At 54.0% G+C, this 144,179-nt stretch overlaps 2 protein-coding genes across 2 annotated transcripts; one reads left to right on the top strand and one right to left on the bottom strand.

Annotated features, from left to right (window-relative positions):
• Nucleotides 1-23,411: 23,411 nt before the first annotated feature.
• LOC116953534 (colorectal mutant cancer protein-like) lies at nt 23,412-124,462 on the bottom strand. Its single transcript, XM_032973818.2, has 16 exons — nt 124,175-124,462; nt 81,050-81,192; nt 76,617-76,756; nt 55,011-55,174; nt 45,801-46,007; nt 39,394-39,540; nt 37,755-37,847; nt 35,383-35,531; nt 34,275-34,415; nt 33,634-33,734; nt 32,274-32,475; nt 30,793-31,027; nt 28,154-28,378; nt 27,167-27,267; nt 25,140-25,262; nt 23,412-23,629 (listed from the first exon to the last, which is right to left on the bottom strand). The coding sequence occupies exons 2-16, from the start codon at nt 81,172-81,174 to the stop codon at nt 23,449-23,451; spliced, it is 2,334 nt and encodes a 777-aa protein (XP_032829709.1). The 5' UTR covers nt 81,175-81,192; nt 124,175-124,462; the 3' UTR covers nt 23,412-23,448.
• On the top strand, nt 82,250-92,344 carry LOC142931281 (uncharacterized). Its single transcript, XM_076075019.1, has 4 exons — nt 82,250-82,268; nt 83,503-83,837; nt 85,319-85,641; nt 91,907-92,344. Exons 1-4 carry the CDS (start codon nt 82,250-82,252, stop codon nt 92,262-92,264), a joined length of 1,035 nt encoding a protein of 344 aa, XP_075931134.1. The 3' UTR covers nt 92,265-92,344.
• Nucleotides 124,463-144,179: the final 19,717 nt, after the last annotated feature.

The raw sequence follows: 144,179 nt of genomic DNA, 5'->3' as shown, positions 1-144,179 counted from the left end.
TCTAGGTGTCTGTGTGATGTCTCTAGGTGTCTGTGTGATGTCTTTAGGTGTCTATGTGATGTCTCTAGCTGTCTGTGTGATGTCTCTAAGTGTCTGTGTGATGTCTCTAGGTGTCTGTGTGATGTCTCTAGGTGTCTGTGTGATGTCTCTAGGTGTCTGTGTGTGATGTCTCTAGGTGTCTATGTGATGTCTCTACGTGTCTGTGTGGTATCTCTAGGTGTCTGTGTGATGTCTCTAGGTGTCTGTGTGATGTCTCTAGGTGTCTGTGTGATGTCTCTAGGTGTCTGTGTGATGTCTCTAGGTGTCTGTATGATGTCTCTAGGTGTCTGTGTGATGTCTCTAGGTGTCTGTCTGTGTGATGTCTCTAGGTGTCTGTCTGTGTGGTGTCTCTAGGTGTCTGTGTGATGTCTCTAGGTGTCTGTGTGTGGTGTCTCTAGGTGTCTGTGTGGTGTCTCTAGGTGTCTGTGTGATGTCTCTAGGTGTCTGTGTGATGTCTCTAGGTGTCTGTGTGATGTCTCTAGGTGTCTGTGTGATGTCTCTAGGTGTCTATGTGATGTCTTTAGGTGTCTGTGTGATGTCTCTAGGTGTCTGTGTGATGTCTCTAAGTGTCTGTGTGATGTCTCTAGGTGTCTGTGTGATGTCTCTAGGTGTCTGTGTGATGTCTCTAGGTGTCTGTGTGATGTCTCTAGGTGTCTGTCTATGTGATGTCTCTAGGTGTCTGTGTGATGTCTCTAGGTGTCTGTGTGATGTCTCTAGGTGTCTGTGTGATGTCTCTAGGTGTCTGTGTGATGTCTCTAGGTGTCTATGTGATGTCTCTAGCTGTCTGTGTGATGTCTCTAAGTGTCTGTGTGATGTCTCTAGGTGTCTGTGTGATGTCTCTAGGTGTCTGTGTGATGTCTCTAGGTGTCTGTGTGTGATGTCTCTAGGTGTCTGTGTGATGTCTCTAGGTGTCTGTGTGGTGTCTCTAGGTGTCTGTGTGATGTCTCTAGGTGTCTGTGTGATGTCTCTAGGTGTCTGTGTGTGGTGTCTCTAGGTGTCTGTGTGGTGTCTCTAGGTGTCTGTGTGATGTCTCTAGGTGTCTGTGTGATGTCTCTAGGTGTCTGTGTGATGTCTCTAGGTGTCTGTGTGATGTCTCTAGGTGTCTGTCTGTGTGATGTCTCTAGGTGTCTGTGTGATGTCTCTAGGTGTCTGTGTGATGTCTTTAGGTGTCTATGTGATGTCTCTAGCTGTCTGTGTGATGTCTCTAAGTGTCTGTGTGATGTCTCTAGGTGTCTGTGTGATGTCTCTAGGTGTCTGTGTGATGTCTCTAGGTGTCTGTGTGTGATGTCTCTAGGTGTCTATGTGATGTCTCTACGTGTCTGTGTGGTATCTCTAGGTGTCTGTGTGATGTCTCTAGGTGTCTGTGTGATGTCTCTAGGTGTCTGTGTGATGTCTCTAGGTGTCTGTGTGATGTCTCTAGGTGTCTGTATGATGTCTCTAGGTGTCTGTGTGATGTCTCTAGGTGTCTGTCTATGTGATGTCTCTAGGTGTCTGTCTGTGTGGTGTCTCTAGGTGTCTGTGTGATGTCTCTAGGTGTCTGTGTGTGGTGTCTCTAGGTGTCTGTGTGGTGTCTCTAGGTGTCTGTGTGATGTCTCTAGGTGTCTGTGTGATGTCTCTAGGTGTCTGTGTGATGTCTCTAGGTGTCTGTGTGATGTCTCTAGGTGTCTATGTGATGTCTTTAGGTGTCTGTGTGATGTCTCTAGGTGTCTGTGTGATGTCTCTAAGTGTCTGTGTGATGTCTCTAGGTGTCTGTGTGATGTCTCTAGGTGTCTGTGTGATGTCTCTAGGTGTCTGTGTGATGTCTCTAGGTGTCTGTCTATGTGATGTCTCTAGGTGTCTGTGTGATGTCTCTAGGTGTCTGTGTGATGTCTCTAGGTGTCTGTGTGATGTCTCTAGGTGTCTGTGTGATGTCTCTAGGTGTCTATGTGATGTCTCTAGCTGTCTGTGTGATGTCTCTAAGTGTCTGTGTGATGTCTCTAGGTGTCTGTGTGATGTCTCTAGGTGTCTGTGTGATGTCTCTAGGTGTCTGTGTGTGATGTCTCTAGGTGTCTGTGTGATGTCTCTAGGTGTCTGTGTGGTGTCTCTAGGTGTCTGTGTGATGTCTCTAGGTGTCTGTGTGATGTCTCTTGGTGTCTGTGTGTGGTGTCTCTAGGTGTCTGTGTGATGTCTCTAGGTGTCTGTGTGATGTCTCTAGGTGTCTGTGTGATGTCTCTAGGTGTCTGTGTGATGTCTCTAGGTGTCTGTGTGATGTCTCTAGGTGTCTGTCTGTGTGGTGTCTCTAGGTGTCTGTATGATGTCTCTAGGTGTCTGTGTGATGTCTCTAGGTGTCTGTGTGATGTCTCTAGGTGTCTGTGTGATGTCTCTAAGTGTCTGTGTGATGTCTCTAGGTGTCTGTCTGTGTGATGTCTTTAGGTGTCTGTGTGATGTCTCTAGGTGTCTATGTGATGTCTCTAGGTGTCTGTCTGTGTGGTGTCTCTAGGTGTCTGTGTGATGTCTCTAGGTGTCTGTGTGATGTCTCTAGGTGTCTGTGTGATGTCTCTAGATGTATATGTGATGTCTCTAGGTGTCTGTGTGATGTCTCTATGTGTCTGTGTGATGTCTCTAGGTGTCTGTGTGATTTTTCTAGGTGTCTATGTGATGTCTCTAGGTGTCTGTGTGATGTCTCTAGGTGTCTATGTGATGTCTCTAGGTGTCTGTGTGATGTCTCTAGGTGTCTGTGTGATGTCTCTAGGTGTCTGTGTGGTGTCTCTAGGTGTCTGTGTGATGTCTCTAAGTGTCTGTGTGATGTCTCTAGGTGTCTGTGTGATGTCTCTAGGTGTCTGTGTGATGTCTCTACGTGTCTGTGTGGTGTCTCTAGGTGTCTGTGTGGTGTCTCTAGGTGTCTGTGTGATGTCTCTTGGTGTCTGTGTGATGACTCTAGGTGTCTGTGTGTGATGTCTCTAGGTGTCTGTGTGATGTCTCTAGGTGTCTGTGTGGTGTCTCTAGGTGTCTGTGTGATGTCTCTAGGTGTCTGTGTGATGTCTCTTGGTGTCTTTGTGTGGTGTCTCTAGGTGTCTGTGTGATGTCTCTAGGTGTCTGTCTGTGTAGTGTCTCTAGGTGTCTGTGTGTGATGTCTCTAAGTGTCTGTGTGATGTCTCTAGGTGTCTGTGTGATGTCTCTTGGTGTCTGTGTGATGTCTCTAGGTGTCTGTGTGATGTCTCTAGGAGTCTGTGTGATGTCTCTAGGTGTCTGTGTGATGTCTCTAGGTGTCTGTGTGATGTCTCTAGGTGTCTGTGTGATGTCTCTAGGTGTCTGTGTGTGTGATGTCTCTTGGTGTCTGTGTGTGTGATGTCTCTTGGTGTCTGTGTGGTGTCTCTAGGTGTCTGTGTGATGTCTCTAGGTGTCTGTGTGTGATGTCTCTAGGTGTCTGTGTGATGTCTCTAGGTGTCTGTGTGATGTCTCTAGGTGTCTGTGTGATGTCTCTAGGTGTCTGTGATGTCTCTAGGTGTCTGTGTGATGTCTCTAGGTGTCTGTGTGATGTCTCTAGGTGTCTGTGTGGTGTCTCTAGGTGTCTGTCTGTGTGATGTCTCTAGGTGTCTGTGTGATGTCTCTAGGTGTCTGTGTGATGTCTCTAGGTGTCTGTGTGATGTCTCTAGGTATCTGTGTTATGTCTCTAGGTGTCTGTGTGATGTCTCTAGGTGTCTGTGTGTGTGATGTCTCTTGGTGTCTGTGTGGTGTCTCTAGGTGTCTGTGTGATGTCTCTAGGTGTCTGTGTGATGTCTCTAGGTGTCTGTGTGTGATGTCTCTAGGTGTCTGTGTGATGTCTCTAGGTGTCTGTGTGATGTCTCTAGGTGTCTGTGTGATGTCTCTAGGTGTCTGTGTGATGTCTCTAGGTGTCTGTGTGATGTCTCTAGGTGTCTGTGTGATGTCTCTAGGTGTCTGTGTGGTGTCTCTAGGTGTCTGTCTGTGTGATGTCTCTAGGTGTCTGTGTGATGTCTCTAGGTGTCTGTGTGATGTCTCTAGGTGTCTGTGTGATGTCTCTAGGTATCTGTGTTATGTCTCTAGGTGTCTGTGTGATGTCTCTAGGTGTCTGTGTGTGTGATGTCTCTTGGTGTCTGTGTGGTGTCTCTAGGTGTCTGTGTGATGTCTTTAGGTGTGTGTGTGTGATGTCTCAAGGTGTCTGTGTGATGTCTCTAGGTGTCTGTGTGTGATGTCTCTAGGTGTCTGTGTGATGTCTTCATGTGCCTCTCTGTGTCTCTATGTATTTCTCTGTGTCTCTATGTATCTCTCTGTGTCTCTATGTATCTCTGTCTCTATGTGTCTCTATATCTCAACGTGTCTCTATGTGTCTCTATGTATTTCTATGTCTCTATGTATCTCTACGTGTCTCTATGTATCTCTGTGTCTCTATGTATCTCCCTGTGTCTCTATGTATCTCTACGTGTCTCTTTGTATCTCTACGTGTCTCTATGTATCTCTACGTATCTATGCATCTCTCCGTGTCTGTATGTATCTCTGTGTCTCTATGTATCTCTGTGTCTCTGTGTACCTCTACGTGTATCTATGTATCTCTGTGTGTCTCTATGTTCTTCTCTGTTTCTCTATGCATCTCTATGTATCTCTCTGTGTCTCTATGTATCTCTCTGTGTCTCTTTGTATCTCTGTGTCTCTATGTATCTCTACGTGTCTCTATGTATCTCTACGTGTCTCTATGTATATCTACGAGTGTCTGTGTATCTCTACGAGTCTCTATGTATCTCTATGCATCTCTATGTATCTCTTTGTCTCTATGTATCTCTACGTGTCTCTATGTAGCTCTACGTCTCTCTATGTATCTCTACGTGTCTCTATGTATCTCTACGTGTCTCTATGTATCTTTACGTGTCTCTATGTATCTCTACGTGTCTCTATGTATCTCTCTGTATCTCTACGTGTATTTATGTATCTCTACGTGTCACTATGTATCTCTACGTATCTCTATGTATCTCTATGTGTCTCTATATATCTCTCTGTATCTCTACGTGTCTCTATGTATCCCTGTGTCTCTATATATCTCGATGGGCCACTATGGTATCTCTATGTATCTCTACGTGTCTCTATGTATCTCTCTGTGTCTCTATCTATCTCGATGGGCCACTATGTATCTCTACGTGTTCCTCTTGGAAACGAGTCGTACGTTTTGGCGAGGCTTTCCTGCTAGTCCATGGAATGCTAGGTCATGTTGCAAATAAACACAGCGTTTAAGTGGCTTCAACCGAGTATGTTTTGATTCCCAAGGCAAGTTTTAGTCAAAACTCAAAGCTGATTCTTCCCTTAAGTAACACTCCTTCAAATGACGGAGGAAATATGAAATTATTTTACGCAGCCAGCCACAATGACTTCAGCATCGTCATCATCAGCGGCGCTTACCTCCAGCAGAGAGGCTCACACAGTATCCAATCGGCTCTGATTACCACGGTTGGCTTCGTACGGTACGAAAGAAATTCAACATCAGTACATACAACAGACGGCACTCTGAAAAGACATGGAGACCCATAGACTCACACAGAGGCCATAGACATGGAGACCACATATAATTCACACAGAGACCCATAGACTCACACAGAGACCCATTTACTTACACAGAGACACATAGACTCACACAGAGACCCATAGACATGGAGACCACATATAACTCACACAAAGACCCATAGACTCATACAGAGACACATAGACTCACACAGAGACCCATAGACATGGAAACCACATATAACTCACACAGAGACCCATACACTCACACAGAGACCCATAGATATGGAGACCACATATAACTCACACAGAGACCCATAGACTCACACAGAGACCCATAGACATGGAGACCACATAAAACTAACACAGAGACCCATAGACTCATACAGAGACCCATAGACTCATACAGAGACACATAGACATGGAGACCCATAGACTCATACAGAGACCCATAGACTCATACAGAGACCCATAGACATGGAGACCACATAACTCACACAGAGACCCATAGACTCACACACCCATACACTCACAGATACCCCATAGTTCCACAAAGAGACCCATAGACTCGCTTAGAGACTCATAGACTCCCACAGAGACCCATAATCTCACATGGAGACCACATAGACTCGCACAGAGACCCATAATCTCACATGGAGACCACATAGACTCGCACAGAGACCCATAGACTCACACACCCATACACTCACAGATACCCCATAGTTCCACAAAGAGACCCATAGACTCGCTTAGAGACCCATAGACTCCCGCAGAGACCCATAATTTCACATGGAGACCATATAGACTCGCACAGAGACCCATAGACTCACATAGGGACCCAGAGACTCACACACCGACCCATATACTTACATGGAGACCCCATAGATTCACACAGAGACCCATAATCTCATGTAGAGACCCCATAGACTCACACAAAGACCGATAGACTCACAGAGACTCCATAGACTCACACGGAGAGCCATATACCAACACAGAGACCCCATAGACTCACACAGAGACCCCATAGACTCAGAGACCCATAGACTCACACAGAGACCCATTATCTTATAGAGACCCCATAGACTCACACGGAGAGCCATATACTCACACAGATACCCCATAGACTCACACAGAGACCCCATAGACTCAGACAGACCCATAGACTCACACAGAGACCCATTATCTCACAGAGACCCCATAGACTCACACGGAGAGCCATATACTCACACAGAGACCCCATAGACTCACACAGAGACCCCATAGATTCAGACAGAGACCCATAGACTTACACAGAGTCCCCACAGACTCACATAGAGACCCATAGACTCACACATAGAGCCATAGACTCACAGAGACCCATAGACTCACATCGAGACCCATAGACTCACACATCGACCCACAGACTGACAGAGAGACCCATAGACTCACATAGAGACCCATAGACTCACACATCGACCCAGAGACTCGATGAGAGACCCACCGATAATAATTGGTCTGGTGGGAGCTCAGCACTGGTGCTGCAGAAGCAGCAGCATCATCAATGGTTTTATTTACTTTAATATTTTTCATATTTGATGTCTCTCGTTAACTTTTGTTAATTAACTCTTGTTAATTAACTCTTGTTTATTAGCGCTTGTTAATTAACACTTGTTAATGAACTTGTTAATGGGATTATTTACTCGGATAATAAACATCTCAAATTAAGCACGGGTAACGAGTAGCCACTAGGAGTATCCACCGTGACGCCCACATACACAGTATGCACTGTGCCTTGGGTATACGAAAAACATGTGACCATGTGTTTTTTGTTTGTATGATTTAAAAAAAGAAAAATGTAACCAAGATATCTTCTTGAATAAATATATTTATACGGCTGCTCGTTGCAATTTCCTTGCAGTGGTAACAAGTCGTTGACTCGCGGCGAGGCACATTGCACATCGAGTCACGGGCGAGCAAATCTTCAAGGTCAAACGAAATCAAAGCGACACGGCGCTCGCCACGAGGCCGTGCCATCAGGACGTTGAATGTTTAATCTCGTAAAATCAACGGCGTCCTCTTAAAGCTGCATCATCCGATATGATAATCACAGTGTATATATATAAAAAGCGAATTTCGCTCGTACTATTCGTAGGCTTACCTTGTCTGTTTTTGTTGCTCAATAATTTCAAATTGAATCTGTTTATCGGCGACACACAGCGCACGCTCCCCTCCCCCCCCCATCGAACGAGGCCACAGGCCGAACAATGAACGCGTCAGCAGTGACGACACCTCTCGAGCGGCTGCACGAGGCGCCGCGTGAGAGCGGTGGCGGTAGGGGTAACGTGCGGCAGCAGGGAGTTGCACAACCGAAGAGAGTTGATCTATGAAGGCCTCCGAAACCGAAGTGCCCAAGGGGCCGACGGGAACCTTCACCCAGGCCCCGATGCCGTGAAACACAAAAATCATCGACGCCATTCGCCAGCGCGATCGCTTCTTCGTAGCCGTCGGCGCTGACGTGCGACTGGCGTGGCCGCTCTGCCGACCACCCGATGCCGTTTTCGGGCTGTGCCCGCAGCACTCGTTCGGCACAGCGTCCGACGTTTCGCCCCACGGGCATCTGGATTGCCCAAGTTCTCCCGAAGAACGCTTCCCTGCAACCTCGTGCCCGATGTGAAGAAGAAGCAGGGAGGAAGTTCGCGCAGTTTGCAAGCCGAGCGCGCATGCGAGAGACGCAAGACGCTGCTGCCACCACCGTCTACGTGTCTCTATGGGTCACTGTGTGTCTCTACGTGTCTCTATGGGTCACTGTGTGTCTCTATGTGTCTCTATGGGTCACTGTGTGTCTCTATGGGTCACTGTGTGTCTCTATGGGTCACTGTGTGTCTCTATGGGTCACTGTGTCTCTACGTGTCTCTATGGGTCACTGTGTGTCTCTATGTGTCTCTATGGGTCACTGTGTCTCTACGTGCCACTGTGTGTCTCTATGGGTCACTGTGTCTCTACGTGTCTCTATGGGTCACTGTGTGTCTCTATGTGTCTCTATGGGTCACTGTGTGTCTCTACGTGTCTCTATGGGTCACTGTGTGTCTCTATGTGTCTCTATGGGTCACTGTGTCTCTACGTGTCACTGTGTGTCTCTATGGGTCACTGTGTCTCTACGTGTCTCTATGGGTCACTGTGTGTCTCTATGTGTCTCTATGGGTCACTGTGTGTCTCTACGTGTCACTGTGTGTCTCTACGTGTCTATATGTGTCTATACGTGTCTATATGTGTCTCTATGGGTCACTGTGTCTCTACGTGTCTCTATGGGTCACTGTGTGTCTCTACGTGTCTCTATGGGTCACTGTGTGTCTCTACGTGTCACTGTGTGTCTCTATGGGTCACTGTGTGTCTCTAGGTGTCTCTATGGGTCACTGTGTGTCTCTACGTGTCTCTATGGGTCACTATGTGTCTCTACGTGTCACTGTGTGTCTCTATGAGTCACTGTGTGTCTCTACGTGTCTCTATGGGTCACTGTGTGTCTCTACGTGTCTATATGTGTCTCTTTGGGTCACTGTGTGTCTCTACGTGTCTCTATGGGTCACTGTGTGTCACTGTGTGTCTCCACGTGTATCTATGGGTCACTATGGGTCACTGTGTGTCTCTACGTGTCTCTATGGGTCACTGCGTGTCACTGTGTGTCTCTACGTGTCTCTATGGGTCACTATGTGTCACTGTGTGTCTCTACGTGTCTCTATGGGTCACTATGGGTCACTGTGTGTCTCTACGTGTCTCTATGGGTCACTATGGGTCACTGTGTGTCTCTACGTGTCACTGTGTGTCTCTATGGGTCACTGTGTGTCTCTACGTGTCTCTATGGGTCACTATGTGTCACTGTGTGTCTCTACGTGTCTCTATGGGTCACTATGGGTCACTGTGTGTCTCTACGTGTCACTGTGTGTCTCTATGGGTCACTGTGTGTCTCTACGTGTCTCTATGGGTCACTGTATGTCTCTACGTGTCTCTATGGGTCACTGTGTGTCTCTACGTGTCTCTATGGGTCACTATGTGTCTCTACGTGTCACTGTGTGTCTCTATGAGTCACTGTGTGTCTCTACGTGTCTCTATGGGTCACTGTGTGTCTCTACGTGTCTATATGTGTCTCTTTGGGTCACTGTGTGTCTCTACGTGTCTCTATGGGTCACTGTGTGTCATTGTGTGTCTCCACGTGTATCTATGGGTCACTATGGGTCACTGTGTGTCTCTACGTGTCTCTATGGGTCACTGCGTGTCACTGTGTGTCTCTACGTGTCTCTATGGGTCACTATGTGTCACTGTGTGTCTCTACGTGTCTCTATGGGTCACTATGGGTCACTGTGTGTCTCTACGTGTCTCTATGGGTCACTATGGGTCACTGTGTGTCTCTACGTGTCACTGTGTGTCTCTATGGGTCACTGTGTGTCTCTACGTGTCTCTATGGGTCACTATGTGTCACTGTGTGTCTCTACGTGTCTCTATGGGTCACTATGGGTCACTGTGTGTCTCTACGTGTCACTGTGTGTCTCTATGGGTCACTGTGTTTCTCTACGTGTCTCTATGGGTCACTGTATGTCTCTACGTGTCTCTATGGGTCACTGTGTGTCTCTATGGGTCACTGTGTGTCTCTACGTGTCTATATGTGTCTATACGTGTCTATATGTGTCTCTATGGGTCACTGTGTGTCTCTACGTGTCTCTATGGGTCACTGTGTGTCTCTACGTGTCTCTATGGGTCACTGTGTGTCTCTACGTGTCTCTATGGGTCACTATGTGTCACTACATGTCTCTACGTGTCTCTATGGGTCACTGTATGTCTCTACGTGTCTCTATGGGTCACTGTGTCTCTACGTGTCTCTATGGGTCACTGTGTGTCACTGTGTGTCTCTATGGGTCACTGTGTGTCTCTACGTGTCTCTATGGGTCACTATGTGTCTCTACGTGTCTATATGGGTCACTGTGTGTCACTGTGTTGTCTCTATGGGTCACTGTGGGTCACTGTGTGTCTCTACGTGTCTCTATGGGTCACTGTGTGTCTCTACGTGTCTGTATGGGTCACTGTGTGTCTCTACGTGTCTCTATGGGTCACTGTGTGTCTCTACGTGTCTCTATGGGTCACTGTGTGTCTCTACGTGTCTCTGGGTCACTGTGTGTCTCTACGTGTCTATATGTGTCTCTATGGGTCAATGTGTGTCTCTACGTGTCTCTATGGGTCACTGTGTGTCTCTACGTGTCTATATGTGTCTCTATGGGTCACTGTGTGTCTCTACGTGTCTCTATGGGTCACTGTGTGTCTCTACGTGTCTTTATGGGTCACTGTGTGTCTCTACGTGTCTCTATGGGTCACTATGTGTCTCTACGTGTCACTGTGTGTCTCTATGAGTCATTGTGTCTCTACGTGTCTCTATGGGTCACTGTGTGTCTCTACGTGTCTATATGTGTCTCTTTAGGTCACTGTGTGTCTCTACGTGTCACTGTGTGTCTCTATGGGTCACTGTGTGTCTCTACGTGTCTCTATGGGTCACTGTGTGTCTCTGTGCGTCTCTACGTGTCTATATGTGTCTCTACGGGTCACTGTGTGTCTCTACGTGTCTCTATTGGTCATTGTGTGTCTCTACTTGTCTCTATAGGTCACTGTGTGTCTCTATGTGTCTCTATGGGTCACTGTGTGTCTCTACCTGTCTCTATGTGTCTCTATGGGTCACTGTGTGTCTCTACGTGTCTCTATGGGTCTCTATGGGTCACTGTGTGTCACTGTGTGTCTCTACGTGTCTCTATGGGTCACTATGGGTCACTGTGTGTCTCTACGTGTCACTGTGTGTCTCTATGGGTCACTGTGTGTCTCTACGTGTCTCTATGGGTCACTGTATGTCTATACGTGTCTCTATGGGTCACTGTGTGTCTCTACGTGTCTCTATGGGTCACTATGTGTCTCTACGTGTCACTGTGTGTCTCTATGAGTCACTGTGTGTCTCTACGTGTCTCTATGGGTCACTGTTTGTCTCTACGTGTCTATATGTGTCTCTTTGGGTCACTGTGTGTCTCTACGTGTCTCTATGGGTCACTGTGTGTCACTGTGTGTCTCCACGTGTATCTATGGGTCACTATGGGTCACTGTGTGTCTCTACGTGTCTCTATGGGTCACTGCGTGTCACTGTGTGTCTCTACGTGTCTCTATGGGTCACTGTGTCACTGTGTGTCTCTACGTGTCTCTATGGGTCACTATGGGTCACTGTGTGTCTCTACGTGTCTCTATGGGTCACTATGGGTCACTGTGTGTCTCTACGTGTCACTGTGTGTCTCTATGGGTCACTGTGTGTCTCTACGTGTCTCTATGGGTCACTATGTGTCACTGTGTGTCTCTACGTGTCTCTATGGGTCACTATGGGTCACTGTGTGTCTCTACGTGTCACTGTGTGTCTCTATGGGTCACTGTGTGTCTCTACGTGTCTCTATGGGTCACTGTATGTCTCTACGTGTCTCTATGGGTCACTGTGTGTCTCTATGGGTCACTGTGTGTCTCTACGTGTCTATATGTGTCTATACGTGTCTATATGCGTCTCTATCGGTCACTGTGTGTCTCTACGTGTCTCTATGGGTCACTGTGTGTCTCTACGTGTCTCTATGGGTCACTGTGTGTCTCTACGTGTCTCTATGGGTCACTATGTGTCACTACATGTCTCTACGTGTCTCTATGGGTCACTGTATGTCTCTACGTGTCTCTATGGGTCACTGTGTCTCTACGTGTCTCTATGGGTCACTGTGTGTCACTGTGTGTCTCTATGGGTCACTGTGTGTCTCTACGTGTCTCTATGGGTCACTTTGTGTCTCTACGTGTCTATATGGGTCACTGTGTGTCACTGTGTGTCTCTATGGGTCACTGTGGGTCACTGTGTGTCTCTACGTGTCTCTATGGGTCACTGTGTGTCTCTACGTGTCTCTATGGGTCACTGTGTGTCTCTACGTGTCTCTATGGGTCACTGTGTGTCTCTACGTGTCTCTATGGGTCACTGTGTGTCTCTACGTGTCTCTGGGTCACTGTGTGTCTCTACGTGTCTATATGTGTCTCTATGGGTCACTGTGTGTCTCTATGGGTCACTGTGTGTCTCTACGTGTCTATATGTGTCTCTATGGATCACTGTGTGTCTCTACGTGTCTCTATGGGTCACTGTGTGTCTCTACGTGTCTTTATGGGTCACTGTGTGTCTCTACGTGTCTCTATGGGTCACTATGTGTCTCTACGTGTCACTGTGTGTCTCTATGAGTCACTGTGTCTCTACGTGTCTCTATGGGTCACTGTGTGTCTCTACGTGTCTATATGTGTCTCTTTAGGTCACTGTGTGTCTCTACGTGTCACTGTGTGTCTCTATGGGTCACTGTGTGTCTCTACGTGTCTCTATGGGTCACTGTGTGTCTCTGTGCGTCTCTACGTGTCTATATGTGTCTCTACGGGTCACTGTGTGTCTCTACGTGTCTCTATTGGTCATTGTGTGTCTCTACTTGTCTCTATAGGTCAGTGTGTGTCTCTATGTGTCTCTATGGGTCACTGTGTGTCTCTACGTGTCTCTATGTGTCTCTATGGGTCACTGTGTGTCTCTACGTGTCTCTATGGGTCTCTATGGGTCACTGTGTGTCTCTACGTGTCTCTATGTGTCTCTATGGGTCGCTGTGTGTCTCTACGTGTCTCTATGGGTCACTGTGTGTCCCTACGTGTCTCTATGGGTCACTGTGTGTCTCTACGCGTCTCTATGGGTCACTGTGTGTCTATATGTGTCTCTCTGGGTCACTGTGTGTCTCTACGTGTCTCTATGGGTCACTGTGTGTCTCCTTTCGTGCGGCACTTTTTTGGGGGGGTCGCAACAGATTACTAAATCCATGCCGACGTTTGATATCCCCATTGCCGACTGCCTCCGGAGTTTTGTTTCAGATACGCCGTCGAATGATCCGATTGGGCAGTCGGTTCACGGTGGGGTTGGTCTCAGATGTTACATGACCCGTGGTGATGTTACATGTTCGCGGAATTGCCCGAGTGGAAAGTTAACTTTTTTTAAATCTTAAAATCATTAACCCGGCACACACGTACAGATTAAACAACTCCTTCTATGGCTTCTTCGTTCTCCCGCAACTCATTTATGGATTTTTTTTTACTTCTTAAACTTTATTTTTATTTTACCAGTTAGGGCCAAACTGAGCTGTGTAGATCTTTGTCAGAAGCGACCTGCCTATCGCAAATGAAAGCTCAACGAAGTGGCTTATCGCATCGTGTGGAAATGTACAGCAGACAAACACTCGAATCGCGTGATGTTGATTCTAAATGTGGAGGGGAAATATCGGAGGACCCGGGGAAGAATCCACGGGGGGAGAGAGAGACACCGCAAACTCCAAATATACAGCAGCAGGCGTCAGGGTCGGGATCGAACCCACGACCTCCTGCATACCAGGCGAGGTAGTTAACATCTCCCTAGCCACCGTGATGATGATGAGAGAGAGAGAGAAACACAAACTCCAAATATACAGCAGCAGGCGTCAGGGTCGGGATCGAACCCACGACCTCCTGCATACCAGGCGAGGTAGTTAACATCTCCCTAGCCACCGTGATGATGAGAGAGAGAGAAACACAAACTCCAAATATACAGCAGCAGGCGTCAGGGTCGGGATCGAACCCACGACCTCCTGTATACCAGGCGAGGTAGTTAACATCTCATAGCCACCGTGGCTCCATATCGATCGACTCATGCCGGTGCTTTTCTAATCTTGCGCACGATGGCATCAAAGGTTCGTGAGCTCGATGCCGATGTCGAGGTGTGTTGCTGCTGCTGGTTCCCCTCCTTCTCCTCCTTCGGTGAAGGAGCTCAGACCGCAGTGGGTTGACTACGCGGTTCATAGTTTGGGTTGCATGGCGAAAATCGCACTGATGTGGCTTGTCTTCAATGTGCTGTGTCTCCATGTATCTCTATAGGTCTGTATGTATGTCACGTGTCTCTGTGGGATTACTACACGGTTCAGAGTTTGGGTTGCATGGCGAAAATCGCGCTGATGTGGCTTGTCTTCAATGTGCTGTGTCTCCATGTATCTCTATAGGTCTGTATGTATGTCACGTGTCTCTGTGGGATTACTACACGGTTCATAGTTTGGGTTGGATGGCCACAATCGCACTGGTGTGGCTTCTCTTCTACGCACTCTATCTCCGTGCCTCTCAGTATTACTATCGGTCACCATGTATTTGTGTCTCTATGGACCACGACGTATCACTACGTAACTCTATGGGTCACCATGCACTACACATCTATATTGGTCTCTATGTATCTCTATGGGTAAGTATGTATCTCTATGGGTCTCTATGCATCTCGATGTGTCTCTATGGATCCCTATGGGTTCACCTGCCGTGCCGGGTAAAACAGATCAACCCAGCGACCTCTGGACCGTGGGCTCAGTGCGCCAACCGTTGCACCTCGGTGTGTATTGATATCTCTGTGTGTCTCTATGTGTATCAGTGTATCTCTGTGTGTCTCTATGTGTATCAATGTATCTCTATGTGTCTCTATGTGTATCAATGTATCTCTATGTGTCTCTATGTGTATCAGTGTATCTGTGTGTCTCTATGTGTATCAATGTATCTCTATGTGTCTCTATGTGTCCCTAGGGGTCTTGGACGTATCTATATGGTACATTATGTGTCTCTACGTATCTCTATGTATCTCTACGTGTCTCTATGGGTCACTGTGTGTATCTACATGTCTCTATGTGTCTCTGCGTGTCTCTATGGGTCACTGTGTCTCTATGGGTCACTGTGTGTCTCTACGTGTATCTATGGGTCACTACGTGTCTATGTGTCTCTATGTGTCACTGTGTGTCTCTATGGGTCACTGTGTGTCTCTACGTGTCTCTATGGGTCACTACGTGTCTATGTGTCTCTAAAGGTCACTGTGTCTCTACATGTCTATGGGTCACTACGTGTCTCTACGTGACTATGTGTCACTGTGTGTCTCCATGTGTCTCTATGGGTCACTGTGTCTCTACATGTCTATGGGTCACTACGTGTCTCTATGTGTCTCTATTGGTCACTGTGTGTCTCTATGGGTCAGTGTGTCTCTATGTGTCACTGTGTGTCTCTACGTGTCATAATGGGTCACTGTGTCTCTACATGTCTCTGTGGGTCACTGTCTCTACGTGTCTCTATGGGTCACTATGTGTCTCTATGTGTCACTGTGTGTCTCTACGTGTCTCTATGGGTCACTGTGTCTCTACGTATCTCTATGTGTCAGTGTCTCTACGTGTCTCTATGGTTCACTGTGTGTCTCTACGTGTCTCTATGGGTCACTGTGTCTCTACGTATCTCTATGTGTCAGTGTCTCTACGTGTCTCTATGGGTCTCTACGTGTCACTCTGTCTCTACGTGTCTCTATGGGTCACTGTGTGTCTCTACGTGTCTCTATGGGTCACTGTGTGTCTCTACGTGTCTCTATGGGTCATTGTGTGTCTTTACGTGTCTCTGTGTTACTATGTCTCTACGTTTCTCTGTGGGTCACCGGATCTCTGGGTCACTGGGTCTTTATGGGTCCTGTGGGTCTCTGGGTCTCTATGGGTCACTGTGTGTCACTGGGTCTCTATGGGTCACTGTGGGTCACTGGGTCTATGGGTCACTGTGGGTCACTGGGTCTCTATGGGTCACTGTGTGTCACTGGGTCTCTATGGGTCACTGTGGGTCACTGGGTCTCTATGGGTCACTGTGAGTCACTGGGTCTCTATGGGTCACTGTGTGTCACTGGGTCTCTATGGGTCACTGTGGGTCACTGGGTCTCTATGGGTCACTGTGGGTCACTGGGTCTCTATGGGTTTACCTGCCAGCGCCGGATCGACCCGGCGAACTCTGGACCGCGAACTCAGCGTGCGCCACCACCACTGCCACCACCACCACCACACCACCACTGCCACCACCACCACCACGCGTTATTCCGGCAACAGCCGGGCAGGGGGATCGACGCCCCGGCGGGGTGGCGTGACGACTTGGTCGGATGAGCACCCCCCCCACCTGACCCCCCCCACCTGACCCCCCCCCCCCGACCTGACCCCCCCCTCCCACCTGACCCCCCAAACTTCTTGAGAGAGACGCAAATGTTGTCATTGTTTACTTATTTATTTATAAAACAACCCACACAAGCCCCCACCCCCCCCACACACCGCCCCACCAACTTCCCTCTCTTCCCCTCCGAGCGCGCGCACAGCAGCGAAACGAAACCGAAGTCGCACGGAAAGTTTCCTCGCCGCAGAGTTCACACCACGCCCGCCGCCACGCTCATTCACAACAACAACAGCAGCAGCAGCAAAGAAGCCAACTAATACGTCTTGATGTAAAGCTTTAGTGACCGCAGGGATTCATGCTCTTGGGTCTCTCGTTCAAGTCACGTTTACTGGGCACGCGGGCTCGACAACAACTGATGTTTATTTATATATATAAATATGTATTAATGTATATATATAAATATATGTTTACATATACATTTGAAAATATATAAATGTATATGTAAATGTTTTTATAGTTACATATTCATATATGTGTATTTATATATAAATGCACATATATGAATACAAATATATATTACACATATAAACACATATTTATATACGTATATATAAATATTATATTATATACACACATATATATAAATACGTGGAAGACGTCTTGATTCTCGTCGGCAAAGTGGCGGTGGACGTGCTAGCCACACAGCCCCCTCGGCAGAAAGTTTTTTTTAATAATCAAAATCGTAATTCTAATTCGTAACTTTAGTTAATTGTAATTCATTTTAATTAATTGTAATTAAAAGAATACAAATTATTGCCATTTAAATAATTAAATGTTCATAATTTAATTCACGATAGTTATACTTAATTATACTTAATTATGATGCAACATTTTAGTCAATTGTACTTATTTTAATTAATTATACTCAATTAAAATAAAATATAGTTGAAGCACCCCCTGGCCTTTGGGTGGGTGGCAGGGGAGGATGAGGTGTGACCGCTGCACATTTACTGGGCACGCGGGCTCGACAAGAACTTTGCCGTGGGACATCTGAGCTCAGGCCTTGCGAGAAGGGTCATCTCCTTGCGCCGAGCCATGCGTTCCAGGAGGCCGATGCCAATGGCAAGGTCAGCAAGGTCAGCAAGGCCGTCACGAGAGGACTTCACGGGAGACCGTGAAGCAAAGTGGAAGTCCATTGCAGATTTGTTTAAAATGAAACTAAGCGAATTTTCTTTTATTTTAACTGGGTAAGTCCCACTGAGCAATGCGGCTGCGACCTGGCCATCACAAATAATAGCTCGGACGAAGTGGCGGCTTACCACCATCATCACCATCATCATCACGGGAACATTTATAGCAGCAGCAGCAGCCAATGCGTGGTGACGTCGTTTCGAAATGTGGACGTGGGAAGAAAATGAAGCGGAGGATCCGGTGGAGAACAAATCCACGCGGCCACGGAGAGAGAGACACGCAAACTCCAAATACACAGCAGCAGGCATCGTCAGGGTCGGGAAATCGAACCCACGAACCTCCTGCATACCAAGCGAGGTAGTTAACATCTCGTCGCCACGGCGCTCCATGTTTAGGCAAAGCAACAAAAAAATCCAAAACGGAACTGCCGGGTGGGAACACGGCTGCAGGGTGGAGGAGAGTCGATTACTCAGCAAGGCTTTGGACTCGTTACCCAAAGCCCCGGCGTTTTATATTGTTGAAACGGCCCATCTTACAGAGGAGGGTGGGGAGGGGGGGATTTGAAGGATCGGAGTGGGACAGACCACTGCGAAATGAAGCCACTTTGGTTCGGAACCGGTCACAACGCGCCACGAGTCACTACGAGCGAAGTTGGCATCTCTGCATCCGCTTCACCCCCCCCCCCCCCCGACAGAAAGTACACACACATATATATACGCTATGATCTGCATAAAGGCGTCTTATAAAAAAATATATGTACAACTACATAAGAATGAAGTAGCCACGTCTGCAAGTGTCCCACTATGAAAAGAGTCGTCGCAGACCGGTCGATGCACGTGTGTGTGTGTGTGTGCTGACGTGAGTTCGACTCCTGCCCAGGCCTAACGTCGGTCATCGGCGGCAAGTGGGATCTCAACTTGCCCTGGGCCAGCCCCAAGTCGAATTAGCAGAGCACCCGACGCTGACAAAGACAAAGACCCCCCCGTATAGCCTTGACAGACTGTTGGGGCAAGTGCTGTTAGCGAGCACCTTTGAAGGCCGACACGGCACACGAGGGGGTGGGTGACCAACACCACGCCCGGCCACCTTTGTCTCCAGTGACGATGTTTTTTTTTTTACACACCGCACCAGGTACTCATTTGAGGCTGAGTCAACCTAGGGGAGGCCCATGACAGGTTCAGATAATCGTCACCGGTGTTGGCCGTGAGCGGGAATCGAACTCCAGTCGCCGGGTTCGTGGTGCAGCGTCGCGCTAACCGCTGCACCACCGCTCCCCACCCAATGCCGACGCACGCGCACACCAGGAAATCATTTAACACTGAATGAGTATCTGGTGCGCGTGTGTAAGCATCAGCATTGGGAAGACGAGGTGCGCACTAATAGCACTTTGCCCCAGGAGTTTGCATGGCTATTAGGGGGATCTTATGCATATATTCATATGGCGTGCTTAGATTTATATAGTTCCGTAGCATCTGCCACCCCTGCAGAAATGCACGCTGCTCTGACGAGACTGCGAATGAAAGAGAGAGGAGGCTTCGAGAGGCCGCCTCTGGGGGAATCTGCTGCCCTCCGGCCTCAGAGCGACGCTCAGAGCGATTCCGCGTCTGTGCTCAGAGAGGCAACTGCCTTGGGGATGTTCGGAGCGCCGAGCCGGCTGCGCTGACCTCCTCCTGGCCTGTGGTCACGCCGGGTTCTCAAGGTGCAGGGAGATGAGCGTCTCCACTGTGTGGACCAGAGGTCACTTTGAAGGGATCCGTGGCGTCCACTTCACACGGGCTGGTCTTGTTGTTGCAGCTCCCTGCGGTTCACGCAGGCACTGCGGAAGCTCCGAACGGATTCTTCGGCTCAGGACGTTGATGACGATTGCGCGACGTGGATTCAAGTGGGGGGGGGGGGGGTGGGGGGGAAAGACGCACCGCTGCCGCAACGATCGATCCTCGTGACCACGATACGCGCGCGCGCGGGCGCAGGGTCGCACGCGCTAGAGATTGAACGCATTCCCGATTCGTCAATCGTCACGTCGCGAGATGCACGTCTCTCGCCCTGCCGAGCGCTGCACGCGCGCGCGCACACACACACGCACACACACGCACACACACGCACGTATCTTGAAATTACTTTCTACGAATCTCTTGCATACTTCTGTGTGTGCAAAAGTTGGTTTGCAAGTCTAGGCTTATATTTACATTAATTACAAGAGCTGCTCTCCGCGAGGACGTTGTTCGGTTCAGAGGCCAGAGGAGAGTGGCTGCCCCGTTGTGCGTCGCACGCACTCCATGCCCACAGCGAAGGCTGGCATAAGAATATTAATACGACCACGGCTATTCATTTCTTATCCATCCTTCCATGCATCCAGTAAAGCCAAAACGAGTTCCAGTGACTTGTTTCAGGAGGGTCCTGCTACGTTGGGATTATAATTAATTTTAAGACGGTCTCAGCCGATTTACGATGCGAGTCGTTTTTTTAATCGATGCACGCGGGAGCAAACCGAAATCACCCGGAGGGAAAAACCCACGCGTGTGAGCGAGGGGGCAACGCTCTGTTCCCCGTACGGATGGAATACGGGTGGAGATTGGACCACACTCTGCTGTGCTGCCATCTCCTGGCGAGGCCAGGGGGTTACGGCTCCACCTCGACGCCGACGGGAAGGTGCGGTGATCCGTCAACCCCTCTCGCTGCTGCCTCTGCAGCGGTGGATCGCAGGCAGCCGCAATGCGGACCCACCGAACGGCCGGCGCCAGAGATGTGGCGTTTGGCGACCGAGTTGGACACCGACTGAGTTTCTGCGTTGGGGACGTGGGCGACATATCTCCGCCGTTTTTTTCTTCTTCTTCTTCTTCTTCTTCCCGTAACGAGCCTTTTTGTTTCGTTTGCAGCTGGATTAAACGCAGACGAACGTTCGTCGCACAAGTTCACGGAAGTCCCAATGGCCGAGGACACCCAGAACGCAAAGGGCGCGACGTAACAAGACAAAAAACGACAATCGCGATCGGTATTTCATCGGGGGCGGCGACACGCCCCAGGGGTTTGCCGCTTTTGACAGAGGTTCGAGGTTCGAAACCCGGCAGGACACCCTGGTTAACCATTTTTCCCGTTCCGATGACGTCACCATGTACGTCATCCTACGTGACATGACGCACACGTACGATGACGAACACACACGTACGACGACCTACACATACGTACGTGTACTATGACGTACACGTACGTATGTGCAGGTCATCAAAACGGAATCGGAAGACAAATGGATAACGTACACGTACGATGATGCACGGAGGCGTACACGCACGCACGGTTTCAGTTTCCAATTCTGTTCTGTTCACGTAGTTGGACGTGAATGGAAGGGGAATCGGAAATAAACGGCCACGCGGGACGGGGCATGTGGCACAGTTTTGGCGCTGGCTATCATAGAGTGGCGGCGCTCATGTCCACCATGGTTCTCTGCAACTTGCAGGCGTCACCGGCACGGGACGTGGTTAATACTGCGGGTGCGTATATATACTGGCACGTTGAAGATCCCGCAATGCCATTCCAAGAGGGGAGAGAAATCCGTTTTGCCGGCGTTCACGGCCCAAATAAGCAAAATCTATCTGCAGATACTGAACTGGAATTAGCCGCTGAAGACTATGTCTGTGAAACGGCGTCTTTGTATGTACGTGCGTGGCCAACCGCGCTAACCGGAGGTGTGGGTATGGTACGTTCAAATTATTTCGCACCGTACGTAGTCAACCGCGCTAACCGGAGGTGTGGGTATGGTAACGTTGAACTTCTTTCGCACCGTACATAGCCAACCGCGCTAACCGGAGGTGCGGGCGAAGGACGACAAGCTAAACACAAAAAGCAGTTTTAAAGAAATGAGTTTTCAAACTGATAGCCTTGCGCTACTACTGGCCATTGTGTGCCGCTATTTACCTGCGCTTTTACACCGACGTCGTGATTGTAGCCACCTGCGATTGGACGGAACCTGTCACGTGTTGCGCATTTCACAGCAACTTCCCGATCGTCGCTGCCTGTGATTGGACGGAACCTGTCGCGTTCTGCGTATTGCAAAGTAACTTTCTGGTTGGATGCGATCTGTCAAAGGTGGAACTTATATCGCACTAAAGAGGTATTTGCCACATCCGCCGAGTGTTCGCTCGCCAAAAAATATGAATGCGTATATATTTTTTTTCACCTTGTTCACGAATAGGAATACTTTTCGTAAGAACATATTTTTTTAACCTTCTATTGAGTTTACAATCTTTAAATCGAGCAAATGGCACTTAATTTGACCACAAAATGAATTGGAAATCCGGTTAACAGCGCTGCAGGTCATAAGTTAAATTGGGAATGCATCTCAGCACATGCATGCAATACACACCCATATTTGTACAGAAATGCCCGCGCGTCTGCGTGTGCACGTGTGTGTGTGTGTGCGCACGCGAGTGGTGGCGCAGCGGTTAGCGCAGCGCGCGACGAACCCGGCGACCCGAGTTTTGATTCCACCTCACAGCCCGCATCAGTGACGAATATCCGAACCGGTCCCGCGCCTTGCATTGAGTACCTGGTGCGGTGTAAAACATCAGCATTGGGGAGACAAAGACGGCCGGGCGTGGGTGCTGGCCACCCACCCCCTCGTGTGCCATGTCGGCCTGAATGGCTGCTTGCTCACAGATTTCGCCCCAACGGACTGTCAAAGGCCATTCGGGGGAAATTTGTCTTTTGCATTTTGCACGCGAGCATCTGTGCGGTGTCACAGTGATTCGCGCACTGCGATCCAATCCCGTTTGTCCCGCATTCCGTCTCTTAACCCGCACACGGCAAAAGTGGCCATATATCTCCAAACCCTGCCCGGACCTCCTCTAGGTCCATTCGGCCTGAACAAAAAAGGAGCTCCCCATGGTGTACGGTGAACATCGGCACCAGAGGGAGTAACCTCAGCCGTAACGCTGGCCAGCACCACCCCCCGCCGCTCCCCTGGTGCGCTGCCCTGCTGGCCTTAATAGGCGCTCGCTAACAGCGCGCGCCCCGACAGCCTACAACAGCGGTAGGGTGGCGAGGGGACGCATCCGACTGGCAACTTTTTTTGTATTTTTTCGAAACGGGAAATATCTGCGGAAGCGGCATCGGCCCTGGAACGAACCAGGGCCCGCTGCCGCGGATTTCTTAATTCGAAAACCCCGCGGCCAACCTCCGTGAGTGGGCCGGCCGCGCGACCGCCCCCCCCCCCCCCAGTGTGACACGGAACACGTTGGGCCAACGCTGGGGGCCAGACGCATCCGAACCGCGCGCGATTGGCCCAATGCTCGGACGCGACGGACCCGACTTTGGCCCAGCGTTCCGCGTTCCCCGGGAGCGCAGGCAACGGCGTGCCTCTCTGTGCCACCCACCCCCTCTCGTGTGCCGTGCCGGCCTTCATAAGTTGCTCGCTTACAGCACTTGCCCCGACAGTCTGTTACAGGCTACACGTGTGTGTGTGTGCGTGTCACGGTGATGGATCGGCGAGAAGTCCTTGGCCAGCGGCCCCGCCTGCTGCCGCCGCTGTAGCCGTCGTTGCCGCCGTTGTTGCTGCCGTTGTTCCCACCATCGTTGCCGCCAATGGTGTTGCCTAACGCCGTTGCCGCCGCCGCCGTTTCCCCTCGTTGGTCGCCCCCCCCCCCCGCCGGTCGCCCCCCCCGCCGGTCGCCCCCCCCGCCGGTCGCCCCCCCCCCTCCGGTCGCCCCCCGCCGGTCGCGGTCACAGCGACGTCTCGTTGGCGGGCGGGCGAGTGTTCTCCTCCTCCAGGAGGGCGATGCGCTGCTTGAGCATCCGCGCCTGCGTCTCGTGCCGCTCCACCATGGACACCGTCTGCGCCTCCAGCCTCTTCACCTTGCTCTGGTACTTCTTCTTCGTCTTCTCGTACGCCGCTATCAGGTTGCTGCGCGGTGCGGGGGCGTGGGCGGCGTGGGGGCGCAGACACGCACGGACACACACAGACACACACAAACACGCACACGCAGATACACAGCACACACAAACACACACGGACACGCGCAGACACACACAGACACACACAAACACACACGGACAGACACAAACACACACGGGCACGCGCAGACACACACAAACACACACGGACACGCGCAGACACGCACAGACACACACAAACACACACGGACACGCGCAGACACGCACAGACACACACAAACACACACGGACACGCGCAGACACACACAGACACACACAAACACACACGGACATGCGCAGATACACAGACACACACAAACACACACGGACACGCGCAGATACACAGACACACACAAACACACGGACACGCGCAGACACACACAGACACACACGGACACGCGCAGACACACACAGACACACACAAACACACACAGACACGCGCAGACACGCGCAGACACACACAAACACACACGGACACACAAACGGACACGCGCGGACACACACAGACACACACAAACACACATAAACACACACGGACACGCGCAGACACACACAGACACACACGGACACACAGACACACACAAACACACACGGACACACGCGGACACACACAGACACACACAAACATGCACTGACACGCGCAGACACACAGAGATACAAACGGCACACGCAGACACACACGGACACGCGCAGACACACACAGACACACACAAACACACACGGCCACGTACGTGACGGTCTGTTTCTCCTACAACGCGGAGGTAGTTGCGTTCCTGAAGAACACTGCGTGATGGTAAATCGCGTTATAATAAATGATAGACTCTATAGGGGGTAAAGCACAGCGCGCGATAACTCGTGAGACGCATACGCAGGTCGGACAAAGACCGAGGTACGCGTGGGTAGCATCTAGAAGCATCCAGCAGCATCCCACCTCGTGCGATGATGCTACACCGGGGCAGCCGTGCATATTCCTACTCGCGCTGCGACGTGATTCCGTTCACTCGATCGCGTTATATCCAATTCGCGTCCGCGTCATATGGGGGTCACCTGTGGGGGTCACCCATGGGGGTCACCCGTGGGGATCACCCGTGGGGGTCACTCCAAGGGGTCACCCATGGGGTCACCCGTGGGGGTCATCCATGAGATCATCCCAAGGGGTCACCCGTGGGGTCATCCATGGGGGTCATCCATGGGGGTGACCCGTGGGAGTGACCCTAGTGGGTCACCCGTGGGGGTCACCCGTGGGGTCATCCATGGGGGTCATCCATGGGGGTGACCCGTGGGGGTCACCCGTGGGGGTCACCCGTGGGTGTCACCCGTGGGGATGACCCGTGGGGATGACCCGTGGGGGTCACCCGTGGGGGTGACCTGTGGAGGTCACCCGTGGAGGTCACCGATGGGGGTCACCCGTAGAGGTCACCCGTGGAGGTCACCTGTGGGGGTCACCCGTGGGGGTCACCCATAGGGGGGGTGGGGGTCACCTGTTGGCTCGCTTGAGGTCATTGACGAACTCGGCCGACTGCTGGTTCCTGATTTCGCTGCTCCGCGTCAGCTTCTCCAGCGCCGCCACCAGCTCCTGCACACGCACCTTCAGCTTCTTCTCCCTAGAGGGACGCGGTGGCAATTTATTTAAAATATAAATAAATTAGGAAATAAAATAAATAAATCTCATGATAAAATAATAATAAAGTGTAATCAGATAATAATCAATCTGAAATAATAAATACAATTATTATAATAAAGTAATAAAGCGTAATACAAACAATAAATTATGCGAAATTCTTAATATTTTTTTTCACATAAAAGAACAACAAAATACTCAACAATAATAATAATTAAAGGCGCATCCCCGCAATTGCCGCTCACGCCACCGCCGGCGGAAGGAGCCTTCGCTGGAGCGAACCAATGGGAGAGAGACTTTACGCACCCGGCTCTCGGAAGCGGTGGTGCACGTACCCACACATCATCACCCCACCGCTCGCCGGCCTGGGCCGTCCACTCACTGTGGTGCGACCCACTCCCTCCTGCCGGGTGGGCAAACGGACGCGGCGGTGCGGGGATTTGAAGACCGCCGGCGACGTTGTGGCACCCCGCGGGCACCGGCGGACCCTCCTGGGCTGCGGGAGCCCGGTGGTGCCGACCGCTAACAGAATCGGAATATTTACTCATGCTGAAGGTATCCGATGAGCTGCAGAATTCCTTTTTCAACAGATGTCCAGTCGCACCGCACGTGGCCGCCCTCGGATTTTATATTGGGTGGGTTGCGAAAATGCTGAAATGTCGACCCCTGAATGAAGCCAAGGTGTGCAGGCGTGTGTCCATCAAGGGCGATCGTGCCAACAGCAGTCGCCCCAACTCTCTGTTACAGGCTATATGGAGGGGATCTTCGTATTTGTCTTATTTGTATTCAGGCCGCGCGAACGAAACTCATCGGCCCGAGTTCGATTCCCGCTCGCGGCCACCAACAACGGTCGTGATTATTTGCACCGGTCCCGGGCCTCCCCTAGGTCGACTCGGCCTCAAATGAGTAGCTGGTGCAGTGTGTAAAAGCATCGCCACTGGGGAGACAAAGGCGGTCGGGCGTGGTGCTGGCCACCCACCCCCTCGTGTGCCGTGCCGGCCTTCATAGGCGCTCGCTAACAGCACTTGCTCCAACAGTCTGTTTAAGGCTACACGGGGGGGGGGGGGGGAGGGGGGGGATGCTTGTTTTTGTGCGAACGCGTGGGCTCGACCGATCGCGTCCGGATTCAAATGAGCGACGTCCATTTCTCCCGGGCGACGCTGCTGCTCGTGTCCGAGGTGGACGCCGAGAGACCCGACGGCGGAGGGGCGGCAACTCCGCGGCCGCGTTCGCTCTCTCGCGGCGCTTCGCGAGGCGCTCCTGCGGCCGTCTGGAACGCTGGTGCCTTACGCACTTTGACAATCACCTTGATCGAAAACTCATTTCTCTAGAACTGTTTTGTTGTCGTTGTTGTATTTAGTTTGTTGTCCTTCCCCCTCCCACCCCCCCACCTCCGATGAGCACGAGTTGGCTATGTATGTTGCTCAACATACATAATAATAGGACAAATGGGCAATATGGTCACGGATATACACTGTAACACGATACCAAATGTAACGTGAATAGCTTCAAAAAGTCGAAGAGTCTCCACTAGCTCGCCATCGTTGTCAACGCGTGGCCTGGGATCTTCTCCAGGTGATCTCCAGTGCCCCGAGGTAGCACACTGCTTGTGGCGTTGTTGCAAATTCTCAGAAGCGTTAACATTTTCTTTGAAGCACCCAGTATTACCGTGCAACATACAAACGAGAGAAATGTTGCTTGAACATCCTGCTGCTGCCGCCGCCGCCGCCATGCACACGAACACAAAACGTGTGGCTACCCGCCCAACGTGTCTCAGGCGGCTAGCCCCACGCAAGGAAGGACAAGGCTTGCCCCCCCCCCACCTCCTCGCGGCCGACCTCCGTCCCAGCACCAACGACCAAATTTATTAATGAGCAGTCAGCTGACCTGTGGAGGGCATCGGAGAGCTCGTTAGCCAGGTCGTTATCGTGCAGCGGCGAGCGGAGTTCGGCCAGAGTGATCGCCGCGGTCAGCGTCTCTCCGTTCTCCTGTTGGGCGGCAAGGGGGGTGGGGCAGGGCGGGGGTCAATAAGGGGTCAACAAGGGGTCGACGGGGGTGGGGCGGGGGTCACGAGTCAAGGGGGCACGGGGCGGGCGAGGGGGGCGGCCGCTGCGGTTTCCACGGCTGCAACGATCAGAGGAGAATGGAGGTTTTGTTTCACGGGCAGCCGCGTTTGTAACGCGCGACACGCGGGCCAACCATCGGGAAGGCACTGGGCGGCGGCGAATGGCGACGAGTCGAACCCTTCCTCTCCACGCCGCTGGAAATTGTTTCAGTGGAAACCGCGGATGGGGACGCCCGCAGAGCGTCGCCGTGGTAATCACGGTCGTTGGCAGCGGCGTGCTCCACCCACTGCTGGGTGGAGGAGCCGCGATTGCGCGCCGTCCGTTTGTCAGCGGAGACTCCACGGAGGTTTGTTCAATCCACTGCTGGGTGACGGACGTCCCACGGCGTGTCGGTCGGCTGTTGCCAGCACAGCGCCCTGCCCTCTGAACCACCCGGCTCAGAGGTCGGAGTTTATATTTAAAGCTTAAACGTAGCTGGGGAAACTGCCGAGCGGCTTCGTCGACTGACTCTCTCTAGCGCCCTCAACTGCCGTCCCCACCTCCACACCCACGCTCATCCCCGTGCCCTCTGACCCCCACAGAGGAAGTCTGTCCCAGGCAGTGTGCAGGCGGTGCAACTGCACCGGGGGACCACGGGCGGGAGCAGCCTGTGCGCCGGCGATATACGAAGAGGGGAGGGAAACTTGGACGGAGGTTTTCCATTAAATTCCTTGCACCAAGGCCATGACAATCATGCTGCGCCACCCTGTAAAACGTATGACATGGTGGCGACGCTGCACCACCCTCTAAACACCGGCGTCAGGCCGACCTTGGGCGTCTTGAGACGAGCGCCGGTGCCGCCGGTGCCGCCGGTGCCGCCGGAGCCGAGCGAGCGACTCCGCTGCTCGCGCTGCTCCTCCACCTCGGACTTGAGGTGCTCGATGTGCACGAGGTAGGCCTGCTCCTGGGCCTCGCGCGTGCTCAGCTTCAGCTCCAGCGCCTTCCGCTCCTTCTCCACGAGGTAGAGCTGCGCCTTCAGCTCCGCCATCTCCTCCTGGGGACCGCCGCGGGGCAGGGGAGGGGGGGGACCGGTGTCACGGGGGGATGATGGACCGGCGCGCGGACACGACAAGAGAGGTGGACGGAGAGACAGGTGGACAGATGGGTGTAGGTGGGAAGAGAGGGATGGACACAGAGACAGGCAAGACAGACAGATGGAGGAGGGTGAGGAGAGATGGATGGATGGGACAGATGGATGGAGGTGATTAGACAGATAGGCAAGGTAGATAGATGGGACAGATGAATTCGAACACAAAACGGCCAGGGGCAGCCAACCACTAGGACAACAATCCAGGAAGACGAGAAGGCGGCGCAGCAGAACGTGGGTGGGTGGTTTTGGGTGGCTTTGGGTGGGTGGGTGGCTTTGGGTGGATTTGGGTGGCTTTGGGTGGATGGATTTAGGTGGATGGGTGGGTGGATTTTATGTGGCTTTGGGTGGGTGGATTTGGGTGGCTTTGGGTGGGTGGGTGGGTGGCTTTGGGTGGGTGGCTTTGGGTGGATGGGTGGATATGGGTGGCTTTGGGTGGGTGGATTCAGGTGGATGGGTGGGTGGATTTTATGTGGCTTTGGGTGGGTGGATTTGGGTGGCTTTGGGTGGGTGGGTGGGTGGATTTGGGTGGGTGAGTGGCTTTGGGTGGCTTTGGATGCCTTTGGGTGGATGGGTGGATTTGGGTGGGTGGCTTCGGATGGATGGGTGGCTTCGAGTGGATGGGTGGATTTGAGTGGCTTTGGGTGGGTGGGTGGCTTTGGGTGGATGGGTGTATTTGGGTGGATGGGTGTGTGGGTGGATTTGGGTGGGTGGGTGAATGGGTGGTTTTGGGTGGGTGGGTGAATTTGGGTGGCTTTGGGTGGCTTTGGGTGGGTGGATTTGGGTGGATTTGGGTGGATTTGGGTGGGTGGATGGATGGATTTGGGTGGCTTTGGGTGGGTGGGTGGATTTGGCTGGCTTTGGGTGGATGGGTGGATTTGGGTGGGTGGCTTTGGTTGGGTGGGTGGCTTTGGGTGGATGGGTGGATTTGGGTGTGTGGATTTGGGTGGCTATGGGTGGCTTGGGTAGGTGGATTTGGGTGGGTGGATTTAGGTGGGTGGATAGATTTGGGTGGGTGAGTGGCTTTGGGTGGCTTTGGGTGGGTGGATTTGGTTGCCTTTGGGTGGATGGGTGGATTTGGGTGGGTGGCTTTGGGTGGCTTTGGGTAGGTGGGTGGCTTTGGGTAGGTGGCTTTGGGTGGGTGGGTAGATTTGGGTGGGTGGGTGGCTTTGGGTGGCTATGGGTGACTTGGGTGGGTGGGTGGATGGGTGGGTGGGTGGATTTGGGTGGGTGAGTGGCTTTGGGTGGCTTTGGGTGGGTGGGTGGATTTGGTTGCCTTTGGGTGGATGGGTGGATTTGGGTGGTTGGCTTTGGGTGGATTTGGGTGGCTTTGGTTGGGTGGGTGGCTTTGGGTGGCTTTGGGTGGCTTTGGGTGGATTTGGGTGGATGCGTGGCTTTGGGTAGGTGGCTTTGGTGTGGGTGGGTAGATTTGGGTGGATGGGTGGCTTTGGGTGGATGGGTGGATTTGGGTGGGTGGATTTGGATGGGTAGGTAGATTTGGGTGGCTTTCGGTGGGTGGACTTGGGTAGGTGGTTTTGGGTGGGTGGGTGGGTGGAATTGGGTGGCTTTGGGTAAATGGGTGGCTTTGGGTGGGTGGATTTGGGTGGGTTGGTGGATTTGGGTGGGTGGATTTGGGTGGGTGGGTAGATTTGGGTGGGTGAGTGGCTTTGGGTGGCTTTGGGTGGGTGGGTGGATTTGGGTGGGTGGCTTTGGGTGGCTTTGGTTGGGTGGGTGGCTTTGGGTGGCTTTGGGTGGATTTGGGTGGGTGGGTGGCTTTGGGTAGGTGGCTTTGGGTGGGTGGGTGGATTTGGGTGGGTGGGTAGCTTTGGGTGGATGGGTGGATTTGGGTGGGTGGATTTGGGTGGGTGGGTGGAATTGGGTGGCTTTGGGTAGATGGGTGGCTTTGGATGGGTGGATTTGGGTGGGTGGGTGGATTTGGGTGGCTTTGGGTGGGTGGATTTGGGTGAGTGGAATTGGCTGGATTTGAGTGGGAGGGTGACTTTGGGTGGATTTGGGTGGATGGGTGAATTTGGGTGCATGGGTGGATTTGGGTGGCTTTGGGTGGGTGTGTGTTCTTTGGGTGGATGGGTGGCTTTGGGTGGCGAATCTGGTGCCGGCTCATTGCCCGGCCGCTGCCTCACCGCTCCCGTCTGTGGTTCCTTCTGGCGCTTCCGAGCCGTCCTCTCTCTCTCTCCGGCAGCGAACGAGACACGCGTGCCCCATGCGGCAAACAATCAATGATCGCTCATTCCTTCGCAGAGAGTCGGGGGTGGGGGGCCCCTACTCTCTCTCTCTCTCTCTCTCGCGCACGGCAGTCTCACCTTCATGGCCATGAGCTCCTGCATGAGCACGGCGTTCTCGAGGTCGAGGCGGGAGCCGTCGCCGCGCGACTTCACGTCGCAGCTCAGCGCGTCGAGGTGCACGCTCTCCAGCTCCAACATGGTGAGCGTCACGGCGGCGCAGTCGGCTCGCAGCTGCTGCGCGTAGTCGCGCAGCCGCTGCTCGTCCTCCTTGCTCAGGTCCGCGTCGCAGCTGCTCGCCGTCGAGCTCGTCGTGCTGGCGGGGGTGGGTGGACAGGGTGGGTGGGGTGGCGGGAGCGACGGGGATGGGGGCAATGGGACAACACGGAGTTCAGGTTCCAGGTCGAGTTGATTTTTGCTGAACCAGGCGAGAGAGCGAGAGACCGGGATAGGGAATCATTTGCAAGAGCGAGTAGGTGAGTGAGTGAGTGAGTGAATGAGTGAGTGGGTGACTAAGTGGATGAGTGAATGAGCGAGCGAGTGAGCGAGTAAGTGGGTGGGTGAGTGAGTGACTAATTGGATGAGTGCGCGAGCAAGTGGGTGAGTTAGTGAATGAGTGATTGGGCAACTAAGTAGATGAGTGTTTTGACGAGCGAGCGAGCGAGTGGGTGAATGAGTGAGTGGGTGACTAACCGGATGAGTGAGTGGGCGAGCGAGTGGGTGGGTGAGTGAATGTAAATGATTGAGTGAGATGACGAGCGAGCGAGCCCCAATTCAAGTCTCAAGTGCATGTTGTGTCACCAGTTTGTGAACCCAAGGGGCCAGCGTCGAGCCTCCTTTGCAGGAGTGACCTGGACCACCGACACAACAACAAGTCTTGAGCACAGCCCCAGGAACACACCCGGCCTGCCACCGGACATCTGGGCAGGAAGGAACCGGAACGGCTTCTCGAAGCCGCGGCCAAACAAACTCAACTATTTAAAACTATTTTTTTTATTTCACGAGATAAGGCCCCCACTGAGCTATGGGGCTCTTTGTCAGAAGCGACCTGGCCATCACAAATGGAAAGCTCAAGAGAAGCGGCTTATCGTGCGGAAATGTAGAGCGGCCAAAATGAATTCCAAACGCACGTTGATGTCGATTCAAAATGCGGAGGGACGGAAACTTCCCCCCACCGTGGGCGGCCGCGCCGGTACCAGCCGCCTCACCCCCCTCGGCCACCCCCTCCCTCCGGTTCCGTGGCTGCTCCCAGCGGCGGAGTCGCCGCTCCGGGGACCGGGAGAGCGTCGATGGTGGTCGGGTGATCGCCGCGTCGATGACGGTATCGGCCGCGAACAGAAGCGGGCTCCTTCGCGAAGGCCGCCGCCATCTTCCGCCACCCCGCCAGCGACGAGAGCCCCTCTCGTCTCGACTCCACCCCGCTTGACTCGTTTTCACTTCCTAGCGTTTGTCCTGCGAGTGACTCAACCACCACCCCCACCCCCCCCCCCCCGCCCCCAACACCGCCGCCATCTCGCCTCCATCGCGACTTCTCACCCGGGTCGGACAGACTCGACCCCCACCTGGTCTGGCTGTGCGAGGAGAGACTCTCCCAGGGCTGGGCGCCGCCGACGGCGCCGGGCGCGCCGCACACCCCGTCCAGCCTGGCGAGCAGCGCCCTGGCCGCGGCCTCCGCCGCCTTGCGGCCGTCGCGGGCCTTCCTGAGTGCCCGCGAGACGTCCTCGGCGCTGCCCCCGCCGCCGCAGCCGCCGCTCGGCTGCTCGGCTGCTCGCGCCGACGCAGGGTGGGGGGGGGGGGGGGTTGGAGGGGTGGGGGGGGGCCTTTGGGATCAGGAGGATAACGGTCGGCGTGCCGGGACCGCGATTGAGAGGTCGTCGATTGCTCATTGGTTTTGTCGGTAAGGTCACGTATGTAGAAATACAATAAAATTATATTAAAAACAAAATATATTAAAAATATATAATTTTATTGTATTTCTACATACGTGACTTTACCGAAAAAACCGATGAGTAATTTTATGCAGTCACGAAAGCTTTAATACTTTATTAGGTCGTCGATTGCATTGATGAGATCCGATTAGTCGATTCGATTACATTGATCGGTGGGATTGATCGCTTCCATTGTTCTATGGTATTGCTCGATTCAATTGTTCAATTGGATTGATCGATTTAATTGATCAATGTGATTTTTGATTCCAATGATCGATTCCATTGATTGACTGGATTGATCGATTACACCGATCGATTTGATTGATATATTGGATTGTTCGATTGGGTTGATCGATCACATTTATTAATTGGATCGGTCTATTTTATTGATTGATTACATTGGTATATTACATTTATCGATTGGATTGATCACATCAATTGCATTGATCTATCCCATCGATCAATTTGATTGTTTGATTCCATTAATCGATTCTATTGATTGACTGGATTGATCGATCCCATTGATCTATTTGATTGTTTGATTCCATTTACCAATGCCATTGATCGGTTGGATTGATCGATTCCATCTCCCGGTGCGGCACTTGAAACAACGGTGCAAGTTTATTAAATCCCAAACCCGCTCCCCTCCACCCAGCAGTGTAAATGGGTCCATCGCAGTCAGCCGATCGCCAGGTGAGTTGCGTGTGGTGGGGTCAAGCGTGGGTGCTCCCGACTCTTCAAATACGTCTGGGCCACAGTAGGCCAAGGATAATCCTCCCTCCCTCTCTCCCGAGGGCAGGGGGGGGGGGCTCTCTAAGAGCTCCCCCTAGCGTGAGCGAGCGCTTGCGGGGCTGTGCCTTTACCTCCGCGCGACGGGTCCACGTTGACCCCTTTGCGGCCGACTCGAGGCCGCTAATTTTTTTGTGTTTTGTCCCGTCGACTCTCTCCCGAAGCCAATCAAGGCAGACGAGAAGCCCGCGTGTGACCCACTGACCTACGGAGCCGACTCCAGCGGCCTGGAACTGTCCCAGGATGAGGCCTTGCTCGCTCTCAGCCAGCGCCATGAGGGCCTCGTACGCCTCGATGCACTGCTCACTGGACGCACGCACGCGCACACACGAGACAAAGATCCCCCAGGTGGCCGTTAACAGACTGTTGGGGCGAGTGCTGCTAGCGAGCAGCACCTGTGAAGGCCGGCACGGCACACGACGGGGGCGGAGTGGGTGGCCAGCACCACGCCCGGCAGCCTTTGTCTCCTCAGTGGCGATGGTTACACATCTCACCAGGTACTCGTTTTTTAAACGGAGTCGACCTAGGTGGATGCCCAGCACCGGTTCAGATAATCCTCACCGGTGGCAGGCCATGAGCGGGAATCGAACTCGGGTCGTATGCACGCGAGTGCGTTGAACTTCTTTTCGCGCCACACGTAGCCGACCGCGCAAATCGGAGTCGCGAGGCCGCCGTCAGTTTGAACGCGCAGGGGCTTTCGCGACCAACGTCGTCCACGATGCGGGATTGATTGTTGGCCGAGATCTCGTAAATACAGAAACGTGTCGTTCAATGCGCCCCCATCGCCGTCGCTCCCCCGCCTTAACCGGGGGGGCGGCAGAGGGACCGCTGGCGCCCGCCACTCACCTGTACTGCAGGGCGAGGCGCAGAGCGGTGCTGTTGGACTCGTGCTTGCCCACGAGCATGCTCATCCTCTCCGCGTTGTTCTTGCACTCCTCAAGCGTGATCGTCAGCAGGTCGTTCTGAGACTTGAGGTGCTCGATGCGGCTGCGGGCGGGGGGTTGGGGGGATGGGTGGGGGGGACGACTCAGCTGTGAAGCTTCAGTGGCACCTTCGGACAAACGTCACGAGTGGTGTGGCATGGCCGGTGCAGTGGTGCGATGAGCCGGCGGGCAAAAAAAAGTTTATAGACTCCGGGTCACGGGGTCACATCGGCGACGAGCGATAACCGGCCGTGCCGCCCTAACCTTCCCCTCCCTCCACCCCAACCAACCTTTCGCCAACCCGCAATGAGCAGCCCGGTGAAGTATGGAAAGAAAAAAGTCCATCATGGAGCGAGAGGGAAGGCTTTCATCCAATCGGTGGATTGGTAATGAATGGATGGATATTTTTTTACCTTCACATACACACACGGACGGGTGTGTATGTGAAGGTAATGTTGAACTTCTTTCACACCGTACGTAGCCAACCGCGCTAATCGGAAGTGCTAATCCGACGTGATGATGGTAATGATGATTTAAAATAACACACAAACGTGTCCCAAAAATGTTGAATTTATGTTTTAATATTTTTCTTCGTCAAATGTTATTCACGTCAATTCCTAAAATCCGTAAACGTACCCCGCTTATCCGCCACGCGGGGTTGGGGGGGGGGCGGATAATCACGGACAACAGGATGAATTTGCCAACGAACTCCAACGTTTTAAAGCTTTCGTGACTGCAAGGATTCATATTCTTTGGTTCTTTCGGTAAAGTCACGTAGAATGAGAATAAAATAATAAAATAAAGCAAGCGCTGTCTTCTGGACAGTCCTGTTTCTCTACCTGAGGACGGCTACTTGTGTTGTGGCCAAAACGTCGTGAGAATTTCATCGTTTTATTCTATTATTTTAATCTCATTCTACGTGACTTTACCGAAAGAACCACAAGAAGATGAACTCCAATGTATCCGTGATAGCGACGTAGCCAGCGGCGAGCTCAGAACCGCCGCCCTCCCCCCCCCGCCCTGACGCTCACCTGTTGAGCCGCTCCATCTCGACCTCGAACTCTCGCAGTTTGCTCTCCGACACGGAGGAGCCGTGCGAGCAGAGCGTCTGGAAGATCTCCTGGATGTTGGAGCAGTCCTGCAGCGAGTGCGCCAAGTGCTCCGCCACGCTGCTCGACACCTGCACCACGAGCCAGCGACGAGCGAGCATGCACGCACGTGAAGCGCACGCACGCACGCACACGCACGCACACGCACACACGCACGCACACACGTGAAACGCACGCACGCACACACGCATGCACACACACACGCAAAACGCACGCACGCACACATGCACACACACACGCACGTGAAACGCACGCACGCACACACGCACGCACGCACGTGAAACGCACGCACACACACACGCACGTGAAGCGCACACACGCACACACACACACGCACACACGCATGCACACACGCACGCACGTGAAACGCACGCACGCACACACGCATGCACACACACACACGCAAAACGCACGCACACATGCACACACACACGCACGCACGTGAAACGCACGCATACACGCACGCACACACGCATGCACACACGTATGCACGCACGTGAAACGCACGCACGCACACACGCATGCACACACACGCAAAACGCACGCACACATGCACACACACGCACGCACGTGAAACGCACGCACGCACACACGCACACACACACGCACACACGCATGCACACACGCACGCACGCACGTGAAACGCACGCACGCACATACGCATGCACGCACACACACACGCAAAACGCACGCACACATGCACACACGCACGCACGCGAAACGCACGCACGCACGCACACACACACGCACGCACACACACACGCAAAACGCACGCACACATGCACACACACACGCACGTACGTGAAACGCACGCACGCACGCACACACGCATGCACACACACGCAAAACGCACGCACACATGCACACACACACGCACGCACGCGAAACGCACGCAGACGAGGCGTACGGCCATGATGTGAAACTATTCAAAACCTTGTTAAACTATTAAACTAATAACACTCATTTGTATTTCTGCCCGGCAAACTTTTTGTTATCATCGGAGGCTCCGGGAAACCACAGGCAAGCGAGAAGGGCAGCCAGGAACAGCGCTACCAATGATAGAAACTAAATTAGAAACATTTTTTTATTTATTTTACCAGTTGAGGCTCCACTGAGCTATTTAGCTCTTTTTCAGAAGTGACATGGCTGTCTCAAATGATAGCATCAACGAAGTGGCTTATAATCATCATCATCATCGTGGAATTTTATAGCAGAAGCAAAATACTCAAAACACGCGACGTCGATTCTAAACGTGGAGGGGAAAAACCGGAGGACCTGGAGAAAAATCCACGCGACCACGGGGAGAGAGAGAGACGCAAACTCCAAATATACAGCAGGTGTCAGGGTCGGGATCGAACCCACGACCTTCTGTATACCAGGCGAGGTGGTCAACATCTCCTAGCCACCGTGCTGATGATGAGAGAGAGAGACACGCAAACTCTAAATATACAGCAGCAGCAGGCGTCAGGGTCGGGATCGAACCCACGACCTTCTGTATACCAGGTGAGGTAGTCAAAATCTCCTAGCCACCGTGATCAATCCACTGCTAGGATGGAAGCGCTGCACTGAAACTGCATGAAGACAAGCGTCACAAAATGTGGAACGGAATGGGAGTCAGACAATTCTATTGGCTGCGGTCTGAAGAATACACGCACGGAACTCAGCACTGATATCATCATCATCACCGTCATCAGCCAGGCTCAATCCACTGCTGGAGGGAGCACCGCTGCCGGGTCACTCACCCCGTGGCGCCGGTGAGCACTCACCCCGTGGCGCCGGTGAGCACTCACCCCGTGGTGCCGGTGAGCACTCACCCCGTGGTGCCGGTGAGCACTCACCCCGTGGTGCCAGCGAGCACTCACCCCGTGGTGCCGGCGAGCACTCACCCCGTGGTGCCGGCGAGCACTCACCCCGTGGTGCCGGCGAGCACTCACCCCGTGGTGCCGGCGAGCACTCACCCCGTGGTGCCAGCGAGCACTCACCCCGTGACGCCGGTGAGCACTCACCCCGTGGTACCAGCGGGCACTCACCCCGTGACGCCGGTGAGCACTCACCCCGTGGTGCCAGCGAGCACTCACCCCGTGGTGCCGGCGAGCACTCACCCCGTGGTGCCAGCGAGCACTCACCCCGTGGTGCCAGCGAGCACTCACCCCGTGGTGCCAGCGAGCACTCACCCCGTGGTGCCAGCGAGCACTCACCCCGTGACGCCGGTGAGCACTCACCCCGTGGTGCCGGCGAGCACTCACCCCGTGGTGCCGGCGAGCACTCACCCCGTGGTGCCGGCGAGCACTCACCCCGATGCTGCTGATTTCAGAGCCCAGCACCGGCCTCTCGGCAGGCGAGCCGGAATCCAGACGCGTTTTGGACAGCTTCACTCGCTCCGCCACCTGACGCGCGCAGACACGCGACACACGTGCAGACACGTGACACACGCACAGACACGTGACACACGACACACGCACAGACACGTGACACACACGCACAGACACGTGACACACACGCGCAGACACGTGACACACACGCGCACAGACACGTGACACACACGCGCAGACACGTGACACACACGCACAGACACGTGACACACACGCACAGACACGTGACACACACGCACAGACACGTGAGACGCCGGTTGGTGTCGCACTTCACCAAGAGCAGCCAATCTGGCGATCCGCTGCGCGACCCCAGGCCCAAAAAAAGCCGCGGTTAATCTCCGGCGCCCCGTCACCGCACGGCGCCCCGTCACCGCACGCCCCGTCACCGCACGCCCCCCTCGTGCGGCTCTCTCCGCCGTCTGCGCTTCCGTTCCGGGCTTCCGCCGAATCACGGCGCGGTTGTAAATCTCACGTCCACTGATCGATCGCTTCGATCGATCCGAATCGACGCATTCATGGAGAGAGCGCAAATCGATTGTAATTGAGATGAAGCCGTTGACCGCGAGGTCGGCGGTTTCGCCGGCATTGCTGCAGGGACCAGGCCGGCTCTGCCGATGAGACGCCGCACGTCGAAAACGGGTCCAGAGGTTTGGCCTTGAAACAACGCTGCTGATTGCACAGCGCTCCCCGGAAGGAAGCGCTGGAGGGATGTTGCCAGAAACGCTTCAGTTTTTTGCATGTGAAGAGAAGCGGGAGGAGGAGGAGGAGGAGGGACGACAGAGGAGGAGACGCATCGTCCAGCTTGTCGTTATCACGACAGCAACGACGACGACGTCGAGCAACTGACCCTTCCCACCCCCCCCCCCGGTGGATGGGGGGGGAGGCCCCCGTCCGCCGGGGCCCCCCCCCGCCAGCGGCTCGGCGTTCACTTCGCTTGGAGAGGCCTCGGCTTGTTCGGCGCGCACGGTCGGCGGAGGAGCCTTGCCGCGCCAAACGTCGCGTGACCTCTTGCGACAGCGTTCGCATCAACTGCTCCCTCCCTCTCTGTCTGCCGTACACGCCGGTGTACGGCAGACAGACAGACAGAGAGTGATTTGTTTGATCCGCGGATCACGGTGGTGGCGGTGACGGCGGCGGCGATCAGGTTCCTGTGAGGGTGGCAGTGCGCCGCTTCGGGCGCCGGACGCCAAACCGAAGTGAATTGCGCAGATTTGCGGCCGGAGTTTTGCGCGCGTCCAGACCGTGGGGCGCAGCAGCGCCGTCGCCATTTATTTATTTATTTAAGAAGACACTTCGGCTGAACCGCGGAGAACCGTAGCGCCACAGCCGCCGCGAAACTCTGCGGTAGCTGGCGGCAAAAACTGTGCCGCAAAAGCCCCTCCCCCCCCTCCCGCATCGGCCTCATTGGCGGTGCGTGTGTGTGCGTGTGCGCGTGTGTGCGTGCGTGTGTGTGTGCACGTGTGTGTGTGTGTGTGCGGGTGCGCGTGTGTGTGTGCGTGTGTGTGTGTGCGCGTGTGCATGTGTGCGTGCGTGCGTGTGCGGGTGCGCGTGCGTGCGTTGCCTTGGCGACGGGCAGGTCGTTGCTGCTGCTGCTCGTGCTCAGCTCGCCCGTGCTGGGGTTGACCGCTCGGCTCGTGGGGCCAAGGCGGCCAGGGCTGGAGGGCGCCGCCGCCTGGACGCTCTGCAGGCGAGTCTGCAGCTCGCGCACCTGAACCTCCCCCCACGCCGCGCACGAAGAGAGAGAGAGGGGACGGAGAGGCCGAGCAACCCAGCCCTTTAGCACCGCCCGTCCGTTCGACGCCGCGACGCGACAGCCCTCCTCGGTGGCAAGGAGATGTTAACTCTCTCGCCCGGGATACAGGACCCTGACGCCTGCTGTATATTTGGAGTTTGTGTGCGTCTCTCTCTCATCATCATCACGGTGGCAAGAAGATGTTAACTACCTCGCCCGGGATGCAGGAGGTCGTGGGTTCGCTCCCTACTCCGACGCCTGCTGTATAATTGGAGTTTGCGTCTCTCTCTCTCTCTTCCCGTGGCCGTGTGGATTTTTATCCGGGGTCCTCCCATTTTTTCCCTCCACGTTTAGAATCAATGTGTGTTTGATAACACTATTTGGCTGCTATACATTTCCACACGCAATCCCGCTACGCTAGGTGGATGAAGGCACTTACCAATGGTAGAAATTTGTTAACAGAAGGGCTGCTTCTGCTACTGCTGCTACTGCTGGTACTGCTGCTACTGGTGCTGCTACTACTGCTACTGCTGCTACTGGTTTTCCTGCTGCTGGTGCTGCTGCTGGTGCTGCTGCTACTGCTGCTACTGCTACTGTTGCTACTGGTGTTCCTGCTGCTGGTGCTGCTGCTGGTGCTGCTGCTACTGGTGCTGTTGCTACTGCTGCTACTGCTACTGGTGCTGCTGCTACTGCTGCTGGTACTGCTACCGCTGCTGCTACTGCTGGTACTGCTACTGGTGCTGATACTGCTGCGGCTACTGCTGCTGGAGAGAGGCCACGAGATGAGACGCGGAGGGGGGGGGGGGCGCTCATTCACGCGGCCGGCGCATGGGGGAAAGGGGGAAATCTATTTGGTGCAGTTCATCGAAATTTATTTGCCAAGATTACATTCAGGAATAACTGGGGCCGGACAGGCAGTCTTCCAAACGTCGCTCTGTATTATTATTATCATGATCATATTCATGGACGTGGGATATATATGATCATATTAGTGAGTTTGCTTGAAACGGGAGCCATTCAACAGACTCCGTAATTGTTCTTACCATCCCGCCTTTCAATATCTGCGGCGCTTCCCCGTCGCTCCGCAGCGCTTGACGCCACCGGCCGTGGTAACTCGCGACGTTTGATTATCCACGCGGCGCGCTCAATGGACGTGCAGGCACTGCTGCCACTTAAAATGTCGTCGTGAGTTACGGTCAATTTCAACTAAAATTAAACAACTTTTTTTTATTTCACCAGGTAAGGCCCCCCCCCCCCCACTGAGCCGTGGCGCTATTGTTCAGAAGCGACCCGGCTGCCACAAATGATAGCTCAACGAAGTGGGCTCATCATCATCATCGTCGTCATCGTCACGTGGAAATGTATCGCGGCCAAATCATCTCTGAACGCGCGATGTCAATTCTAAATGAGGAGGGAAGCAACCAGACCCACGCGACCACGGGGAGAGAGACATGCAAACTCCAGCGTCAGGGTCGTGATCGAACCCACGACCTCCTGTATACCTGGCGAGGTAGTTAACATCTCCTAGCCACCACGGCGCCACAAGCCGCTGCTGGTTGAAGCGACCGCCACCGTCTCCCACAACTGAGCCGAATTCAACACTCCATCTCCCCACTGGATGCGGGATTTTTAACGGGCGAGGAGGCAGAATACATCATCATAATTATTATACATATAATAATTAATTGACTTCATCCAGAAAAGAGCCTCACTGAGTCTCAAGGCAATGTTCAGGCGGGTGCGGCTTGCTTATATAAACGCAATCGATCCCGGTGCAATTACGCGATGTAAAAATGCACGTCTCACTTAAAGCGTTAAGGTTTCCGTAGCCAATACAAATGGATCCTCAACATTCCTGGGCTAACGCAAGAAAAGCAACCCACATTCCTCACATCCTCGCGCTCCTACCAGGGCCGCGGGTCCCTTCTAAGGCCAAGCCGGGTTTCACAGAAGATTCCGCAAAGCTTGAGATTTTTGACGCGCATTATTTGGGACTTTCGGTAAAGTCACGTAGATAGGTTCAAAGAAAATAGCAAAAAAACTACGACGTTTCGATCGCATCAGGATGACGATCGCTTATTCATATTCTTAAGACGATCGCTTAAGAATATCAATTCCTGCAGTCACGAAAGCTTTAAGTAGAGATGTTGTACGTGTTTGCCGTGTACGTGCAAAGCATATAATGCGTGCGTGCGTATATTCTTTCAGCTTTTCAGAAAGCAATGTCACGGGCTAAACGGCTTACAGCAGATACGTCCGACAAATCGACGATGATCCACCAGGCAGGTGCAACGCCACCCCCCCGCTGCCATGGACACCGCACTGCTCGGCTAAGATAATAACGCTCGTGGCTCCAGGGAGCAGGGTGGGGGGGCGCTCAGTGGGGGGGGGGTGGGTGGGGGGTGGAGTGGGTGGGTGTGGTGGGTGGGGTGCGCAAGGAATTGTAATTACGGGCCATTTGTATGCATGCGTGCTGTTTCGAATCGCGCGCAATTACACATCAGAAGTAAATTGACATCTCGGGGGGCAAATCTGAACGCTTAATCCTCGCCTCGGGGGGAAGAGGGCCGCATCCCCTCCCCCCGCCCCCCTCCCAACCACCTCTCCCCTCCCGCCGGCCGATCGTAGCGGGGCCACTCAGCGGACATTATTTCCTTTTTGTTACCGAGGCGGATCCACGGCCATTAAAATTCACAATTTGCTGAGCGAGGCGACCGAAGGTCGGTACAGGGGAACGACGAAGGAGAGATGTGGCGGGGCGCGCGGGCGGGGAGGGGGGGGGAGAGAGAATGCGGGACGCAAGATGCCGGTGTGACGAGACGCGGGGATGAGACGGAGGGGCTGGGAGGCGAGATGAGAGGGACAGAGAGAGGTGTAGGCAAGAGACAGAGATGAGATGGGGAAGGCGTCAACCGCAGATCGAGCTTCATCATCATCAGGAGGAGGAGGAGATTCACGAGGAAGATGAGAAGTGGAAGTGGCAGGTGGCAGGTTGAGGAGGACGAGGTGCAGGATAAGGGCGAGTTTGGTGGTAAGGATGGAGGAGAATGAATGGGGATAAACAATTAATAATAAACACTTTTTTTCATTTTGCCAGGTAAGGCCCCACTAAACTACATAGCTCTTATAATAGGGTTTCCCCCTTTTTTCTGGCAACAAAACTGAAAGCTTTTTCACGAGGAATCATGTCTGCATTAACCACAATACCTGCAGTCAAAATGCAAACAAAAAACACACTCTGATAATATATGCATTGTCCTTGAATCTGATTGGTGCACACCAGAGACAGCTTTCTTTAGAGCCTGGTCTGCAAGTATTGTGGCTAATGCAGACATGAATCCTCGTAAAAAAAGGTTTCAGTTTTGTTGCCAGAAAAAAAGGGGAAAAACCCCTATTATTATATTTTTTAGTACTGGCAAAGGAGGTCCAACGATGTAGATGCTTGCCCCGAGCCCTCATTACTTTGAGAGTGCATCGTCTTTGAGCTGAACGCATTTTGGCGTCATCTGGTCTTGCACCAATTGAGACCAGGCTCTAAAGAAAGCTGTCTCTGGTTTGCACCAATCAGATTCAAGGACAATGCATATATTATCACAGTGTGTTTTTTGTTTGAACTTTGACTGCAAGTATTGTGGTTAATGCAGACATGAATCCTCGTAAAACAGGTTTCAGCTTTGTTGCCATAAGAAAAGGGGAAAAACCCTAATATTATATTTTGGTACTGGCAAAGGAGGTCCAATGATGTACATAGCTCTTTTTCATATGCGACCTGGCTATCACAAATGATAGCACAACGAAGTTGATTACCGTCATCATGTGGACATTTATAGCAGCAAAATACTCTGAACGCGTGACGTTGATTCTAGATGTGGAGAGAAAAACCAGAGGACCCGGAGGAAAATCCACGCGACCACGGGGAGAGAAAGACGCAAACTCCAAATACATAAAGGCGTCAGGGTCGGGATCCATCCCAGGAACTCCTGCGTACCAAGCGAGGTAGTTAACATCTCCTAGCCACCGTGGCACCTCAGGATGGAGGGGCAAGTGGAGGATGGAGAATGAGACAGGTGGACGATCGCGAGAGCGCGAGAGAGACAGCGAGAGACAGCGAGAGAGACAGACAGCGAGAGAGACAGACAACGAGAGAGACAGTGAGAGACAGCGAGAGACAGCGAGAGACAGCGAGAGAGAGAGGGAGAGACAGCGAGAGAGACAGCGAGAGAGAGAGAGACAGAGAGCGAGAGACAGCGAGAGAGAGACAGCGAGAGAGCGAGAGAAACAGACAGCGAGAGAGAGACAGCGAGAGACAGCGAGAGAGAGACAGCGAGAGAGAGACAGCGAGAGACAGCGAGAGAGACAGAGAGAAACAGCGAGAGACAGCGAGAGACAGCGAGAGAGAGACAGTGAGAGAGAGAGAGACAGCGAGAGAGACAGACAGCGAGAGAGAGAGAGACAGCGAGAGAGACAGCGACAGCGAGAGACAGCGAGAGAGGGACAGAAAGAGACAGCGAGAGACAGCGAGAGACAGCAAGAGAGACAGAGAAAGACAGCAAGAGAGAGAGACAGAGCGAGAGACAGCAAGAGAGTGACAGCGAGAGAGAGAGTGAGAGAAACAGACAGCGAGAGAGAGACAGACAGCGAGAGACAGCGAGAGACAGCGATAGAGACAGCGACAGTGAGAGACAGCGAGAGAGACAGAGAGAGACAGCGAGAGAGACAGAGAGATAGCGAGAGAGACAGCGAGAGAGAGCGAGCGAGAGACAGACAGAGAGAGACAGCGAGAGAAACAGACAGCGAGAGAGAGACAGACAGCGAGAGAGAGACAGCGAGACACAGCGAGAGAGACAGAGAGAGACAGCGAGAGAGACAGAGAGAGACAGCGAGAGAGACAGAGAGAGACAGACAGCGAGAGACAGCGAGAGAGAGCGAGCGAGAGACAGACAGAGAGAGAGCGAGAGAAACAGACAGCGAGAGAGAGACAGACAGCGAGAGAGAGAGACAGTGAGAGAGAAAGAGAGCGAGAGAGAGAGACAGAGAGAGTGAGAGAGTGAAAGAGAGAGAGAGCGAGAGAGACAGGGCGAGGAAGGTGGCCGTGGAGGGAAAACGTCCGGCCAGCAGCCTGGGCATCTTCCGCGCTCTGGTCGGAGCCAGGGTGTGGCCGGAGTTCCGCCACGCGCGGCTGACCCACGCCGTGCCGGCCTTCAAGGAGCAGTGGGCGCTAGAGGAGGCCGTGTGCTCGGTGGCAGATGACGGAGAGCTCTGCGTGCAGATTGTGAGCTACCCGTCGGAGGCCGTAGGACTGCGAGAAGGGCTGGGTGCAGATGCAGCACTTGTCGTAGTTACATACAATTTTTTTATATTAATAAAAGTACAAATATTACATAGAAAACATAGGGGGAACATAGACATGGAGTAGGGAGAGAGGGGGTAGAGAGAAAGGGAAGGGGTAAGGAGAGCAGAGCGTGAAATCTTTTGTGAAATCATTCATTTAAATTGGGAGGGGGGTGGGGGGTTAACATAAAGCAAAGCATTGAAAAAAAACCGAAATGATGAACGGAGCAAAGTGCCGACTACACCGAGCATCTTCTTGTTTCTTCTGATCGTAAAAAAAAAGAGAGAGCGAGAGCGAGGGAGCAAGAGAGAGAAAGCGAGAGAACGAGCGAGAGAGCGAGCGAGAGCGAGAGAGAGAGCGAGAGAGAGCGAGAGAGCGAGCGAGGGAGAGCGAGAGAGAGAGCGAGAGAGAGCGAGAGAGAGCGAGAGAGCGAGCGAGCGAGAAAGAGCGAGCGAGCGAGCAAGAGAGAGAGCGAGCGAGAAAGAGCGAGCGAGCGAGAGAGCGAGAGAGAGAGAGGGAGAGCGAGAGAGAGAGAGCGAGAGAGCGAGCGAGCGAGAAAGAGCGAGCGAGCGAGAGAGCGAGAGAGAGAGAGCGAGAGGGCGAGCGAGCGAGAGAGAGAGAGAGAGAGAGCGAGAGCGAGCGAGAGAGAGAGCGAGAGAGCGAGCGAGGGAGAGAGCAAGGGAGAGCGAAAAAAAGACAGAGCGAGAGAGCGAGAGAGACAGAGAGTGAAAGAGAGACAGAGAGAGAGCGAGCGAGAGAGAGAGCGAGAGAGCGAGCGAGAGAGAGAGCGAGCGAGAGAGAGAGAGCGAGAGAGACAGAGAGAGAGTGAAAGAGAGACAGAGAGAGAGAGTGAAAGAGAGACAGAGAGAGCGAGAGAGAGAGCGAGAGAGGGCGTGCGGCTCACCCGGCGGCGGAGGCGGTCGCGCTCCTCGCGCACGGCGGCCGCCGAGGCACGGGTGCGGCCCAGCTCGTCCTCGCTGCTGCACAGGCGGGCGGCCAGGCCCGCGCTCTCATCCCGCAGGCCGGCCAGCTCCTTCTCCCAGCGCGCCCGCTCCTCCGCCACGCTCGGGTACACATCTTGTCCCAGCTCGCCCTCCAGCTCCTCCACCGTCTGGGACGTGCCGGAGGAGGGGGGGGGGGAGGGGGCGGTCATCCAGAGTTCGTCGCCTGAATCCGAGTCGCGTTGAATTTGTTCAACGCGAGAGACCAGGGTAGAGTCTCATTTGAGATGGGGTGGTGGTGGTGGTGGTGGGTGGTGGTGGTGGGGTCACCCTCAGGACAAACGCTATGAAGTGAAAACAAGTCGAGCGCTGGAGTTCACAGCGGAGGGCCTCTCATCACTGGGGGAGGGGGGGGGGGGCGGAAGACGGCAACAGCTTTCACGAGGCCCCGCTCTCTTCCCGCACCGCCGGTTAGCACGGCTGGGCTGCGTACGGCGCGAAATGAAATCCAACAACCGTGGAAGTCGCCCCAACAACCGTGGAAGCACCAGGCTGGGGGGGGGGGGGGGCGCATCGGGGGGGCAACGGCGGTCGCGTGGACCTTGGCGCGCCTGCTGGTCGCGGCCAAATCGTAACGTGGCCTCGCCCGACAAAACTCGTGGCGGCGGTTCAACATCGTCACGTTGCGGCAGCTTCGAGGAGGCCCAACGCAGCGTCCCGGCGTCTGCGTTTTTTTCCCCTCTTTCAGGCCGCAGCGTCGACGGCGCTGCTGTTGTGTTGTTTGTTTCGTGCCACGCCGATCGCCACCGAGGATTATTGACGACAAGCATGGAGACAAGCTCCGGAGAGCACGCAGAGAAGCGCCGTCCTTAGCCCCCGCACCTCCGATTGGCGCGGTTGGCTTCAACAACAACAACAACAGCCGCCATTCGCCACTAAGTGGCGGTGACGTCGCCACGGTACTTGTGCCAGGCCATGTGTACCCTGAGGCCACGTGAAGTGTCGAACGCCCGCTGGCAGGTCACGGGGCAGACCCAGGTGCCACGGGTCGACTGACTGAGATGACTGGCTGACGCACCACCTGTGCCCCCTACTGTGTCAACGTACACACACAAAGACAAAGATCCCCCGTATAGCCTGAACAGACTGTTGGGGCAAGTGCTGTTCGTGAGCAGGGGGTGGGTGGCCAGCACCACAACCGGCCGCCCTTGTCTCCCTAGTGACGATGTTTACACACCGCACCAGGTACTCATATGAGGCTGAGTAAACCTAGGGGAGGCCCAGAACCGGTTTTGATAATCATCACCGGTGTTGGCCGTGAGCGGTAATCGAACTCGGGTTGCCGGGTTCGTAGCGCAGTGAGCTAACCACGACACTACCGCTCCCCACACGTACAGGCAAAGACATGCGCGCACACACACACTGACATACGTGAAATATTTCGCTACACCCAACCGGGGACCGCATTCACAACGGAAAGCGAACAAAACCGCCATCTCGTGCCGCAGCCAGCGGTCTCGGACGACAGGGGAGCGACGCTCGTTGACCACCGCGCGGCCAGCCACGATCGTGACAGTGCTCACTACCGACGACACACAAGCGGTCACACAAGCGGTGACACAAGCGGTTACACAAGCGGTCACACAAGCGGTGACACAAGCGGTTACACGTCCCACGGTAAACACATGCGGTCACACAAGCGGTCACATGCCACGTGGTCACACAAGTGGTCACCCCACATGGTCACACAAGCCGCGACACAAGCGGTCACACAAGCGGTTACACGTCCCATGGTCACACAAGTGGTCACACAAGCGGTCACACGCCACGTGGTCATGCCACGTGGTCACACAAGCGTCGACACAAGCAGTGAACTCAAGCTGCGACAGACGTGGGCACGACAGCGACCAAGCACTCACTCATTCACCACACACGGTCGGCGAAGGAGCGCTGCTCCCAACGCGTGACCTCTCGCGACAGCGTTCGCGTCAACGGCTCTCGCTGCCGTGCGCCGGCGTCTCCAGCGATTTGTTTGATCCATGGATCACGTGGGGGGGGGGGGGGGCGGGAGGGGGGGGGCGACCACGGGGAGGGCACCCGCCACTCCTTTTCAGGGTCGCGGGTCACCTCTTCGAACGTTGACCGCCAACCGAAGCGAGCGCACTTCCGCCGCCGCCGGGGTTCGCGCGTCAAGACGGCGTGACGAGCTCTCGATCGGCGGGTGGCCGCCCGCGGACGCGGCATTTTCCGACGAAGTCGGATGCCGAGAAGGCGTCCGTTGGCATCGCGTGCGGAACGACCGCGGGCGATCAAAATCGGCTCCAAGTCAACGTCCGGGGCCTCCAAAACTGCCTTTGGGTTGGGTGACGCCCCCGCCGCCTGCCCCCACCGCCTGCCCCCCCACCGCCTGCCCCCCCACCGCCTGCCCCCCCCCCCCCCCGCCGCCCGCGTGACCTACGGTGCCTTCTCCTATAACGCGGGAGCGGTCCTGTTCCCGAAGTACATCGTGTGGTGAAGCGCGGCCCGCGATTGAGCGCGAGACGCAGGCCGGACCAAGAGCGCGTCTGGCGGCACCCCGCCCCGTGCGATGACGCTACGCCGGGGCAGCTTGTTCCTACCTCGCGCCGCGACGTAGTTCTGTTCACTCGCTCACGTTGCATATCCAGCTCGCGTTGTGGAAACGAAGCGCGTGGCGTTACAGGAGCGGAGACCGTACGCGCAGAGCGAGGGCGACGTGGCCGAGCGGCTTGTTGCCCGTCGTCATAGTCGTCGTCATAGTCGTCGTTGTTGTCATCGTCGTTGTCATCATCGTCATTGTCGTCGTCATTGTCGTCGTCGTCATTGTCGTCGTCGTCGTCATCGTCGTCGTCATTGTCGTCGTCATTGTCGTCGTCATCGTCGTCATCGTCGTCATACTCGTCATCATCGTCGTCGTCGTCATCGTCGTCGTCGTCATCATCGTCGTCGTCGTCGTCATCGTCGTCGTCATCGTCGTCATAGTCGTCGTCGTCATCATCGTCGTCATCGTCGTTGTCATCGCCATCGTTGTCGTCGTGGAGGTTCGAGGGGTTAGACAGGCCGCCCCCCCCAGTTAATGCAACACGCGTGTCGACCGAAATTATGCAAGTAAATAAATGATGAATATAATTTTCATTGTGTTCTTTGGGTCTTAGTCACGTAGATAGGTTCAAAGAAAATAACAAAAAATAACGAAAAAACATCGACGTTTTGATCGCAACACAAGCGTTTGTCATCAGATTTTTGTCATTTTTTGTTATTTTATCTGAACCTATCTACGTGACTTTATCGAAAGACCCAAAGAATATAAATTCCTGCAGACCCGAAAGCTTTAAGTCAAAAGATTATTTGTGGTAGAAAAAATAATAATAATACTACATGCCACCTGTGAAACTACCGCAGGCCGTGCCTGTGGAACGCTGCAGCAGCAGGAGCAGCAGTATCAGCAGCAGTATCAGCAGCAGTATCAGCAGCATCATCAGTATCAGCAGCAGTATCAGCAGCAGCATCATCAGTATCAGCAGCAGCATCATAATCAGCAGCAGCAACATCAGCAGCGCCTTCCTTCGCGAAGATGCGCAGAGAGAAAGAGACGGCACGTAAACCAAAAAGCAATCAATCATTCGATTTGCTTTCACATCCAATCATTTTCGCGAGTCGAATGTTGTATTTGTAATACAGACACACGAATGTATAGTTTTCTCACGCACACCATTGAACAAGCGTCCGACCGCGCGCGTGCGTGTGTGTGCGTGTGTGTGCGTGTGTGCGCGTGCGTGTGCGTGTGCGTGCGTGTGCGTGTGTGTGCGTGTGCGTGTGTGCGTGTGCGTGCGCCGCTTCGGCGAAGGTTGCACGCGGCAGATGAGACGCGGTCCCTTTCAACGGCGCCGGCGCGCGCCGTTACGAGACTGAGAGCGGACACAAATTTCTCCGAATCGCCGCATTAACAAATGTGTCAGAGCACTAAGCCGTGCACATTAGCACGCGTGGCTAAACATCACTACGGAGGCAAAGGCACTGTTAAAAATATTTTTTTTTTTTTTAAAATTTGACCAGGTAAAGGGGCCCAACTGAGCTACGTAGCTTTTTTTTCAGCGGCGACCTGTCCACGAACGATAGCTCAACGAAGTTGGCTCATCACGTGGAAATGTGCAGCAGCCAAATACTTTGACATTTCTAGCAGCTCGAATACGCCGGATTCCAAACCAGACCCAGCGATGAAAATTCACGTGACCGCAGAGACGGCGTTTCCTGCCAATTAACGAGTATCTATGGGGACCTTCTTGCAGGTATCAAAATGATGGGGGGAAAAAAATAACAAGAATAAGCTTCGACTTTTGTGGCAACATTATCATAGCGTGCTCGTTTGCACATTTTTTTTGCCACAAGTTGCGTGTGGTTAACACATTTGGCGCTTGAACATCTTGACGCCTCCTGTTTTATTGGCAGAGGTGGGTAAAGAAGCCCATTCGTCATTTGTCCATCGATTCACGAAGCGTTCACACGTGGGGTGAAATGGGGGCGCGATGGCGCAACACTCGATCCCGTGCCGAAGGAACGTTTGGAGCCCTCCGGTGTTGCCGTGACTGCCTTCACCTGGCGAGCCAGAGACCCTCCCATCCTTCCTCCCCCTCCTCGACACCCACGGTGAAGGCAGTTTCACAACAGCAACGACAACATCCGTGCGGTGATCTACCAACCCTCGCTGCCGCTTCCACAGCGCTTGCCGGATTACAGGCAGCAGCCACGTGCAGCAGTGTAGCCGCCACCACCGCCACCACTGCCGCTGCCGCCGCCACCACCGCCACCACCACCATCACCGCCACCACCACCACCACCACCACCGCCACCACCACCGCCGCCACCACCACCGCCGCCACCACCACCGCCACCACCACCACCGCCACCGCCACCACCGCCACCACCACCGCCACCACCACCGCCACCACCACTGCCACCACCACCACCGCCACCACCGCCACCACCACCGCCACCACCACCACCACCACCACCGCCACCACCACCGCCACCACCACCGCCACCACCACTGCCACCACCACCACCGCCGCCAGCGCCACCGCCGCCACCGCCGCCACCGCCACCACGACCACCACCACCACTCAACCCTGCCCAGCGATTCAATGAAATGTCATGATCCGGGACGGCTATTCCCGTTCAATAAATTATTTAAAAAAAAAACTAAACGTACACTATGATGAATGGCAGCACCTCGAGTGGGCCGTAGGGGTGACGTGAACCCATTACAAGCGCACGGACGCACGAATCAGAGAAGCATTAATCCTCACGCACGCGACCTGAAGATCCACGCTCTCGCAGGCCGCTCGACGAATCCTGCACGCCGTCGTTACCCCCCCCCCCCCAGCACCACGGCCACTGCCACCATTCCCCCCCCCCCACCCTCTTGCGACGTGGCCCCGTGTATTCAGACGCTGTAGAAATCCGCGTTTGATCGTCTCGTGCAAGGGGGAAGCGGGGGGGGAGGGGGGGGGGGGTGTTGTGCTGGGGGTTCCCGTTCTCAACGTAACGGCTGCAGCTCAAGGCTTCTTGACACTTGGGCAACACATCCGTGGCCAGAGGGTGGAGGGAGGTAAAGGAGTGGAGGGGGGAGGGGGGGTGCATAGGCCCATTAAACAAAACCAAAAAAATCCCTTGCCAAATCGATGCGCTCACGCACACAAGCGAGTGAGCGAGCGAGCGAGCGAGCCCGTATGGGAGAGCGAGAGAGAGAGAGCGAGGGGCGAGCGGAGCGCAGGAGCAAGCGCGCTCTTTGTGCTCTTTGTGCTCTTTGTGCCGTATCGACAGAGCGTTCCCTTCCCAGGAGCCTCTTGGCCCCCTTCTTGAGACTCGCTCAAGTTCACAAACACCCCCCACCCCCATCGCCCCCACCGTATCACCCCCCTGAACTCTGCCCGTGGTGAGAGGGTGGTGGTGAGTGGAGAGGGTGGTGGTGAGAGGGTGGTGGTGAGTGGAGAGGGTGGTGGTGAGAGGGTGGTGGTGAGTGGGAGAGGGTGGTGGTGAGAGGGTGGTGGTGAGAGGGTGGTGGTGAGTGGGAGAGGGTGGTGGTGAGTGGGTGGTGGTGAGTGGGAGAGGGTGGTGGTGAGAGGGTGGTGGTGAGTGGGAGAGGGTGGTGGTGAGAGGGTGGTGGTGAGAGGGTGGTGGTGGTGGTGGTGAGAGGGTGGTGGTGAGTGGGAGAGGGTGGTGGTGAGTGGGTGGTGGTGAGTGGGAGAGGGTGGTGGTGAGAGGGTGGTGGTGAGAGGGTGGTGGTGAGTGGGAGAGGGTGGTGGTGAGAGGGAGAGGGTGGTGGTGAGAGGGTGGTGGTGAGTGGGTGGTGGCGAGTGGGAGAGGGTGGTGGTGAGTGGGTGGTGGTGAGTGGGTAGTGGTGAGTGGGAGAGGGTGGTGGTGAGAGGGTGGTGGTGAGAGGGTGGTGGTGAGTGGGAGAGGGTGGTGAGTGGAGAGGGTGGTGGTGAGAGGGTGGTGGTGAGAGGGTGGTGGTGAGTGGGAGAGGGTGGTGAGTGGAGAGGGTGGTGGTGAGTGGGTGGTGGTGAGTGGGTGGTGGTGAGTGGGAGAGGGTGGTGGTGAGAGGGTGGTGGTGAGAGGGTGGTGGTGAGAGGGTGGTGGTGAGTGGGAGAGGGTGGTGGTGAGAGGGAGAGGGTGGTGGTGAGAGGGTGGTGGTGAGTGGGTGGTGGCGAGTGGGAGAGGGTGGTGGTGAGTGGGTGGTGGTGAGTGGGTGGTGGTGAGTGGGAGAGGGTGGTGGTGAGAGGGTGGTGGTGAGAGGGTGGTGGTGAGTGGGAGAGGGTGGTGAGTGGAGAGGGTGGTGGTGAGAGGGTGGTGGTGAGAGGGTGGTGGTGAGTGGGAGAGGGTGGTGAGTGGAGAGGGTGGTGGTGAGTGGGTGGTGGTGAGTGGGAGAGGGTGGTGGTGAATGGGAGAGGGTGGTGGTGAGTGGGTGGTGGTGAGTGGGAGAGGGTGGTGGTGAGAGGGTGGTGGTGAGTGGGTGGTGGTGAGTGGAGAGGGTGGTGGTGAGAGGGTGGTGGTGAGTGGGTGGTGGTGAGTGGGAGAGGGTGGTGGTGAGAGGGTGGTGGTGAGAGGGTGGTGGTGAGTGGGAGAGGGTGGTGAGTGGAGAGGGTGGTGGTGAGTGGGTGGTGGTGAGTGGGTGGTGGTGAGTGGGAGAGGGTGGTGGTGAGTGGGAGAGGGTGGTGGTGAGTGGGAGAGGGTGGTGGTGAGTGGGTGGTGGTGAGTGGGAGAGGGTGGTGGTGAGAGGGTGGTGGTGAGTGGGTGGTGGTGAGTGGGAGAGGGTGGTGGTGAGTGGGAGAGGGTGGTGGTGAGTGGGAGAGGGTGGTGGTGAGTGGGTGGTGGTGAGTGGGAGAGGGTGGTGGTGAGAGGGTGGTGGTGAGTGGGTGGTGGTGAGTGGAGAGGGTGGTGGTGAGAGGGTGGTGGTGAGTGGGAGAGGGTGGTGGTGAGAGGGTGGTGGTGAGAGGGTGGTGGTGAGTGGGAGAGGGTGGTGAGTGGAGAGGGTGGTGGTGAGTGGGTGGTGGTGAGTGGGTGGTGGTGAGTGGGAGAGGGTGGTGGTGAGTGGGAGAGGGTGGTGGTGAGTGGGAGAGGGTGGTGGTGAGTGGGTGGTGGTGAGTGGAGAGGGTGGTGAGTGGGTGGTGGTGAGAGGGTGGTGGTGAGAGGGTGGTGGTGAGAGGGTGGTGGTGAGTGGGAGAGGGTGGTGAGTGGAGAGGGTGGTGGTGAGTAGGAGAGGGTGGTGGTGAGAGGGTGGTGGTGAGAGGGTGGTGGTGAGTGGGAGAGGGTGGTGGTGAGAGGGTGGTGGTGAGTGGGAGAGGGTGGTGGTGAGAGGGTGGTGGTGAGTGGGAGAGGGTGGTGGTGAGTGGGTGGTGGTGAGAGGGTGGTGGTGAGAGGGTGGTGGTGAGAGGGTGGTGAGTGGAGAGGGTGGTGAAGATTCCTGGTGGTAGCTGCGGCATGCTGCGTGCTCGATCATCGAGGACCCGACAGCGAATATTTCGCACGACGGGAATAAAACAAAATAAAGTTCGATTGTTCACGGCGGCCGGCGCCGACTCCCTCAACGGCGCGGAACCTGCGGGCGGTAATGCGCGGGCGCACGCACGCCACGGTTCGTGGCCGGCCAGCTCACAACAACCTACACGGGTGATAAAATAGGCAGCACCCGTGGGGTGGTCGATCAGTGCCTGGAACTTCCCCCCCCCACCCTCCACTCCCCCCGCCCCCCCCACCCTCCACGCCCCCCCCCCACACCGCGCCCCTCCTCTCCGAGCTCACGATAATTCTGCCCCCGCCGATTTCTGCCCGGCGACTCGCAATGCTTGACCGCGGCGTAAATCCGAGATGAGCGGAGTGAGCGGCGGATGGCGCCATCGACGCGGAAATTTTTGATTTAGATTTTCCCGGCGGGGGGAGGAACCGAGAAATTCCACAACGCGTCCTCTGTTCTCACACCGTTTTAGAGACGATGCTCTAAAGAAAGCCGTCTCTGGTGTGGACCAATCGGTTTCAAGGACAATGCATCATGTTATCAGAGTGTGTTTTTTGTTTGCATTCTGACCACAAGCGCATTGCGGTTAACGCAGACGCGATTCCTTGTAAAAAGGTTTCAGTTTGGTGTTTTGATATCTTAACGCAGCTGTTCTGTTGCCAAAAAAAAGGGGAAAACCTATTCACATCGTTCGGCAGAGCGATTAATCGGTACCTCTGTGCGTGGAGGAGCCACGAACTGAGAGGGGCAAGCGAGACACCGAAGCCGGCTCCCTTGAGCACCCCCAAGGGGGGCCCTCCCCTCCCCCCCCCTCGTTCCTATCGTCTCAGATCACAATCGTACGTTTGCCGATGTTGTTGTTGTTTGAACGACGCTTCGGCTGCAGAATAATTCACCAAGCGACATCGCGATGCTGCTGCTGCTGATGATGATCAAGGCACTGCCCCACGCTAACAAAGACTGACGACGGAACAAGTGCAAGCGCTGTGAAAGTTTTCGCTGTCGCGACGACCGTCATCACACCGTCGTCACACCGTCGTCACACCGTCGTCACGCCGTCACGCCGACGTCACACCTTCGTCACACCGTCGTCACGCCGGCATCACACCGTCGTCACACCGACGTCACGCCGCCGTCGCACCTTGATGGCGAGGTCGCAGTGCTCGCTGGCGGCCGTCAGCTGGTCCATGTGCCGCTCCACCTCGGCGGCGGAGATGCTGCAGCCGCTCTTCTTGCGGCCGCACACGGCGCTCTCGAGGCCCGAGAGCACGCGCTGCAGCTCCGAGTTCAGGTCGCTGCTCCCGTCTGCGGGCGGCAAAGCGACGGGTTCAGGTTCGGCACATCGGTGGGGTAAAGTGTGGGTCCCACGCTTCGGGAACCGGCCCAAATACCCAAGAGGTGGCGGGGTTGGGTGGGTGGGGGCGGTGGCCCTCTAGGCCTACCCCTCCTAGTGGAGGCCGCTCTGTCAGCAGCGGCGATCGGTCCCGCTTTGAATTGACACGGAGCTCGGCTAATTTATGACGCCCGTGAAATGTCGCGCGCGGTACACGCGGCATTATAGGAGGCCGTGGGTTCGATTCCGACCCCGACGCCAGCTGTATATTCGGAGTAAGCGTGTCTCTCTCTCCCCGTGGTGGTCGCGTGGATTTTTCTCTCCGGGTCCCCGGTTTTCTCCTCCACATTTAGAATCAACGTGCGTTCAGAGTAACGATGCATTTTGAACTTCTTTCGCACCGTGCGTAGCCAAGCTTGCTAAGCGGGCGCGCGGTGTATGTGTGCATGTCGAAATTCTGTTGCGCCGTACGTATCCAACCGTGCCAATCGGTGGTGCGCGGCGGGGGGGGGGGGGTTGGTCAACAGGCGAGCAGCCCCAGCAGAGCCCGACACGACAGGCACTCCCACGGAGCTAAACGGACAGACGAACGATCGGCGTGCTGCATTACGGCACTTATCAGTGCCGGTAGCGCCGCGTGCGTGCGTGCGTGCGGGCATGCGCGCCCTACTTGTCTAGATGGAAAAACGGCCGAACTTTAACGGTCGAAGCCAGCCCGGCTGCTCGGTAAATCAGCCCGAATTAATGTCACGGGGATTTAAACCGGCGATATTTGAGCGTCCATTAAACTAAAAAAACGATCAAATTTATTTTATTAAAATGACGCGGAGCACAGTCCACTGGCGCTTGCAGACGCACGCGTCATGCCGCCCCCCCCCCCCCATACGATAAACAGCGATCTCCAAAACTAAAATCTGCAGAACATGAAGAACCAGTGGCATCTACATCTACAGAACATGAAGAACCAGTGGCATCTACATCTGCAGAACGTGAAGAACCAGTGGCATCTACATCTGCAGAACGTGAAGAAGCAGTGGCATCTACATCTGCGGAACGTGAAGAACCAGTGGCATCTACATTTGCAGAACGTGAAGAACCAGTGGCATCTACATCTGCAGAACATGAAGAACCAGTGGCATCTACATCTGCGGAAGGTGAAGAAACAGAGGCATCTACATCTGCGGAACGTGAAGAACCAGTGGCATCTACATCTGCACAACGTGAAGAACCAGTGGCATCTACATCTGCGGAACGTGAAGAACCAGTGGCATATACATCTGCAGAACGTGAAGAACCAGTGGCATCTACATCTGCGGAACGTGAAGAACCAGAGGCATCTACATCTGCAGAACATGAAGAACCAGTGGCATCTACATCTACAGAACGTGAAGAAACAGTGGCATCTACATCTGCAGAACATGAAGAACCAGTGCCATCTACATCTACAAAACGTGAAGAACCAGTGGCATCTACATCTACAGAACGTGAAGAAGCAGAGGCATCTACATCTGCAGAACATGAAGAACCATTGGCATCTACATCCACAGAACATGAAGAGCCAGTGGCATCTACATCTGCAGAACGTGAAGAACCAGTGGCATCTACATCTACAGAACGTGAAGAAACAGTGGCATCTACATGAGCACAACGTGAAGAACCAGTAGCATCTACATCTGCAGAAAGTGAAGAAGCAGTGGCATCTACATCTGCAGAAAGTGAAGAAGCAGTGGCATCTACGTCTACAGAACGTGAAGAAACAGTGGCATCTACACCTGCAGAACGTGAAGAACCAGTTACATCTACATCTGCATAACGTGAAGAACCAGTGGCATCTACATCAGCAGAACGTGAAGAAACAGTAGCATCTACATCTGCACAACGTGAAGAACCAGTGGCATCTACATCTGCACAACGTGAAGAACCAGTGGCATCTACATCTGCAGAAAGTGAAGAAGCAGTGGCATCTACATCTGCAGAACGTGAAGAACCAGAGGCATCTACATCTGCAGAACATTAAGAACCAGTGGCATCTACATCAACAGAACGTGAAGAAACAGTGGCATCTACATGAGCACAACGTGAAGAACCAGTGGCATCTACATCTGCGGAACGTGAAGAACCAGTGGCATCTACATCTGCACAACGTGAAGAACCAGTGGCATCTACATCTGCGGAACGTGAAGAACCAGTGGCATCTACATCTGCAGAACGTGAAGAACCAGTGGCATCTACATCTGCGGAACGTGAAGAACCAGAGGCATCTACATCTGCAGAACATGAAAAACCAGTGGCATCTACATCTACAGAACGTGAAGAACCAGTGGCATCTACATCTGCAGAACATGAAGAACCAGTGCCATCTACATCTACAAAACGTGAAGAACCAGTGGCATCTACATCTACAGAACGTGAAGAACCAGAGGCATCTACATCTGCAGAACATGAAGAACCATTGGCATCTACATCTACAGAACGTGAAGAGCCAGTGGCATCTACATCTGCAGAACGTGAAGAACCAGTGGCATCTACATCTACAGAACGTGAAGAAACAGTGGCATCTACATGAGCACAACGTGAAGAACCAGTGGCATCTACATCTGCAGAAAGTGAAGAAGCAGTGGCATCTACGTCTACAGAACGTGAAGAAACAGTGGCATCTACACCTGCAGAACGTGAAGAACCAGTTACATCTACATCTGCATAACGTGAAGAACCAGTGGCATCTACATCAGCAGAACGTGAAGAAACAGTAGCATCTACATCTGCACAACGTGAAGAACCAGTGGCATCTACATCTACAAAACGTGAAGAAGCAGTGGCATCTACATCTGCAGAACGTGAAGAACCAGTGGCATCTACATCTGCAGAACGTGAAGAACCAGTGGCATCTACAGCTGCAGAACACGAATAACCAGTGGCATCTACACCTGCAGAACGTGAAGAACCAGTTACATCTACATCTGCAGAACGTGAAGAACCAGTGGCATCTACATCAGCAGAACGTGAAGAAACAGTCGCATCTACATCTGCACAACGTGAAGAACCAGTGGCATCTACATCTACAGAACGTGAAGAACCAGTGGCATCTACACCTGCAGAACGTGAAGAACCAGTGGCATCTACACCAACAGAACGTGAATAACCAGTGACATCTCCATCAGCAGAACATTAAGAACCAGTGGCATCTCCATCCGCAGAACGTGAAGAACCAGTGGCATCTACATCTGCACAACGTGAAGAACCAGTGGCATCTACATCTACAGGAGATTATACAACTTTTAAACCAATTCCCCTTGTTTAGTGTACATGCCGTACAACATGTTTGGAATCGACAGGAGTAAAGTTGTACTGACGAACAAATCGGCTTATGAACAGACCTCTGGAACCCCACTCATTCGTAAACAAAGAGTCCTTGTATAGGCCAAAGGCGCAGCCCTGCGATCGCTCGCTCGCATCGCCGCTGGCAGCAGCCTCCAAACGAACGAGCTCTATAGCCCCTCTAGAGGCGTTTTTGGCCTACTCTTCCACGCTAGCCACACTTTACCCCACCGCGCAACGCGTCCCGCCAATCGACTGTGGAGAAGCACATTTGCGATTAGCGCGATTGTTGGCTACGTACGCTGCGAAAGAAGGGTAACGTACGTACCCGCTCCTTCGATTAACACGTTTGGCCACGTACGGTGCGAAAGAAGTTCAACATAATACATTTAGAGTGCTGCTGGGTTGACAAGAGGCAGGGGGGTGGGTGGATTTTGGACACTTTGCGAGCGTTTAGACCGCCGCGCAGGGAGGTGGAGTCGAACCGACGACCTATGGATTGCAAGCGTGGCGCCCTGCTGACCGTCAACGCCGCAGGCAGCGTCGCTAACTTACGATAAGCTGAGTAATGGGGGAAATTGAGTTTGCAGGGTCCATACGGCGTTTGTGTTTCTCACTTGTGGTGGGACTTTGTGGGATAAACGTTGAGATTTAGAAGGGCACGGGGTGATCAATACGGTCTGAATTGGTCTGCTATAAGGTAGGGCACTGATGAGGCGTTGACGGGTATACACCATAGTGGTTAAATTAAAAAGTCAGTCTGGTAGACTGAGTCCTTAACTTGGGTGAAGTAATCAACGAGCGAAGTGCACACGGCAGTAGCAGCAGCTGCAGCGGTATAAGAGCGCTAAGGGTGCGCGACTGACCCCCCCCACCCACCCCTCCGGCGAACGGGCGAATGAGCGAGCGAGCGTCGGATCGCCGGTGACCTGGACCACCGCTTCACTGTTGGGGACAGCAGAAGCACCGGGTGATCGTCCGAGTCGCAGTGGCTTCCGGTTGCTGAACGAATAGGTTACGTCTTGACCGAGAGCTTTCGTGACTGCAGGAATCATATTCTTTGCTTCTTTCGGTAAAGTCACGTGGATAGGTTCAAAGAAATAACAAAAAAACTACGACGTTTCGATCGCAACGCAAGCGGTCGTCATCAGGAAAAGGGGGGTTCGCTTCTAAAGACAAACTGCTTATGAAGATTTATAGATGGGCGTAGCCCAAATGTCAGCAGCCAATGCCAATGCAGGTGGTGGGAAGCAACTGCGGCAGTGGTGGGTTTTCCACCAATCAAAGGGCTTACCCTGGCAGCCCTTGTTTTCTTTGAATCTATCACACGTGACTTTACCGAAAGGCCCAAAGAATATGAATAGTTCACGACATTGGGCTCATTATGCACGCCAAGCACTGGCCACAAATGATCTCGTGAAGGAGCATAAACCATCATCACGCAAACTCTGGTCGTTCTCGCAGCAGCAGGAGCGGCTTTTGGCTATAGTCACCGGACAAAGACGGTGGTCACCACGTCGTCGCGTGGCGCTTTCAGATGCGCTTCTGCGGCCGTCTTGAATGCTCTCCCTTCCGATATTAGGAAGCCACCGGAGTTTTGTACTTTTAAATCATCATCTAGATTGACAAACTCATTTCTTGAGAACTTGAGCTTTTGCGTTTAGTTTGTCATTCTTCACCTCCAATTAACACGGTTGGCTACGTCCGGTGCAAAAGAAGTTCAACATAGATACACGGAACTCGGTATCGCTACGTCCGGTACGAAAGAAGTTCAACATAGATACACGGAACTCGGTATCGCCACCTCCAAGATGGGGCGACAGCAGCAGCAGCAGGAATCCAACTTGGGCCGAATTTGTGCCACAAATGTTTGGGGTTGCCCCCGGCCGACGTAGCACGCTCCGTGAACCGGACACGAGACTCGAAGACGACAACACCCGGCCAGGCTCCGCTCTCCGCTCTCCGCGCTCCACTCTCCGCTTTCCGCAACTTCGAAAACCGAAACATCGCCGGCTCACGAGCGCCTCCAGATCGGTGCCCGGCGGCGCATCTCCCCAACGGTTACCCCGTCGCTCGCCGGCAACTGCTCCTGCTAGCTACTCATGAAGGGGTGGGGGTTGGGGCGGGGGTTGGGGGGGCGGGGTGCCGGCTTCGTTATCAAGTTAGGGCAAGGAAGGTCACAAGCATGGCCCCGGGAGAAAAAAAAAAATTAGCAAAAAAAAATCTCTCCGGACGAAATGTAGACGGCTCAAGACGAGCGAGCGAGCGGGCGGGCGAGTTTCTTCACCGCGGCGGCTCCCCCCACGCGGGTCTCGTTACTCGACGAGTATTTATAGACACGGCGGGGGGGGGGCAGCAGCTGTTGTAGGGGGTGGTGGGGGGACACAGCCACGCCTGGCGGGAGACCGACCACCCTCACAATCTGGCTACGTGCGGCGGTGGCAGCGACGAGCAGGAGGAGGCCCCCTTGCCAACCCCGCCCGGGCGATAACTGTCGGGGCCCTGAACCTCGGATTGCTTCCAGTGCTGCCCCCACCACCACCTCGCGCCCCCCCCCCAAAAACAAAAAATAAAAAAAGTAAACACCCTCGACAACAGACAGATCACGATCGTCGTCACGTCAGTACGTCACGTCAGTACGTCACGTCAGTACGTCACGTCAGTACGTCACGTCAGTACGTCACGTCAGTACGTCACGTCAGTACGTCACGTCAGTACGTCACGTCAGTACGTCACGTCAGTACGTCACGTCAGTACGTCACGTCAGTACGTCACGTCAGTACGTCACGTACGCCGGACTTATTTCGCGCCGTACGTAGCCGACCGTGCTCGTCGCAGGTGCGTCGCAGCCTCAGGGGCTCGACGGCGGAGGCGGCCGAGTACCGACACGGGCGGCACGAGTGGCCCCCTCTCCCCCTCAAACCACCCCCGGCGCCAACCTCGGTGAAGGCGTAGCCAATCCCGACGGAGAGCACGCGTGGCCCGGTGACCCCCGTGGTCAGAGACGCCGAGAGGTCAGAGTTCAAATCCGAGACGCGGCCCCATGCCCGCGACCCAAGAAGGCTCAACAGCCTGCTTGGGCTTCCGAGATCTGGCGAGAATGGGTTGCCTGGCGGTGTCTGGTATGTAGGACGTCGCGAGTTAGATCCCAACCCTGACGCCTGCTGTATATTTGGAGTTTGCGTGTCTCTCTCTCCCCATGGTCGCGTAGATTTTTCTCCGGGTCCTCCGGTTTTTCCCTCCATCATTTGCAATCAACGTCATGCGTTTTGAGCCTTTGGCTGCTGCTATAAATGTCCACATTATGATGATGATGATGAGCCACTTCGTTGAGCTTTCATTTGCAATGGCCAGGTCGCTTCTGAAAAAGAGCCATACAGCTTCAGCGGGGCCTTACCTGGTAAAAAAAAAAAAACAAGTTAGTAGTTCGATTTGGTTTCCGGGTGATTTGGTCATCGGCCGACACGACTGAGAACCCGGGGTCGATTCCAGGTTGTATTCCCTGCCTGGGATTAAACGAGGGGGGTGCTCAAGTGCAGAGGGAGTTGGTGGTTTCAGTCCGGTCACAAATGACAGTGAAATAGAATCCACGATATTACATTTTGGTTTTGTCAATTAATATGCCTACATTCTAATCTCTCAAGTAAAAATGTATTTTAACACATCACAAACAAATTTTGATTTAAAGCTTTTGTGACTGCAGGGATTCATATTCTTGGTTCTTTCGGTAAAGTCACGTAGAAGGGAAACAATAAAATAATACAAATATAAAACAATTAAATTCTCACGACGTTTTGACTGCAACACAAGCAATCATCATCAGGTGTGAAAACCACAGCAAGAAAATTTGAAAAAACAAAGTGGCGTTTTTTTTTTACGTTAGCACCACAACTGCCAAATCGCTCTCTGTGGTGCTAACGTTAAAAAAACCGCCACTTTTTTAATTTTCTTGCTGTGGTTTTCACACCTGATGATGATTGCTTGTGTTGCATTCGCAACGTCGTGAGAATTTTATTGTTTTATATTTTTATTATTTTATTGTTTCCCTTCTACATCACAAACAATTGTCCGTGGCAGGGGGCGTGCGTGAAGTTACACCTCCAGCCGTGCGGATAAAACAAATCGCTCGCCAGGGATCTCCTCCCTCGCAAGTAGTTCTGTAGCCACCTCCTTCAGGCCCATCGCGACGACGCTTCCGGCGTGATGGGCGTTCATCGTCGTTACGGATCCGAGTCATTGCTGCCTCGAGGTAAAGAGTTCGCGGGGTTCTTCCAATCGTTTCAAGGTTACGAGCGTTTCCGTATACGGGGCTCCCAGGGGCACGCAGCAGCAGCAGCAGCAGCAGCGAACGACGTTGACCGACGAGTCCTAACGAAGACGAAAGCGGTCTGACGGTTGCCCCGTTGTCTCGCCACGTTCAAGAGTGTCGGCGGCTTCCAGGCGACGAATCGGCCACGCGTTCAGTTCTTTTGAGCTGGTGGTGTGGGTGAGGCTGGGAGAGCTTTTGTGCGCGCGACGGCACACACCGCTGCGAGCTTGTTCAATCGATTAGTTTTTGCAGCCCGCGTGTAACAAAAAAGTAAAAAACTGAAATGTTCTGTCGCGTCGGGTTTGTCTCTCGTCAATCACAGGTTTGACGGATATGTCCTCCGGCGGGGGAGGCGTTGTCAAGCACAGCACGGCTACGGCGCTGCCCCTGCGAGGATTCTGAACGGACGCCGCGTCCCGTGACAACATGACACGGACAGCGCCACTGACCTAGAACTGGGGGGGGAGGGAGTTCTGATCGAATGTGTGCTGCAACTTTCGCTTTCACGAGGACGCTGAAGCACGCGCACTGCCGCTGCCTGAACGCGCCGTAGTCAAGCTGCTGTTGTTGACAACGATGATGCGATTATGATGATGATGATGATGAGACGAACTACGATAATGATGATGATGGTGATGATGACGACGACAACCAGGGCCGGATTAAGATTGTGTAGCCCCCTGGGCTACAGGTACTGTGGAGGCCCCCAGTAATATTTTCAAAAGGAAAACAAAGTTAAAGAAAAATAAAATTTGTTTTTACAAGGCTAACAACAAATAAAATTCAGCGTTCACAAATGAACTTTTCACTTCATCTCCGGAGGCCCTCCAGCTGGCAGAGGGCCCTGGGCTGCAGCTCCTCAAGCCCCGTGCCTTGATCGGGCCCTGACGACGACGACGATGGCAACGACGACGATGATGATGATGATGACAATGAAGATGTTGATAACAATGACGACGACGATGAATACGATGACAACGATGACGATGATGACGACGACGATGACAATGACCTCGACGATGATCGTCGAGGTCAGGACTAACGGCCCGAGTGGCAGCTCACAGCGGCGGAGGCAACGGGTCCCAGAGCACGTCCGCCGCGGAGATGGAGCGAGGACATCGGCTCGTGCGCGGGCACTGACAGACGGAGAGTGGCGACGGCTTGGGGGGGGGAGGCCTCCATTCAGCAGCGGACCGACCACGGCCGACGATGACGACGATGGACATTTGAACAACGCACCACTAAAGTTGAAGTTGACGCAAAGCCGTTTAAAATGCTACATTTAGAACAAGCAGAGGGCCAGAAATGCTCACCACAACCCACCATTGACACTGCCCAGTAAACGGTTGCCCATTATTATTATAATCACTACGTTTTACCCAGTCTCAAGACTCTCTTTCAGGAGGGTCCTGCCAAGTTTTTGCAGTGGGAGTTGCTGTGTGTGTGTGTGTGCGCACCACGGTGGCTAGGAGATATTGACTACCTCGCCTGGTATACCGGAGGTCGTGGGTTCGATCCGGACCCCTACGCTTGCTGTATATTTGGAGTTTGCGTGTCTCTATCTCTCATCATCATCACGGTGGCTAGGAGATGTTAACTACCTCGCCTGTTATACAGGAGGTCGTGAGTTTGATCCGGACCCTGACGCCTGCTGTATATTTGGAGTTTGCGTTTCTCTCTCTCTCATCATCATCGCGGTGGCTAGGAGATGTTAACTACCTCGCCTGTTATACAGGAGGTCGTGGGTTCGATACCGACCCTGACGCTTGGTGTATATTTGGAGTTTGCGGTGTCTCTCTCTCCACGTGGTCACGTGGATTTTTCTCCGGGGCCTCCTGTTTCTCCCTCCACATTCGGAATCAACGTGCGCTCAAGGCAATTTGGCCGATACCAATGTCCACGTGATAAGCCCACTTCGTTGAGCTATCATTTGTGATGGCCAGGCCGCTTCTGAAAAAGAGCTAATACAGCTCAGTGGGTCTCACCTGCTAAAATAAACATCGTTCCGTTGAGAATCTTGCACCGTGGAGGGTTGGTGGATTGCACACAGATGTCGTGAAACTCCCTCCCCCGTGGGCGTCGAGGAGGAGCCGTACCCCAGCACGCCAGGTGAGGGCGGTACAGCAAAGTGCGGGCTAACAACACCTGCCCCTTCTCTACGGCATGGAGCTGTGCGTCCCTTGTGCGCGTCAGATTCCTCCGGGTCCTCCAGTTGCCAACCACTTGTGAGCGCCAAATTGTCCGCTAACACCCTTCATAGACAGAGGAGCGCAGAGCTTGGAGGGGGATTTGGCACTGGCTCACAGCCCGGCTGCTGCTGCTGCTGCCGCCGCCGCCGCCGCCGCCTTCCCGCTAGTCTGTGGTTCCTCGTCCTCGCGCCCTCCGGGCCGCCGCCTCCCTCTACGAGGGAGCGAGCGATCGTTGTGCGGCGGTGCCGCAGCTACGCGTTGATGTCCTTGCCATTGTCGTGGCTGGTGAAATAGTGAGTCATTTGCAGGTGAACTTTTAAGCATTGGGCCAACACTGCGCCGCTTAGCAGTGGGACGAAACCGGTAAACGCAGAGAAACTCCGTGCAGAAAGGCGCGCGGGTTAGGGAATCGAAGCCAGGCGCCTCTTGCTGTGCGAGGAGCGAGCGAATCCGCTGCCCCGCTACCCACCCTGGCCCCACGCGTCGACAATCGCGCAGTGAATTTCTTCCCGGGTATTCACCTCCGCATTTTAATCGTTGGATTACGATTCCGAACCCGGCGATGAGCGCAGCAATGGTGATAATAATAATGATGATGATGACGGCTTCTGCGAGTCTTTTTAATTAAGTCCTTTGTAATTAAGGGCGGACAACTGCCATCCGTTGCCTCGAAGCTCGTAATCACGCAGCGGCGTAATGAAGCGTAATGCAATCAGAGGGAGAAGCGCAGCCCGTGCGCGTGTGTGTGCCCGTGTGTGTGCGCGTGTGCGTGTGTGCGTGTGTGTGTGCGTGTGTGTGCGTGTGTGTGCGTGTGTGTGCGTGTGTGCGTGTGTGTGCGTGTGTGTGCGTGTGTGCGTGTGTGTGCGTGTGTGCGTGTGTGTGCGCGTGTGTGCGTGCGTGTGTGTGCGTGTGTGTGTGTGCGTGTGTGTGTGTGTGCGTGTGTGCGTGTGTGTGTGCGCGTGTGTGTGTGTGCGCGTGTGTGCGTGTGTGTGCGTGTGTGTGCGTGTGTGTGCGTGTGTGTGTGTGCGTGTGTGCACGTGTGTGTGTGTGTGCGCGTGTGTGCGTGTGTGTGCGCGTGTGCGTGTGTGCGTGCGTGCGTGTGCATTTGTGTGTATGGGCAGCGGTAGTGCAGCGGTCAGCGCTACGAACCCCGCGACCCGAAGTTCGATCCCCGCTCACGGTCAACGTCGGCGACGAATATATGAAGCGATCCTGGGCCTCCCCTACGTCGACTCAGCCTCGAATGAGTACCTGGTGCGGTATGTAAACATCGCCACTGGGGAGACAAAGGCGGTCGGGCGTGGTGCTGGCCACCCACCCCCTTGTGCGCCATGCAGCACTTGCCCCAACAGTCTGTTAAAAGGCTTGGGGCATCTTTTGTGTCTCAATTCTTTTCATGCCTGCGAGTTGAAATTCAAGTTTGGAGTGCACGCGCTGTAATCCTGCGGTTACCTTTGTTTTCTACAAAGTAATTTTTTTTAAATAAACCGGCTGTGGTTGAAGAGGTGAAGTCTTTGACGAGCATAAGGGCAGTCGTTGAACAACATCATCATCTTTATATTCTTAGCTCTTTCGGTAAAGTCACGTTGAAGGGAAACAATGAAATAATAATATATATATAAAGCAATAATATATTTTATTATTTCCCTTCAACGTGACTTTACCGAAAGAGCTAAGAACATGAATTACTGCAGTCACGAAAGCTTTAAATCAAAATTTAACATCATCATCATCATCGTCGTCAACATCGTCACCATCGTCATTGTCGTCCTCAACATCGTCATCATCACCATGATCATCATCACCATGGTCATTGTCAACATCGTCATCAACATCGCCATCAACATCGTCATCAACATCGTCATCAACATCGTCATTATCGTCATCAACATTGTCAACGTCGTCGTCCACATCGTCATCATCGTCATCGTCGTCATCAACATCGTCGTCATCACCATCGTCATGGTCGTAGTCAACATCGTCGTCGTCAACATCGTCATCGTCAAGATTGTCATCGTCAACATCATCGTCATCGTTGTCGTCACCGTCGTCATCATCAGCAGTGATCTATACACTGCTGGATCCCCCCCCCCCCAAGACATCGCAGTCCGCCGCGCCTCCTTGCATGTTGCTCCGTTTCTCTCCGCGGCTAAAAAACTAAGCAGGTTCGCCACCGAGTTTAGGGTCGGATCGCCGCTCTAGTGAAATGTTGCGTCGGAAAACCCTCCTCCACCCGACACAAACGGTTAACGATGCTGTCGCGTGAACGGACGCGCCAATCGCATTCAAGCTAAACTATTTCATTTTACCGGGTTAAGGCCACCGAGCCCTTTGTCGGAGGCGACCTGGCCACACGTGATGACAGATCATCATCGAAGTGGCTGATATCATCATCATAATCATCATCACGCGTGGGACTTCATAGTGGCAGCCAAATAATCTCAATGCGTGTTTCCCAGTGTGGAAAGTAAAACCGGAGGTAAAACTGAAAAAAATAAACTATTTTTTAATTCACGAGGTGAGGCCCCACTGAGTTATGTAGCTCTCTTTCAGAAGCGACCTGGCCACAACCTGGCCACAACTGACAGCTCAACGAAGTGGCTCATCATTAAGTGCACATTTATAGCAAGCAGCAGGCTAATACTCTTAGACGCGTGACGTTGATTCTAAACGTGGACGGAATAACCGGAGGACCCGGAGAAAAATCCACGCGACCATGGGAGAGGGAGAGAGAGAGAGACACGCAAACTCCAAATATACAACAGGCGTCGCCAGGGTCCGGGATCGAACCCACGGCGTCCTGCGCACCCAGCGAGGGAGTTAACATCTCCTGCAGTAGCGCCACCTTGTTGCCGGAGACCAACGTCACGACGCAGACGTTTCGCCGGTCGTCGCAACAACCAGCATCATAAGGCAGCCGCCAGAGATTGCGAAAAGGCCCTCGCGGTCTCGGGCCTTAAACAGGTGGCGACGCAAGAAACTGCCACGGACCGTGAGGGAGGAAGATCTCTGCCCGTGTGTTCCTTCCCACGGGTCAATTTATTAATGTGTTATGTGGGCACCACGGTGGCCAGGGAGATGTTAAATGCCTCGCCCGGTATACAGGAGGTCGTGGGCTCGAATCCCGGTCCTGACGATTCCTTGCAGTGTATTTGGAGTTTGCGTTGTCTCTCCCATTGTGGTCGCGTGGATGTTTATACGGGTCCTCCGGTTTTTTTCCCTCCACGTTTAGAATCAACAGGCGTCCACGGGGTGAACTCTGAACGCACGATGTCGACTTTAAATGGGGAGGGAAAAAGCGGAAGACCCGAAGAGAAATCCACGCGACAACAATGGGAGATCACGCAAACTCCAAATATATAGCAGGTGTCATCAGGACCGGGATTCGAGCCCACGGCCTCCTGCACACCAGGCGAGGGAGTTAACATCTCACCACCGTGGCACCCTAGCACCTTGTCCAGTCACTTTCACCCACGGTTCAACACTCGCCGCGCACGCCCTACGCAGGCAACCGGTGACGCTGGAACGATATCGGCCCCTCTCGAGCACGGCGGCCCAAACAGCGGACACGGACCCACGCCGTTCAGCTCTGTCGAGCTGGTGGTCTGGACATGGCTGAGAGCAATGCACACGCAGCATTTGGCGGTCGCGTGGCACGGCACACGCAAGGTCACGCGGATGGCAGCGGGGCGCCTCCCTGCCGCTTGCGAGCGGCGCCGCTTTGCCCCCTGTGAAATCTCCTGCCGAGTCGGTGGTCCAGGCGAGGCCGAGGGCGTTGTGCATCGGCAACGGCGCGTGCCGCGCAAGGTCGCGCAGATGGCTGCGGCGCCTTCCCCGCTGTTTGCGAACGTCGAGGTTACATGGAAGCGCGAGCCTCTCGCTGCTCGGGAACGAGGGGGGGGGGAGGGTGGGGCGGTTTGGTGGGGGGGGGCTAAAGCTGCACCCAGGGAGCCGTAAGCACGTGTGAGGCCCCCCGAGGCTCGAGATGATGGGGGCGATGATGGTCTCCGTAGCGATACGTCGCCGCATTGCGCTTTGTTCCCGACTGGCGGATCGTATCGCCGCTCACTGCCAATGGGGGGGTTGAATGGGGGAGGCTGGGGGGGGGGGGAGTTTTTTTCCCCTCGTGCAAAATGTCAAAACAGATCAATCACACGTGTTTTTTTTATCCTCCTTCGCAAAGCGCAAGCGACTTCGAGATACAGATAACTTTTTATCCGTCGTCTTTACACGCCAGTGTCCTGTCAATTATTAAAGAGAGAAAGAAAACACGCACACACACACATGCGTACACACGCACGCACACACGCACGCACACATACACGCACGCACATACGCACGCACACATACATGCACGCACACATGCACGCACACACGCACACACACACATGTGCACATACGCATACACACACACATGCACGCACACACACGCGCACGCACACACACACACAAGCACGCACACAACAACCGCCATTGGCCACTAAGTGGCGGTGACGTCACCACGACGCTTGTGCCAGGCCATGTGCACACACGCACGCACACACACACACGTGAAGTCCGCCCTTTGCGTGCGGAGAAAAGAAAGGGGGCCGATTGTGAGGAAGCTCAGCGCCGTCGCAGCTTGGCGGCCGCGGGACGCACGGCAAGCGAAGGAAAAAGGCCGTGGGAGGAGAGAGAGAGAGAAACACAAATCACTCGACGATGAAGCTGATAAAGGTCCTGAAAGGACACTACAATATTATGATTATTATCAGATTATATTTTTTTTAGCTACAAGACGAACGACGCGAGTTACGAACACATGGGAATAAAGTCGCCGTTTTAACAATTCTCGGCTTGTGGGTGACGTAGCAACTGTTGTGCCTGTGGCACGCCACCACCAACACCACCACCACTAAAACCAAATAATGTTTTGTTGTACCAGGTAAGGTACACAGCTCTTTTGCAGAAGCAACCTGGCCACAAATGACATGCCAACGAAGTGGCTTCTCATCGCTTGGAAATATACAGCAGCCAAAAATACTCTCGAAAGGCGTGATGGCGATTCTAAATGTGGCGAGGAAAAAACGGAGGGCCCGTGAGGGTCGGGATCGATCCCACGACCTCGTGTATACCAGGCGAGGTAGTGAACATCTCCTAGCCACCGTGATGATGAGATAGAGAGACCGCAAACTCCAAATATACAGCAGCAGGCGTCAGGGTCGGGATCGAACCCACGACCTCCTGTACACCAGGCGAGGTAGTTAACATCTCCTAGGCACCGTGATGATGATGAGAGAGACACGCAAACTCCACATATACAGCAGCAGGTGTCAGGGTCGGGATCGAACCCACGACCTCCTGTATACCAGGCGAGGTAGTTAACATCTTCTAGCCACCGTGATGATGATGAGAGAGAGACACGCAAACTCCAAATATACAGCAGCAGGTGTCAGGGTCGGGATCGAACCCACGACCTCCTGTATACCAGGCGAGGTAGTTAACATCTCCTAGGCACCGTGATGATGATGAGAGAGACACGCAAACTCCAAATATACAGCAGCAGGCGTCAGGGTCGGGATCGAACCCACGACCTCCTGTATACCAGGCGAGGTAGTTAACATCTCCTAGCCACCGTGATGATGATGAGAGAGAGAGACATGCAAACTCCACATATACAGCAGCAGCAGGCGTCAGGGTCGGGATCGAACCCACGACCTCCTGTACACCAGGCGAGGTAGTTAACATCTCCTAGCCACCGTGATGATGATGAGAGAGAGAGACACGCAAACTCCAAATATACAGCAGCAGGCGTCAGGGTCGGGATCGAACCCACGACCTCCTGTACACCAGGCGAGGTAGTTAACATCTCCTAGTCACCGTGATGATGATGAGAGAGAGACACGCAAACTCCACATATACAGCAGCAGCAGGTGTCAGGGTCGGGATCGAACCCACGCCCTCCTGTATACCAGGCGAGGTAGTTAACATCTCCTAGCCACCGTGATGATGATGAGAGAGAGAGAGACACGCAAACTCCACATATACAGCAGCAGGTGTCAGGGTCGGGATCGAACCCACAACCTCCTGTATACCACCACCTCCACCGCGGAGAGGGGAGGAGAGTCAGGTGAGCAAAAGGGGCAGAAAGCAAGGCGGGGGGGGGGGGCAGCTAGATGAGCGAGACAGGTGAAGGTAGGCCGAGACAGGTGAAGGTAGGCCGAGACAGGTGAAGGGAGGCCGAGACAGGTGAAGGGAGGCCGAGACAGGTGAAGGGAGTCCGAGACAGGTGAGGGGAGGCCGAGACGGACAAAGAGGAGGGCACGGCTCCAGACGGCTCCAGACGGCTCCAGACGAGCAGCGGGGAGAAGGAGGTGCGCCGGTGCAGGAAGGCGGGTGGGGGGGAGGAGGATGAGGAGGATGAGGAGGTAGGAGAACGAATGACCGGGCCAAGATGTCGGGGATGAGAGGGTGATGATGATGATGAGATGGAAGGGAGGGAGAACTCCACAGCTGGGTCATGTGGCCCGCATGCCCAAACCACCGCATGCCCAAGCAGCTTCTGTTTGGCCGTATAGAGGGGGCTACGACACGGGCTGGAGAAGAGATGGAGTGATGCGGTAGGGGAGAATGTGGAGCTGAGTGGACTTGCCGATGACCGGTACCAGCGGTGTCAAGATCGGCCTCTGTGGAGGAGGCTCGTGAAGGACGCCACTGGGCAGTTGGAGGCAGTCGCACTCCAACAACAATGGAGGGCGGAGGAGCGACCCCCACAACAACGAGCTGAGCGCCGGGCGGATAAAATGCAGCAAGTCGGTCCAGTAGGGGGCACAGCTGATGCATCCGCCAGTCATTCATCTCATGGCAGGTGCCATGGGTTGACCGAGTTTCATCCATAAGGTTTTTTTTTGGGTTAGATCGCGGAAATATTAAATGTGTCGTTAAACCCATCACCACCCGACACGGCCAATTAGTAAGGATTGTCACGTAAACAAAACATGCCAATTGGTTACTAGTTCAGCACTAACCAGTCTGTTGGAGAATAAACCCACTACGACATTTACCATTCGAGTACGACGCTTCGCACCAGAATGGCTCACAAGTAATGACATCACATTTACCCCCCCTTGTCTATTTAAGACCGAAACAGGCCGAGGATCTCTCCACAGCCCTGTGGCTGTCCGCCTGATGATGCTGGTTGTAATTACCGGCGAAACGTAACGGTACTCAAATTGTAAATGTCGTGGTGGGTTCACTCTCCAACACGCATCGGTGTGCTGTGCTAGTCACGAATTGGCACGTTTTGTTCACGTGACAAGCGTTCACTGATTGGCTGTGTCGGGCGGTGGTGGAGAGTTTTCAACAGGTCCACGTGAATTATGTTTAACGGGGGGGGGGGGGGTGAGAACCAAGAGTGACGTGGGCGAATGAATGAACATGAGGTGGGTGAATGAGTGAGTGAGTGGACGAATGAGTAAGTGATGAGAGTGAATTAGTGGGTGGGCGAGTGAGTGGGTGGGTGGGTTTAGTGAGTTCAACATTTCAAAATTCCTTTGCTGAACCAACATGAGTAACTCACGAGACCTGGGCGAATGAATGAACATGAGTGGGTGAATGAGTAGAGATTAATGAGCAAGTGATGAGAGTGAACTAGTGGGTCGGTGAGTGAGTGGGTGGGGGTTTAGCGGGTGGTTTTTGCGGGTTACAATTTCAAGATTTGTTTAACCAGGCGAGCAACTCGGGAGACCGCGGATTATGGCCTCGCCACTCTGCAAGAGCGACTCGGGTCACCGGGAGGACAAAAGCATTGACGAGCGGCAGAGCACACGCCAGCTTGGCCGAAGTCAAACACCGCCGGGGCCTCGCCGCAAACACAACGGTGTGCACGCAGCGGAGACCACAACGCCGCCCGTGAAAAAACAGAACAAAAAACAACGGGGCCCCCAATTCAAGAGATACAATGGGGGGGGATGGGAGGGCTCGGAAAGGAGAGCGCTCAGGCACACGGGGGGAAGGGGGGCGGCCGACGTGCGGGCAAACCATCCGTCTCTCTCCGCCTGATGACGAGCGCTTTCTTGTTACGATCGAAACGTTCGTGAGTTGTTTTTTTATTTTTAACATTTTTTTTTTCAATTTAAATGTTTTTTGCATTTTTATTTTAACATTTCTACACCTACATGACTTTACAGAAAGAACCGGAGAATATGGAAACCATCGGTCGCGTGTGCGCCGCTTGTAGGCGGCCGCCGTCGTTGCGCGCGCCGCTAACGACCCCTCCCCTCCACCAACCCCACTCCATCCCCCCACTCCATCCCCCCCACCACGGCAACCGCGGCACGGAACGACGACGCTGAAAACAAAACAACAACAACAAAAACAAAACACAACAACAACAACAAAAACCCCGAGCGAGCGTCTCGGTTTTTTTCCCCGTCCACGACCCCCCCCCGCCTCCCCCCGGGGTCTAACGGCGGCGTCTTCAGCTGCGGGCGGAGCGGCGCTCTGTGACCCCCCCCCACCACCACCACCACCACCGCGAGATCCCGCGGCCCGCTGCTTGGGAGGCTCGCGGCGAGCTCCAAGGCCTCGCCCCCGCCCTGGGGCTCCCACGGCGCTGCCCCCGTTGGGCCTCGAGGCTCGCGGAGACCGCTCCCCCACCATGGCTACGTCGCAGCAACCGGCCCTCCGCCCCTCCTGCCCGATGTCGACGGCGGTGGTTCTCGACAAGTTTGTTGGCTGCGGCTGTTATACTCCCCCCCCCCCCACTTTGACGGCCGTCCTCGGGCATGCGGGGGGAGCGGTGGCTCGGCGGTTAGCGCCACGCCGCGCTACGAACACGGCGACCCGGCTTCGATTCCCCGCTCACGGCCGCCAACACCACCGGTGACGATTATCTGAACCCGTCCCGGGCCTCCCCCAGGTCGAACTCGGCCTCAAATGAGCATCCGGTGCGGTGTGTGAACATCGCCACTGGGGAGACAAAGGCGGCCGGGTCGTGGTGCCGGCCACCCACCCCCCTCGCGTGCCACGGTGCCGGCCTTCAAAAGGTGCTCGCTAACGGCACTTGCCCCAACAGTCTGTCAAGGCTGCACGGGGGATCTTCGCCTTTGTTGTAGCACAACGGCGCGGGCGATGCGTCGGCCAACTCTGAACAAAAGTCGCGGGAGAGTGAGAAAAGAGGGAGGGGAGAGTACGGCGCGGCGTGAACGCTCGTTGGTTGCCCGCTAGCGCCTTGATGGATACGAGGGTCACGGATCTCGGTGCGCCACGGTGGCTAGGAGATGTTGACGACCTCGCCCGGTGCACAGGAGGTCGTGGGTTCGATTCCGACCCTGACGCCTGCTGTATTAGTGGAGTTTGCGGTGTCTCTCTCTCTCATCATCATCACGGTGGCTAGGAGATGTTGACGACCTCGCTTGGTATACAGGAGGTCGTGGGTTCAATCCCGACCCTGACGCCTGCTGCTGCTGCTGTGTATTTGGAGTGCGCGTGTCTCTCTCTGCCCCGTGGTCATGTGGATTTTACTCCGGGCCCTCCGTTTTTCCCCCTCCACGTTTAGAATCGACTCCCCCACGGTTGTGCGTCCAGAGCACTTGGCTGCTGTACATTTCCACGCGATAAGGAATCCCGTGCAGCTATCGTTTGTGATAGCCTCGTCGCTTCTGAGAAAAGAGCTATGCAGCTCTCCGCAAACACACAGCGAGACACACGCACACGCAAACGAGACACAGAAACAGGGGGATTATGGGTAAAAGACACTGACGCCACCGCCACCGTCGCAATCACCGCACCTCACTGCCAACGCTTCCACCCATCCCTCCGGCAGATGCCGCAGCATCTGGACATCCGGCGCCGAAAGAGCTTCGTAAAGCCGCATCGGATTCGTCCGATATAAATAGATACTCCGATTCTGATTCCGGTCTGCCGCCACCGCTGCGCGCTCGGTGAACGCGACCTTCCCAAGGCAAGCAAAAAAAGCACGCGTGGCAAACAACGACAGCAAGAACAAGAACATTCGAAATCTCCGAACAAGTGATCGGTCCATCGGAGCAAGCAGCAAGCAAAAACAAAGCGACACCGCCATCGTGTTGCGACGGTGCCGCACATCGCAGGGATCACCGCGCCCACCCACAGCCCCCCCCCCCCACCACCACCCATCTCCTCGGCTCGTAGAGTCGTAGTGCTGCCTCTCGGCGACCAAACCTGCAATAAAGCGTCGAGCACGCGTCCAGGAGAAACACTTCGGGGCTCGGCGTTTTTGCCTTCAACGCCCTACAAAGGTCGCACGTCACCATCCGGGGCGCGCTCGTAGCATATTAAAAATAATAATAACACGCACGTAGATATATTTTATATATATATAACGGTGATAACGGTGGTGGGTTCAACGTAGGACGGGCACGGGTAGGACGGTCAAAATGGGGCGGTGGTGGCGGTGGTGGTGGTGGTGGTTGGGGTGGGGAAATTAACGACGGCAGTCTAGCCGCTGCCACCGTGGCACTTTCCCACACACAAGGTGCCCTCTGGATTAAATTATTAATAATAATAGGAGGAGGATGGTGAAAAGGACGAGGAGGGGGGGGGGGGAGAGGGGCTTAGGAAGATGAGGAGGACGGAGGAGGAGGATGGAGGAGCACTGGACCTCACCGCTGCACCGTGCCAAGTGCTCGCATCGCTCAGCACAACTCCGGCGGGGGTTCGGGTCGTGCCCAACGTTTCGCTCCGCGTGTCGGACGGCATGGGGGGGGGGGGGAGGAGGGTGGTGGTGCGGAACGTCGGGACGTCGTGGTTATTGCCGCAGGGCACGCGGTGCGCGAAACACTTTCCTCCACGCGAGGACGTCGTCAAGCGAGCACTCAAATTCGATCGCTCCATCTCGCACCTGATTGGCTCACGAGTGACGACATCACATTAAGAGCGAAACAGGAGGAGGATTTCTCCACAAATCTGGCTGTCGCCTGATGATGCCGGTTGCAATTGCTGCCAAAAACGTCGTACCCAGATTGCAAATGTTGTGGCTCTGCTCTCCGACACACCGGCGTGCTGTACCAGCAACGAATTGGCCACGCTCTGTGTACGTGACAAACCTCACTCGTTGGCTGTGTCGGGTGGTGGTAGGCGGGTTAAAAGGACAAGCCCTCGTGTGCTTCATTTTAATTTCGTTTAGAATCATCGAGGACCCGCGAGTGGACGGAGATCGTCGAGCGGCACGGCGACTTGCGACCACCCGCTACAAACACTCCAAAGCGTGACGGACCGTGACCTGGCCACAGGTGACCTGGCCACGGTCCGTGACCTGTGGCGGCCTGGCCACAAATGGACAGCGCGACGAAGAAGTGGCTCAGCGCGTGGTAATTTATCCCACGTCGATTCGAAATGCGCAGGGGAAAAAAGCGGAGGAGCCGGAGGAAAAACCCACGCGACCGCAACGGGGGGGGGGGGGGGGGGTGGGGGAGAAAGACACGCAAACTTCAAAACGTACGGCGGGCATCGTCAGGCTCCGGGATCGAACCCACGACCTCCTGTATAGCGGGCGAGCGCAGGGAGGCGGTTGCCGTGCGAGCGTGTCCCGAGACGTCCGCCACGGCGGGCGGTGGCGGAACGCGAAAACCCACGCACCGACATCGGCCGCCACCATCGTGGACTGGTTCTCGGGCAGCGACGGCGTCTCCTCCTGCTCCAGGCTCTGCGAGTCGTCCAGGCCGTCCCCCTGGCTCGCGCTGAGCTCCGACTCCTGCTCCAGATACTCATCCTCCTCGCTGGCGTGAGGTGGGGTGGGGGGGGCAGGGAAAGAAGGGGAGGGGACGGACCGCACGCGGAGGGGGACAGCGCGTCAGCGACGTGGAAGGGGAATTATGGCGGCGCAGAGCGGCGCTTGTTCTGCTGCTGTGGACCCCCGCCGAAGATGACGACGCCGCAGCAGATTTGTTACCCCCCCCCTGCCAGGTCCCGCGGGAGGCTCGCGGCGAGCTCCCAAGCCTCGTCCCCACCCTCTGGCTCCCACGGCGTTGCCCCCGTTGGGCCTCGAGGCTCGCGGAGACCGCATCCCGATGGCTGTGTCGCAGCAACCGGCCCTCCGCCCTCCTGCCCGATATCTACGGCGGTGGTTCTCGACAAGTTTGTTGGCTGCGACAGTTACAACCCCAACCCAACTTGTTGAATTTTGTTTCAACCCAAGATACGACCCACCTTGCCCGACCCCCAACATGGTTCTGAGAAATTAAAGGGACGAATAATGAACGTCAATATCTTAACCAACTGTCCATTTTGTGAGGTATATAACGTAACTAGCTAAGCAACGGACGCTCTGCACGCGTGACGGAATTAGTCAGCGCGCTCTGGTTACTCTTGGAAACCACATCGTCTATGATCAGCGAGTTCAGAAAGGTCTTTCACATCGTCCTAGTTTGCCCTGTGGATGTAAATGTAATCATTGTTAATTTATATTGGCAGATTCACACGTGATTATTCGCCTAACTACTCTCATGCATTATATAATTTCACATTTTTATACGTCACCTCATGTACCCCCTATTGGGACACTGCCACGTACCCCCCCCACTCCACCCCCCCAGGGTGTCCGCGTACCCCCGTTAGAGAACCACTCGTGTGGATGATTAACCTCAAGCGCGAGTCCGTTGCGCGCGTCGTACGAGCGGCACCGCTCGTACGACAAGCGCATCTCTACGTCGAACTCGGCTCACGCCTCCCGCAAGTCACGTGACCTACCGCAAGTCACGTGACCTCCCGTAAATCACGTAAGCTCCCGTAAAATCACGTGACCTCCTGCAAGTCAAGTGACCTCCTGCAAGTAAAGTGACCTCCCGTAAAATCACGTAACCTCCCGTAAAATCACGTGACCTCCCGTAAATGACGCGACCTCCCGTAAATCACGTGACCTCCTGTAAATCACGTGACCTGTAAGTCAAGTGACCTGTAAATCACGTGACCTCCCTTAAAATCACGTGACCTCCCGCAAATCACGTGACCTCCCGCAAATCACTTGACCTCCCGTAAAATCACGTGACCATCGCTCTAAATCCCTCTCCCCGCCCCCCTGTGAAAACACAAACACACACACCCACACCGTGCAGCTCGCTCCTTCCTTCTCTCTTCTCCGTCTCTTCCCTCCCCTCTCATCACAATTACCATCCCTCTCATCACAATTACCATCCCTCTCATCACAATTACCATCCCTCTCATCCCCGACATCTTGGCTGCCCCCCCTCCTCCTCCCCCTCCCCACCTCCTCATCCCCCCCTCCTCTGATCCTACTCCTCCTGCCTCTCCCTCTCTTCCAGCCCCCCCCCCCCCTCGTCCGCTGCCCTGTTGCGCAACCGACTCCACTCCCCTTCCCGTCGTCGTGAGCCACGGGTTAAAGGTTTAACGCAACAGCAGTGACCTCACCGTGACTAAAGATAAGTGGGCAACTGCAGAGGTCGGCCGTGGCATAATCAAACACTGGGCGCCACAATGGTGAGATGTTAACTACCTCGCCTGGTGTGCAGGAGATCGTGGGTGAGATCCCGACCCTGACACTGGAGTTTGTGTGTCTATATCCGTGGTCGCGTGGATTTTTCCCCCTCCACATTTAGAATCGCGCGTTAAGAGTATTTGGCCGCTATAATTTTCCCCGCTTCGTTGAGCTATAATTTGTGATGGCCAGGTCGCTTCTGGAAAATAGAGCCACACAGGTGGGGCCTTACTTGGTGAATATTAAAAAAAATTAGTTTAAATAGTCTAGCAATAATGCCACGCGCACAACCCCCACACGCAAATTCGCCCCCTGCACCACTCGAGCAAAATGACACACCGCCGCCCCGCCAATGGCGACCGTCCCTCGTTCACTCCGACAAAAGCGTCGCAGAGTCGGCCGGGGCTTGTCCTGCCGTCAAGCGTTTCACCGGCGGCGTTTCGTACGGCAGCGCCCCGTGTCGGTCGACGCCGATGACAACCCCGTCGCCGGCACACGCACGGGGTTAGAGGCGCGGCCCTGCAACTGCTCGCTCACACCGCCGCTGGCGGAAGGGCCTCCACTCTTTGAGAGTCCGTCAAAGAGGTCACAACCCTTGGCCCTCATCTGGCCAGATGTCAACATCGAACTATGACGAACTATTGTTTGATGTCTTAGCCAGGCAGGCAAGGGCACACTGAGCTATGAAGCAATTTTTTTCAGGAGCGACCTGGCCATCGCAAACGATAGCTCAACCAAGTTGCTCATCGTCATCACGTGGAAAGATTGATAGCGGCCAAATGACTCTAAATGCGTGACGTTGATTTTAAAGGTGGGGGGGGGGGGAGAGAATCGGAAGACCCGGACAAAAATCAACGCGACCACCACGGCGAGAGAGACACGCAAACGCCAGACACACAGCAGGCGTCGACGGGGTCGGGATCGAACCCACGACCTCCTGCATACCAGGCGAGGTGGTTAACATCTCCTAGCCACCGTGGCACGCCCCAAGAGGCGCGAGCACCCGCACGCCGCCCGCCGACTGACTACGGCAAAGGAGGAGACGGTGTTGCGTTAAGCGGCGCACGGCCGTGGGCTGCGCCGCCAATTAAAGGCGACCGGGCAGGATGCGATGTCCGCAGCCTCCTGCACCCCTCCCTCTGCTCCCCCCTCCCCCCAGAGAGGGGCCTCCTGGCTCGCTGGGGAGCCTCCGGTGCCAAGTCGAACGCCGGGAGAGAAGGCGCGGCGTCAACGGCGAACGGGGGGGGGGGGGGGGTGCTTGTTAAGAAACGGCGATAAATTTTCTCAATTAGTGAATGCGATTTTTATTTTCTTACGTTTACGTTTTGAGCAGCAGCGTTGAAGCGGACGCCACAGCGCTACTTCTCATCACAATCTCCCCCTCTCGTCAAATCTCCCCCTCTCATCAAATCTCCCCCTCTCATCAAAATCTCCCCCTCTCATCAAAATCTCCCCCTCTCATCAAAATCTCCCCCTCTCATCAAATCTCCCCCTCTCATCAAATCTCCCCCTCTCATCAAAATCTCCCCCTCTCATCAAAACCTCCCCCTCTCATCAAATCTCCCCCTCTCATCAAAATCTTCCCCTCTCATCAAAACCTCCCCCTCTCATCAAATCTCCCCCCTCTCATCAAAATCTCCCCCTCTCATCAAAATCTCCCCCTCTCATCAAAACCTCCCCCCTCTCATCAAATCTCCCCCTCTCATCAAAACCTCCCCCTCTCATCAAATCTCCCCCCTCTCATCAAATCTCCCCCCTCTCATCAAAATCTCCCCCTCTCATCAAAATCTCCCCCTCTCATCAAAACCTCCCCCCTCTCATCAAATCTCCCTCTCTCATCAAAACCTCCCCCTCTCATCAAAACCTCCCCCTCTCATCAAATCTCCCCCCTCTCATCAAATCTCCCCCTCTCATCAAATCTCCCCCTCTCATCAAATCTCCCACTCTCATCAAATCTCCCCCTCTCATCAAATCTCCCCCCCTCATCAAATATCCCCCTCTCATCAAAACCTCCCCCTCTCATCAAAACCTCCCCTCTCATCAAATCTCCCCCTGTCATCAAATCTCCCCCTCTCATCAAATCTCCCCCCTCTCATCAAAATCTCCCCCTCTCATCAAATCTCCCCCTCTCATCAAATCTCCCCCTCTCATCAAAACCTCCCCCTCTCATCAAATCTCCCCCTCTCATCAAAATCTCCCCCTCTCATCAAATCTCCCCCTCTCATCAAACCTCCCCCTCTCATCAAATCTCCCACTCTCATCAAATCTCCCCCTCTCATCAAATCTCCCCCTCTCATCAAATCTCCCCCTCTCATCAAATCTCCCCCTCTCATCAAAATCCCCCCTCTCATCAAATCCCACCCCTCTCATCAAATCCCCCCCTCTCATCAAAATCCCCCCCAGCACGGACGTGTGTGTACGCACGCTACGATCAACGTCTTTCGCACCGTACGCAGCCGACCGTGGCTAATCGGAGGTGCTAAGCGACCGCACCTCACAACCTGCACAGTTCCGCGCAGTACAGGGAGACGTCGTTAATTCGGGAGGCCCCCCGTTTCCCTCCCTGCCTCCCTCTCACCGAATGGTTGATCCCTGCAGCCGGTCGATCTTCTTGTTGAGCTCGGCGATGACGCTGTGCAGCTCGGTGATGCGCTCCTCGTAGCGGAGGGACGCCTTCTCCCGCAGCTCCTCGTTCTCCCGCATGAGGCAGGCGGTCTCGCGCTGCGCACGCACACAACAAACACGAAGATCCCCCGTGGAGCCTTAACAGACTGTTGGGGCAAGCGCCGTTAGCGAGCGCCTACGAAGGCCGGCACGGCACACGAGGGGGTGGGTGGCCAGCGTCGCGCCCGGCCGCCTTTGTCTCCCCAGTGGCGATGTTTATTACACACCGCACCAGATACTCATTTGAGGCCGAGTCGACCAAGGGGAGGCCCTGGACCGGTTCAGATAATCGTCACGGGTGTTGGCCGTGAGCGGGAATCGAACCCGGGTCGCCGGGTTCACAGCGCAGCGCAGCGCTAACCGCTGCACCACCGCTCCCCACAGACGGGCACACACAGAGACACAGGACAAAGCTCCGCCATTCACCCTTTCGAATTGTTGATGCCGTTGGCGAGCATCACGGGACAGCTGTGAAAATAACAAAGCACGCCACGGCTACGGAACCCTCTCTCGTCGCTTCACAGCCGGACGAGCGGCCTCCCGACGGCCGCGTTGATCATCGAAGTTGTTTGTCCGACCCAAATTCGCCACGCTGGTCAGCGCGCGGGAGAGGGCAAAGGGGATGGGAGAGCAGTCTGGAGTGGAACCGAACTCATGTTCACGTTAGCAGTGCGCTAACCGCTGCGCCGCCGCTCCCCCCGGCACCACCACCTCCAGCATAGGGGGGGGCGAGGGCGTCGATAGCGCAACGCAACTCGGATGTGCAAAGGGGCCGTCCATAAATGACGTCACGCGATTTTGGACGATTTTTGACCCCCCTCCCTCTTGTTAACACGGGGTCACAAAAAGTCAGACCCCCCCCCTCCCTCAAATATGACGTCACAAAGCTCTGCCCCCTCCCCCCAAAAAGAAAACATGCTTCAAATCGCTTTAAACTATTGTGTCATTGTAGTGCGTATTTAATGTGGCGCTGCACTCTGATGTTGTAGGAGAAAACATTTAGTTAAAAGTCTAAGTAAGTAGAACGTGTTGTTTATATTTCTTCAAAGTTGCGCATTTTGATGTGACGTCACATTTCTCACCCCCCCCCGCTCCTCGTCACACATCGTCACAAATGTCTGACCCGCCCCCCGGTGCATGACGTCGCGTCTCGAAGGAGCGCGGACGCCTCAACCGTGACGCGAGCCGCGTGGAGCGGTGACTTCAGGCTGGGCCCACGTAGGGGAGGGCCCAGGGCACATGGCTGAGACCACGTGGCGAGTCCGGTGTCAACGCGCGGCGTGGCCGGGATTCGAATTGTGGGGTGGGAGGGGAGGGGAGGGGGGCAAGGAAGGGTGGCGGTGGTGGGGGGGGGGAGATAGCTGGGGTCACACAGCGGCCTGTGAACTTCTACCACATCAATATAGACACGCACACGCACATACACGCACACATGCGCACACACACACGTGCACACATAAACACGCACACGCGTACACACACACGCACACACAAACACGCACGCACACACGCGCACACGCACGCATACCCACAAACGCACACACACTTACGCACACACACGCTTACGCACGCACACACGCTTACGCACGCACACACACACACACGCACACACACACGCACACACACACACGCGCACACACGCACACGACCAATGTAAATGAAGGCCAGCGCGGTGCACAATTTGGCCAATCGTCATGCCTGGCCGTCTTTGTCTCCCCAGTGCCGACTACGTTTGTTTACTGCACACCGCGCCAGGTGCTCATTTGAGGCTGAGTCGACCTAGGGGAGGCCCAGGATCGGTTCAGATAATCGTCACCGGTGTTGGTGGCCATGAGCGGGAATCGAACTCGCCAATCTGCTGGGTTCGTAGCGCAGCACGCTGACCGCTGCACCACCGCTCCCACACTCGACAATTCACACACACTGGCACACAACAAAGATAAAAGATCCCCCCTGTAGCCTGTAACAGACTGCAGGGGCAAGTGCTGTTAGCGAGCACCTATGAAGGCCGGAACGGTACACGAGGGGGTGGGTGGCAAGCACCACGCCCGACCGCCTTTGTCTCCCCAGTGGCAATGTTTTTATCCACCGCACCAGGTACTCATTTGAGGCTGAGTCGACCTAGTGGCAGTACACACACAGTGACACATAAACACGTGTGTGTGTGTGGAACCCGCCACGCACGTGTGCGCACCACGAGGAATTAGAGGCATTGCCGGAAAGGCAAAACGAGGATCACGTGGTGCTGCTGCTGCTGCCCGAAATTAATCAGCAGCAGATGGGCGGTGCAACGTCACGGCAGTAACGAAGAGGGGAGGGGGGGCAGCCGCAGAGGCACCGTTTGTTTGATAATTAGCGATGCGTGAGGCTCGTTAGGGCAGGACAGAGGCAGCGCGCCAACGCGCGCGGAACTACACGCGCGCGCGGACAGAGGGCGAGCGCAGGGGGAGCGGAGAGAGTGGACAGAGAGAGAGTGGACAGAGTGGACAGAGAAAGAGAGAGAGTGGACAGAGTGGACAGAGAGAGAGAGAGCGGAGAGAGAGCAGAGAGAGTGGACAGAGAGAGAGAGAGAGCGGAGAGAGAGAGCAGAGAGAGTGGACAGAGAGAGAGCGGAGAGAGAGAGCGGAGAGAGAGAGAGAGAGCGGAGAGAGAGTGGAGAGAGTGGACAGAGAGAGAGAGAGAGAGCGGAGAGAGAGCGGAGAGAGAGAAAGAGAGCGGAGAGAGAGCGGAGAGAGTGGACAGAGAGAGAGTGGAGAAAGTGGACAGAGAGAAAGAGAGCGGAGAGAGAGCGGAGAGAGAGAAAGAGAGCGGAGAGCTCTGCGTGCAGATCTGAGCTACCCGTCGGAGGCCGTTTGACTGTGGGAAGGGCTGCGTGCAGATGCAGCACTTGTCGTAGTTAAAAAAAAGAGCGAGCGAGAGCGACATGGAGTAGGAAGAGAGGGGTTAGAGAGGGGGGGGGCAGAGAGGGGGGTAGAGAGAGGGCAGGGGTAAGGAGAGCAGAACGAGAAATCTTTTGTTAAATCTTTCATTTAAAATGGGGGGGGGGGGTGGTTTACATAAAGCAAAGCAATAAAAAAACACGAAATGATGAACGAAGCAAAGTGCCGACTACACCGAGCATCTTCTTGTTTCCTCTGATCGTAACAAAAAAAAGAGCGGAGAGAGAGAGTGGAGAGAGAGTGGACAGAGAGAGCGAGCGGAGAGAGTGGAGAGAGAGTGGACAGAGAGAGCGAGCGGAGAGAGAGTGGCGAGAGAGTGGAGAGAGAGAGAGAGCGGAGAGAGTGGAGAGAGAGTGGAGAGAGAGTGGACAGAGAGAGCGAGCGGAGAGAGAGTGGCGAGAGAGTGGCGAGAGAGTGGACAGAGAGAGAGAGAGTGGAGAGAGAGTGGAGAGAGAGAGAGCGAGCGGAGAGAGAGGAGAGAGAGTGGCGAGAGAGTGGAGAGAGAGTGGACAGAGAGAGCGAGCGGAGAGAGGGTGGCGAGAGAGTGGAGAGAGAGTGGACAGAGAGAGAGAGTGGAGAGAGAGTGGCGAGAGAGTGGAGAGAGAGAGCGAGCGGAGAGAGTGGAGAGAGAGTGGAGAGAGTGGACAGAGAAAGCGAGCGGAGAGAGAGTGGAGAGAGAGCGGAGAGAGAGCGGAGAGAGCGGAGAGAGTGGAGAGAGTGGAGAGAGAGTGGAGAGAGCGGAGAGAGAGTGGAGAGAGAGCGGAGAGAGAGTGGAGAGAGAGCGGAGAGCGGAGAGAGAGAGTGGAGAGAGCGTGGAGAGAGAGCGAGCGGAGAGAGCGAGGGAATGGAGAGCGAGCGGCGAGCGAGAGCAGATTTCGGGCCGGCTCGATCGTTTCGCCTCCCCCCGAGGGCGTTCTCCTCACCGATGCTCGCTCGACTCTGAACCCCCCACCCCTCGCCCCCACCCCCGTTTCCTCCGAAACGTCACGAAACTATTCCCAGCCGCCCCCCCCACAACCGCCCTCCCCCCCGCCCCCACTTCTCCAAAACGGTATCTGATTGCTTCCAAAACACTCCACACATCCCGACACGATGCATTATTCAGAAGACCTCTCCTCTCGTTTTTTTTCAAATCCCCCCTCACCCACCCACACCTCCTCTGTTCAAGCCGCGGGGCCGCACCGCGCCTGGCTGCGCGCCGGCTACGACGCTGGCGCGCGCGAACACGGCACGGCACGGCTCAGCACGGCACGGCTCAGCACGGCACGACACGGCACGACACGGCACGGCACGACACGGCACGGCTCGGCACGGCACGGCTCGGCACGGCTCAGCACGGCTCAGCACGGCACGACACGGCACGGCTCGGCACGACACGGCACGACACGGCACGGTTCGGCACGGCACGGCTCGGCTCGGCACGGCACGGCTCAGCACGGCTCAGCACGGCACGACACGGCACGGCTCAGCACGACACGGCTCGGCACGGCACGGCACGGCACGGCTCAGCACGGCACGGCACGTTGGAGAGGAATCACGAGGACGTTGCCCGGGCGACATCGCGTGGGTCCGTGTGACTTGCGCCACCACCGCCACCACCACCGCCACCACCACCGCCACCACCACCGCCACCACCACCGCCACCACCACCGCCACCACCACCCACCCCGCGGGCTCACTCGTCCGCAAACACCGCGGTCGGGTGCGCACGGGGTGCGTGAGATGCTCGACACACGCACCAACAAGCGGCCACGTGACTTAAAGCTTTCGTGACTGCAGGAATTCACATTCTTGGGTCTTTTGGTCAAGTCAAGTAGATAGGTTGAAATAAAATGTTACTTTTCGTTATTTTCTTACAAACCTATCGACGTGACTTTACCGAAAGACCCAAGAATATAAATGGCCACGCGATTTGTCCAAGCATCGCGCCCAGTGTAAACTGTCACATGTTAACAATGTTTAAGAATAATAATAATGCTGATGTCAACCCGTGACTCTCTCCGCTATCGCCGCGGCGTGTTCGCTCCTCGCTGCCGAAGCGAGCGAGAGGACGACTCCGGGGTGCGAGGAGGAACCACGGAGACGCGTGGGTGGGTGGGGGGGGGGGGTGGGGGGGGGGGGCGACGCAGACAAATCGCCCGAGCTCCGAGATCCTACACAGACAAAGGTGTAATCCGCCGATTGCTAACGAGGGGGGAGGGGGTTCGCATTTGTGCCGTAGCGCGTCCTCGTGGCGAGCCCCGGGGGTTACTACGGCCTCTTCCTCGAACGCCCACGGGAAGGGAGCTTCACAACAACAACAGCGGCGGCGGCGGCACCACTGCCGTGCCGCGCGGCGACCCACCAACCCTCGCCGCCGTCCTCCACGTCGCCGGGTTCGAGGCCAGCCACGCGCAGCAGCGGGGAGAGACGGCCGCACGCGGCCTCTGGAGAGGCGGCAGAGGGCACGGTGGTAGAGACGAATGATGCAGTGGCAGTCAAGAGGAGGATCCACAGCCGCGTGATTACACGGCCGCCGCCGCCACGGCCGTTGTGAAACGCAAACACCGTTGGGACGACGCTTCCCCGGGCCACGAGGTGTCAAGAGCAGTGAAGCGGCGTGTGAGGCAGGGCACGTCACGGCCCGAAGGGACGAAATGTTGATGATGATGACAATGGTGATGACAATGGTGATGACAATGATGATAATGATGATGATGACAACGATTATGAAGACGATGATGATGGCAATGATGATGGAAATAATGATGGCAATGATGAAGACGATGACAATGATGATTATGAAGACGATGATGATGGCAATGATGATGGCAATGATGATGGCAATGATGAAGACGATGACAATGATGATGGTAATGATGAAGACGATGACAATGATGATGACAACGATGATGATGATGACAATGATGAAGACGATGATGACAGCGGAGGAGAAAAAGCGTCCTAGAGGACGCCCGCCGCAGAGATGGGGCGAGGACATATACAGGCGTCAGGGTCGGGGTCGAACCCACAACCTCCTGCATACCAGGCGAGGTAGTTAACATCTCCTGGCCACCGTGGTGCACCGAGATCTGCGATCCTCTGCCTATCAAGGTGTTGCCGGGCCACCGGGTCGAGCGCTCGGACGGGCGACTACGACGCCCGTAAAACCAGGTGCTACAGGCTGCGGCGAACGGCGCGGAGCGGCGTGCATCTCCACGACCCTCGCGGCCTTGAACCGAGCGCGCGTGGGGTCGCGGCGGCAGCTGCTCATGCAGCAGCGGACCGCGCCCGCGTGATAACGGTGCCGGGCAAGGACCACTGCCCGGAAAATAAAAACAAACGCAATCCGTCAACGGACACCACGGCGGTGGCGGTGGCGAGCGGCGAACGCGTTTAAAGCGACCTCCATGTGGGTGCCCTTTGTAAAAAAAAAAAGATGCAATTCAACCCCCCCACCCCAACCTACTTTTTGTTTTTACACAGCATAACGGGACAATCGCATTCGCGGCACGCACAAAAAGAAGACAAAGATCCACGCCGCGGACTGTTTGGGGCGGGCGAGCGAGCGGCGGCTATGAAGGCCGGCGCGGCACGCGCGGGGTCGGTGATCAACACCACGCCCGACCGCCTTTGTCTCCCCAGTGGCGACGTTTACAACACCGCACCAGGTACTCATTTGAGACCGAGTCGACCTAGGGGAGGGCCCAGGACCGGTTCAGATAAATCGCTAACCGCTACACTATCGCTCCCCACGGACACACAGACAGAGACACACAGACACACACACAGGCGCACACACACACGAACTAAAACACAACTCTTACAAAAAATAAATGAGATGCGGGGCTGCTATAAACGGAGGGGGCTGGGGGTTTGTAATGCATTTGGGTCACTCGGCGCTCCCCGTTGGGAGGTGGGGGAGGAATATTTTTGGTTTGTAAACGCAAAAAAGTCACAAAATGAATAATGACCGAGCGCGTTGTGTGGTTGGCCGGATCCGTGGCGTCGCGCCGGGGATCTGAACTGAACTATTTTTTTTATTTTACGAGGTAAGGCCCCAACTGAGCACCGTATATCGTTGTCAGAAGCGAGCTGGCCATTACAAACGATAGCTCAACGAAGTGGCGTCTCGCGTGGACATTCATAGCAGCAGACAAATACTCGTCAAGGCGTTGTGTTCATTCGAAATGTGGAGGGGAGAGAATTATACATGATCACCACAGGGAGACAAACTCCAAATACAAAGCAGGCGTCAGGGTCGGGGATAGAACCCACGACCTCCTGTATACCAGGCGAGGTAGTGAACATCTCCTAGCCACCGTGGTGATGATGAGAAAGTGAGAGACACGCAAACTCCAAATATACAGCAGCGGGCGTCAGGGTCGGGATCGAACCCACGACCTCCTGTATACCAGGCGAGGTAGTTAACATCTCCTAGCCACCGCGGCGCCCCTCGAATCGGAACCATGGACGTTCGCCCCACAACCGAAATTAGAAGTGCGAAGCGTAGAGAGTCGTGCAGCAAAAAAGAAAACCCAGATAAAATTAAATAAATTTCGTGAAAAAAAATCATGATGAAAATAAAAACCCGCGGGCACCCCACGCGGGCAACTGCTGATGCCGATCTTTAATTTCTCAATTACGATTTTCGATAACGGGGAAACAGGCGCAGAGGGAACCGGAGTGTGAGCAGGTGTCCGGCGATCGACGCACGCATATTGAACCACCCGCGCTGCGATGCAGCTAAAGGCGCAGCCCCTGCAACTGCCTTCCTGGGCATCTGTGAAAAAGCAACCGTAGCTCATCGGATTCTTCCTCCAGTCTCAATAAATATTCCGATTCTGCTCGCGCCTCCTGTTTTAATTCATTGGCCAGGGTACAGCGAAGGCAACTGTGAGTTTCGAGACAAATCGCTGAATGTTTACCGGTTGCCGGACGGAGTTGAAATGTGCACTGCGGTCAACAACGCATCGCTTATAGGAGATGTTATTTTCCTCGCCTGATATTCAGGAGCACGTGGGTTCGAATCCCAACCCTGACACCTGCTGTATATTTGGAATTTGCGTCTTTTTCTCTCTCATGATCATTACGGTGGCTTGGAGATGTTAACTACCTCGCCTGGTACGCAGGAGGTCGTGGGTTTGATCCTGAACCCTGACACCTGCTCTATATTTGGAGCTTGTGTGTCTCTCCCTGTGGTCGTGTGAATTTATCTCCAGGTCCTCCAATGTCTTCCTCCACGTGAGTGCGTTCTGAGCATTTGGCTGCTATGAATGTCCACACGATAAGCCACTTCGTTTAGCTATCACTTGTGATAGCCAGGCCGCTTCTGAAAAAAAGAGCTACACATCTCAGTGGGCCTTGACCCGGTAAAGTGACAATTATTTAGCTTAAAGTAGGTAGGCGAGTGACACAGTTGACGAGTGGGTGAGCGAGCCACTGCGAGTTTAAAGACAATGCCTCGACGTTTACCGGCAACGAGGCAGAGTTGAGGAATGCATCGCAATCACGACACGGAGTCCTGAGTGCAAGGCCCGCGGGCCACTTGCGGCCCCCCGACACAACACACACACAGAGTGACAACGCCGCCACGTCATCGTCATCGTCGTCGTCGTGGTGGTGGTGGCGTTGTCACGGAACCCCGAATGGTTTCAAACGGTGTGGCGGCCCCCGCACTGACCACGTCTTATCCGCGAAAGTGGGCCACCCCCCTACCCCCCTCTGAAAATGAGTGAACAACGCTGGGATATCGGCAGACAACAGCAACATATATACGTAGACCTAACCGCGCATCGACTGACTCTCTCCCAACCAACCCAACGAGCGTTACCGTTCAACAGCGTGACCGGCCCTCGGGCCTCCCTCTCCGCAAATGAAGGCTTGGTTTGTTGGTCTGACGAGTTACACGGACGGTCGCGTTCAGCCGGGGGCAGCGAAGAGCAGGGGGGGGATCCCGAGCGGACCGCAATGACGCGCGCCGCTCGACTGCCGACGCCCGCAAACAAAAGTCACAAGCCGAGAGGGACGGGGGAGTGGATCCCAGCAAACAGAGATTTTGCGTCGACCTCCTCGGAGTGAGGGGCGACCGCCCTAGCCTCCTGTCCCCTCGACAGGAGGCCCTAGCATGGCACCGAAGGCTTTTGACCGCCGCACGCGATCTTTCCGACAGACTGACTCCGTGGCCGAACAGAACCGTGGTCGAACGCGCCGGGGGATGGAGTCTGACCGGGCGACCCCTGGATCGCAAGTCCAGCGGTGCTGCTGACCGTGACTCCACCACTGTGGCAGCTCCACTGTGATTTAGGGCCGTGAGCAAAAGCAGGAGGGGAGGGGGGGGGTGAGAGAGAGGGAGAATGGTGAGGGGAGGGCGGAATAGAAATGGAAGTGGTCGGGAGGGCGACAGGGCAAGATCACCTGATCGGAAAGAAGTCAAAAGCGAATCCAAAAACTATTCACATTTTACCAGGTAAGGCCCACCGAGCTATGTAGCTCTTTTTCAGAAGCGACCTGGCCACAAATGATAGCTCAAGGAAGTGGCTCATCATCATCACGTGGAAGTTCACAGCAGTCAAATACTCGCCAAACGCGTGATGTCGATTCACAACGCGGAGGGGAGAAAGAATCGGAAGACCCGTAGAAAACAATCCACGCGACCACCACAAACCTCCGAAACCGTCCCCCCATCTCTTACCTGTATATGTATCTGCCTCTCTCGAAATCAGTTCGTGTCTCTCGTAAATCACGTGACCTGTCTTTGTGTGTGGCCACCTCCACTCTGAACCCCTCCGCCCTTTCCCCACCGCCCACTGTGAGAACAGACGCCGCTCCTCCGTGAAGCAACAGCATCGAGGTCCTGATGCAGCCTCCCCCCCTCCCTCTCCCCCCCCCCCTCCATAATAGAGCACCGTGAGATTTCGACGGTAATTACAACAACCAGCATCATCAGGTGACAGCCAGTAATTATTAAAAGCATCATCAGACGACAGCCAGTAATTACAACTAGTATCATCAGGCAACAGCCAGTAATTACAACCAGCATCATCAGGTGACAGCCAGTAATTACAACTAGTATCATCAGGTGACAGCCAGTAATTACAACTAGCATCATCAGGTGACAGCCAGTAATTACAACCAGCATCATCAGGTGACAGCCAGTAATTACCACCAGCATCATCAGGTGACAGCCAGTAATTACAACCAGCATCATCAGGTGACAGCCAGTAATTACAACCAGCATCATCAGGTGACAGCCACTAATTACAACTAGCATCATCAGGTGACAGCCAGTAATTACAACCAGCATCATCAGGTGACAGCCAGTAATTACAACCAGCATCATCAGGTGACAGCCAGTAATTACAACCAGCATCATCAGGTGACAGCCAGTAATTACAACCAGCATCATCAGGTGACAGCCACTAATTACAACCAGCATCATCAGGTGACAGCCACTAATTACAACCAGCATCATCAGGTGACAGCCAGTAATTACAACCAGCAGCATCGGACGATAGTCCGATGATAGTCCGATGATGCTGATCGGACGATAGTCCGATGATGCTGTGGGGAAATCCTTCAACTGTTTCGGTCTTAAATAGACGGGGGGGGGGGGGTGATGGCCAGATTCGTGGGGGGGTTAAAGCGAAATGTCGCTCTTTACCAACAGACGCATGGCAGCAACGAAGCAGCAAATTCTGCACGCACGCGGCTGGATGTGCCACACGCGTGCCAGGAAGGGGAGGGGGGGGGAGGCACGCGTGTGATTATCGGGGGGGGGGGGGGGTCTGCTGGGAAGCGGTTGACACACAGTGGGGGTGGGGGGGGGGGTGATGCAAGCTGCGTCCCGGCAGCTTGAGTGAAAATGGAAAGTGCACGTGTCTCTGCCAAGGGACCGACACCTGCATTTTGGTTTTCCCAGCAGGGGGTGCGCGCCGGCTCATCTGGTCGAGGAGGCCGCGCCGACCGCTAGCTCCAATCACGGAGCCCCAGCACGACATCACGGGAGGTCGGCAAAGAGCAGAACACAAAGATTCCCCCCCCCGTGTACCCTTCAACGGGTGCTGCCAGCAAGCACCTATGGGGGGTCGGCAGGGCACAACATGCGGGTTGTGGGTGGTCGACACGCCACGTGCCCCGATGTTTGCACACCGCAGCAGATGTTCGTTTAATGCCGAGTCTACCAAGCGGAGGCCCAGGAGATGTTCATGAATTCGCCGTTGCTGGTTGTGAGCGGGAATGGAACTTCGGGTCGCAAGATTCACAGAGCAGTGAGCTTAACCCGTGCGCCACGGCTCCCCACTCACAAAGACAAAGATCCCCCAAATATACCTAATTGACTGTTCGTGCAAGTGCAGTTAGCGAGCACCTATTAAAAGCCGGTACGGCACACTAAGGCGGGTTTGGTGGCCAACACCACGCCTGGCCGCCTTTGTCTCCCCAGTGGCGATGTTTGCACACCACACCAGGTACTCATTTGAGGCCGAGTCGACTTAGGGGAGGCCCAGGACCGGTTCAGATAATCGTCACCGGTGTTTGCCTTGAGCGGGGCAGCGTGCTAACCGATAGACTACCGCTCCCCACCGTTGCGCATTGCGCACTAAAGACAAAGTTTCCCCGTGAAACCTCCGCAGACTGTTGGGGGCAAGTGCTGTTAGTGAGCAACACGAGGAGGCTCCTGGCCACCTTTGTCTCCCCCAGTGGTGATGTTTGCACACCGCACAAAGGGTACTTCATTTGAGCGCTGAGTCGACAGAATGAACGCGCGCGCACACACACGCACACACACACACACATGCGCACACACACGCACACACACACGCACGCACGCACGCACACACACACACACACGCACGCACACGCACACACACGCACGCACACACACGCACACACACACACACGCGCACACACGAACACACGCACACACATGCGCACACACGAACACACACACGCGTGTGGATGTGTGCCCCCCCCCCCAACCCCCGACTACGAAGAGCCCGCGGAGTTGGGACAACAGCTGCCACATTGTCGTGATCCACATCGAGACCTCTCGCGACTCTTCAATGATTTTCACGCTTGAAATGCGACTTAAAAAAAAAAAAATTCTCTCTCTCTCCCAAGCCCCCCACACCTCCAACCACTAACAACAGCTAAAAAAAAATCGCGAATTCACTCGAAGAAAAAAAAATAACTCAACGGAGGTGAAGAGCCGCGCTCACGTCACTGCTACTGGGCAAAGCATCACGACTTTAAAGACGTAGCAGTAGTAATAATAATAACAATTTACAAATCTGGCTGCCGCCTGATGATGCCGGTTGTAATTACTGGCGAAAAACGTCGTGCCCAGATTGTAAACGTTGTGGTTTTGCTCTCCGACACAGACAAACCTTACTAACCGGCCGTGTCGGGTGGTGGCCGGGTTTAACGGCGCACGTTTATATATTTACGAGATCAAACCCCCCCCCCCCCCCCAACAAACCCCTTGTAACATGGATAATAATGCAGATTCACAAAGTGGCACATTTCATCCGTACATCCCATCCAATGCGCCACCACCGTGAACAGAAATCCAGGAAAACCAGAGGGGGGCACGGCGAGAGCTCGGCTGGGGGTGATAAAGCGCAGTTCAACGGGGTGAGTTTTCAACGCAGGGCTTCAACATGTCAAGCGACGCCGCTTGTATTTTTGGCAAAGGCAAAGCGTCGTTCCAAAGTCTGGAGGAGCTGCGCTGGAAAAAATGAAATCTTCATCGCCGCGGGAAACGAGCCTTGACGCAAGTATGTATGTCGAATTTTCTTTCGCACCGTACGTAGCCAAAACCGCGCTAATCGGAGGTGCGGGGGAAGGACAAGAAACTCGACAGAACGAAGCAATTATATACATTAAAAATGGTTTTAAATTTCGATTTGAGGGTGCCATAGCTCCCAGTGGCTTCCTAACATCAGAAGAGCGTTCCAGACGGCCGCAGAAGCGCGTCTGAAAGTGCGCGTCTTTGTTCGATGTTCCAGCCAGAAAGCCGCTGCGAGGATGACCACCGGAGTTTCGCGTGATGATGGTTCACGCTCCTTGACGAGATCAGCCAAGGCATCGTGGTTCATTCGCGACAAACACTTTGCGGGTAATGAGCGCGACCTCGTCACGTATTCCTTCGGCAGCCGGAACCCAATGGAGCAGCCTCGGGAGTCCTTAGCGGAAGGCGATCCGAAGATCTCGGGGACCTCGTTGGAGAGTCAACACGGATCAGTTCCTTCTAACACCGGTCATCGTCGTCAGCCATGATCAATCCACTTCTAATTGTCAAATTTTCTTGCTGTGGTTTTCACACCTGATGACGATTGCTTGTGTTGCAGTCGAAACGTCGTGAGAATTTTATTGTTTTATATTTTTATAATTTTATTGTTTCCCTTCTACGTGGTGACTTTACCGAAAGAACCAAGAATACGGATCAGTTCCTTCGAATACCGGTCGTCGTCTTCGGCCACGGTCGCTCCACTGCTGGATGAAGCCGCTCCCTTCCAAGCCGTTGCCATTCCACCGCGGCATCTTCATCGCGTGCCAATTTTGGTTGCTCCATCTCCGCGGTGCGCCGCGCCCCCCTCTTGTCCGTGCTCCCTCGTTTGGCCCGAGCAGGTCGATACGAAAAATCGGCAAACATCCGCTCGTGTGCGCTTCTTCTCACGCAGGGCTCAACGGGTCCCCGACGGCAAGCGGTCGAGAGAGCGGGCGTTGAGCGTTGCGCAAACGAGACGCGAGTGATCGCGGGCGACCTGGGCGTGGAGGAGATCAGCGTCCGAGTGTGCAGGCGTTGCAGCTGCACCGCCTGCTGGGTGGGGCCAGGCACCGGGCCACGGAATGGTTGGAGGAGGGGCGATTTGGTCAGGGACAGAGGGGTGACACATTTGCTCCACTGTAACATCACTGTTGTTTTTTTTGTCGTTGCTGTGTATGTACAGCGTTCACCGTTGTCGGTTGTGAGCGGGAATCGAACTCGGATCGCCGGATTCGCAGAGCAGTGAGCTTAACCCCTGCACCACCGCTCCCCACACTCACAAACAAAGACAAAGATCCCTTCACCCCCCCGGTAAAACCTTTCCAGACTGTCGGCGCAAGCGCTGTCGGCGAGCACCCACGAAGGCCGGCACGGCACACGAGGGGGTGGCTGGGTGGCCAACACCACGCCCGGCCGCCTTTGTCTCCCCAGCTGTATAGCCCTTTTTTTTCTTTAAATGTCATATAGCTCTTTATTTTAGAAGCGACCCGGCCATCACAAATGATGGCCCAACGAAAGTTGGCCTATAAAGTGGAGCTTCGAGAGCAGCCACACACCCCTTAAAACGCACGTTTCCAAACTGTGGAGGGACCAGCCGGACGTCATCGCCTAGCACGAGGAGGCCAACGCCACCCAGGCCACGCGAGACGCCAGTGGAACGTCACGCGGGGGCCGCTCACGACGGCACCGACCCGCGCGCACACCCACACCACGAACTGACGCAACGACCCCGCGAGACTCGCAGGGCGCCACGCGAGAACCCGCGGCCCGCGGACTCGCGCGGCGGCCGCGGCGACGACGACGATGACGATGATGACGACGATGACGATGATGACGATGATGACGACGATGACGACGATGACGATGATGACGACGATGACGACGATGACGACGATGACGATGGGGATTCCTCGCGCGCCGGAACGTGGCAGAGCCACCGAGCGGACGGCTGCGTGGTCATCGAGCGTGCCGGCGCCGAGTGCTGCATCGGAGCCCCCCCGGGCTGAGGGGCCTAGGGGGGCGGCAAGGGGTGGGTCGAGGGGGGGGGATTGTACAGGGAGCCCCCTCCCCGCCCCATCTCATTACTTGCACCGGTGCCCGTGGCAACCACGCTGCGTCACTTGTGTCAAGTTTCGGCTGGAAGTTTGTGACGAGGCCCTCCCCCCCCACCTCCCCCACCCCCCCACCACCGTCACCCCTCTCCCCGGCCCCCCCACCACCGTCCCCCCTCCCCCCACACATCTGCAGAAAGAAATCCCATGGCATCATGCCCGATAGCTGGCGGGCAGAAGGGTATATGATAAAACTCAGCAGCTTGTAGCTGTTGCGACTTGGGGTCGTCCAGAACGGACCGTACAACACTTGACAACGCAATGCCCCGATCCACAGGCACGAATGAGGGACATCGCGACGGGGATGCACTCCCGACTCCGTGGCGCCTGACATGGCTATCGGGGCTTGGCCAACCCTGAATGTGAAATTGCTGCTGCTGGTCGGGCATCTACGTCAGCAGCCGTACGGCAAGGTCAAGAAGAAAGAAAGGGAAGGAAGGAAAGCGAAGTAGATAAAGAAGGGATCAAGGAAGAATTAAAAGGAAGAATGGAAAGAAAGAAGGAAAAATTAAACGGAAGAAAGAAGAAAAAAGAATTGATCAATAAGAAGAGGCGAGTGGCATCTGAATCCATCCCGACTCTAATCATCCGCGCTGACCGGCGTGGTGAAGTATGGTCAAACTCCCCCTCCACGTGGGGTGGGGCAGGGGGTCGCTCAGGGCAGGCGCAGCCGAGGTCAGCGCAGGTCACGGCAGCTCCGTCACGTGGCCAGCAACAATCCGGCCTTTTGCACCGCCAGCCAGTCAATACAAATCATGCGTGTGTATTTTATTTATATATATAAAACATTTACAACGTTACGTGTAAAATATGAATGTTTCTGCCCGTCAAAGGCCTTGCCAGGCCAGCCGGGCCCAAGCAGGGGTAGGGCCTCTCGGGGGGGGGGGGGGGGGGGGGCAGCAGCCGTGGCCGACGCTCCCTACGGCCCGTCCCACGCCCTCCCGTCAACACCTTCACACGGTCATCATCACCATCACCATCGTCATCGTCACCATCGTCACCATCGTCATCGTCACCATCGTCATCATCGTCATCATCACCATCGTCACCATTGTCATCGTCACCATCATCATCGTCACCATCGTCATCATCGTCACCATCATCATCGTCACCATCGTCACCATCATCACCATCGTCATCGTCACCATCATCGTCGTCACCATCGTCATCATCGTCGTCGTCGTCACCATCATCATCGTCACCATCGTCGTCGTCACCATCATCATCGTCGTCGTCATCGTCACCATCGTCATCATCGTCATCGTCACCATCATCATCGTCGTCGTCATTGTCACCATCGTCATCGTCGTCATCGTCGTCATCGTCACCATCGTCACCATCGTCGTCGTCGTCTTCACCATCGTCATCATTGTCACCATCGTCATCGTCATCATCATCATCGTCGTCGTCGTCATCATCATCATCGTCGTCGTCATCGTCGTCATCGTCACCATCGTCATCGTCATCATCATCATCATCGTCGTCACCATCATCATCATCGTCGTCACCATCATCGTCGTCGTCATCGTCACCATCATCATCATCGTCGTCATCGTCACCATCGTCATCATCGTCGTCATCGTCACCATCACCATCGTCATCATCATCATCATCGTCGTCACCATCATCGTCGTCACCATCATCGTCGTCGTCATCGTCACCATCATTATCATCGTCGTCATCGTCACCATCGTCGTCATCGTCACCATCGTCACCATCGTCATCGTCGTCATCATCATCGTCGTCACCATCGTCGTCGTCGTCATCGTCACCATCATTATCATCGTCGTCATCGTCACCATCGTCATCATCGTCGTCAGTCACCATCACCATCGTCATCGTCATCATCATCATCGTCATCGTCGTCACCATCATCGTCGTCGTCGCCATCGTCACCATCATCATCATCGTCGTCATCGTCGCATCCACGAGCGTGGAAGCCCGTGGCAGGTAGTCCGCTGCACTTTCCGTTGTTTTCAGCTTTCCTCTCTCTCCATCTTGTCGCTGCCGATCCGCTCGATCAGTGACCTCGGCTTTCTGGCACCGATCTCGGATCTCGTCAAGTCGTCAAGCCGTTACTCTGTCAGGTCTTCCTCTCTTTCGGGTTCCTTCCCTTTCCCCCCCCCCCCCGACAACAACAACAACAACACTTTACACATTCCCGTTGTTGTCCAGCCTACACGTGCGCGTCCAAATAATGCCGCCGCTCTCCATCGCATCACTGCCTCCATCATCACCAGGTCGCCGTCTTCTTCAGCGTGCAACCTTTTTGCGTAACTTCTTCGCTGGCCACCGTCACAGACGACCGCAAGTCCACGGTGTTCCTCGCAACCACGTTTGTGAAGGCCTCCACCGCACGCTGCGTTGATGACGCACATTCGTAACGTGGCGAATTTCACCCGTAGATCCCAATGCGCCCAATGTGTATGTAAAGCAGGAGACCAAGAGAAACGATTTTTTTTATTTTACCAGGTAAAGGCCCACTGAGCCTAGGCAGCTCTTTGATTTTCAGAAGCGACCTGGCCACAATTGATAGCTCAACGACGTTTCTGATCATCACCGTGGTGGGAATTTACAGCAGGCAAACTCTCTAAAGGCGTGATGTAGATTCTTAATGTGGAGGGAAAAAACCGTAGGACCCCGAAAAAAATCCACGTGACCACGGGAAGAGAGACACCGCAAACTCAAAATATTCAGCAGACGTCAGGGTCAAACCCATGCCTCCTGTATACCAGGCGAGGTAGTTAACATCTCCTAGCCACCGTGATGATGATGAGAGAGAGACACACAAACTCAAAATATACAGCAGCAGGCGTCAGGGTCGGAATCGAACCCACGACCTCCTGTATACCAGGTGAGGTAGTTAACATCTCCTAGGCACTGGGGCGCCCGCTGGTCATTGGCGGTTAGTGAAGTCGAGGAGGGTGGAGGGAAAGGAGTGGTGTAAGCAGTGGTGGTGGGGGAGGGGTGGGGTGGGGTGGAGAGGGGCTGGGATCGTTTTGGACATCAATCGGCACCTCCTGCTGACGTTAGGATTCTGAACGCGGAGGTCAGGCGGTGCGCGCCAGGCGGTTTCCGCTCCCCACTGCCTCGTGGCTTACCGAGTGCCTAAAACTCCGAGGTGAGGTGCGGACGCGCGGCGGCGCGGAGGAACGCCTCGCCAGTGCAACCGGAAAGTTCGGCAACGTGCTGCTGCTCGGCACAGGCCTCGGAGCGAGTCGCGTTACTGAAAAATAATGCCCAGGGGAGATGACATCACGCCGCTGGACTCTGACCTCTGACCTCACCCGGTGGGTTATTGACTCCTTGGGGCAGTTGTTGACTGCGGGGTTATCGCCATGGGGTCAAGATGTCGTTTCTTTCCGTTATTTTGTTGTGAAAGGAAAAACGAAATGTTCCTTTTGTTTAAAAACCAACACGCGAGTATTCTTTTTTTGTCATTACCGTGCACATACGTACGGGCAGAGAGCCCTCGGTCAATCCACGCTGTGCCGGTCTTGGGCCCTTATGTGCCCATACTTCACCGTGCTGGCCAGCGGCAGACCAGTGAATAAGGAAGCAGCCCGGGACCGCCTTTCAGATGTCACTCGCCACTGAATTTAACCACGGCCGGGAATCGAACAGAGCTCGCTAGGTTCGTGGCACCACCGCTCCGCCTGGGGGTTGATGAGCAAACGAGGGGGGGGGGGATGAAGCCGCGACCAAAACCCCACCGGTTTTACCAAATGAAATGTTTTTTTTTCACATTTTGTTTTAGGCTGAAACTATTTTTGTTTTATTTTACCAGGTAAGGCCCACTGAGCCATATCGCTCTTTTTCAGAAGCTTTTTCTGTTCAGTTTGTTTTCCTTCCACCCCCCCTACCCTACCCTCCGCACATCTCCACTCATATTACAGCACGGACGAAATAAGTTCAACGTACATGCAGACATCGGACAGTCACTGCTCGTCGACTTCCCCGCTAAGCGGTGATCGCTTTATCAACCTCCCCCGCCACCAGCACCACCGCCTCCCCCCAAGTGGGTCCACGCACCACCCCCGGGAGGTTGCGTGACCTGAAATGTCGTAGCAACGGGGCCGGGCCGGGCCGCTCCTGGGCTCATAGTTTGAGAGTGAGTCACTTGTCGAGTGCCGGGGCTAAGGACTTCGCGTGCTTGGGGGGGTGCGGGGGCGCACTCCATGGCAAGGGTTGGGGAGACGGAGGGGGGCGGGGGGTGGGGGCAGGGGGGGGGGAGAGAGACACGCGTGGCTCTTTGCGGGAGCGCGTACGGAGCTGCGAAGGGGGCGGCGAAGAATAGGCGTGTGCGCGTGTGTGCGCGTGTGTGTGTGCGTGGGTGTGCGTGGGTGTGCGTGGGTGTGCGTGGGTGTGGGTGTGTGTGCGTGGGTGTGCGTGGGTGTGCGTGGGTGTGCGTGGGTGGGTGTGCGTGGGTGTGGGTGTGCGTGGGTGTGCGTGCGCACGCATTTTTGCGTGTGTATGTGCAAGAGTGTGGGGAGCAGTGGTGTAGTGGTTAGCACGCTAAACTACGAACCCGGTGACCCGAATTCGATTCTCGCTCATGGCCAACACCGGTGGCGATTATCTGAACTGGTCCTGGGCCTCCCCTAGGTCGACTCGGCCTCAAATGAGTACCTGGTGCGGTGCGTAAAACATCGCCACTGTGGAGACAAAGGCGGTCGGGCGTCATGCCGGCCACCCACCCCGTCAAGTGCCGTGCCGGCCTTCACAGCTGCTCGCCAACAGCACTTGCCCCAACAGACTTTCAAGACTATTCGGGGGAGCTTTGCCTTTGTGCGAGAGCGAGGTTCGAGATGCTCCCGAACTGGATTGTGATTTGAAGAATGCTTCCGAGTGCAGGCCGAGCGACAAAGAGCCCAGCAACAAACAGCGCCCTCCGAGTGGCAACGGACAAGAGTGTGACGACGCATTTCTTAGCAGTGAGCGAGGCGATTGTTGAGAACAAGAGGCGATGGCGGGAGGGGAGCGGAGCAGTAAGCGCGGGAAGAATCAGAACGACAAGCGAGGAGACCGGCAGTGCGGCGAGTGGAGTCGGTGGGCCGGTGAGCTCAGCGTCACAAATACATTTTCTTCTCTTCAGAATCGGAATATGTCGTTCATACTGGAAACTGGAGGAATCCGACGAGCTATGAAGCTCTTTTTCGCAGACTAAACCTGCAGCACCGTACCATGGTTGGACATCGATGAGACTAAGCAGTCGGTCTGATCGGCCGAGTCCGTAACTTGGGCGAGGTAATCAATGAGTGAAGTTCACATGAACGGTAAGCCACGGCAGTAGTCGTAGCGTTGAGGGGGCGAGTGACCGGCGGAGAGCGGGCGAGTGACCGGAGCGAACCAGCGAGCGACCTATCGCCGGTCAGCCGGGCTGCCGCTTCACTCCGAAACTTGTGCCGGACGCACGTTCAGCTTCTTTCGCGCCGTGCGTAGCCAACCGTGCTTATCGGAGGTGCCGAGTACGGCCGCAGTCGCAAACGCTCGGACTTCAGAGGGCCTTTGGCGCCGGCAAAAACAAAACCGAAAGGCCTCAACGACGCCTCCTTAGCCAGACGAGCAAGGCGGCCGCTCCATCACAGCTCCGGGGGGATTGCCGTGACGAGCAAACGAAAGGTTTTACCGTGGACGCGGACACACCGTTGTTTTGTACACATGGTCGGAGAAACGGTGGGATCTGTCAGTGCCGCGCGACTCTTGGCGTTTGCCGAGGTGTTCACATTCGTTGAACGCGGGCCGTGTTTTCGTCACCGTCCCCCGCTCCAAAATCAGGAATTGTAGCGCAGGTTCGGTGGCGAGCGACGGTGGAGAATCGTCATCGGCGTCGGGCACCGTGGAAAGTCCATCGCTTCCAGCCGCGCGAGTTAAAATGGGAGAGCGGAGCGCCAGGCCGTTGCTGCCGCCATGCAAAAGGGGGCGGCTTGGAGTCGTCCGGCGGGTGGATGACGATCAGTCACGAGTGGCGAGAGGCAAATAAACAGAGCCACAGCAGGCCACCGGGAGGCAATCGTGACATTCACCAGCAGGGCCTTCCATCAATTACCGCGCCCATTGACCTACCCAGTCAGAGAGCTGCAAATCTCCAAGCTCGCACGTGATGCTCGCTTCGCCATCGGTGCAACGACGCCGGGCGCGATCCAATACGTCGGCAGTCGCCCGGCCATGGGGGGGGCCCACCGTCGTAGACCCTCCGGGAACGTCCGAGGCCCCATTCATGAAGGCCGCGAAAAGCCGAAAAGCCGACGGTCCGCCCGCGCGTCGCGCTGGACGGAGGGCGCGACGCCGGCGGCGGTGGCAGCGGCCGCCGGGAAAGGGCAACGGCAAAATCGCGAGCGACCGACCGAGGTGCCGCCGATTGCCGGCGACCGATTGGTCCCGTCGCGGCGCGCGGTTCACGAAGCGCGGCCAGCCGGACAAAGGTCACCCGCGCAAAAAGTGGATCCGGCGTTCAGATCCATCGCGTCGGAGGGGCGGGGGGGGGGGGGTGCGGCGGCCGTGCGAGCGCGTTCGGAAGCCTACGGGAGAACCGGCGGAGGTTTCTGGAGCGCAGGTGCCAAGCGCAACGCCCGGTGGTGACTATCGCGATCGGAAGGCCCCCGGGGGGGGAGGCGTCTAGCACGCCGGGCGAAGCTACGGCGTTTCCTCTCACCGGTCGAAGGTACGACTGTCGGTGGAGACCGACCTCGGACACCCGTTACCAGCGGGTGTCCGAGCCCGGCCTGTGCGGTGTGTGTCCCTGAAGGGACGCTCCCCGGGCGGTTCGAGGCGGTCGCCCTCCGACAACGGCGGAGTGGGGGTGGGGGGGAGCAACGCTCACAACAGCGAGCCCCTCCGATTAGCACGGTTGGCTACGTACGGTGCAAAAGAAGTTCAACATACATACGATTGATACTCGATGACGCAATGCGGAGAACAGGTGGAGCATCTGCCAGTCATCTCACTTAGCGGCCTCCTCCTGCACCTAGCCTGGCACAGCAGTCACCCCATGGCACCACCCGGGTCTGTCCCGCGGCCTCCTCCTGCACCTAGCCTGGCACAGCAGTCAACCCATGGCACCACCTGGATCTGTCACGTGACATCATGCACCTAGCCTGGCACAGCAGTCAACCCATGGCACCACCCGGGTCTGTCCTGCGGCCTCCTCCTGCACCTAGCCTGGCACAGCAGTCAACCCATGGCACCACCTGGATCTGTCACGTGACATCATGCACCTAGCCTGGCACAGCAGTCAACCCATGGCACCACCTGGATCTGTCACGTGACATCATGCACCTAGCCTGGCACAGCAGTCAACCCATGGCACCACCTGGATCTGTCACGTGACATCATGCACCTAGCCTGGCACAGCAGTCAACCCATGGCACCACCCGGGTCTGTCCTGCGGCCTCCTCCTGCACCTAGCCTGGCACAGCAGTCAACCCATGGCACCACCTGGATCTGTCACGTGACATCATGCACCTAGCCTGGCACAGCAGTCAACCCATGGCACCACCTGGATCTGTCACGTGACATCATGCACCTAGCCTGGCACAGCAGTCAACCCATGGCACCACCTGGATCTGTCACGTGACATCATGCACCTAGCCTGGCACAGCAGGCAACCCATGGCACCACCTGGGTCTGTCACGTGACATCATGCACCTAGCCTGGCACAGCAGTCAACCCATGGCACCACCTGGGTCTGTCACGTGACATCATGCACCTAGCCTGGCACAGCAGTCAACCCATGGCACCACCTGGGTCTGTCACGTGACATCATGCACCTAGCCTGGCACAGCAGTCAACCCATGGCACCACCTGGGTCTGTCCCGTGACCTCCTCGCGCCAGCAGCGACAGCCTCCCACGCACTTCGCGAGACAGCCTCAAAGTGCACCTAGCCTGGCACATGCTCCGCTGGGGCGACGTCACCGCGGCTCGGTTGGCGATTGGCTTGCAGCAGCAGCAGCAGCTGTTGTTGTTGTTGGTGTTGTTGTTGTTGTCGTTGTTGTTGTCGCCGGCGTTGCTGTTGTCGTTGGCGACGCTCCCGAATTCCTTGAAATCCTTCATCCATCCCATCCCCCCCGCCCCCCACCCCCCCCCCACGCGGGCGGGGGTAGGGTGGGGAGTAGGGTGGGGAGTAGGGTGGGGGGTAGGGTGGGGGGTAGGGTGGGGGGTAGTGGGGGGTAGGGTGTGGGGTAGTGGGGGGTAGGGTAGGGTAGGGGGGTAGGGTGGGTAGGGTGGGGGGGGGTAGAAGGGGTAGGGGGGGTAGAAGGGGTAGGGTAGGGGGGTAGGGTAGGGGGTAGGGTAGGGGGGTAGGGTGGGGGGTAGGGTAGGGGGGTAGGGCGGGGGGTCAGCCACCCCTGGTTCACGCGATCCAGCAGCAGCAACCCCATTGTTAGGGCAAACCCCCCCACCCCCCCAACCTCCCACCCCTCCCACCCCCCCAACACCCCCCTCCAGCCCGCGACTTAACGAGCCCATTCACGGCTTCTGCTCGCCACTCGGCCGCAGAGTGTGCGCCGATTGTCGGCTGGGATTACCAAGCAGTAAAACATTCGCGAAATCACGGGGGCTGCTGATGCTGCTGCTTGCACACCGTCAAAGAGGGCGTTTGTTGACTCTTCGATGCAACGATCAATCCACCCCCAATCATCATCTAACCATCGACTACGCCCAGCCCCATCACCAAGCCACCAATGCAGCCACCGACCCACCCATTCATTCATTCGCTCACTCATTCCATTCACACGTCCAACTACCCATCCATTCATCCACTCGCTCAACCACCCGTAAATCTCATCAGCTACCCACTCATCCACATACCTATCCATCCACTCCCCACCCATCATACCTACCCATTCATCCACCCAACCGACGACACGAAGACAAAGACCCCGCGTATAGCCTTAACAGACTGTAGGGGCAAGTGTTGTTAGCGAGCACCTATGAAGACCGGCACGGCACACGAAGGGGGTAGGTGGCCAGCGCCACGCCGCCTTTGTCTCCCCTGTGGCGATGTTTACACACCGCACACTCATTTGAGGCTAAGTCGACCTTGGGGAGGCCCAGGACCGGTTCAGATAATCGTCACCGATGTTGGCCGTGAGCGGGAATCGAACCCAGGTCGCCGGGTTCATAGAACAGCGCGCTAACCGCTACACTACCACCAATCGACCCATCCATCCACCCAACCGACGACACACCCAGAAATCTATCCACGCGCTCACCCACCCACCCACCAATCCACCAACATGGAGTTGATGTGAATCCATCTATAGTTCTTCACGGGAGTGGTGCACAGACAAGGCAGATGATCCCCCGTGTAGCCTTCAACAGACTGCTGGGGCAAGTGCTGTTAGCGAGCACCTATGAAGGCCCGGCCGCCTTTGTCTCCCCAGTGGCGACGTTTTACACACCGCACCAGGTACTCATTTGAGGCCGAGTCGACCGAGGGGAAGCCCAGAAACCCCGCGGTTCAGATATATCCGTCGGGAATGTTCTTTCGCGATGCGGGAATGGGACTCGGGGAATGGGACGCGGGGAATGGGACTCGGGGAATGGGACTCGGGGGCCCGCCGGGTTGGCAGCGCCGCTTCCACCCCGACTTCAACCGGGGCGGTGAAAATCCGTCCCTCCCAGCGAGGAGACAATAGCAATGGGGGGGGGGGGGGGTCCGACCGCCGATTCCCGGGCCCTACCACAGAGGGGGGGAGGGGGGGCGGGGGGGGGCGAGTGGGTGGAGGGGGATTGTCTGCCATCTTAAAAACCCACTGCTGGGCTCCGGGAGAGAGACGTCAAAAGAAAAACGCTCTCACGCTCAGCGGGCCTGGGCTGCAGGAGCGCGATGCCCCCCCCCCCCCCCCCACTCTGGCTGAACGTCCTCTCTCCAAATTGACGGCGGCGCACTTTGAATGTACGTATAAGATAGAGGCGTTGGCCCCGCAACTGCCCGCTCATGACCGCTGCTGCGGATGGAAGGACCTCCTTCACTAACTTCACTGGGGGGGATATTTTGGGCCTACTCTTTGACCCTGGCCAGACGTCTTGGAGGCAGGAGTACCCACACTTATCCCAACCACGCACGAACGACACTGAAATTTGCCAATGAAAAAATAAACGTTCATAGGCCTCGGAACCGGAAATAATCCGAAGCATACGTACGAACCAAACGTTCAGTCGCAGTTAAGGGTGGCTGGGTTAAGACGGCCATCCACTCGCTACGATTGAGATAGAAGTTTCATCATCGGCGGCTGTCTTCCAGATTTTTTTACCAGGTAAGGCCCACTGAGCTACATTGCTCTTTTTCAGAAGCGACCTGGCCACAAATGATAACTCAACCAAGAGGCTTATCACGCGCAAATGTATAGCAGCCAAAATACTCTAAACGCACGTTGATTCTAAATGTGGAGGGAAAAACTAGAGGACCCCGAGAAAAATCCACGCGACTGGGGAGAGAGAGAGAGAGAGAGCGAGACATGCAAACTCCAAATATACATCAGGCGTCAGGGTTGAGATGGAACCCACAGCTGCCTATATACCAGGCGAGGTAGTTAACGTTGTCGAGTCACCATGGCGCCCTGTGCACACGTGGTCTGAACGGGACTTTTTTCCACATTGGCGAGAGAAATGTCAGCCACGTGCAAAATGGGACGTAAAAAAAAATAATTAAGTACGTACAGGGTAATTACCTGTTAGACACAAGTCTGTGATTTTTTACAGCTTTTGCAGCCGCCTGTTATAATAATAATAAAAAATCCCGTTCCAATTGTTTTTGTTTTGTTGGAAGATAAAAAATTCCACAAAATAAGCCACAAAAATATAAAAAACCCACAAATAAGCCACAAAAGTATAAATAACCCAGAAAATAAGCCACAAAATATAAATAACCCAGAAAATAAGCCACAAAAAAGTAATCCACAAGATAAGGTACGAAAATATAAATAACCCACAAAATAAGCCAGATAAAAAGTAATCCACGAAATAATCCACAAAAATATAAATAACCCACAAAATAAGCCACGAAAAAAGTAATCCACAAGATAAGCCACAAAAATATAAATAACCCGCAAGATAAGCCACAAAAATATAATAGTCCACAAAATAAGCCACAAAAATATAAATAACCCGCAAAATAAGCCAGAAAAAAGGAGTAATCCACAAGATAAGCCACACAAATATAAATAACCCAGAAAATAAGGCAGAAAAAAGTAATCCACAAAAGAATCCAAAAAATATAAATAACCCACAAAATAAGCCACAAAAATATAAATAACCCACAAAATAAGCCACGGAAAAAGTAATCCACAAGATAAGCCACAAAAATTAAAATAACCCACAAAATAAGCCACAAAAATATAAATAACTCAGAAAATAAGCCACAAATATATAAAATATCCAGAAAATAAGCCACAAAATATAAATAACCCACAAATAAACCACAAAAATATAAATAACCTAGAAAATTAGCCACAAATATAAATAACCCACAAAATAAACCACAAAAATATAAATAACCCGCAAAATAAGCCACAAAAATATGAATAACCCACAAAATAAGCCACAAAAATATAAATAACCCACAAAAATATAAATAAACCACAAAACAACCCACAAAAGACAAAAGCTGCCGAGGGTCCTCGCAGCGCTACGTTTGCTTCAGCTCGAGATGCTTTGGATGGTCAGTCGCGAGTAATTTTTTCCGACCCGTCCACTTTTCATCGTCCCTTCATCAGCCGCGCCGACCGAACCGCCGGAAATTGAAGACGTCGTCGACATGAAGCGTGATATTAAATAGCCAGATGGACGGATAAATAAACAGTCGCGCGCCCGTGTGCTTTTATCAGATGATTCTTGAAAAGGAATCAGTCACCAAAGGAGTAGTCATTTTATCAGCCCTGGACGACTGATGGGGCTGAATTAATCCCAACCCCAACCCACCCCACATTCCAAGAATTTAACTTATGACCTTCTGATTACAGGGTCGAGAACACGACCAACCCGGCCCATCATCTCGGACCTTTCACGAATCCCTCTCGTGCCTGGCCCTCTTCCTCCTCTCGCCCACACAAACACAAAGATCCCCCGTGTAGCCTTTGACAGACTCTTGGGGCAAGTGCTGCTAAGTGAGTACCGAAGAAGGCCGGCAATGACACGCGAGAGGGCGATGTGGCCAGCACCACGCATGGGTGCTTCTGTATCCCCACAATGCTGCTACTGTTTACACATCGCACCAGGTACTCATTTAAGGCTGAGTCGGCCTAGAGGAGGCCCAGAACTAGTTCAGATATCTGCTGCTATGTTTGATCGTAAGTCGCCGGGTTCGTCTCGCGGTGCGTTAACCACTACACGACCGCTTCCACCCATCTCCCACGTACACACAAAGACAAAGATCCCCCATATAGCCTGAACAGGCTGTTAGGGAAAGTGCTGGTAGCGAGCACCTATGAACGCCGGCAGGGCACACTATGTGGGTGGACGGGTTCCGTCTTTGTCTCCCTAGTGCCCATATTAACACACAACACGAAGTGCAAATCTGAGGCCGAGTCGACCTAGGGGAGGCCCAAGGACCGGTTCAGATAATCGTCACCGGTGCTGGCCGCGAGCGGGAATCGAACTCTGGTCGCCGGGTTCGTGGTGCAGCGTCGCGCTAACCGCTGCCCCACCGCTCCCCACTGCCACACACGCGCCGCAGTCAGTCCTCCCCCATCGCCGACGCAGCCCGAGTTAAGGAATTGTCAGCAGTGCGGCAAAGCGTCAGAGGGTTAACGGTGTCACAACGACAACAGCAACAAACAAACAAACCGCGGGCGCTTGGCCACGTATCGGCTGGCGGTTAATTTGGCCGTGACATTGCCGGCGGCCCGGCTTGTAACGACTCGCGAGCGCGGTGGAGAGAGGCGGTGGTAGTGGAGGGGGGGGGGGGGCAGCGGAGAGGAGGGGGGGGGTGCAGCGTTCTCTGCCCTCGGGGGGCCCGATGAGAGCCGAGCCGAGCGATGCTCATGCTGCCACGTGGGAACGAGGTTCCCAAAGAGAATAATTCCATAATCGAGGGAGGGGGGGGTGGAGGTTCTGTGTTTTTGGTTGTGTTAGATGACGTGAAGACGAACGCGTGGTTAAACAAGGCACCACCCGACACAGCCAATTAGTGAGGTTCGTCACTTGAGCAAATCGTGCCTAATTGGTGACGAGTACAGCACTAACCGGTCGGAGACCAAACCCACAACGCTCACGAATCGAGTCCCGTGACGTTTGACCGGCAATGACAACAACGAGCAGCCTCATCAGGCGACAGCGAGAATCCTGGAGTAAATCCTCATCCTCTTTCGGTCTACGGGGCGAAGCAAAACGATAGCAAGCGAACACGACGGATGCGTCCTTGAGAAATCTTCGTGCGAGGTGAAATCGTCCGAGTCGAACCCCTCAACCGAATTTCGCGGAAGAAATACAGCGGTCCCTCGGTTAACGTTTCGCCTCCCACAGGCACTCCATGGTTTCGACTCAACGTGAACGTTTAGATATAGGGGGACAGTGTACCGTTATGAGCGCACGCGGTGGCGCCAATTTCGGCCAATCCGAGCGCTCGTTCAGTGGGGCTGATCCATGGCCTCAGCCAATCAGCGACGCCCATTTCACGAGCGCGCGTTGAGACCTCGTCTGGCTTTGCTGTTCATGCTTTTGGACACGTAATTCCTGTATTCGATTGGCAGTTATTTCGATTAACATTAATTTTCATGGACCGGATGATAAAAAAACAACGGTAACCCGAGGAACTAATGTATTATAAATGGGGGGGGGGGGGGGGGGGGGGGGGTGGTTGTGTTCCAAGCCTCCCAGCTCAATCGACAAATGTATGACTGGTATACAGCAGATAGTCGGTTCGATCCCGACCCTGACGCCTGCTCTATATTTAGAGTTTGCGTGTCTCTCTCTCCACATTTGAAATCAACATCTCCACGCGTTCAGAGTCTTTGGCTGCTGTTATAAATTTCCACGCGATAAGCCACATCGTTGGGCTATCACTTGTGATAGCGAGGTCGCTTCTGAAAAGAGCCGCATAGCTCAGTGGGTCTTGCCTGGTAAAATGAAAAAAATTGATTAGATTTACTTTAATTCATTAACTGTCAACCCAGTGTTTGGGGCCGATGTTTCTCAACGCCGCATTGGTCACCACCGCCAAAGCCTTCTGTGCCCTCCGAATGACATTCCCGAATGGTGCCATCGGTGTCCGTTCACAAGCCGGGTAGCGATTGTACGTCCGCAAAGTCCCGAAGCGAGCGGGGGTTACCAGCCCGTGATCGGGAAGGGCTCCAGGGAGATGATGTCACGGGGGATTACTTCTGCAGTCGCTTTCCAAGGCCTCATTACCCGCGCATTTTTTGTAATCATCATTATCAGCAGATTTTTTTAAATGCGCAATTACGAGCCAGCGGACGTCAAGCAGAAAACTTGGCGGTCAAACGCTGAAATAAACCCCTCGGAGTCAAATTAAGCGGGGAACGCCGATTCGGGGACCATGCATCTGGGACCACAGTTGAAACTACCAACGTTAAAACTTATTTATTAAAACAAATTGCTGGTTGTGCTATCGCGACATCGTGTCCGCGCGGATTCCTCGCAGAGCCACACAGCAGGAGTTCAGCACTTTCTTTTTTTACTAAAACCAGGTGGCAATTCCCCACTGAGCTCTTTTATCAGAAGCGACCTGGCCATGGAAAACGATAGCCCGCCGAAGTGGCTCATCGTCGCGTGGTGATGTCGATTTCTAAACGTGGAGGGAAAAACCGGAAGACCCGGAGAAAAATCCACGCGACCACGGGTAGAGAGACGCCGCAAACTCCAAATGTACAGCAGCAGGCATCAGGCACGGGATCGAACCCACGACCTCCTTCATGCCGGGAGAGGGAGTGAACATCTCCTAGCCACCGTGGTGATGATGAGAGAGAGAGACACTGCAAACTCCACTAATACAGCAGCAGGCGTCAGGCACGGGATCGAACCCACGACCTCCTGCATGCCGGGAGAGGGAGTGAACATCTCCTAGCCACCGTGATGATGATGAAAGAGACACCGCAAACTCCACTAATACAGCAGCAGGCGTCAGGCACGGGATCGAACCCACGACCTCCTGCATGCCGGGAGAGGGAGTGCACATCTCCTAGCCACCGTGATGATGATGAGAGAAAGAGAGACACCGCAAACTCCACTAATACAGCAACAGGCGTCAGGCACGGGATCGAACCCACGACCTCCTGCATGCCAGGAGAGGGAGTGAACATCTCCTAGCCACCGTGGCACCGTCAGCTATTAAAACGGCTCTCTCACTTCATTCCCTCGATGGGGACTGTGGAGCAACCAAACACTCGAAACGCGTGACGTTGAATCCTATCGGTTGTGGCCAGGTCGCTTCTGAAAAATACCCATGTAGCTCAAGCGGGGGTGGGGGGGGGCCCTTACCTGGTAAAAAAAATATATAGTTTGGTTTAAAATTGAGTTCATTTCGTCTCGTTTTCCCACTTTTATTCCACGTGTCCTTCTGGCGTCGCGAGACCAAGCACCCCTCCCTTGGCACTCTCATCGCTCGCAGGTGACACTTGCAGAACTACTTCCGAGATCCATGCGGGGTGACCTCTTATCCCGACCGGGGAACGCCGCGTTTCTTTCAGCCGGTACAGAGAATTTATCTATCCCGGCCCAGCGACGGACGAAGCATTTTTTTTGTAAATTAATCCTCCGTAACGGAATCTAGCAAAACCGGTTTAGATATCGCCACCGAATGTTCATAAGCCATGACCGGGAACAGATTACCATCTCCTCGTTGGGTTTCGCAGCGCGGTGCGCTAACCACCGTGTCGCCCACCCACCCACTCACCCACTCACTCACCCACTCACTCACCCACTCACCTACCCCCCCATCACCCACTCACCTACTCCCCCATTACCCACCCACTCACTCACTCACCCACGCACGCACTCACCCACTCACTCACTCACCCACTCACTCACTCACCCACTCACCCACCCACCCACCCACTCACTTACCCACACACCCACCCACTCACTTACCCACCCACCCACCCACTCACCCATCCACTCACCCACCCACTCACTTACTCACCCACCCACTCACCTATCCACTCACTCAAGGCTCTTCACAAATGAAGGGCGATGCTGCTGCTGCCGCTTCTCAACGAGCCCGTAGCCGAAGCAAAGCAGTCGACAATAGCGGTTTTTGGGTTCAATCGCGTAAATAATAATGCGTCGTTAAACCCACCACCACCACCACCACCACCCGACACAGCCAATTAGTGAGGTTTGTCACATAAACAAAACGTGCCAATTCTTTACTAGTTAAGAATATCGGTGCGTTGGAGAGCAAAACCCACAACATTCACAATCGTCGGTAACTACAACCAGCCCCATCAGGCGGACAGCCAGAGTTGTGTTAAACAAAAGTACAGACTGTTCTCCTGCAACGCGGTGGTAGTTGCGTTCCTGAAGAACACCGCGTGATGGAAAATCGCTTCACAACAAATTATATTTAATATAAGGGGGGTAAAGCACAGGAAGCGATAACACGAGAGGAGCGCTCGCAGGGTGAACAGAGACCGAGGCGCGTGGGTAGCGTCTAGAAGCATCCAGCAGCATCCCGACGCCTTGTGCCACGCTACGCCGAGGAAGCCGTGCAAGCCGCTCATTCCTACTCGCGCGACGGAGTTCCGTTCGCTCGATCGCGCGACATATCCAATTCGCACCCGCGTCGTAAACAAAAGTGTTCCCCGGTACATTCGTCCCGTTGTATATCCGATTTGCGCGACGAAGACAACAACAACACCACCACGCGTTTACGGGAGAACCGGCTGCGAGGTGGAATCATCCCGCCTGGTTGCGCAGAGTTTGACGGCGAGCGAACCCAGAGAGAGGGAGGGAGAGATGCGCACGGAGCTCGAGGCTACGCTCGCCCGTGCCGGGATCGCAACACCGGACCGCGTCCCGGGCAAGCCGGCGCCGGCATCGCCCGGCCCCCCACCCACGTGACCCCGCCGCCGTCGGCCGGTAATCGCGCGAGCGCCGGGGATTTCGTTTTCATGGCCGCAACGTGCGCGTCGACTCCGCGTTGCACGGAGCCACGTCTCCAAAAAAACTCGCGGTCGCCCACCGCTCGTACCCCCCCCCAAAGACCGTCCCCCTGCACTGCCCCCCCCCCCAATCGCTCAACACGCACCACCCCGACCCTGTCATCACGTGTTTCTGGCACACAGATGGACGGGCATTCTGACGTCACCAGCACTGACCACCGCACCCCCCACTCACCCCGTTTGTTCTTCCAGAATCAATGAAATACTCTGCCTCGCGCTCCCTCTCTCTCTCTCTCTCCCTCGCTTGCCGACGGTTCACGCCGAGTACCAAATCAGCGATCGGTGAGCGAACCACCCGCTCCAACCGCTCCCCCCCCCCGCCATCGTAACAGAGTAATAGTGCACGCTGGGAAGAATCCACCCCCGCGAGTTTCGAGAGAGAGAGAAAAACGCGCCAAGGTGCGCGGAAAGGCAACGCCGCGGCCGTCCGTTGTGCAACCAGCAGCACGGGCAGGCGCAGGTGCATTGTGGGTTGGGTACGAAGCGAAAATAACACGGCGGGGAGGTGGCGGAGGAGGAGGGGGGTCAAACTCTCCCGCCCCCCCCCCCCCCCCCACCGTAATCTCGCGAGCGCAGAGCACTCCACAGAGCAGCGGCCAGGACAAGCGCCGGCACATTGATGTTGAAATTGTCCGTGTGGGGGGGTGGGTGTGGGGGGGTGGGTGTGGGGGGGTGGGTGTGGGGGGGTGGGTGTGGGGGGGTTGGGGGGATGGGTGGGGGGTGGCCAGACGGTCGTGCGGCGTCGTGCGATCCGCGTTCTGAACGGTGCCCGTGCGGCCCTCCACGGCGCGCCGTTGGGAAGATCTCCGCCGTGTTTTTCTTTGCCGCCCTCCGTCCGAGTGAGCGGTGGCGAGCGCCACGCGGCGCCTTTGGGCCCATGACGGCGGCGGGCGCTTGGAGCTGAAGGGACGCGGCAGCGGGGGCCGCGGTGAAGCCGGTGACGGTGAAGGCTACCGCCACCGACGACTTTCCCAGGCGTCGCCGATTCGACGGCAAGCCGGGCAAAGGGATCAGAATCAGAAGATTTGGACTTGAGGAGGAATCCGATGAGCTACGAAGCTCTTTTTTACAGATGTCCAGTCGGGGGCACGGGGCAAGAACGTTGCAGCAACAAACGATTACGAAAAAACACGATAGGAGTGCAAAGTACAAAGACGGTAAATAAACCACCCAAGCACAAACAAAAACAACACTAAGCCATCCCCATCCTACCAGGCAAAGCTCACGGAGGCATTCACTTATTTTTCAGAAGCGACCTGGACACAAATGATGGCTCAGCAAAGCAGCCCATCATCATTTGGACATTTATAGCAGCAAAATAATCTAAATAATCTCCATTCCGCGGAGCAGATGGGCCGTTCAGGACACAAACTGCGTGAAAAAAAACCGTTTACGATTAAAAAGTAGAGATATGCATACAGGCGGTGCTAAGAAACACTGGGTACTGACAGCTTGGTAAACATAGAACGTTGAGCCAACGTTGGCCTCAACGTTGGCTCAGCATCAGCTCAACCTCGGGCCAACGTGGGCTCAACGTCCGCTCAATGTTGCGCCAAGGTTTGCTCAACGTTGGCTCAACGTCGGCTCAACGTCGAGCCAACGTTGGCCACTGCTACGTGACCTGAAATAACATTTAACAAAAACATTTTTTTACGAAGGGAATTACCACGTCGATAAAATTACATTAGCATTATTATTATTTCAAAGGATCTCCCGACAAGTGTGGCCTCCCCGATGTCAGTACGCGTTCAATGTTTTCACGCAGCTCCTCCTCTGTGAGATGCGGGGAATCCCGTCGCGTTCACGAGATTACTGGAGTGCCACGGTTGGCGAGGTGTTAACTACCTCTTCTGGAATACAGGAAGTCGTGGGTTCGATCCCGACCCTGACGACTGTATATTTGGAGTCTGCATGCTCTCCCCGTGGTTACGTGGATTTTTCTCAGGGTCCACGTTTAGAATCAACGTCACGCGTTTTGGAGTATTTGGCTGCTGCTGTAAATTACCACGCGATGTATAAGCCATTTTTGTTGAGCTGTCATTCGTGGCCAAATTAAAGCTAAAAAAAAAATTGGCTATCACCAGGGTTGGGACCAAACCCACGACCCCCCCCCCCCCCCGCATACCAGGCGAGGTAGTTAACATCTCCTAGCCACCGTGGCGCACCAGCATCACCACCGGGTCTACCCCTTGGGCCGCCGGCCTACCTTTGCGCCCGAGAACCGAGGCAGGCCCGCGGCGATCGCCTTAAACCGCAGGGGGACCGCCCGCACATCACAAGGCGGCGTGAATCAAGGCGAGGCAGTTGCCCGCAAATGGGGGTCAGAGCAAAGGTGAACTCATTACCGCGTGGGATTATCCGCCCCAGCCCGCCCGCCCGCCCGCCCCACCGCGGTTGGGGCCGGGCGAGAAACGCCGACGGTACACCGAGGAAGACGCGCGCTGGGTGATGGCGGGACGCCACGATGACGGGTTAAGGCCCAGGCCGGGCCGGGCGCGGGCCGGGCAATCACGCGCCGAGGATTCCGGAAGAGGACCGCGTGAATGTGTCCTGCGACCCCTGCGCCAACTTGAACTCTCCGACCTGACTCCCACCTGCAGAGCAAACTTGGTTCGACCCTCCCCAGCAGCTCCATTTCACTGCTTGGACATAGCCGCATACCGCTCTCAACCCCCAGATCAGCTCTTCCTTCCGACATTACGAAGCCACTGGGGGCGATGCACTTTTAAATCATCCAGATTGAAAACTAATTTCTTTAGAACTGCTTCTAGTGTTTAGTTTGTTGTCCTTCTCCCGCACCTCTGATTAGCACGGTTTAGCTACGTACTGTGCGAAAGAAGTCCAACACACATACAGGGAGCGGCTTCATCCAGCAGTGGATTGATCATGGCTGACGACGATGACCGGTATTAGAAGGAACCGATCCGTGTTGACTCTCCAACGAGGTCCCCGAGATCTTCGGATCGCCTTCCTCTAAGGACTCCCGAGGCTGCTCCATTGGGTTCGGGTTGCCGAAGGAATACGTGACGAGGTCGCGCCTATTACCCGCAAAGTGTTTGTCGCGGATGAACCACGATGCCTTGGCTGATCTCGTCAAGGAGCGTGAACCATCATCACGCGAAACTCCGGTGGTCATCCTCGCAGCGGCTTTTTAGCTGGAACATCGAACGAAGACGGTAACACCACATCGAGCGCTTTAAAATGCGCTCCTGCGGCCGTCTGGAATGCTCTTCCTTCCGATAACAGGAAGCCCTTGGAGCTATGCACTATTAAAGCTAAATTTAAAACTCATTCCTTTAGAACTGATTTTTTCTGTTTAGTTTGTTGTTCTTCCCCCGCACCTGCGATTAGCACGGTTGGCTACGTACGGCACGACAGACGTTCAACACACATACAACTCCTCCTACCGCTGCTACCCTAAACGCTTGACGTTGATCCTAAATGTGGAAAGGGAAAGCGGAGGACCCGCAGAAAAATCCACGTGACCACGGGGAGAGAGACGCAAACTCCAAATATACAGCAGCAGGCATCAGGGTCGGAATCGAACCCACGACCTCCTGCATACCAGGCGAGGTAGTTAACATCTCCCGGCCACCGCGGCAGTACAGAAAAATCCACTGTTGTACTGTACTATGCTCCAGTGGTGTATCCAAGAGGGCTAGGCCAAGGGGTGACTGCCCGACCCGCCACCCACCCTTCTCAAGTCCCCCCTTTGAGTCCTCGCGCACTGGAACTGTATTAAATGTTTACCGGAGATTATAAATTGAATTGTTTTTATTTCGCATGAAAGTAACCCAAGGACACAACGCAACGATGGCCCGACGTTCCATGTCGGCTGGGTAGGGCCCGGTAAAAAAAAAAAACTTGACATTTCGCTAATGCCCTCCTCACCACCCCTCCAACCCCCTCCCCCACATTGCTCAGAATGGCGAAGAATGGTCAAATACCACCACCCCCTCCACCCACTTGATGGATATCGCTTAGGGCAGTTGGTTCTCATCCAGCAGTAGATTGACGGAAGGACTGACTGCACGTGCTCTATGACTGACGTGCTACGTTCAAAACACTGATTAGACGCACACTGCAGGAACCAATTTGCTGTAAATGGAAACCAATTTAATGGAGGAAGGGATCATTAAAGTCAATGACACAGGCGGGTAAGTGTGTTTGATTACAATGCACGATGATTTGGCTTCAACGAACGTGATTAAGGTAAAACTAAATAATTGTGCACACACACGCACCCCAAATACGCCTGCTGTATATTTGGAGTTTGCGTGTCTCTCTCCTCGTGGTCGCGTGGATTTTTCTCCGCGTCCCCCGGGTTTTCCCCCCTCCATATTTAGAATCACGCGCTTAAGAGTCTTTGGGCTGCTACCGATTTCCACGTGATGATAATCCACTTGGATCGCGTAAATATAAGTGCGTGTCGTGAAAACCCGCCGCTACCCAACATAGCCAATTAGTAAGGCTTGTCACGTGAACAAAATCATTCATTACTCGTAGAACACACCGGCGTGTTGGAGTGCTGGAGAGTGAACCCACGACATTTACCATCCGAGTACGACGTTTCGCCGGTGATTACAACTGGCGTCTTTAGGCGACAGCCAGAGTCACGGAGAAATCCTCCTCCCGCTGCGGTGTCCAGGAAGGCGGTGTGGAACAGACGGAGATGGGTCCGCACTTTGCCGTACCGCAGGGGTGCTGCTCCTCCTCAGGGCCCGCGGGAAAGGAGTTTCGCAACATCATCTGTGTGTGATCCACCAACCCTCGCTGCCGCCGCCGCCTCCGCAGAGTGCGAGACCGTAGGCCACACGCATAGCCACGCGGGCATCACGCTTGCGATAGTCAACTGTCAGGCGTTACTGTGCATGTTGAACTTCTTTCGCACCGTGCATAGGGCGAAAGTCGCAGAGACTCAAAATACAAAAAGTTCGACGCTTGGGACGTCACCACCTGATTGGCTTCAGTGGTGACGTCGTCCTGCTGCTCTGTTTAAGACCGGAAGCAGGTTGGTTGCTTCACCATTCTGGCAAATCGCCCCATGACGCTGGTTGTAATTACCAGCGGAATTTACCTACTACTCGGATTGTAATTGTTGTGGATTTACTCTCCGACACACCCGGTGGGCTGTAGTAGTAACTAATTGGCGCATTGCTTACGTGAAAATTCCCTTACTAATTGTCTGTGTCGGGTGGTGGAGGGTTTCGACACATTTATACTTCCACGATCTAACCCAAAAACCTTTATTATGAACAAACACAAAAAGTTAGTTTTTCACATAACCATTGCTACGAAGTTGACTACATGTTGCGACTCGCATACCAAGTTAGTAACTTACTGTTCACTCCAAAACGCAACGTAATAATAATAATAATTCATCGCATTTGGCATTAGCGCCCACTCTGAATGGCGCAAGGCTATAAATCGTGAAGGAAGGCGTTGTGTGTCTCGTGGTCTGTTTTAAGTTCACACTCGGGGTCCCCCATTGAGTCGGAATCTGAATGTTTTATTTATACTCCAGGAGGAATCTGATGAGCGACAAGGCTCTTTTTTCTACAGATGTCCAATCTGGGCACGGAGTCAGAACGTTACACCGACAAACAATGCAAAATAAAAGCACGATAGGAGTGCAAAGTATACGAAAGGCAAGCGAATTACTTTGAAAAAAAACACGCAAATAAAACTAAACTTTTTAAACTTTTGGTTCTTTCGGTAAAGTCACGTAGAAGGCAAACAATAAAATAATAAAAATATAAAACAATAAAATTATCACGACGTTTCGACTGCAACACAAGCAATCATCATCAGGTGTGAAAACCACAGCTGAGAATATGAATCCCTGCAGTCACGAAAGCTTTAAATCAAAATGTATTTAAATGTTACCAAGTAAAGCCCACTGAGATATTAGCTTATTTTTTCATAAGCGACCTGGCTATCACAAATGATAGTTCAAACGAAGTGGCTTATCAGCATCGTGTGGAAATTGATATCAGCCGTGTAATTATTATTATTTTAATTTAGGCCATGACGCCATCAGGCAATGGCCTAACCCGTTTGAGTATTGACCAGGGCGGACTGGCGGCCACGAACCACCGCAAATTTCTGCAAAAATAAAAAAAAATCTCCAAGCGCAAACCGCATCATCATCAACTTTGTCGCTTACGATTTGCGTCGTCGTTGTCTCACGACGACAAAGCGAGGTGCTCAGTCACCAACTTCGCCCACACGCCGGTTGCCAACTCGCCGCGCTGCACCCGCACATGCACTACGGCAATGAGCCATGAATGTCTGTGTGTCCCGCGCGTGACGTCACTGCACGTCGGCCAGCCCCCCTCATTAATAATCATGAAGAGTATATTTCGATTTAAAGCTTTCGCAGACTGCAGCGATTCATCTTCTTGGTTCTTTCGGTAAAGTCGCCACGTTAGAATGGAAATGAAATAATACGAATAAAACATAACATGGTAAAAATTCTCACGACGTTTCAGCCACAACACAAGTAGCCTTCATCAGGTGAAGGAGCAGAACTGTCGGGATGACAGCGCTGTCAAGTGAAGCTTCACTTGACAGCGCTTCAAGTGAAGCTTCAAGTGAAGCGCTGTCGTCCCGACAGTTCTGCTCCTTCACCTGAAGAAGGCTACTTGTGTTGTGGCCGAAACATCGTGAGAATTTTATTTGCTTATGGTTTATTTTTATTATTTTATTTCCATTCTAACGTGGTGACTTTACCGAAAGAACCAAGAAGATGAACAGTATATTCTTTGGGTCTTTCGGTAATCATAAACAGGTCAAGTCCTCCACGTGGACCCCCCCCCCCTCATTAATAATAATTAGCGGGTGACGTCACTCCACATGGGGGGGGGGGCGAGGCACCCCCCCCCCTCCTCGGCGTCAACTCACAGCCCTCACTACAAAGGCAAGAACCCTCACGTCATCACGTGATCTCCGTCACGCTGTTGTTGAGACATCGAAGTAAAAAAGGACGTCGTGATGAACGAGGCATTATAACCTTTACATGCAATAAGTCTGTGCCAACGCGCCCTTACAAATTGCACGCGAATTGATGCAATGAATATATCACGTCGCGGCCTGCTTTTTGCTTGCAAGTTTCAGATTTACCGCAATGATACACCCGTCCTTGGACGGGCAAAAAGATCGAGCCGTCACCGAGTTACTCGGGCGAGAAATGCCACGATAGCTTCCTGTACCACACGGCAGGCTACCGACTGCTGCTGCTGCTGCTGCTTACCAAGTCACGAACTCCCACCACAGTTGTTCACTACGCATTGTCAGACACCAAACTTGCCATCAGTATTACACCTTAACGTTAATAACCATATCGTTCCCACTAACTTACCGTTAATAACCATATCATGGTCACTAACTTGCCATTAATAATCATACGGTGTATTACCTAATTACCGTGGATATCCACATCACTGTTGCTTAATTACCATAAATTATCATCGTCACTAACCTACTGCGAGAACGGACCGCGTGTCACGTCATCACCACTCAAAGACAAAGATCCCCCGTGTAGCCTTAACAGACTGTCGGGGCAAGTGCTGTTAGCGAGCACCTATGAAGGCCGGCACGGTACACGAGGAGGGTGGATGGGTGACCAGCACCACGCCCGACCGCCTTTGCCTCCCCAGTGGCGATGTTTACTACACACCGCACCGGGAACCCATTTGAGGCTAAGTCGACCCAGGGGGGAGGCCCACGACCGGTTCAGATAATCGTCGTCGCTGCGGTGTTGGTGGCCGTGAACGGGAATCCAACTCGGATGGCCATCACAGCGATGCGCTCCACGACCCCAGCTGAAGCCATTGCACGTGGCTCGGACCACAAGATCATCCGGCTCTTTGTTTGACTCACTGTTCAAACAGACGGTACAAGTTTGCGGATTAAAGATCTCTTTGTGGATTAAAAATCCTCCCAGAAAAAACAAACCGAGAGAACAGATGGCTAGCCGAACAATACAGCGCTCTGTTTGCGAGCGCCTATTAAAATCAACTTATTATTTTAGCAGGCGAGACACCCACTGCGCTGTTATTTTGTATTGCCAGATAGGGTAACATTTTGATTTAAAGCTTTCGTGACTGCAGGGATTCATATTCTTGGTTCTTTCGATAAAGTCACGTAGAAGGGAAACAATAAAATAATAAAAAATGTTTTATTGTTTTATATTTTTATCATTTTGTTTCCCTTCTACGTGACTTTACCGAAAGAACCAAGAATAGGGTAACATCTATTATTATTTTTTTTGATACTGGCAAAGAAACGTCCCATGGAAACTTTCTTTGTGTTATTTTAATCAGGTAAGGCCCACTGAACTATTAGCTTATTTTTTCAGAAGCGACCTGGCCATCACACGTGATAGCCCAACGCAGTGGCTGATCGTCATCATCACGGGGAAATTGATTGCAGTAGCCAAATAATCTCGAGACGCGCGATGTCGTTTCTAAATGTGGCCGGGGGAAAACCGGAGGATACCGGAGCAAAAGAAATCCACGCGACCACGGGGAGAGAGACGGACACACAAACTCCAAATATACAGCAGCAGTAGCAGGCACCGTCAGAGGTGGGATCAATCCCACGACCTCCTGCGTACCACGCGAGGTAGTTAACATCTCCTAGCCACCGGCACGGCGTCCGTACGAATAACGTGGTGAGTAGAAACATGCACGCCCGACCGCCTTTGTCTTCTCTCCTTGCTCATTATATTAACCTATTTTTCAGGCCGAGTCGACCTAGGGGAAGCCCCAGATGAGCGTCTAAGAAAGACAAAAAGTCACTGGTGTCGATGATGATGATGTGAGCTGCACCGCACTCGTTGTTTGAGGCCGAGTCGACCTAGAAGAGGCACACAACCGTCCCGATGCCAGCCGTGGCCAAACAAGTATCTAACTTGTTTGTCCATGTTCGCAGGAGACCACGCCGCAGTAAAACAAAGAGCAAGGTTCCCCGTGTAGCCTTAACATGCTGGTGGGGCAAGTGCTCTTAGCGAGCATCTATCAAGGCCGGAGGGGATGAGTGGCCAGCACCACGCCCGGCCGCCTTTGTCTCCCCCGGCATTGATATTCATACACCGCACCTGGCACGCACTCGCTTAAGGCTGAGTCGACCTACCGGATGCACGGAACACGCTCAAATATCCCTCGTCGCTGTCCATTGCTCGTGAGCAGGAATCGAACTCGGGTCCGCCGGGTTCAGTAGCGCAGTGCGTTAACCGCTGCGCCACCGCTCCCCGACAGACATCATCATCATCACACATTCACGCACACATCACAAAACGATCATTACAAAGACAAAGACGCCCCCGTGTAGCCTGTAACAGACTGTTGGGGCAAGTGCTGTTCGCGAGTAGCACCTATGAAGGCCGGCACGGCACACCACGCCCGGCCGCCTTTGTCTCCCCAGTGGCGATGTTTACTACAGACCCGCACCAGGCTGAGTCGACCTAGGAGAGGCCCTGGACCGGTTAAGTTACTAGCCACTGATGTTGGCCTTGAGCGGGAATCGAACTCCGGTCGCCGGGTTTCGAATCGCAGCGCGCTAACCGCTGCGCCACCACTCCCCACACACACATTCATACACATCACATCACACTGACATCATCACACTTACATCATCACACGCTCACTCCCATCACAAGCTCACTCCCATCACACGCTCACGTCATCACACGATCATATCATCACACACTCACTCCCATCACACACACTCACTCAACCACATCAAAGACACTCTCTAACACACACACCCACTCATACACACACATCGCACGCATCACAGACACTCAACCACATCACACACATTCACAAAGAGAAAGACAAAGACCCCCCCTCCTCCCCCGTATAGTCTGAACAGACTGTTGGGGCAAGCGCTGTCAGCGAGTGGCACGGCACACGAGGGGAGGCCCAGAACCTGTTCAGATAATCGTCACCGGTGTTGGCCGTGAGCGGGAACCAAACTCGGGTTGAAGCGGCTAACCGTTCCACTACCGCTCCTCACACACTTCCACACACTTAGAATCACATCCACACACTCACAATCACATCCACACTCACAATCACATCCACACACACACTCACAATCACTTCCACACACACACAATCACATCCACACACACACACAATCACATCCACACACAAACACACAAACACTCACAATCACATCCACACACACAAACACTCACAATCACATCCACACACAAACACTCACAATCACATCCACACACACACTCACAATCACATCTACACACACACTCACAATCACATCCACACACTCACACACCCACTCAACACACTCACCCAATCACCCCCACACACTCACTTTCACACACTCACGCACATATCCACTCACACTCCTCCACTTGAGGTTGAGTCGACCTAGGGGAGGCCCACAATCACTCACACACACACACGCACTCAACACACTCCCCCTCACTCCCACACACAATCACTTCCACAACACACTCAACTCCATAATCACAAAGGCAAAGATCCCCCGTGTAGTCTTAACAGACTGTAGGGGCAAGTGCTGTTAGCGAGCGGCACACGAGGGGGTGGGTGGCCGGGACACCACGCCCGGCCGCCTTTGTCTCCCCAGTGGCGATGTTTACACACCGCACCAGGTACTCATCTGAGGCCGAGTCGACTTAGGGGAGGCCCAGGACCGGTTCAGATAATCGTCACCGGTGTTGGTGGCCGTGAGAGGGAATCGAACTCGAGTTGCAGGGTTCGTAGCGCAAGCGCGCTAACCGCTGCGCCACCGCTCCTCCCCCACTCACAAAGATCCCCCGTGTAGCCTTAAGAGACTGTAGGGGCAAGTGCTGTTAGCGAGTAGCAGCATCTGTGAAGGCCGACACTGTGACACGCGACGGGGTAGGCGAGCCAGCAACCACGCCCGGCCGCCTTTGTCTCCCCAGTGGCGACGTTTTACGCATCGCACCAGGTGCTCTCATTTGCGGCTGAGTCGACCTAGCGGAGGTGCAGGACCGGTGTAGCGCTAACCGCTAGCGCCACCGCTCCTCCTCCACTCACAAAACAAAGATCCCCCGTGTAGCCTCAACGGACCGCAGGAGCAAGTGCTGTTAGCAAACTCGCACTCACCTCTCATGCAGCGCTGGGTATATCCAACGTGTGATGATGATGAACAAACGAGGCTCTTGAAAGCTTCTTAAGACGAATGAAACGACAAGGATTCAACCCCCCCCACCCCCCAAGCACGCTGCCCCTCCTCCCTGTAAGCTCCAACAGCAGTAGATCCACCACCACCACCACACACAACACTGTTGTTTATACTACAGCCCCATCCCAACAACAGCAGCAGTAACAACAGCAGCAGTCGGCGCACTAACAGCGAACGGGGCTCGCTGGCTGTTGTGGATCTTTTTTTCGGGTCGTACCATTCTCTTCCTCGGCGCGAGCCAGTGGGGGGTGCTGTGGAGGGGGGGGGGGTTGAGGATTTGTTTTAGAACCCATCGTCACAGACTCACCCCAAACCCCCCTGTATTTCTGAGCGTCAATGGTTTGGCCCGAATGCCTTTGTGAAGCTTTTGCGAGGGTTGCTCGCTGAAGCCCCATTCCTCCTCCCCCTCCTCCTCGCTCCCCCCCTCCTCCCCCCCTCTTCCTCGCTCCCCCTCCTCGCTCCCCCTCCTCCCCCCTCCTCCTCCTCCCCCCACCTCCTCCTCCCCCCACCTCCTCCCCACCCTCTCACTCACAGCCACCACCAAACTATCGGGGCCGCTTTTTTCAGCTGGTGGTGTTTGACGGTGGCACTGCAGGAATGTTGTGGTCGCCACGGAGAGGGAGCGACCACCCCCCCCCCCCCCATTGCATTCAAGGGGCCTGTTGGAAAAGGGGGGTGGTACAATCCACTGGCCGGGCTCAATCCACTGCTGGATGAAGATATCTCTCTCCCTCTCTCTTCCAAACCATCGCAACCTCTTCTCGCGATCCTGCGCGTGAAATGATTCCATCGCTCCGTCTCTCTCTCCCCAGTACTCCTCCACCGTGGATGTGTTCCATGTGCCCCCCACTAATGCACAGAAATGCCCCCCCCCCACACTCCTTCAGCCATTCAGAAAAAAAATATTTTGTTGACCACGTGATGCCCTAAAGGGCAGTCGTTATCACGACGACAGCAATGATCGTGAGTGCGCTTGGCCACGTGCAGTGCGAGAGACGTTCAACGTACACACACACACATACAATAGCTGGTCATGATCAATCTACTGCTGGATGTACGCGAGCCATAGATTGAGCCGGCAATAAAATAAATGTTTTTAAACCGATGTGTTTGAAACGAGAGATTATCCGCGTTGAAACAAAAAATGTAAAGCACGAACAGATTGGGGACTTTCAGCGCGGCCTCGATCGCGAATTGCAAAGTCGAGAATTTCAGTCCGCAGTCGAAACGGTGGCCTCTTAGCGACGAATTAATTATTAATTTACAGCACTGTTTTATGGGATGGCGAGGGGGCGGGGGTGAGCGGTGGCACGGTGGTTAGTGCACTGCACTCAACCTGGCAGCCCGAATTCCATTCGCAGCCATTAATGGGATGAACGTGTTTGTGGCATCAATGTTGTGATTGCGTGATTTTCCACTCTAAAAGCGAGCCGTGCCGTGCGGGGCGGGGGGGGGGGGCATGCCGAGCCAGCGAGGCCGCGGCTCGGTAGGCGCCAGTTTTTTTTTCCACTGCTAATGCTTGGCCCCGAGCCAGTTTTCAATGTCTTGCCTGGATCATCGTCTCACGGTTTTGGTTCCGAGGGCCATGCACTGGCTCGTATCAGATGTTCCAGTGGAAAATCGAGAATGAGTTTCATAGCCTCGCTGTAGACCTTTGCTTACAGACAAATGGCCTGTTGTGTAACCACGCAGGGCTGTGGTCACACACCACAGAGGCAAAGATCCACCCTTATATAGCCTCAACATGCTTTTGGGGCAAGTGCTGTTAAGTGAGTCGCACCTATGAAGGCCCGTACGGCAACACGCCGAGGGTGTGTGGCCAGCACCACGCCCGGCCGCCTTTGTCTCCCCAGTGGCGACGTTTACACACCGCACCAGGGCCTCACTTGAGGCCGAATCGACCTAGGGGTGGCCCAGGTCCTGTTCGTATAATCGCCGCTGGTGTTGGCCGTGAGCGGGAATCGAACTCGGGTGGTCGGGGTTTCGTAGCGCAGCGTAGCGGCTAACCGCTCAACTACCGCTCCACTCACAATCTCGCACACACCCACTCAACACACTCCCCTCACTGACACACACAATCACTTCCACACACACACAAACTCGCACACACCCACTCAACACACTCCCCCCACTCACACACACAATCACTACCACACACACACTCACAATCACTTCCACACAGACACACAATCTCGCACACACCCACTCAACACACTCCCCCCACTCACACACACAATCACTTCCACACACACACACAATCTCGCACACACCCAATCAACACACTCCCCCCACTCACACACACAATCACTTCCACACACACAATCTCGCACACATCCACTCAACACATTCCCCCACTCACTCCCACACACACACCCAATCAACACACTCCTCACACTCAACACACTGCCCCACTCACTCACACACACGCGCAGCGTAGCGCTAACCGCTGCGCCACCGCTCCCCACCCTCACACGCCACCAGTCAGCCACCCGCCCCCACCTGTTTGGACCATGGCTCTAATTCTGTGGTTCGTCCAATGGGCGTGGGATCTGAAAGAGCAGCTTTTAACCGTGGGGGAGAGAAGAGACGGGCTGCTTTGATAACGAGTATAATGACTGGGTTTCTTTTTTCGCCCTCCGCCTGGCTGTGCGACCTAAACAAACACGGCTGGTTTGTTTGAGTGACAAGTCTTTTGAAAGTCGATAGTCAGGATTAAAGCAAGAACACCAATAATAATAATAAAAAAGCTACGCATTCTTTAATTTAAAAAAAGTTTACAGTACCCCACTCAAGATCAGGGGACATTTAAGAAATAAGCAAATAAAATTATATCAATAGTGAACCCTTTGTCGAACCACTGCTTGGATGAAGAAATTCGTTTCGGTCATGGGGGTTATTCGGCCATATATTTAACGTTGCTCATCAGTGATGAGCAACGTTAATGTTGTTCCCTAACACATACCTGTCAACCCCTGACCTTATCGCAGACCAATTCGGACCTTATTGGTCACCCCGTGCCCTTACACATCTCAACGTTCATCCTACAAAGTCCCATCACAAGGGAGAAACACAAACAAGTAGACAACACGTGTTGTTACTCAATTTCCCTGTACAAGAAAACGGGTAAACCGTATGGGTCGACAGAATATGGTAACGGGGAGTCGACATCGTAAAATTCGGGGTCACGGCGCTGCAGGCTAACCGCTGCACCACCGCTCCACAGGACGCCCGTTTAGTTCACATTGCCACTTAATTTGCGGGGAAGTGACCCAACACCCCACCACCACCACCGTGGTGTCTGTATGAAGAACCCTCGCCAACAACACCAGGACACCGGCACCCTTACCGCTGATGGGACCCAAGTAAGTGGAAAACCAAGATCACGAATTGCCCGCTTGAACAAATTCTTCTAGAAAACATAAACCCACCAGCACCACCGTCACCGTGGTGTCTAGATGAAGTGCCCTAGCCAAGAACACCAGGACACCGGCACCCTTACCGCTGATGGGACCCAAGTAAGTGGAAAACCAAGATCACGAATTGCCCGCTTGAACAAATTCTTCTAGAAAACATAAACCCACCAGCACCACCGTCACCGTGGTGTCTAGATGAAGTGCCCTAGCCAAGAACACCAGGACACCGGCACCCTTACCGCTGATTGGACCCAAGGAAGTGGAAAACCAAGATCACGAATTGCCCGCTTGAACAAATTCTGCTCGAAAACATAAACCCACCAGCACCACCGCCACCGTGGTGTCTAGATGAAGTGCCCTAGCCAACAACACCAAGACACCGGCACCCTTACCGCTGATGGGACCCAAGGAAGTGGAAAACCAAGATCACGAATTGCCCCGCTTGAACAAATTCTGCTCGAAAACATTGGTCCAAGAAGGCCCCCTCCCCCGACCCGCGGAAGGTCGCAGGAAACGAAATGTCAAATAACTTTTTTTTTCGGCGACTAAACAGAGCCTTGTCTGTAAGTGATCTATTTATTTATAACGTTTTTTTTTCTTTCCACCGTTGCCACAATGGCCTGGCAGTCGGGCTATGGGGGGGGGGGCGGGGTGGAGGTCCCGTTCGCTCATCCATGAGAGGATTGCCTTACGCCGCCCGCTGCGAATGTTTCTAATTAAGGGGCCGACGAGCGGAATTCGCGTCGTTCTGAAAGCATTCGCCCCCGCCACTCGCTTCCACCAGTACTCGTCCTCGCCGTGATCACGGAAAGTCATTCACCGGCCGCCTTTTGGCGTTCTCTGGACTGAGACTGGTGAGACGAGACCAGAATGAAGGCCGTCTCTGGTGCAGCACCACTGCCGGATGATCCTTAGTTGCAAAGTTAGCTACATGTGTAGTGGTGGCAAAAGTAGCTATATATGTAGCAAAAGTAGCTACATATGTAGTAGTAGCTGCTACAAATGTAGTAGTAGTAGTAGTAGCTGCTACATATGTAGTAGTAGCTGCTACATATGTAGTAGTAGCTGCTACATATGTAGTAGTAGCTGCTACAAACGTAGTAGCTACTATATGTAGTAGCTACTACTACTACATATGTAGCAGTTACGGGCCCCGCACTTTCAAGGGCCCCGCGCTAAACGCTTTCAAGCGATCAATTCCGGTTCAGTGATTCCGCACATGCTCTTTAATTGCCAGGAAAGGTAAAATCTAGTATTGCTTTTTTCATATTCAATCACTGTCCCTTTGTCAATCCACTGCTGGATGAAGGCCTCCTCCTCCCCCCCCCCCCCCCCCCCGGGCCGTGTCGGTTCTTTGGCCATACTTCACCACGCTCGTTCAGTGCCGGTTGGAGGAGGGCTCAGGGCTCAGGGCAGGCCACTGACGTCAGCCGTGATCGGGAATCGAACTCGGGATGCTGGGCTCATCGCGCATTTCGCTAATCTCTGGACCACTGCCTTTCCCATTGCTGTTTGATTTTAATGGATGACCAATAATACAGAAATAATATTATCTGTAACCATGAATGTTCATTTGTAACCACAATTGAATTGCTTTCATCACGTGATGTGTGTGGGGAGCGGTGGTGCAGCGGTTAGCGCTACGCTGCGCTACGAACCCGGCAACCCGGGTTCGATTCCCGCTCACGGCCAACACGTGCGACGATTATCTGAATCCGTCCTGGGCCTCCCCTAGGTCGACTCAGCCTCACACGAGTACCTGGTGCGAAGTGTAAACATCGCCACGAGGGAGACAAAGGCGGCCGGGCGTGGTGTTGGCCACCCACACCCTCGTGTGCCGTGCCGGCCTTAATAGGTGCTCGCTAACAGCACTTGCCCCTACAGTCTGTTAAGGCTACACGGGGGATCTTTGTTTTGATGTGTGTGTTTATAAATAAGCAAGTGTACGTGTGTGTGTAATGCATGTAGCAGTACGTGCTGTTAACGAGCACCTATTAAACACATACCAGGGGGATGTGTGACCAGCACCACGCCCGGACGCCTTTGTCTACCCACCGTAAAGCGACGATGCCACCTGTGCAAGTACACGACTCACTCTCACCCTGCCCCCCCACACCCCGCACCCTGCTCCCCCATACCCCGCACCCTGCCCCCCCACACCCCGCACCCTGCTCCCCCACACCCCGCACCCTGCACCCTGCCCCCCCACACCCCGCACCCTGCTCCCCCACACCCCGCCCCCTGCTCCCTGCTCCCCCATACCCCGCGCCCTGCCCCCCCACACCCCGCACCCTGCCCCCCCACACCCCGCGCCCTGCCCCCCCCACACCCCGCACCCTGCTCCCTGCTCCCCCACACCCCACACCCCGCGCCCTGCCCCCCCACACCCCGCACCCTGCTCCCCCACACCCCGCACCCTGCCCCCCCACACCCCGCGCCCTGCTCCACCACACCCCACACCCCGCGCCCTGCCCCCCCACACCCCGCACCCTGCCCCCCCACACCCCGCGCCCTGCCCCCCCCACACCCCGCACCCTGCTCCCTGCTCCCCCACACCCCACACCCCGCGCCCTGCCCCCCCACACCCCGCACCCTGCTCCCCCACACCCCGCACCCTGCCCCCCCACACCCCGCGCCCTGCTCCCCCACACCCCACACCCCGCGCCCTGCCCCCCCACACCCCGCACCCTGCCCCCCAACACCCCGCACCCTGCTCCACCACACCCCACACCCCGCACCCTGCCCCCCCACACCCCGCGCCCTGCTCCCCCACACCCCGCGCCCTGCCCCCCCACACCCCGCACCCTGCCCCCCCACACCCCGCACCCTGCTCCCCCACACCCCGCGCCCTGCCCCCCCACACCCCGCACCATGCCCCCCCACACCCCGCGCCCTGTTAAATACGCGCGGCCCATGCAATTAGGCGCACGCGCAATTACACACTTTCATTTCTCATCGCCCACGGCACTTGCGGTACGCGGCGACCCAGCGTGAGCACACACCCAGCCCGTGCCGCACACACACAGCCCGTGCCGCACACACTCAGCACTTTCCGTACACACTCAGCACTTTCCGTACACACTCAGCCCGTGCCGCACACACCCAGCACTTGCCGCACACACTCAGCACTTGCCGTACATACTCTCAGCACTTGCCGCACACACACTCAGCACTTGCCTCACACACTCAGCACTTGTCACACACACTCAGCACTTGCCGCACACACTCAGCACTTGCCTCACACACACTCAGCACTTGCCGCCTACACACTCAGCCCTTGCCGCGCACACCCCCCTAGGAACGGAGCTAAGAAGGAGATCAGAGGTTCTCAAGTATCCCATTTGGTGGCGGTATTCAAGTGTGATGATCACTTCCTGTAAGTAACGTGGGGCTCACCCATTGACAGCCTTGCAGGTTAATACCAGAGCCAGATGTCCCCTCTCAGCCCTCCAACGTTGTCCAGACGTTTCGGAAGGGGTGGACGTACCCACACTTTACCCCACCGCACACGCGACGTACCGACCAACACAACCTGTGGTGTGCACACTTATTAAACTAAAACTAAAGTATTTTTCTTGCCGGTTTATTTGATTTATTTTACCAGGTAAGGCCCACTGAGCTGTATAGAACTTTTTCAGAAGCGACCTCGCTATCACAAACGCTAGCTCAACGAAGTGGCTTATCATCATCACGTGGACATTTATAGCAGCCAAACACTCTAAAGGTACTCTGATTCTAAATGTGGAGGGGAAAAGCCGGAGATCCTGAAGAAAAATCCACGCAACCACGGGGAGAGACAGCGCAAGCTCCAAATATACAACAGGCATCGTCAGGGTCGAGATCGAGCCCACGACCTCCTGTATACCAGGCGAGGTAGTTAACATCTCCTAGACACCGCGGGACCCAAGGGTCGACAGAGACGGCGGGGGGGGGGGGGGGGGGGGTGACACGGAATAAACTCACGGCATTCGAGTCCATTACAAACACATTTTTAGACTTCGGGCTCATTCCAGTGGGACACTTCAGTTAGTGGTAGTCACCCCACGTGCTCACCCCACGTGCTCACCCCAATGTGCTCGCGCCAACTGGCGGCGGTTACAGGGCATTGTCGTTACATAGAGTCGCATAGAGACCCATAGAGTTACACAGAGATCCACAGAGTTATATGGAGACCCATTGAGTTACATAGAGATCCACGGAGTTATATGGAGACCCATAGAGTTACATAGAGATCCACAGAGTTATATGGAGACCCATTGAATTACATAGAGATCCACGGAGTTATATGGAGACCCATAGAGTTACACAGAGATCCACAGAGTTACATAGAGACCCATAGAGTTACATAGAGATCCACAGAGTTATATGGAGACCCACTGAGTTACATAGAGATCCACAGAGTTATATGGAGACCCATTGAGTTACATAGAGATCCATAGAGTTACACAGAGATCCCCAGAGTTATATGGAGACCCATTGAGTTACATAGAGATCCATAGAATTACACAGAGATCCACAGAGTTATATGGAGACCCATTGAGTTACATAGAGATCCACAGAGTTATATGGAGACCCACTGAGTTACATAGACATCCATAGAGTAACATAGAGATCCATAAAAAAACCCCATAGAGTTACATAGAGACCCATAGAGTTACATCGAGACCCATATATTTACATAGAGATCCATACAGTTGCATAGAGACCCATAGAGTTACATAGAGGCCCATAGAGTAACATAGAGATCCATAGAGTTACATAGAGACTTATAGAGTTACATAGAGACCCATATAGTTACATAGAGGCGCATAGATTTACATAGAGACCATAGAGTTACATATAGACCCATAGAGTAACATAGAGACCCATAGAGTTACATCGAGACCCATAGAGTTACATAGAGACCCATAGAGTTACATAGAGATCCATAGAGTTACATAGAGACCCATAGAGTTACATAGATACCCATAGAGTTACAGAGACCCATAGAGTTACATAGATGCCCATAGAGTTACATAGAGACCCATAGAGTAACATAAAGGTCCATAGAGTTACATAGAGACCCATAGAGTTACATAGAGACCCATATAGTTACATAGAGGCGCATATATTTACGTAGAGACCATAGAGTTACATAAAGACCTATAGAGTTACATAGATACCCATAGAGTTACATAGAGACCCATAGAGTTGCATAGAGACCCATAGAGTTACATAGAGATCCATAGAGTTACATAGATACCCATAGAGTTACATCGAGACCCATAAACCACATCCCAGAACCATCGGCAGTAGCAGCAGTTACAGGCTGGAGGGAATGTGCAAATGAACAACAGCACAAACAACAACAACAACAAATTATTTACACGAAACCCACGCCAGAACTCACCGCACACAGAATAAAGTATAAGACAAACAGTGCTAAAAACACAACTCGATAATCAGTGTCAAGATATCCTGGCACAGGCGTCTGTGCTCATTAGCCGTGCACACAGCCTCAGACAAAACGGAACTCGATGACAGAAGGATGATGACAGATAATGACAGATGATGACAGATGATGACATATGATGATGACAGATGATGACAGATGATGACAGATGATGATGACAGATGATGATGACAGATGATGATGATGACAGATGATGATGATGACAGATGATGATGATCATGACAGATGATAACAGATGATGATCATGACAGATGATGACAGATGATGATAACAGATGATGATGACAGATGATGATGATGACAGATGATGATGACAGATGATGATGATCATGACAGATGATAACAGATGATGATCATGACAGATGATGACAGATGATGATAACAGATGATGATGATGACAGATGATGACAGCTGATGATTACAGATGATGATGACAGATGATGATGACAGATGATGACAGATGATGGTGACAGATGATGATGACAGATGATGACAGATGATGATGACAGATGATGACAGATGATGATGACAGATGATGATGACAGATGATGACCGAAGGATGATGACATGATGAGAGATGATGATGACAGATGATGATGATGATGACAGATGATGATGACAGATGATGATGACAGATGATGACAGATGATGGTGACAGATGATGATGACAGATGATGACAGATGATGATGACAGATGATGACATATGATGATGACAGATGATGACCGAAGGATGATGACATGATGAGAGATGATGATGACAGATGATGATGATGATGACAGATGATGATGACAGATGATGATGACAGATGATGACAGATGATGGTGACAGATGATGATGACAGATGATGACAGATGATGATGACAGATGATGACAGATGATGATGACAGATGATGACCAAAGGATGATGACATGATGAGAGATGATGATGACAGATGATGATGATGATGACAGATGATGATGACAGATGATGATGACAGATGATGATGACAGATGATGATGACAGATGATGACAGATGATGATGACAGATGATGACCGAAGGATGATGACATGATGAGAGATGATGATGATGATGACAGATGATGATGATGACAGATGATGATGACAGATGATGATGATGATGACAGATGATGATGACAGATGATGATGACAGATGATGATGACAGATGATGATGATGATGATGATCACAGATGATGATGATGATGATCACAGATGATGACAGATGATGACCGAAGGATGATGACATGATGAGAGATGATGATGACAGATGATGATGATGATGACAGATGATGATGACAGATGATGATGACAGATGATGACAGATGATGGTGACAGATGATGATGACAGATGATGACAGATGATGATGACAGATGATGACAGATGATGATGACAGATGATGACCGAAGGATGATGACATGATGAGAGATGATGATGACAGATGATGATGATGATGACAGATGATGATGACAGATGATGATGACAGATGATGATGACAGATGATGATGACAGATGATGATGACAGATGATGATGACAGATGATGACAGATGATGATGACAGATGATGACCGAAGGATGATGACATGATGAGAGATGATGATGATGATGACAGATGATGATGATGACAGATGATGATGACAGATGATGATGATGATGATGATGACAGATGATGACAGATGATGATGACAGATGATGATGACAGATGATGATGATGATGATGATCACAGATGATGACAGATGATGACAGATGATGATGACAGATGATGACCGAAGGATGATGACATGATGAGAGATGATGATGACAGATGATGATGATGATGGTGACAGATGATGATGACAGATGATGACAGATGATGATGACAGATGATGACAGATGATGATGACAGATGATGACCGAAGGATGATGACATGATGAGAGATGATGATGACAGATGATGATGATGATGACAGATGATGATGACAGATGATGATGACAGATGATGATGACAGATGATGATGACAGATGATGATGATGACAGATGATGATGACAGATGATGATGACAGATGATGACAGATGATGATGACAGATCATGACCGAAGGATGATGACATGATGAGAGATGATGATGATGATGACAGATGATGATGATGACAGATGATGATGACAGATGATGATGACAGATGATGACAGATGATGGTGACAGATGATGATGACAGATGATGACAGATGATGATGACAGATGATGACAGATGATGATGACAGATGATGACCGAAGGATGATGACATGATGAGAGATGATGATGACAGATGATGATGATGATGACAGATGATGATGACAGATGATGATGACAGATGATGATGACAGATGATGATGACAGATGATGATGATGACAGATGATGATGACAGATGATGATGACAGATGATGACAGATGATGATGACAGATCATGACCGAAGGATGATGACATGATGAGAGATGATGATGATGATGACAGATGATGATGATGACAGATGATGATGACAGATGATGATGATGATGACAGATGATGATGACAGATGATGATGACAGATGATGATGACAGATGATGATGATGATGATCACAGATGATGATGATGATCACAGATGATGACAGATGATGATGATGATGATGATCACAGATGATGACAGATGATGATGATGATGATGATGATGACCCTGCCGAAGACTTGAACTGAGATCGCACAGAGACGGTGGTCGTCGCGTGGCGCTTTCGGATGCGCTTCTGCGGCCGTCTGGAACGCTCTCCCTTCCGATATTGAGAAGCCACTGGGAGCTTATGGCACTTTTCAATCATCATCATCATCATCATCCTCTAGATTGACAAACTCGTTTCTTTAGAACTGCTTTGTGTGTTTAGCTTGTTGTCCTTTCCGCCGCACCTCCGATTGGCACGGTTGGCTACGTACGGTGCGAGAGATATTCAACATCCACGCTGTTCTTAGTGCCGCTCCCACAGATGTAGGTGCAACCCAGCTCAAGTCGTAGTTCTGCTATAAAAATTGACTGCATCCATAATTTAGAGGCGTTTTTGTGGGGGGCATGACTGCCTGATATATATATGCGTGTGTGCGTTCCTAATAAAACGCACCATTACCTTGCATCGATGAACTCAAACCTCGAGTGTAAATCCACTCAACGCAAACCAATTTTGAAAATGTGTCTCACCCCTCACCGCCCCCCCCCCCACCCACCCCGCCCCCCCACCCCCCTCCGCCACAACCGTGTGAAGGAGGTTGCGTATACTGGGGCGGAGGAGGAGGCACGAGGAGGAGGAAAAACGAGTCTACTTTTATTTTACCAGGTAAGGCCCACTGAGCGATGTAGCTCTGAATTCAGAGGAGACCTGGCCATCACAAGTGACAGCCCAACGAAGTGGCTTATCATCATCATCATCATCACGTGGGAATGTACAGCAGCCAAATGCTCTAAAACGCACATTGTTGCTAAATGTGGAGGAAAAATATCAGAGGACCCGGAGAAAAATCCACGCGACCACGGGGAGAGAGAAAGAGAGACAACGCAACCTCTGAATATACAGCAGCAGCAGCCGGCGTCAGGCTCGGGGTCGTGATCGAACCCACGACCTCCTGCACACCAGGCGAGGCATTTGACATCTCGCCACGGCGGCGCCCCTACGACGTGGAAGCGGAGCTGCGGAGCGGTGATGTGACTCCGGCACCGCTCGCGGCCATGCGGCTCCGCGACCCCCGAGCCCGTGACCTCTCGGCGCTCTGCCCCCGAAACCGCTCATCGGCGGGGCCCCCGGCCAGCCCGGCTCACCTCGCCGCGCTCGTCGGCGACGGTGGCGATGACGACGACGACGACGACGCCGAACCCGCGGAGACGAAGGAGCGAACTAATAGTCGGGGGGGGGGGGGGAATAAAATAAAAATGACCGGTGGGGTGGCAAGGGGGTTGGCCGAGGGCTGTCAGAGACGCTGGGCCAGCGACGGCAGAGAGAGAGAGAGCCCCTGGGGTTCGAGTCACCGTGCTCACAACCGGGGGGGTTCGTGAGCGGAGCGAGCTGACGGTGTCGGCCCGGGTCGCCAATGGCTTACGCACAGACCCAGAGACTTACACCGAGACCCACACACTCATGGAAGCACTCATAGAGTCAGGCAGAGACCCATACATTTACATAGAGACCCATAAACTCGCACAGATACATATAGACTCACATAGAGACCCATAAACTCGCATAGAGACCTATAGACTCACATAGAGACCCATAAACTCGCATAGAGATCCATAGACTTACATAGAGACCCATAAACTCGCATAGAGACCTATAGACTCACATAGAGACCCATAAACTCGCATAGAGACCTATAGACTCACATAGAGACCCATAAACTCGCATAGAGACCTATAGACTCACATAGAGACCCATAAACTCGCAAAGAGACCTAGAGACTCACATAGAGACCCATAAACTCGCATAGAGACCTATAGACTCACATAGAGACCGATAGACTCACATAGAGATCCATAAACTTGCATAGAGGCCTATAGACTCACGTAGAATGGGTTTGATTAAATCCGGGTTTGCCAGTGCAGTGAGGTGTTGGTCTCAGCCCACTCACCAGTAACCCATAGACTCCCATGAACACGAGAAGTCTCCCATAGACTCCCATGAACACTCAAAATCTCCCATAGACTCCCATAAACACTCCTAGTCTCCCATAGACTCCCACTACACACTAAACGTCTCCCATAGACTCCCATGAACACTCGTAGTCTCCCATAGACTCCCATGACACACTAGAAGCCTCGCATAGACTCCCATGAACACTCGAAGTCTCCCATAGACTCCCATGAACACTCGAAGTCTCCCATAGACTCCCATAAACACTCGTAGTCTCCCATAGACTCCAATGAACACTCGAAGTCTCCCATAGACTCCCATGAACACTCGAAGTCTCCCATAGACTCCCATGAACACTCGAAGTCTCCCATAGACTCCCATGAACACTCGAAGTCTCCCATAGACTCCCATGAACACTCAAAGTCTCCCATAGACTCCCATGAACACTCGAAGCCTCCCATAGACTCCCATGAACACTCGAAGTCTCCCATAGACTCCCATGAACACTCGTAGTCTCCCATAGACTCCCATGAACACTCGTAGTCTCCCATAAACTCCCATGAACACTCGAAGTCTCCCATAGACTCCCATGAACACTCGAAATCTCCCATAGAGACCCATAACAGGATAACGAGCCCCATAAACTCTCATAGAGACCTATAAAACGTCCACAGAGACCCCAAAAGACTTCGCATGAAGACGAATGGGATAAATAAAAAGGAGAGAGAGAGAAAAAACGACGTTCACATTCCCAGGCGTGCAACTAAGATTCATTTTTTTTAGAAATGTGGAGAGAAAGTCCCCAAAATGCGTTGATTAATGTGTTATCTGCAGCCCTTTAAATGTTGAGCCAAGTGAGAACGAGGCCCTTAATTGGTCGTAATCGCTCAATTAGCGACGCCGAGGGTGCAAATGGAAATTAAAAATCATCTCCGTTACATCTGGGTACTGCGTGTGTGCGTGTGTCTATGTATATGTGTGTGTCCGTGTGTGTGTGTCTGTCTGTGTGTGCGTGGGTCTGTGTGTGTTTGCGTGTGTCTATGTGTGCGTGTGTTTGTGTGTATGTGTGCGTGTGTCTGTGTGTGTGTGCGTGTGTCTGCGTGTGTGTGCGTGTGTGTGTCTGTGTGTGTCTGTGTGTGTGTATGTGTGGGGAGCGATAGTGTAGCGGTTAGCGCGCTGCGCTATGAACCTGGCGACCCGGGTTCGATTCCCGCTCACGACCAACACCAGTGACGATTATCTGAACCGGTCCCGGGCCTCCCCTAGGTCGACTCAGCCTCAAATGAGTACCTGGTGCGGTGTGTAAACATCGCCATTAGGGAGACAAAGGCGGTCGGGCGTGGTGCTGGCCACCCACCCCCTCGTGTACCGTTCCGGCCTTCATAGGTGCTCGCTAACAGCACTTGCCCCTACACTCTGTTAAGGCTATATGGGGGATCTTTGTTTTTTTATCTTTGTGTGTCTGTGTGTGTGTCTGTGTGTGTGTCTGTGTGTGTCTGTGTGTGTGTGCGTGTGTCTGTGTTGTGGGGAGCGGTAGTGTAGCGGTTAGCGCGCTGTGCTATGAACTTGGCGACACGGGTTCGATTCCCGCTCACGTCCAACACCAGTGACGATTATCTTAACCGGTCCCCTAGGTCGACTCAGCCTCAAATGAGTACCTGGTGCGGTGTGTAAACATTGCCACTAGGGGGACAAAGGCGGTCGGGCGTGGTGCTTGCCACCCAATCCCCTCGTGTACCGTTACCGGCCTTCATAGGTGCTCGCTAACAGCACTTGCCCCTACGGTCTGTTAAGGCTATATGGGGGATCTTTGTCTTTCTGTGTGTGGGGAGCGGTAGTGTCGCGGTTAGCGCTACGCCGCGCTACGAACCTGGCGAACAGAGTTCCGATTCTGGCTCACGTCCATCAACGCCAGTGACGATTACCTGAACCGGTCCTGCGCCTCCCCTAGGTCGACTCGGCCTCAAATGAGTACCTGGTGGTGGTGATATGTAAACATCACCGCTGGGGAGACAAAGGCGGCCGGGCGTGGTTGCTGGTCACCCACCCCCTCGTGTGCCGTGCCCGCCTTCATAGCTGCTACTCGCTAACAGCACGTGCTCCAACAGTCTGTTACAGGCTCTACGGGAGATCTTTGTGTTTGCGTGTCACCTCCCCCATCATTGCAGTTGTCACAGTAGGGGGCACAGGTGGTGCATCAGCCACTCATCTCAGTCAGTCGACCCGTGGCACCTGGGTCTGCCCCGTGACCTCCTGCCAGCGGGCGTTCGACACTTCACGTGGCCTCAACGTGCACCTAGCCTGGCACAAGCGTCGTGGCGACGTCACCGCCACTTAGTGGCGAATGGCGGTTCGCTGTCACGAGGGTATCGTCAGTCGCTGCTGTTGTTGTTGTTTCCGTGACTGCGACGCTGACTCATTTCGTGACTTGAGCCCTGTCCAGCTCAACACCGCAGCAGGCGTTCGCGCAAGTTGGAGCACGCATTTGAAAGCAACGTCACCACGCGTTTCGAGTGTTTGGCTGCTTTACATGTCCACGTGATAAGCCACTTTGATGAGCTTTAGTTTGTGGCCCAGCTCGCTTCTCAATCAGAGCTACATAGTTCAGTGGGGCTTACCTGGAAAATACAAAAATAAATCTCTATATCTTTCGCACCGTGCATCGCCAACCGTGCTAATCGGAGGTGCCGGGAATGCATGTATGTTGAACTTCCTTCGCACTCTACGTAGCCAACTGTACCAATCGGTGGTACGGGGGAAGGACAACAAACCGAACACAATAACAACAAGCAGTTTTAAATACGTTGTTTTTTTATCCCGGGTCCTCCGGTTTTCCCCTCCACGTTAAGAATCAACATCACGCGTTTCGAGTATTTGGCTGCTCTAAATGTCCACGTGATGATGATGGTCGATTTTGAGCAAGAGCTACAGTGGTGCCTTATCTGGTGAACACAAAAAAGTTGTTTGTTGTTTCGTTTTAGATTGTCATCATCATCGTCATCAGCCATGAAACAGATGTATGTGTACATATGTTTAACTTCTTTCGCACCGTACGTAGTCAACCGTGCCAAGCAGAGGTGCAGGATGACAGCAAACTAAACACTGAAAGCAATTCTTAAGAAATTCGCTTTCAGTCTCGATGATTTAAAAGTGCATAGCTCCAGCGGTTTCGTTATATCCGAAGGAAGAGCGTTCCAGACGTGCGCAGAAGTGCATCTGAAAGCGCGCGATGCGGTGACCGCCCCTCTTGGGTGTATTTGGCCTACTCTTCCACGCTGACCCGCACTTGACCCCACCACGCGTGACCTCCCGCCCAATCGACTACCTTTGGCTGTACCCACTGCTACCACTGGGCGGACAGAGAATTCAGGAAAACCAAAAACTTGCTGCGCCGTTTCGCCCGCCACCCAGGGAGACCTGCGAACCTCTGGGTTACAAAAGTGTAGTAGTCGAACCTGATTAGGTGCTTTCGTGACTGCAGGAATTACTCTTTGGTTTCTTCGGTAAAGTCACGTAGAAATAATAAAAAAATAAAATTACGTATTAGCATACGACGTTTCGATTGCAACACAAGCGATCATCATCAGGTACAGAAGAGCTAAATTTAAGAGCGAGAGGAAACACATAACCGCAGATATATATACACAGACCTTAAGTAGAGGGAATTAACACAGACACACCAGGGGACACAGAGAGAGACGGAGCACACTGAATCAAACAGGGTTTAGCAAAATTTGGAAACTATATAAAGCAACACAGACGGTCGGTTAAAACACAATTAACGCATGGTCTGGTAGATTACGCTATTTCAAAGAATGCTAAATTGTAAGTGAGGTGTGAAATTTAAGAGAGTGATGGAACACAGACCGTAAAGAGACATATGTGGAGAGACAGGCACACAGTGAAGAAGTGAAGCCGCATCTCTGTGACGACGCCTTAAATAGACAGAGACGGTGGGGCTGGGGCTCAGAGACAATGGAACAAAATATTTTTGCATGAGTAGAGCACGTATCCCCATATGTCTCTATACGGTCTGTGTTCCATCACTCTCTTAAATTTCACACTTAACTTACAATTTAGCAATCTTTGAAATAGCGTAATCTACCAGACCATGCGTTAATTGTGTTTTAACCGACCGTCTGTGTTGCTTTATATAGTTTCCAAATTTTGCTAAACCCTGTTTGATTTAGTGTGCTCCGTCTCTCTCTGTGTCCCCTGGTGTGTCTGTGTTAATTCCCTCTACTTAAGGTCTGTGTATATATATCTGCGGTTATGTGTTTCCTCTCTCTCTTAAATTTAGCTCTTCTGTACCTGATGATGATTGCTTGTGTTGCAATCGAGAGGTCGTATGCTATTAAATAATTGTATTTGTATTATTTCTACGTGACTTTACCGAAAAAAAACAAAGTGTAGTAGTCGTGTATGGAGACGGAGTCGTAGTAGGAAGCAACACGTTTTATTTATATCTTTAACAACACTCACTAGGACTTAACATGAAGGGGTAATGGCCCCTTCCACCCACAACCTGTGGAGGTACAGCCCCCCGGGCTATCTATCCTAGCCACTGACCTACTCCTATAGCCCTCCGGCTGGCTGGAGCTAAGGAGGCTGACCCACCACTGGCACCGGTGGGTCTCTGACCACTGGTCCGTCCAGACCCGGCCCTCAGAAGGACGTCGGGCTGAGGGAAACTCGGGGTCCTAGCCTCTCGACCTCTGGCACCGCACTGAGCCCCGGCCCTTAGAAGGGCGTCAGGGCTTGGGGTCCAGGGTCTCGTCTCCAGGTGGCTCCTCGACTTCGGCTTGAGGCGAACTGAGCTCTGCTCTCAGGAGCCCGCCTTTTATACGATTCCCCACCGAGGGGCGGGGTTCTGAGGGATCACAGATCCCCCACAGCCCCCTCCCCTCAGGAGGGGTTCTGGCCACAGGTAGTCCAACCGATCTGTGTTTGTTTATCCCGCTTTCTGCCTAGGGGCAGGGTTCTGGGGGATCACACACACACTCACAACACACACACTCACAACACACACTCACAACACACACACTCACAACACACACACTCACAACACACACACTCACAATACACACACTCACAACACACACACTCACAACACACACACACACTCACAACACACACACTCACATCACACACACTCACAACACACACACTCACATCACACACACTCACAACACACACACTCACAACACACACTCACAACACACACACTCACAACACACACACACACTCCACAGCCTTCACTCCTCAGGCGGGGTCTTGGTCAGGGTTATCAATGACCCTGCTCTGGTAGGTACTGTGTAGCGTGTGTGTGTTTACAGAGTGACCACCACACAAGTTCCGGCGACCTCACCATTACACCACTGGGGCAGCTCACCAACTGGAACTAATACAAACTCTTTGGTTCTTTCGGTAAAGTCAAGTAGGTATAAAATATGTGATTTTTAATTTTATAAAATAATTAATTTCTTTTTTTATTTTTATAAAATAACTAATATATTTTATACCAGGCGAGGTGGTTAACAATTTATTTTATGATAAAAGAAATTAATTATAAAATAAATTAATTTTAAAATGAAAAAAATAATGTATTTTATACCTACCGCGTGACTTTACCGAAAGAACCAAAGAGTATGGATCCCTGCAGTCACGAAAACTTCAAATCGAGATGGAACTAAGACAGTGAGGGAAAAAAGTATTTGATCCCCTGCTGATTTTGTACGTTTTCCCACTGACAAAGAAATGATCAGTCTATAATTTTAATGGTAAGTTTAATTGAACAGTGAGAGACAGAATAACAACAACAAAGATCCAGAAAAACGCATGTCAAAAATGTTATAAATTGATTTGCATTTTAATGAGGGAAATAAGTATTTGACCCTCTCTCAATCAGAAAGATTTCTGGCTCCCAGGTGTATTTTATACAGGTAACGAGCTGAGATATTAGGAGCACGCTCTTAAAGGGAGTGCTCCTAATCTCAGCTTGTTACCTATATAAAAGACACCTGTCCACAGAAGCAATCAATCAATCAGATTCCAAACTCTCCACCATGGCCAAGACCAACGAGCTCTCCAAGGATGTCAGGGACAAGATTGTAGACCTACAAAAGGCTCGAATGGGCTACACGACCATTGCCAAGCAGTTTGGTGAGAAGGTGATAACAATTCTAGATTTAAAGCTTTCGTGACTGCAAGGATCCATACTCTTTGGTTCTATTCGGTGAAGTCATGTAGGTAAAAAATAAAACAACAAAAATCACGACGTTTCGGCCACAACACAAGCGGCCTTCATCAGGTGAAGGGATCAGGCTGTCTCGAGGACAGCGCTCATTGCATTTTGCACCAACACCACCTGACCAGTGAATTAAAACATGTACACCTGGCCCTCAAAATGAATGGATACTCTGACCGTACCATCCGCCAAGCTGTTTCTCCCTCCATACA

Source organism: Petromyzon marinus, chromosome 52, assembly GCF_048934315.1.
Source record: "Petromyzon marinus isolate PM22_M1 ecotype Great Lakes invasive population chromosome 52, UKy_Petmar_22M1.pri1.0, whole genome shotgun sequence".
Lineage (NCBI taxonomy): Eukaryota > Metazoa > Chordata > Hyperoartia > Petromyzontiformes > Petromyzontidae > Petromyzon > Petromyzon marinus.
This window is presented reverse-complemented; position numbering and strand designations above follow the sequence as displayed.

Coding starts and splice junctions, on each gene's coding strand:
- LOC116953534 (XM_032973818.2), bottom strand. CDS start 81,174: ATGCGGGAGAACGAGGAGCTGCGGGAGAAGGCGTCCCTCCGCTACGAG. Junction 34,416..35,382: donor GAGATGGAGCGGCTCAACAG/GTGAGCGTCAGG, acceptor CCCCGCCCGCAG/CCGCATCGAGCACCTCAAGT. Junction 32,476..33,633: donor CGCTGGAGTCGGCTCCGTAG/GTCAGTGGGTCA, acceptor CGGCGCGAGCAG/CCGAGCAGCCGAGCGGCGGC.
- LOC142931281 (XM_076075019.1), top strand. Junction 83,838..85,318: donor GAGCGGAGAGAGAGCGGAGA/GAGAGAAAGAGA, acceptor GGCACGGCTCAG/CACGGCACGGCTCAGCACGG. Junction 85,642..91,906: donor GCCCGGGCGACATCGCGTGG/GTCCGTGTGACT, acceptor GCGTCCCGGCAG/CTTGAGTGAAAATGGAAAGT.